Source organism: Gnatocerus cornutus, chromosome 3 (assembly GCF_029298725.1).
Source record: "Gnatocerus cornutus isolate USDA-ARS CGAHR chromosome 3, icGnaCorn1.1, whole genome shotgun sequence".
Taxonomy (NCBI): domain Eukaryota; kingdom Metazoa; phylum Arthropoda; class Insecta; order Coleoptera; family Tenebrionidae; genus Gnatocerus; species Gnatocerus cornutus.
The window spans coordinates 2,811,661-2,945,411 of NC_142235.1; the positions used below are offsets into that span (position 1 = coordinate 2,811,661).

General features: G+C 35.2%; 7 protein-coding genes and 1 long non-coding RNA gene across 8 annotated transcripts; 6 read left to right on the plus strand and 2 right to left on the minus strand.

Annotated features, from left to right (window-relative positions):
• The first annotated feature begins 1,436 nt into the window (after positions 1–1,436).
• On the plus strand, positions 1,437–1,917 carry LOC148176844 (uncharacterized). Its single transcript, XM_088033124.1, has 3 exons — positions 1,437–1,630; positions 1,680–1,779; positions 1,820–1,917. Exons 1-3 carry the CDS (start codon positions 1,455–1,457, stop codon positions 1,859–1,861), a joined length of 318 nt encoding a protein of 105 aa, XP_087889250.1. The 5' UTR covers positions 1,437–1,454; the 3' UTR covers positions 1,862–1,917.
• A 27,565-nt stretch (positions 1,918–29,482) lies between these two features.
• LOC148176845 (uncharacterized) lies at positions 29,483–30,302 on the minus strand. The gene is made up of 5 exons (XM_088033200.1): positions 30,162–30,302; positions 30,014–30,113; positions 29,864–29,971; positions 29,656–29,815; positions 29,483–29,607 (listed from the first exon to the last, which is right to left on the minus strand). Exons 2-5 carry the CDS (start codon positions 30,098–30,100, stop codon positions 29,483–29,485), a joined length of 480 nt encoding a protein of 159 aa, XP_087889326.1. The 5' UTR covers positions 30,101–30,113; positions 30,162–30,302.
• A 14,736-nt stretch (positions 30,303–45,038) lies between these two features.
• Positions 45,039–49,861, minus strand: LOC148176846 (uncharacterized). Its single transcript, XM_088033201.1, has 3 exons — positions 49,753–49,861; positions 45,882–49,654; positions 45,039–45,831 (listed from the first exon to the last, which is right to left on the minus strand). Exons 1-3 carry the CDS (start codon positions 49,762–49,764, stop codon positions 45,039–45,041), a joined length of 4,578 nt encoding a protein of 1,525 aa, XP_087889327.1. The 5' UTR covers positions 49,765–49,861.
• A 3,189-nt stretch (positions 49,862–53,050) lies between these two features.
• LOC148176847 (uncharacterized) lies at positions 53,051–54,088 on the plus strand. Its single transcript, XM_088033202.1, has 4 exons — positions 53,051–53,359; positions 53,408–53,563; positions 53,624–53,726; positions 54,034–54,088. Exons 1-4 carry the CDS (start codon positions 53,335–53,337, stop codon positions 54,086–54,088), a joined length of 339 nt encoding a protein of 112 aa, XP_087889328.1. The 5' UTR covers positions 53,051–53,334.
• An 852-nt stretch (positions 54,089–54,940) lies between these two features.
• LOC148176848 (uncharacterized) lies at positions 54,941–55,905 on the plus strand. The gene is made up of 3 exons (XR_015769842.1): positions 54,941–55,104; positions 55,158–55,563; positions 55,611–55,905. It is a non-coding gene; the product is annotated as an uncharacterized LOC148176848 (long non-coding RNA).
• A 3,040-nt stretch (positions 55,906–58,945) lies between these two features.
• LOC148176849 (uncharacterized) lies at positions 58,946–67,135 on the plus strand. The gene is made up of 7 exons (XM_088033050.1): positions 58,946–59,024; positions 61,100–61,238; positions 61,302–61,418; positions 61,526–61,615; positions 61,819–66,554; positions 66,608–66,636; positions 66,701–67,135. Exons 2-6 carry the CDS (start codon positions 61,119–61,121, stop codon positions 66,615–66,617), a joined length of 5,073 nt encoding a protein of 1,690 aa, XP_087889176.1. The 5' UTR covers positions 58,946–59,024; positions 61,100–61,118; the 3' UTR covers positions 66,618–66,636; positions 66,701–67,135.
• Positions 67,136–73,727: 6,592 nt separating this feature from the next.
• On the plus strand, positions 73,728–84,895 carry LOC148176850 (uncharacterized). Its single transcript, XM_088033131.1, has 6 exons — positions 73,728–73,816; positions 77,976–78,141; positions 78,226–78,339; positions 78,418–83,366; positions 83,420–83,476; positions 83,531–84,895. The coding sequence occupies exons 2-4, from the start codon at positions 77,995–77,997 to the stop codon at positions 83,302–83,304; spliced, it is 5,148 nt and encodes a 1,715-aa protein (XP_087889257.1). The 5' UTR covers positions 73,728–73,816; positions 77,976–77,994; the 3' UTR covers positions 83,305–83,366; positions 83,420–83,476; positions 83,531–84,895.
• A 10,954-nt stretch (positions 84,896–95,849) lies between these two features.
• On the plus strand, positions 95,850–98,023 carry LOC148176851 (uncharacterized). Its single transcript, XM_088032527.1, has one exon. It carries the CDS (start codon positions 96,004–96,006, stop codon positions 97,987–97,989), a length of 1,986 nt encoding a protein of 661 aa, XP_087888653.1. The 5' UTR covers positions 95,850–96,003; the 3' UTR covers positions 97,990–98,023.
• The last annotated feature ends 35,728 nt before the right edge of the window (positions 98,024–133,751 follow it).

Genomic DNA, 133,751 nt, shown 5'->3' on the forward strand with positions numbered 1-133,751 from the left:
ATTTTTGCGTCAGCTTCTAGAGCTTTGTCAACTATGAGCGTATGCAAATTTTCAAAATTTTATCTTTAAAAGTAAAGACGATTTTGGGGGTGGACACAAGTGTTGCCGGACCCTGTACAAGTTACAAACCAGTGATTATAAGGTTTAATCTCGGTTTTAATTGTACGATATCAACAAAGATAATAATATTCATCCTGTTTCTTTGAGGAGTCTCAGTAACTAGAAAAAGTTCTTGTACCATAAAAGTTGATGAAAATTCTATAGGCTGTTGGAAAATTTCGTGGATCAGTTTTGCTCGATGCTCTAGGGATATAAAAAAAAGACATCAAGTTCTATATTTCGATTGTAGTGTACAAAAGAACAAAAATTTTAGAATTTAAAAAAAAATCTGATAGAATCAATCAATTGTTATTCTGCTATGTTTACTAATTTAGTATATTTGTACCGTTTTATTTATTGTTCTTCTTTCCTTTCAATGTCATGACATTTTTTATATCGTAAAATAAACCAATTTAATAAACCAAATGAGCCAAAAAATTTAAAAAACAAATCCATAAATCAGCAAATAAAATTTTTTAAAAATCTCTAACAGCCTAAAAACTTCTAGGATTCTCAAAGAAAATGCAACCAACCGACTTGTTTCTTTTGCTATGTGTACCATGATTTCATATAATCAATACTAAATTAATTTCTTCTTATTAGCTTCTGTTTATTGATTAGTTTCCATAACAACAACTGTTATAACATAATTAGTATCACACAGATTACGAAAAAAGTCTCTCAGTCGAGTGAAACAATGCCCGAAGCGCCAAGAGTCGTTCAATTCTCTAAAAAAAGTATAAAAAATTTTAGAAAAGTCAAACTTTCACTTATATTCTTTCCAGATGACCATCTTTGGATCCTTTGCCTCCTCTATCTCGATTCTTTCCAAAACATCTTGATGAAAATCTTAACAGGAACAATCGGCATCACCATGGCTCTGTTGTTACTTGTTCAGACTGTCCTCTTTTTGAAAAAGTCCGATTTTTGGTATTTTTTAAAATATTTCTCAGCATACGGCTGCTTCACTTTTGTAAGTACTGAACCAAAAACAACTTTTTCAAAAGTAACGTTTTTTCCAGCTTCTTGGTTCTGTTGTTACAATTCCACCATCAGCAGCATTATACAAAGACATAATTAGCAATCTTGAATACTGGGACATGAGCACATCCAGTGCTGCCACCAAAAAGAGAATTCGCCTGGAAGCTTTGTACTTCAACGCATATACTGTCATAAACACAAGTTTGACTATATTTTGCGGATTTAGGTTTATGCATTGGGTAGATCGTGACGATGATATCTTTTTTGCTTTTGCTATTTTTAAAGAGTTTTTTCCCCAATGGGAGGGAGTTTTGTCTTTGTTGTTCAGAATTGGCTTTATTCCGTCTCTTTTTTTATCACAGGTTGTATACTACATGACTTGTTATGTAGTGGGAAAACTACGCTTCGAGTTGTATTTATTGATAGATTTTGTGAAAAGAATTGATGATGGGTTTGAAAGTAACGAAACGTTGTTTTATAAGAAAGAGTACCAAGAAGTTGTTGGACGAAAACTAAAAATTGCTATTCAGAGACACAATCATCTTTTTTTGTACGTTTTTTAACTAATTTGTTTGTTTTTTTTATTAATATTTATTTAGGACGACTACAGAGGTTTTACATAAGACTAATCCTCTTATAGCTCTCTACAGCATCACCGGTGCCATTGTAGGCATTAGCCTCTTAGTTTATGTCTACACTGTAAGTAGATCCTTATCTAACTTCCTAATTTTTTCTCAAGTTTCCAAGACCTTTGGAGGGACGACACGGATTTACTCTTTGATTTTAACAGCGACACTGACTTTTATTCATGTTATATTGTCCGGACAAATGTTGGAAAATGTCGTAAGATTTCTATTTCTTTTATTAATTTTCTTCATTAGTTTTTCTAGTCCAACGAGTTGTGTTCAGTGCTCTCAACTCTAAATTGGTACAACTGGAATGCGGAAAATAAAAAAAATTATCTACTATTTTTGATAAATAATCAAAAGACCTTTCAACTGAGTTTTTCTCAAGCAATGACATTGAACTACGATTTAGGAGTCGCGGTAGGTACTCATATGACCCAAAAACATAAAATTACGAGACGTTTTTTAGATTGGCAGATCGATATATTCGATGGTTTCGGTGCTGAGCCAGGTTCAGCACACAAGTGGTTCTATCAACTAGAGCTAAAGGAGATATTTTAGCACACAAGTGAGAGAAATGCCAAATTTCGTACGAGTGTGAATGTAGATACACGAGACCAAAAAAAGACGAGTTATGTACACTATTTTTGTACGACCCTCTATCACCTAGAAGTAACCATAAGTCTCGACAATTGTTCATTTTTATCTCTTCTAAATGTCATTTTGCGACCTCATATATTCTACACTGTTAAATTGTTACCAATTTTATGTATCTATTTACGAAAGTAAAAGTCCCACGTGCGATATGAATATGTCCGGACAGACCTGTCAAAAGTGAGTTTTCAGAAACGACTTTTGACAAGTCTGTGCGAATATATTATTATTATTATTATTATTATTATTATTATTAAAGGAGATTAATTGCGAAGGAAACCTATATCGCAAATTTGACTAATTTTTACCGCAGGTTTGATTGATCAACTTGTTTTTTAAATTTATACACTGTATCAGCAGAAACTATATTATCAGAAATTCCATTCCATAAAGAGAAGGTTCTGTTTGGTGAAAAAATTTTGTCGTAAGGAAGAATTAAATCTTTCTTTTTGCAATTTAAATGAATGTCCACGCAATCTAGTGTCTAAAGCAAATGCTAGAAATTCATTAGGTTTGACTGGATATAAATCGTGCGTAATTCTAAACATCTGGATAAGGTCAGCTCTATCAAATCTTGCATCTAGCTCAGGTATGTTAAGTAATTTTAGTCTTTCTTGGTAATTTAAATGTCTTGTTTGCTTCGGCCATCGTGTAACTTCATGTTGGACGCGCTCTAATAATTTCTTATCTTTAATCACATGTGGACGCCAAACCTAAATTGACAAACTCTAAATGTGGACGAATATATGTTTTGTATAGCGCAGAAACCAGTTGAGTGGATGGACTTGTAATGACATGTTTAAGCATAAACAATATTCTCCTGGCTCTGCCTACAGCGGCCGAACATTGGTTGCTCCAGCTCAATGTGTCTGTGATAATTATACCTAGGTCTTTTTGACATGTCTTGACTTCTAATGGTGTTTTGTTAATTATATAATTTATTTTAGGGTTACGGTTGCCACAATGTAGAACACAGCATTTTGACAAATTTAATGGGATTTTCCAAATTTGACACCAGTTTTCAATAAGAGACAATTTATTTTGTAATTTAACTTCCAGTGGATTTGCAAATAACTTAATGTCATCTGCGTAAGCCGAATAACATTCATCAAGCTCAATGAGTAAGTCTCTAGTGTAAAATATAAACAAAATCGGTCCTAACACGGAACCCTGCGGAACACCACTCAAGACAGATTTGTAAGTAGAAAAACTTTTTCCAACTTTAACACAGAATTTTCGATTTGTTAAAAAGGCTTCAATCCATCTTAGAAAGTTACCATCGACACCATAGCTATCCATTTTTTTGTATTAATAATTTGTGCGGCACCTTGTCGAAAGCTTGCTAAAATCTAGGTAAATTATGTCAAGTGGTTGACCACTATCAATTATTTTGGACCAAATGTTTGTAGAAACCAATAAATTTGTCACAACTGATCTGCCTGGTAAAAATCCATGTTGATGTTTTGGTATTAAATTGTTTTTTTCCATGTGCATGAGCAATTTCTTAACTATTATTTTTTCCATAACCTTACAGCTTACTGAAGTAAGATTTACAGGTCTGTAATTATTTGAATCCAGCTTATCTCCTGATTTGTACAACGGAGTAACTGTCGCTTTAAGCCATTTATCGGGCAAAATACCTTCGACCATTGATAATGTCATTATAACAGACAGTGACTTAGACAACGATGAAGCGCAGTGTTTCAAGAGTTTTGCTGAAATATTTTGATCTGGACCGGGCGCAGTGTCTTCAGAAAGTTCATTTAGATATGGCTTTACAATTTCTGCAGTAAAATCAACTTGTGACAAATATTTAGCTTTCCATGAAGGTAAGGAATTAATCTGATTATTAAAGGTTTGTGAGTTATATGTTTTAGCAAATGTTTCGACCAAAATGTTAGCAGTTTCATTAAAGTTTGAAGAAATGTTTCCGTCGGGCTTTCGCACAAGGGGAATTGAAACCTTACTTCCAATGTGTTTTTTAACATATGAATAAATCGATTTTTGTCTGTCTAGCAACAAATGTTCGTAATTGGCTTTTGCATTTTTTATTTCTGATTTTAGATTGTCAGAGAAGGACCGGTGTTGCAACAGGTTGTATTCGGTTTAATTTTGTTTATATTTTTTCCAAAGTTTTCTTTTGTAATTATTTTTTTTTATTAAATCAGCGTTAATCCATGGTTTTTTTTACATTAATTTTTTTTAAACAAATTTTTATAATTGTATAATTAATGAAAACTGAGTCTATTGATTTTGAACTGAGAGGCCGTTTAAGACGTTCCAATCATAATTCTGAATTTCTTTGTTGACTTTATCATAATTGATTTTTGTATAGTTAAATTCTTTAAATTTACTGGACGAGTAAAAAAGCATTTGAACGTCAAATTTGATGACTGAGTGATCTGATATTCCTACAGGATTTGAAATTTCAATTGAATTAAGCAAGTTTGAGTCAGTTGTTAACACTAAGTCTAGTAACGATGATCGTTCACCAGCTCTATGTCTTGTAGAATCAAAGATTAGTTGAGTTAGACTAGGTGGCCCTCGGAGATCAGTAGACCTCGCTTTTTTCGTGAACCTCGCTTTTCCGGGGCGTTGGGTTTTAATTTAAGATTGCTTATTCGTTATACTATTAAACAAAGAAGGCCTCGAAAAAGTTAGGTCCACGAAAAAAGCGAGGTCCACAGATACTCGAGGTCCACCCAGTTAATTGTATTTGGTTATTTAGCATTTAGCAAAGAAAGTTTTAGAATAACTTGATTTTGTGTGTTCTTCGATTTTTGAAACCTTGATAAAAATAATTACGCTTGGCAAAATAAAAAATTTTCTGAAAATTTCCGAAAAAAAAGAGTAAAATCTTTAAAATAAAATAAATTAAAAAGCCAACGTGTTTCACGATAAAAATTTCAGAGTACGCGGAAAAAATAAACAATCAGGTTAAACTATTAATGGTCTCTGAGTCTATATCAAGTTTTGTTGTCGATAACAAAATAAGACACACGGTGTAGTCTTTCATATGAACAATGCATTTCAATATCCTTAATAAATTATAGTTATTATATGAGTCTAAAGCATTTGCAGTTACTATAATGTTAAGTCATTAAAACATTGTAGTAGCTGTTTTCGTTGTTACCATTTTCCTGACCTCTTCTATACATGTTTTTTTGATTTTTCCTGTCTATTCGCGAAAGTGTTGAGTTTATAACGGGTGTACAAAAAAAATTATATTTGGAGTAGGTCCTGGAATTTTGAATAGACGTTTCTAATAACAGTGTAGTTGTCATCCATGAGCCCTGGTGAAAAAAAATCTTTCATAAGGTTGTTCATTCACTTTGATTTTGTGCAATTCGCTCCCAGTTTTTACTAACTCGCTTAATGCGATCGGTTCAATGTGTGAGTAGTCTTTCTTGCTTCGCTTTTTAGAGTTGTCGTTAAACCTCATCTTCAACAATCCGTCAATTTTCGGTTAAATATCTTTAAGAATCTTTTTCGTCATAAACAACGCTACCTCTTCCTCTTCTCCTTTTTTGTCGGTCAAATTCGAACTTTCTATCTTCCATTCTCTCCTTGCCTTTAGTTTCATCAAGTGTTCAATACAGTGCAATGTATTCTAGATTTTTTTTATTGATTCTTTACTTTTCATTTATTATATACATTGTTGGGGCGGTCTTAATTCCGCTCCCTTTATTTGGGCTCTTCATTTTGTTTGCCTGTCTTCCATTCTGTTACTTTGTCACCATACTGATCCATAGATAAGAGCATGTAGGTACTTGTTGACAGTTCATTTGCCAATAAATACTGTGAAGGATAAAGCATGTTTCAAAAGGCGGCTCTTCAATGAAACCACGCAGCGCTGTCTATATAGTAGGTTTTTTTAATTTAGATCGACAGCATTGTTCCTTTTTTTCGAAATTTTTTGGCCACAATTAACGCCCATTACATTGCTGATGTTAGTAAAAAATCTCCTAGCTTCTGTTAGTTCCCAAAATAGATTGAAAGGATAATGTATCTTCCAAAAGAATAATGTGATGAGTAAAAACATGCTTTCCACACAAATTGAAAAGAATTGGCCAACCTCTAAAAGAAAATGTTTATCAACCTTTGTTTGGTCAGAATCTGCGATGTTTGCACAAATTGTTTTCTTCTTCATTCCATAATATCATCGAAGTTGAACACCAAAAATCGTATTCCAAAAAGTTGTTCAAACTCTCATTATGTTGCTGATGTCTAAAGATCTCCATGTTTCTCTGTTACCTTTCATAAGAGATTGTGGCGCACCAAACATCTTCCAAAATGTTGTGCGTCAATTAAACCACACAGTGAGGTGTTCCTGATAAAAAAAAGTTTGGCTTCAGAATGATAGCATTGATATTGTAAAAGAAATTACCTCAGAACAGAATATTACAACACAGAAGACACATCTTCAAGTCATTGATGATGTTTTCTACAAAAACTGAAGTAAATTGTACTACTTCTGAAACAAATCGTTCACTTGCAATTCCATTGTCTTTTTTAAGGTCCTTTCATAGCCCGCCCAATCATCTTCGTTTGTTCGTCTTAATTTGCGAAGCCTCCACCAGTCCCAGAATTGCAATAATCGGAAGAGTCCCATCGTGCTGTTCTTTAAAGTATTGCAACAAAAGCGAAAGCAAAAATCGGTAGAAAGTTTTGTTATTCGCAATTGAACTTCTATCGATGCTTTCCACGAAACTTTTCCCCAATCTTGTTCTTGAATAAAAAACCCCACAGCGAAGTGTTGCTGAAGAGAAGAAAATTTGACTTCAGATTGACAATGCAAAAGAAAATACTTCAAAAAGGGCACCACAACACAGGAGATCTCTGTGTTTCTCTGCAACTTTTCAAAAGAGGTGATGAAGTCTAAGTCTTATTCCAAAAAGTTGTTCAAACTCCCATTATGTTGCTGATATCTAAAGATCTCCATGTTTCTCTGCTTTCCAAAGAGGATTGTAAATCATAAAGCATAATCCAAAAGTTCTTCATTCAAACCGCACAGCGAGGAGTTTCCGAACGATTGACTTCACAATGACAGCTTTGACAATGTAAACGAAACTACCTCAAAACAGATCATTACAACACAAACGACCGCTACGTTTCTCTGCAACTTTCCAAAATAGGTTGTCAATTATAAATGTGATTCCTAAAGTTGTTCAAACTTCCATTATGTTGCTGATGTCTAAAAATCTCCATGTTTTTCTGTTACCTTCCATAAGAGTTTGTGACGCATAAAACATCTTCAAAAATGTTGTTCGTCATTGAAACCACGCAGTGCGGTGTTTCTGATGGGAAAAAAGTTTGACTTCAGAATGACAGCATTAATAATGTGAAAGAAAATACCACACTTACAACAGCTTGTTACAACGATTGTTCCGTTGTCTTTCAAGGCTCTTTCATCAACCACCCGATGATCTTTTTCGTTTGGTCGTCACAATCTGCGGTACCTCCACCAATCTCAGAATTGCAAACAATGAAGGAAATTTTGATGCGAAAAAATCGGTAAGGATTAGATAATGGCCTAATTAATGGCAAAGAAAAAAAACGCAACCTTATAACCTCAAAAAAAAATGACATTTCAAGTTCGATTTGTTTAGGCAGCACGTGAAACACACTCAGTGTTGCCAACCTTAGAGCCTGAGTTGGTCGTTTCATCGGTGCCAATTGAAACATCGGCAATTAAGATAACCTCAAATCTTGACTGTCGATGAATAAAATATTTTAATGGGGGAATCGCATCTGTTTGTTCTGCTGGAAAGGGGGCTCTTAACCTCGAATGCCTTTCGTTTCATTGGTCCATTACCATTTGCCCTTCTCTTCTCAACACGTGTCTGCTTCACTTCAATGATGGCTTTTCAAATTCTCATTTTGTTGTGTGTTTAAAGATCTTCAAGTTTTTCTACTATTTGAAACTACACAGTTAGGTGTTTTAACCTCACAAAAACGTCGTTTCGAGTTTTAATTGCATAGGCAGCACGTAAAACACATAATTTGAGCAATGCCAACTGTCACTGGATCGAATTTTTTTTAATGCGATGGGTTTTCGATCCACTGAACGTGGCGGGAGCTCATTGGCCGAAGCACGACACCAGCGCCACCAACGTCAATCCAATACATTTCACGATTTTGCTTCACGTTAAAATCGACGGGGTCGACGTAAAGTCGGATCGGAAAAAAATTAATAACGCAGCCCCAAAGACAATTTAAGAAATAAAAAAGTCAACTGGCACCGTAAAACGACTTTCTCTATCGATAAAACCACCCCCCAATCATCATCCACGCGCTATCCAAGAAAAAGGCAGCCCACCATGCAAAACTCGGAACTCTCAACTATCTAAGTGAGAGTCACCCAGCACGTTTTAGTAAGTGTTAATATCATAATTATTTTCGACAACAAAATCGAGAAATATTTATGTAATATATTCATATCACACGTTTGTCTTCTACTTTCTTAAATAGATGTACGAAAGAAAACATCAACTTTCGGAGTCATTTAACTGTGTGGAAATTGCCACATTCATGTGGGGTCGTAGAAAAAAAGTATTGTCGTTTTTACTAATGATAAATGTTCTTAAATTTGCACCAATACGTACTACTGAATTTAATTATAAGCATAGAATAAAAACTTACTGTTTTATTGATTGTAATTGATGTCGGTGTTTAAAGTGACGCAAAAAATCAGAAACTATTAAAATGGACTTATCATCTGTCATACTGATACGTTTGATATCGTTTGAATACAATAAAAACAACAACGGTTCTAGAACTACTCTTTATGTTATGTCGTCAAACGGAGAAGCAGTAATTTTTAAACATCATTTAGGCTATTATTTTTGATAAACAAGTGGTTCTAGCAATTCTAGTAGTTTCATGTCAATAAACTAAGCGTACTATGCAACCCTCAGCCGGTGACAAAGTTCAAAAGATCCAACCAAATGATTGCTCAGAAATCTATGCCACAAGTTAACTGAGAACCGCAGTTAGATTAAAATAGCATAGTCCTCGTTTTTCAGCTATAAGTCCACAAAGTTTTTTTTTAGAGTTGTCAAGTAATAGAAAAAGACCTGTCAATTATTTTCGACGCATTCACTATTTTTCGAGTGGCACACAGACAAAGGGTCATTTTTGTTGACTTTTGCGCTTTCCGCTCTGAGCAGAAAGCGGTTTAGACTATCTAAGCTCCGTCTTCCAATTGAACTATACAGTCTGGGCCAACGAAAACGAAACAGAGGCGTTTTGAGACACTTACTGGTGGAATTTCAAAAAACGCTGAAACAGGTAAATTTTTGTTGGTCAGGGGACATATATCACAAATAATTATACCTTTCTACAGTCAACCCTTCTTGAGAAGTGAAATTAATTCCGTTGTTTGCACTTCATCCGCGTTTATTGGGTCGAAGTGGCGTGCTACGTTCTTTGGGTTTCGAAGTATTTATAAAACGTCTTCTGGTTTTATTGTTTATTTTCTGCTTTCAAGATACTTTCTTACCAACTAACTTAACAACTAACTTAACAACTAACTTATCTTATCAAAAGAACAGAAAGAGGGGGCGGCCGTAAGGGCGGGAAACCCCGAAAACGTCCGATCGATGGGGGCGCAGCACAGTGGGCATGCTTCTGGTTGAACGAAAATAAAAAAATCGACATTTTTGTATCGAGCTACAATTTAACACAAGTGCAAGTTCTAAATGGGCACCAGATATTGTCTTAATTTTAGAATTATTCACAAAGTCGTTTAAAAATGATAGGCCGTTAAATTCGCTAAAATCATTTTAATCACGCAGTTTATGCTCTAAAAAATTGCGGACAGTTTCACCGCTTGTTTTTTCCTGATAAGTTGGCACATACATAACAACATATACATCGTTGGAAAGCTTATGATCTGTTTTCATTTCATAAAAAAATATTTATAAAATCTTGGATACAAAAAAATTATTGGAGCTACACAGTTTTGATCAATCTACGTATCAGCATAATAGAACTTTAAAATAAGACTAAAATACGTCAATTTCATTTAAAAAAAAATAACAAACTTTTAGTATACCTCATCTAAGAGGTAGAAATTACCCCAAAAACTAAAAAATACAAGTATAATAATAAGAAGAACAAAACAGAGTCAATATTTTGGTTTAAATCAACTTTTTCTTTATTCAAAAACCATTTTGTTATGGTTTCAGTGAATAGTATGGATTTGCATTTTGAAGAAGTAGCTGATTTTAGTATTTCGTTGATTTGACTGTTTTTTTCTTACATATTTTCAAGGACCAGCTGGGTAAAAATGTTTATCTACAACTATCGCATAATCTATGAATTACTAAACCGATTTTGGCACGTAATGACAGTTATTACTATTGTCAATTGAACAATATTGACAATTCGGTGGAGTAATATTACTCAATCCTTACGTCAAAATTTAATGATATGCATTGTTTTGGCACGATGTTGTTATAACGATGACATTAGTTTTTACAAACATTACTAATTTGGTGAATTTTGTGAAGTCTACTCTTATTTCCGTTTGTTTCGCGTACAAGATGAGTGATACGAATACTTCTGATGAAGACGAAATGCGTACCTGCACACCTACCGAAATATTACAATTAGCCGCAAGCACAACAGAGAATTTGTTGCCTACAAAATCAAAAAAGAAGTATGATGCCGCATATAAGAATTTTATAGATTGGCAGTCAAGACAAAAAACGACTTCTTTCTCGGAAAATGTGTTAGTTGTGTATTTTGTTGAATTAGCTAAGAAGTACAAGTCTTCCTCACTATGGTCTTTCTACTCAATGCTTAAAAGTACCCTGAATATTCATCATAACACCCACATCGAACATTACATGAAGTTGCAGACGTTTCTAAAACGCCAGTCCGAAGGCCATCGACCAAAAAAAGCCAAGACTTACACCGGAGGAACTGAATACATTTCTTAAAGAGGCACCAGATCATCCATTTCTTCTGACCAAAGTAAATGATCGAAATTGAAATTGTAAAATTTCTCAAGCCGTAATGTTTTTTACAGGTAGCATTAATCATGGGTTTAATGGGAGCCTGCCGCACTAATGAATTGCATTCTATGAAAATTGAAGATATAAAAGATTACAATGGAGCTCTTATCGTCACTATACCTATCACTAAAACAAAGACGTCTAGATCGTTTACAGTTTCTGGTGAATTTTACGAAATTTGTAGAAAATATCTTGCACTGCGACCACCACATGCCACATCAGGCTGTTTATTTTTTAATTACCAGAATGGTAAATGCACTATTCAAAAAGTTGGCATTAATAAGTTAGCTGCTAAGGGCAAACAAATAGCTATATATTTGAAACTTGAAAATCCTGAACTTTATACGCGTCATTCATTTCGTCGATCTTCGGCAACAATTTGTGTGAGCGGAGGTGGTGACATCACAGCCGTGAAAAAACTAGGGGGATGGAAATCAACCGCAGTTGCCGAAGGTTACATTGACGACAACATAAATAACAAGTTAGAACGAGGAAGAAAATTTGTGGACGTAATTAACAACAATAATAATAATTGAACCATACAAAGTGTTGATAACATTACTACTACAACTGCCACAGAAAGTGCTATCTATAATTTGACGGATAAACAAAAACCGCCTATTACTTTTAATAACTGCATTAATATAACTATTAATTATAATTACTATGGTCATAAAAATTAATAAAATAGTAATAAATTCATATTGTTATTTTCCTAAAAGTTGTAGATAAAGTATAGTATTCGACTCGCGTGTAATGGCTATTACCCACTCAGATGATTACACCACTCGCTGGCGCTCGTGGTGCAAGTTTCATCTTCATGGGTAATAGCCATCATTACACGCTCATTGAATAATAAACTAATTTTCTACTCCTGTTGTAGTAATCTATGAATTACAAACGATTGTCCTTCTAAGTAAATCCATGGTTACACACACTGCAATGTAATGACCAGTGGGTAATATACAGGGTCTATCAGAACTGGCGGACCAAAATTATCCCATGGATAAATGATCTTCTGCAGATAAAGAGAAAATTGTTTAAAAAAATCCATCCTTGTTGGATTTTAAAATAAGAACGGTTTTAATTGACCAATCGTGTTGTAGATGTAAAATTACCTTTAAACAAATATTTTTAACCATAGAAACCTATTTAATTGTTGTAAAAAATAATTGACTGTTATGTCATAACAAAGTATTTCTGACAATTAGACAGTCATTCCAAACGTTGATTTGTGGTTTCATTGTATTTAATAATTAATTATGTTTACCCCGGAAGAATATTTTGATATGGTCTTGTTGTATGGAGAGTGTAATCGCAGTGCAACAGCTACTATCCAGCAATACGCACTTCGTTTTCCAAATAGGGAACAGCCTAGCCGAAATGTTATTTTAAGATTAGTACAGAGAGGAAGAGAATCTGGTAATTTAAAAGTATGCAGAAGGGAGGTTGGGGGTGCCCCAAGAACTGCGAGAACCGTGGACAACGAGGAAGCGGTTATTGAGATTTTTGAAGAGGAACCTGAAACGAGCATTAGTATTGTGGCCAGAAATCTTGAAATGTCCACCTCTTCTGTTCAACGTATTCTTAAAGACGAACGAATGCACCCATTTCATTATACTAAAGTGCAATGTCTTATGCCGGAAGATTATCCTCTAAGAGTGGAGTTTTGTACTTGGCTTCTGCGGGAACATGAAGCAAATGAGAACTTCGTCAAAAGCATATTGTTTACAGACGAATCTTGCTTTCAAAAAGATGGATTTTTCAATCAAAGAAATTTTCATGTTTGGGGGCGAGATAATCCGCACGTCTTCAGGCAAAGTAATCCCCAGCAAAGATTTTCTGTCAATCTTTGGGCTGGAATTTTTGGGAACGCCATAGTAAATTGTTTTGAGAACAAGTTATACGCAATTATAAAACATCACATTCTTTCAGGTTGGCCCGTACGAATTTCCCGCCAGACTCAACGGCCAAATTTATACAAATTTTTTAGTTAATGATTTGGACATGCTGCTAGACAATATTCCTCTACAAAGATTAAGAAATGTTGACATTAATAATATTTGGTTCAAACATGATGGATGTCTAGCACATTTTGCAAATGTAACTAGGAACCATTTAGATGTTAGATTTCCTAATGCATGGATAGGCTGCGGAGGCCCAAGACGTTGGCCCCCCAGGTCGCCAGACCTTACGCCCTTAGATTTTTTCCTTTGGGGACACGTCAAGAATTTGGTGTACCGAAATATGCCTGAAAATATTAACGTGTTAAGAAACCGCATTCAAGAAGCATTTGCTTCAATAACAGCTGAAATGGTCAGTAATGCTAGGGCAAGTCTACTGAGAAGAGCTGCTCTGTGCATTCAAGTGGAAGGAAGACATTTTGAACATTTACTTTAAAAACTATTTACCTATTTATTCAAATTTATACCGCTAATTCATTCATTCTTGTTATTTCTGTATTTATTTACTAATTTGTTTTTCGGATTCTGTTAATTTTAAAGTTTGAGTTTATTATTTCATTTTGTTGGTCTCAAAATAAATTTGGCAATTTTTATGAGAAAACGTCACCTAAAAACGTCAGTGAAACAACAATGCAAAAATATTTAAGATGCATCCTTAGTTACAAATAAAGCAGGAAAAACTAATTTTCAGGTAACTTAACATCGGCAACACGATTGGTTAGTTTAAATTGTTTATTTTCTGATAACTATTAAAGATGGATTTTTTTAAACATTTTTTCAATTATTCCCAGAAGATTGTAAATACATCGTTTCATTTTGGTCCGCTAGTTCTGATAGACCCTGTATATAATTACATAATAGTACAGAGGAATAGCAGTTGCTGTGGATGTCATAAAAATTTGTCAAAATTGACATTTGCAATTTGTGTTTGTATATTTCATCATGATGAGTGACTCCGAGTGTGAATTGCAAGCTACGCCCCCCGAAATTGCAGCACAAGCAGTTAGTGCAACTGATGATCTGATTCCGAAAAAGTCAAAAGAGCGGTACGAGTCGGTGTACAGCAAATTCATCGCCTGGCGTGCGGACAACGGAGTGGCATCTTTCTCCGAGAATATTTTACTCGCGTATTTTGGCAAGTTGAAACAAGATTTCAAACCAAGCATCAAACACGACGTAAATATTGCAAACTACCAGAAATTACGGGCTTTCTTAAAGAGACAATCAGATGGATTCAAGAGTAAAAAATCAAAATTTCTAACGGCTCAAGAAATTAATACTTTTCTGAAGGATGCTCCTGATTTAGAACACCTGTTTACAAAAACAGTCCTGATTATTGAAATTACTGGGGCTTGCAGGACACAAGAACTGAAAAAAATGAGACTCGCTGATATAGAAGATTCAGAATCAAACCTTATAGTAAAAATACCTGAGAGTAAAACTAAAATATCTCGATCGTTTGTGATTTCCGGACAATTTTGTCACATTTGCAAGAAGTATATAAATCTTCGGAAACAAATACAGGATCATAATATTTCTCAATTCTTCTTAAATTATCAAAAAGGAAAAATGACTAGGCAAGTGGTAGGAATAAATAAATTGGCTGATGTCCCGAAGAAAATAGCCCAATACTTAGGTTTGCTAACACCTGAACTCTATATTGGCCACTGCCTTAGAAGAACTTCTGCTACAATTTTGGTTGACGCTGGAGGTGACTTGTTTGCATTGAAAAGACACGGAGGATGGAAATCCTCTGCGGTTGCAGAAGGATACGTCGATGATTCAAAGGCAAGTAAGACAGCAACTTCCAAAAAATTACTGGAATCCGTAGGACTGGCGCAAATTCAAGACGGGTTACCTTCTACATCCATGGCTACTTGCACTACATCTGTGAATTTCAGCGAAATAGAAACTGCCACGGATGAAGCAGAAACTTCCACAAATTGTTTCGCGTTGAATACTCAGCTAACCAAATCTCTTGCACCATTTATAATCAAAAATTGTTCTAACTTTACTATTAATTTTATTTGAAATTAAGTTCTGTTGTTACAATTGTTGTTATGACTACTAATCTATAATCTATAACAGTGATTGGTTGAGATTGTTTTGTTCTACCAGTTATTTTAATGAGTTATTATAAGTTTAAATATATATGAATTAAAAATAAAACTTTATTGTTCAATAATTTTTTTTTCCGACGACCACTATAAAATATTCCACATTTCGTACAGTTTTCTCTTAGTGAAAATTTAAAATTGCAAACAATTTCAGCACGAAGACGAACGGAGAGCCATACCCGTGTGCAATGAAAAATTTGAGATCTCTGATTGGCCGACAACTGTGTTTTTATATTGCACAGATCGGTCATTATTGGCATCTAACTTTCGCCGCAACGGCATAATTATTTTGTCCGCGACTAGGTGCTCTGCCGCATGACATTTTAAGTTTTAACTTGCCTAGGGATAACTTGACGTGTTTTTGCACCGTTATTAGCAAGTGGAAGAGCGTAAACCATAAACTTTAATTAAAAAAAATAAATATTAACCCTGCGATTTTTGTGGTCGTCGAAAAAATATCGTGTACAACACGTGTTAAAAATTCGATTTTACACTCGTTTGCTTAAACCACTCGCCTACGGCTCGTGTGAAATCTTCCATTTTTAACACTTGTTATACAATATACTATTTTAGAGAAACGTCAATTAAAACAAAAGTATTTCAAGCAACTAATTTCTAATTTCTCATGTCTCGCGATACAAGGTCTTAGTGAAAAGGTGAGTTCCTTAAATAATATTAAAATATTATCAGTTGTAACAAACTTGAAAAAGGTCTGAAGGTTTTTGTGGAAAACTTCTACTAGTGAAAAAATAGTATATCCACCTTGATTGAGATGGCAAATATATCTCTCGCGTCTTATAAAACCTCGGTTTTATAACCTTGACGCCCGGGTTAATAATTATTAAAATTAAAAGCCATTTCAACCTTGGTGGATAATTATTTAATCAAATGAATTTAATGAAATTCGATTATAATTGTATAAGGTTTCTCGTCCGAATAATCACTTATAATAACTTGTAGATGTTTAAAGCTGCGTTGCGATTTTTCCCTTAGACAATCATCAAAAAATAAAACTATTTAGTGATGTGTGGAAGAATACATGAAAACGATTAAAGGATTTACTAAAAAATTAGTGATGCTACCCTATATTAATTATGCTCCTTCCAAAGGTGGTATGTACCTTGTACAGGTCAATTATAAAACCCTTCGAAGGACAAGGATTGTTCTGCCTAACCAGCGGTCTTCCAAATTACATCTATAGAAATTCCCTGACTTTTAACAACTAAGTTAGATGTGTGTCTTGCAAAATGAGAATATTTCTCAGTATCAATACCAGCTGCAGAGAAAGAGTACTCTTGATCCATCTACTGATGTTTTGACTAGTTGCCTTCCTGAGGTTTATCTGGGTACCTAAGAATGAATATTCAATACCTCCATGAATGAAATCTTGTAACGTAGTAAAATGGACGTTACGAGTAAGTTTTCATCTTCTTAAAAAAAAAAGAGAAGCTGCAACAGGGGTGAATATCCGCTTGCGAGCTAGTGTTTAATGCATTTAAAATCTTGATTTTATCCTCTCCATTTTGGTAACAAAAAATTTGCACCCGATGGGCAGTACCCAAAAGTCAGTGTTTACCTCGCTTGTAGGACAAATTAATGAAACAATTTAAGATTTTAGAATTAAAACCAAAAATAAGATATATTGAAGCACTGGAGAAAAGCTGCATCCATACGTCTTCATATTTGAACTTTCCTGTTCTCAACTTACAGATCCTTTAGGTACATATATTATTAAGAGGGGATAATGACAGACAATCTGGTATAACCAAACAAAGCAACGTGCTGATCTGTGACCTCGTAACTATTGTTTTGGGAATAAAAACATTTTGTAGGAAAGACAAGCATGACTTCATTCTCCTTCTTCTTTTCACAATAGTCCTACCACCAATTGTGTGTGTTGATCTGTAATCAATACTAAAAAACAAGGTTTCCTAATAGCATCAGAACCATGCTTGTAACGGTCAGTTGGGAACCACTAATATGCCTTCAGCTTGGTCATTAAAGATCTATTTAGGGTAAGAAAAAATTTGTCCAAGTTACTGTAAATAAATGCATCTATCGCTAAGGAATTTAAATCTCTTAGCCACGAAAAATATGTATCATATTGTTATTTCAAATTGAACACAAACTGATCCAAAAACCTATACAATCTGATTAAAAATTGTATACTTTGGTTTCCATCGAGATCATTCAAGGATCGCGATCAGCGAAAACATTTCGTTAGAAGAAATGTATAAAGCATCCAACCATCTTCCTATGCTCGCAAAATTGCCAGTCATTCTTGTTAGCCTGAAAAGTTGTGAATTCCCATTCAATTTATGTAAGAGAAGACTGTTGTGTTGTCCTTTCTCAATGAAAAACATTACCTTATTACAGCTTCGTAAACTTTGACGAAGCACTTGGTACCTAAATAACTATCAAAAGTTCAAGATCATTATTGTAAAGGGTTTTTGGTTCATTGCTGAGCCTCAGCGACATTTTTGTTTCTATTTTGGAGTTCCTAACTGTGGAAATTTCACAAGACATCAAAAAACCCATTCATATATCCTCAGTTTATACCTGCAAACTCCTAAAAACCAGATTCTGTAACCAGCAGTGGGTACGAACAGTTTGGTCACTGCGTCGTCACCCTAGCTGTCAGTAGAAATAAAACACATTGTAAGCAGTCTTTTCTCAATACAATATACGAAAGAGATCGTACTTTTTAACATAGAACTCCACCAGCCATAGTGCCCGACCTGAGCTGGATGCATCGTACTTTCAATTTCCAATGATTCATTTCGTATTGAGTTATATGCTTTTGCAATATTCGAGTGCCACCCTTCAAGATCCTGTGAACTGCTTTAGCAATCAACATATTGGAGTTATATTTTCTGAGGACTTGGTGAAAAATAAGTAAAATCCCCTTAAAAAAATTGCACATAGAGCTAACCGTATTTTACTGCTGGATATGCTGATACCAAAAATGCTAACCAATAAATAAATGTCCCAACGCTACACGTGAAGTGTCGTTGAAAACATCAAATCTTCTTGGAGGTTTTAGTTTTCTTGTCGTCAAGTAAAAGAATAAGGACGTTGATAGTATCAAAAACGACGACCTAAAAATTTGTCTTGGAAGAGAAGTAGATTACTTTTGTCTCTGTTTGTAATGAAACCAAGTTCCTCTAATAGAGTTGTTGTTAGTATCGGATCGGATGAACACTGTGTGGGAGTATCTCCAAGTATCCTATCGGGGTAACATCTAAATAGATGATACAGAGGATGCCTTTGTTTCCTAGCCAAGTTGCAACGAGTTTCATTATTTTAGTAAAAAACCAGTAGAGCTGAGTTCAGCTCAAAATAAACCAGCCAAATTCATACAGTATATCCTGAAACCAAAATCTGAAAGATACTTTCGGTGTCCACTACGAACGGAAACAACAAAATAGGTTAATTTTGCCATAAAATTACTTCGCTTCATGGACTTGATTCGGTACGATAGTCCTCCATTTTAAATGAAGAGAATCAACAATGTTTATCAGCTCTGAACCGATTACTGTCACAGGGCTTTTCTACTAGGAAGTGGTAGTTTGGGGTGAGGTTCCATAATCAGATTGCCCCCTTGCGAATTAAATCGTCAATGGCCTTGAAATTCCTATGTGTTTTGTTGGAGAGACTAGTGATTGAAGAACCAGATTGTTATGGAGTTTTAAGAAAGGGAATTTTTAACCCTTAATCCATCAGAGATTACCAAGTGATTGGTAATTTGTTTCCAATTCTGAAGAGTGCTGTGGCACCTACAACGAATATACCTACGGTATATTTCCGTCTTGTACCGCGACTCTCTCGTTCAATACGACGAGGCTCTCCGGTTTAACGATGCCCATGGCCGTCTCCTTAGGTTCGCTTACTCCCCCCCTTTTCTTTGAACAAACCTAGCTGGAAACCTTGGTTGAGAGACACCCTGAACGTTTGGCGTGCTAGCTCCAGGTAGTCTTGGCCACTTTGAAACTTGGTTTGATGGAAGGGACAGCTACAACGGCGCTGAAGAGGCATAAGCCTAAAGCGGCGCTTTCAACAGTATGTAATACATCTTTGTCTGTATTGTTTACTTTGACTTGTACATCTGTTGAATAAAATACATTTTAGTACTACTGTCACAACCTGTCCTACAGATGTTGAAGGGTAAGTAAGTAAGCTTTGCCGCCGTTCGACGGATAATTTCATGGTACTCATAGTTTCCTTCCTTATACTGTAATTGTTGTCATCGTTCTTTCCTGAAAAACGGTTACCTTTTCCAACTGGTTTTGGAAACCTGCAAAAGTCAAATCCTGGCGTAGTTTGTTAGCGGATGACAGCAATAAGTTGGTGGCAGATGACAGCAGGACGTTCTGAACCAACTTACGGGGCTTTGAGGACTGAGCAATTTGTTGAAGTGGCTATTTTGGACATAATTGGACCCGTTTTACTGAAGATTGATGCAGTTGAAATTCTTAAAGCTGGAGACGTGATGGGTCCTCTTCAAGAGTGTTCAGGATTTCCGGCCCCAGCAACTCGACAGTTTTATTTCCAGTCTTGAGAAACTGGAGTTAATTGATGCCACTTTAACACTATCCACGAATTTGGGGTGAAAGAGGTTTGCCACGTGGATAGTGCGGGGTTCTGGGGTTTGTACTCTGCAAGAGCTTTACCCGTATGTGACTGGGATCGTCACGCGAACCCCCTAAATCCCAGGATGTAGAGGTTCTGGATAGCCCCGTTCATCTAACCTCAATTCCCGGGTTTTCAAGCGCTTTGCAAAATTCCTGCGGGAAACATGCTCATCCTCTGAGTCGGAGGTGACTCTATGCTGTTTATGTTTGTCCATTTTTGCTTCTAAAGCTACAAAAAAACGAATTAATACCTGAATATGGTGACAAACACACTTGCGGTTTGGGCGCGCAAAACGTAATGAAGTATGGCTGCCGCCTAGAGATATAGTTGTGCCAGGGTTGGCAAGAATATGGCGGTATATTTGAATTGCTTTATTTTTTTGATTTTTTTTCCTTAGAAATATGCGCGGGTTTGGGCCACGCTAGAGCGTTACTACAAGTTATTATAAGTGATTAGAGGACGAGAAACCGCCATACAATATACTATTACTCGATGATTATCATACGTTTCCAAAAGTGGGCTGCCTTTAATTGCTTGCTATTTTCTTTTTTTTTACCTGAAATGCGTATTTTTTAGACCTTTTTTGACAACGTGTTTACTAAGTTTGGGCTTTCCAGTCAGATACTTTTTAATTAAATTTATAAATAATAGTGTTAGTATTTGGGGTGTCTAGTATTAGATAAAATTTAACTTATTTTTCTATAATCGGCATAGGAGTGCCCACTATTGGGTGACGATATTTTTCGATTCGTTTTGGAGTTTTTAGTTTTCTTTTAGTTAAAATTTGTTTACTAAATCACTTGCAAAATCTATTTTGTTTTCCTATTGTTCTTCCACATTTCGGCACACCACATACTAACAATGGGCAGTGCCGATTATTGAATAACCAGCATGCCTACTGTCACGCAAAAGAAAACACAAAACGGCAAAAAGCAAAAAAAACAACAAACTGACCGACTAAAGTCGCTCGGGCCGGCTGGTGACAAAATTACGCCGGTAGCTCAGTCTGGGTGGGTTCGTTAAAACTCACCGACCCGACAATCTTGAGGGCGCCAGGATCCTCCGGCTACGACTTGCGAGTACCCGGATCCAAAGTACTTGGTGTAGCTTACCCGAACGAAGAAGAAAAAAAAACGAAGAGAATATTAACCAGGAACGAATATATTAAAAAAAAACACACTAATAAAACCTAAATAAAAAAATACAGGAAAAGCAAGTACTTAATTTGGACGTCGTCTTTACACCGGAAATCGTTGCTGTTAGCTTTACGACGATTCGCTGTAGACCGAATGCTTGCGCAAGCCGACGGCACACCGAAAATCCGCGCAACAATTCAATCGTACAAACTCGCAATTACCGGGTCCCGACTTACAAGAACGTCTGTACCAATAATAAAACAACAAAAAAAATGACTAAATGTAAATCGGTTGATTACAGTGAAGCTGTAATCTCCCAACTACTATATTACAATTAACAATTAACAAGGACGGTTACGGTGAAGCCGTAAACTCCTACAGAAAACAAATTAACAAAACGATGACACGATGGCGTTGATCCGATGACTCGAACAAAAACGTGGATAAAACGATCTGACCTTGACTCCTACAGGCGCCCCAACAGCTCCTCCTACCAACTCTCCTTTAGATGCTCCCGAATGGTGAGCCTTCCAGAATCCAAAAGGGAAGAGGTTGTACGGCTTGGTCAAACAGTCAGCAGCAATCCAATTTAGAACTTCCAGTTCGCACTCCCAACCAAAAGGGGAGAAAAAAAAACGAAGCAGAGAATAGCCCAGAATAGAACAGGCTAGAAGGCCGATGGAAAGCGGCCTTAAAGTTTTCCACGTGGTTCACGTCGTGGTGGATTTATTCGATCTCGAGCCCCGACAAATTCCGGTTGCCTCCAGGAACCTTAGTGACCCAATCCAGATACCAATGCACCAATCAAATCAAAAAGGCCACTAAGTCACACTCAAAATTCCAAAATATCGAAACACTCTGGAGCACCGTACGCCTCGAGATCTAAAACGCAAGAGAGCTACCGAACCAAAATGGCTGCTCGCTTCTTCGGCTCTACGTCACATTTCGTCATTGAGAAGGTGACCCCTTGACAGGTGAAAATTTGGGGTTATTCGAATCAAAACAAAAAATGAAAGTGATCGTAAAGAGTAACAAAACGAAGCCAACGGTAAGTAAACAGCTGGAAAATTATTCATCAATCAATCGTAGACCTCAACGCACACTATGAACAAAATAAACAATCGCAAGAAGAAAAAAAATAGCAAGAGTAGCACCGTTGATGTTGCGGTCTAAAAGAAGAACGACCCACGACACGATCAACACCAAGCAGGCTAACGTGGTTGTGAAAAGGAAGAAAATAGAAGTTAGAAAAGTTGAAGCAAAGATGAAAACTAAAGAGTTGCAACCTAGACAACCCCGAGGAACTTCTAGCAGTCCTCCAGCTAAAATTCTGAGGCTCAAACGTATTCCTCCAGTCACCTCCAAACTGGTACCTAACAAACTGGTAACTATTAACATAATTAAGTAGAATTCGTAACGGACAATGTAACTCGCCATGCGGCTACACTAAAATAGGCAACCAATAAATTACAGGCGTCAAAACGTCACGAAAATCAACCCTTTTTAACACCTTCCCGTTTAACTCGAAATTGTCACGTTACACTACTTATAATAAAATTCCCAAATAAAAATTAACATTTAACGTTTATTTAACACTGTTTGTACCTAATTTAAAATAGTGAGGTGTACTTCAAAAAAAAGATAAAACGATAGGTAATCCTGTCAAAATCTATTTCTCCTCAGTACTGTCTTCATATTTCATACCAAAGTAAGGTTACTACCACAGAATATAAAAAAATCCATTTGGAAAAAAAAGCGAAAAAGAAAATTGTTTAAGAGTCAAAAAAAACAAAGGAAATTGAGAGAGAAAAGAAGCAGAAAACAAATGTGCTATTCGGAGCCAAAACCAAAAAACAAGGACAAAAGTTTTTTAGATACGTGTAAACAACATTTTTTAGTTAAAACTCCCAAAAAGACATTCAAGCTTGTATGATTAATAAAAGTCATTTCACGAAAATAGTGCACTTCAGATACCATCCACCCATTGTAACTATCAGATTTAATAGAATTTTTGGGTGAAGAAAGTCTTTTGTGCGCCTTCGTCACTTTTTATGAGATTTGTGATACTCATTTGCGGCAAGAAAATCACCTTTTGAATATCTAGGCAGTCAAACGTGACATTTTGAATAGTTGGTTTTATTTTGCAAGTTGGCAGCGCTGCATAGATGTCAATTGTCCAATTTGTGTGCCGATCAATCTAGAGGCTCCACTATCCAACGTCGTCAACGTCGAAGAACGGTGACGTGAAAGGAGAGAGACGGAGGAATGATTTGAAACTGCATTTCTCGATATTTCCATGTCGAGTCTAGCCGAATCTAAAAAATGAGTGAAAAGATAATAGAACGAACGTAAAAACAACACGAGAGACTCAAAGAATCTAAAAATAGAAGAAACACTACAAAGGAAAGCGATCCGCGGAAGCCATTGTTTTATAAGAGGTTAAATCAGCTGTGTTTGATTTCCAAATAAAAGCACAGAAGACGGAAATTTTAGTTTCTTTCCACCACAACTCTGAAGAAACACACATCACTATCACAAAAGACGTCTCATTACCAACTTCTTTGTAACTTGAAAGACATTTTTTCATCCCAACATCCGCCGCGAAGAATTTAAATGAACACCATTATTTGTGAAACTGTTTACGTTTCACTCAAAGTTTCAATCGTTCCCATGTTGCATCAAGTTTTCATGAAACTAGTTAAGCGGTTGGTTAGTTTCATTGGAAGCTGTGTTGTAACAAGCTTTCCTATGTCTTGGAATAATTCAGGTGGGGCTTGACGATATGTCAAGGGAAAACTGGACGTTGTTAATTCTCTGGATTGTTATAGTGTGAGTGGTTTTGTTTCAGAAGTTTAGTGCTCGTCAGATAAGCTTTATTCACTGCTAATTATTGAGAGTTGTATTAAAGTTAAAGATGTTAGATGGAAGTTTCAGTGTCACGTCGTGATTCTGATGAATTGCCTTTGAGTTTTTGAATTATTTGTTACCGTTACACTGCAAATTGCATTGTGTTCCGAGATGTTACCACAACAAAAATTAATTTGTAAATTTTTATGTATTCTGGTGTTTGTTTTGTAATTGGTTTCAATTGCATAGATTCTAATTTACTTAAAATTTACTATTATAAGCAATTTCCATTCAAAATACAAACAGAAGTGGAGGCCAAAACGAACACAAACTCACATTTAATAAACGTGTCCTTTGACTGTATTTTTGCTTCAAATTTAAAATTACAACTTTCAATATTAGGTTTATAAAGTAGAAGCTTGAATAAAAAACCAGACGGAAATATTGGTTTTACAAAACTCTTCGGTTATTTTATTTTCAACAATTTACCCGAGTTTAAATTCCAGAATGTACGTTTCATTTCAGCTGAAGTTTATGTTTGTTTTCCTTAAATCAAACTAAAATTGTTGACAGGGAAATTGCATCTGCAGGTGCAACATCATTAGCACATAACAAAAAAAGTAATGGCAGTTTCATGTACACTTCTGTCAACAGAAGTTTGTTGAAAAGAAATAAATACTTTTTTATACAGGTGTGTTCCGGAGAATTTTAAACCGTTTGTACCGCATCTTATTAAATTTAACTCGTAATTAAACTGTTTAACAAATGTCTGAGGAGTTTAACTACTTGTTAAAGTTAATTACAATTGGTGTAAACAACGTCCATTAACAATTAAACGAAAATTTGGACATTGCAAATATTTTGTAAAAATGGTGGAGGCGCCGGGCGAATTGATATTTGTTGGCTTCTCTACGTACTAAAATGTGAAATTTTGATAACGCAATTTAAAAACCGCGTTTCATTTTAATCAATAAATTGTTTGATGTCAACACAATTCAATTTAATAATTTAATATGATGCATTTCATTTCATTTCAGAAAAAGCAGACAATTTCAATTCAATACTTATCAATAATCCACTCAAACTCTATATAACTTGCGAGTAAATTAAGCAAAGTTACAAGTTGTGTGTACACAATCAAATCACCGTCAGGTTTCTATTAGTTATTTAAGAGCAGTGATTTAGAATAAAAGCTTGTTGGGACACTGGAAACTAAATGTTTTGGCAAATAAACCTCATTAAACTGAATGAATGAATGAACTTCATGAACTGTACCTGCACAAGACACTAAGTTGTCGGTTGTTGTTGTCTAAGAATAGATTTTATGTGCGATTTTCAAGACGCTACAACTTGATATAACTAATACAAAGTTCGAATCGGAAAACGGTGCAACCTTGGAATGAAACTAATCAGCAAAGTTTTTTATAGAACTAAATATGAAACCGGAATGTTAGTTCGCTTTTTTGTGCTTCTAACTTCGCACGGTGCTATTAAATGACTCTTATCTACCGCAAACTTTCTAGATAATGGAACGTTTTTGTATGGTAAATATGAAAACAAATGTCTTAATAGCGATAATTATAATAGAGAGGGGCGGTTAAATTCAGAGTTTATGAGAAAAATGTCGATCGATCCATCAACTTCTTCGGATTTAAGGGGATATCTAACAAACTGTAACGGTAAATTCTGCTCCAAAATTCTGCGTAAAGGAAAAATTATACGAAACATTTTAAACATCCAAACGTTAAATGTAGCATCTCCCTTCAACCCTCATTATTTGTAGACGGCACTCTTTTAGTGAGTTACCCATGGTCAGTCTGCTTATTACGATAATAAAACCATAAATAAAAACTACTTCGTAAAACCCCAGCCCAAATGGTTTAGATTATTATTACCATCATCTTGTGGTCAAGACAATAGCTAATAGTTTTGACTGCACTGATGGCAAAATTATTATTGCCCATGGCCAGTAAATCTTAAATACTTTGATAGTTGAGTCCGATACTTTACAAATTACACCCATGAAACTTAATAATTACAATATCTCATTATTATTATTTAATGTTTATCTTCATTAATAAATTAAATTTTTCCCGAAAAGGTGAGAGTTGTGTAATTGCAAAAATTGAAGAATTAATAGATGCACTGAGATCTTCGAATTTTGTCCAAGATTTTTGTAAATTTAACAAAAAATAGTGAACATAATTATAAATAATTAAATTATAAATAATAATTATATTCTGTTGTTTTAGTGATTGATCTATCTTTTAAAACCTTTAAATTACGAGAAAATTCTCAGTCTTTTCACCACCCCAAAGTCATAATTTTGACAACAAGACGTTATTCTACTGTCTGGTTGTTCTCAAAATACGTATGCGTGAATTTTGAAAAGTGTACCATGTGGAATGCAAAAAATTATTTCGCTTTCAGCCAAGTTTTCGTCTTTAACTAATCAAAAAGTCATTAAATATTCACTTTACAAAAATTGTATATAGCATTCAACATAGTGCACGTTGAACAGATTCATATGCAAAAAACAGAAACCAATTTACTCAAATAGTTTTCGAGTAATCGTGTTTGGAAAAATACATTGAATTTGCCCTATACTGAAATTTGTTTGTTTGAAGTCTTAAAACGAAGATTTTTCATCCCGGAACGAGTTATTAGTTTCCGAATTCTTGTTTGTTTTGGGCATTTTTCTTTTTTCCTGTGTTGCGCTTGAGGTCTTCGCTTCTAGAATTGCAGTCTCACTTTAGATTTTATCTTTATTTTTCAGAGGGCGTTTATAGCGCTTGATGCCACCTCAATGGTAAACAGTACTTGAATTTTTTGTCAAATTTGCTCAAATAATTTTCTTCCTGCGGTGCACGTAAATTACGAAAAAAAACTCTTCATTATATTATGCTATGACAACGTAAAAGTGGACTGCTGCCGTTTTATTACAAGTCGTTTTCGTGTGAATTTCTCGAAAAACTAACTGATGACGTCGTTGCGCTGCTGTATTAAAATTTTTTGAAATATTTCGAACAAGCAGAGTTTTAGATTCAGTTCATTCAATCTAATTTTCTTGCTCTTGTTCCTTATCAATTCTTTTAATTTAGACGATTAATTCTTCTCTTAATCAAATTGTTGACTGGTTCAACCGACAAGTTTTCGCAGTCAGAATCCCGATTTCTTTCCCAGTGATAAATCTTAATTAAGCAATCAATTCAAAGCATTGAGAAAGTTACATTCTGCTTTTAGACAAAACTTCCAAACATTCAATGCTTTGGATTGAATTTTGTTAAATGTTGGATTTTTGGGTTTTAAACGCGTTTTCTGCGTTAATTTGATTCGATCCATGATGGGCTTTGAATCGTGTCATTTTTTAATTAATTTAATAGTTTTCAATAGAAATTGTCTGCTTTGTGTCATACATAACTATGTTCTAAAGTTTTAAGTAATTTAAACTTGTACAAAAGTGGTAATTAAGGAAAATAAACATTGCTCGCCTGTTGTTTTCTCCTCTTTTGTGTTTAAAGGATGACGATGTGCCAAAGGCGATTATTACAATTGAAAATTTAATATCTTTCGAATAAAATTATGCTTTTGACAATTATTATTATTGAATCGTATTAATACAAATATTAAACGATTGTGTTATTAAATATTAAATTGCATTGTGAATTTTGTGCATTTTTCCAGGCATATTGTAACGTGTTTAATAAAGTTTTACACAAAGCTTAAACAGTGGGTTTATTAATCCTATTAACAATAAGAGAATAATAGTAATATACAATATGTCCCCGGATTGAGTTCACAAGAGAGAAAAAAAGTTTATTTTCCATTTTACAAAAAAATGACAAAGGAATAACATTTTTTGCTTATTTCAAAACAGATAAATCTGCAATTAAAATTTCAATATTATTAGTTTGTACTCTTAAAATTAATTTTTTCATTATTTTTTTTATTAATTTTTGTAATCGTATTTAATTAATAGCAAGCTGTGGATTCACAATATCAAATAGTGTGTTAAACATTAAAGAAAAATTTACCCAATAATGCGTAAGTATTAAAAAATTGGAAAAAAATGCAATTGCATCCTTAACAATAATTGAGAAAATTCGAAAGAGTGTTAAAGAATTACGAGTTAGAATTGAACTATGAGCTAAAACAGGTAATAGGTCAATCAAATAGTGGAAATTGGTTTGAGTTACGGAACAAATTTCATTCCTTTGACATTTTTTGCGAAATTAAAAATAAAAAAGTTCTTCGTTATTTTTTGTTTTTTTCGATTTTAAGAACACAGCTTTATAATATTAAAGTTTTAATTAAAGATTTATTTATTTTAAATTAAGCAAAAAATATTATTCCTTTGTCATTTTTTTGTAAAATGAAAAACGTTTTTTTTCTTCTTGTGAACTCAATCCGGGGACATACTGTAGGTACATACAGGCTGTCCCAGAACTCGCGCAGGACCCGTTAACAGCGGATGCAAATGTTAAATTTGAAACGAACTGCACAAGAAAAAGTGTAAAATAATGTTTAGTATTCAAATAAAATCGGTTTTACTTTAACCAATAAAATCTCTTTCTCGAAAGTTATTTTCAAAAAATTTGTGCGTTTCCTTAGAAACATTTATGCGAATTGTTGAAAAAAAATATCCATAAATTGTTGGTGTGTTCTGTCACAATGACATTTAACCTAAGAGCAACTAAACTTAACTAAACCAAAAGAAACAAATCGAAATTAAATTAAACTAACTAAAGTAACTAAATGAAGTGTTCGAAGTGACCACCACCAACTTCAATACAAAGCTTTGTCTTCCTAATAAATTGTTTCTGGCATTTGTTAACATTTGTTGTGTTGCTTAAGCCATCGCCTGTTGACTCCTGTGTCGCAAAATATCAACATTTTTTACTGGCACACGGTAAACACAGTTTTTAACGTGAACCCACAAAAAAAAATCTAAAGATGTGAGGACTGGGGATCTGGCGGGCCAAGATATTGGACCTCCGCGCCCTACCCAGCGATTTGGATATTGTTCATTTAAAAATTCTCTAACACTAAAAGCAAAATGGATAGGTGCTCCATCACGCTAATACCAGTGATAATTAATATTCCTCCTATGTATTTTTCCGACAGTTTTGATATTGCTAAGCAACAAGTAAAGTGTAGTTCAGGTACAATTAGTTGAAAGTTTGTGATTGGTCAACTTTAAATTGCTCTAATTCAAAATCTAATGACTTAAAAAATTATTTTTTTGCAAATTCATATACAAGTAACTATACAGAATCTGTGGTTAACGGGTCCTGCGCGAGTTCTGGGACACCCTGTATAAAATATGTAAACATCTTTTGCATAAAATTGCTAAAAATGCGAAGAAAATCGTGTTAGATTTACCTAGTTTATAAGTCCGAAAAAGACTCATTTTAAACACTTAAATGAGTCCGTAAAAGTTCTATTTTCGAACGTGAATATTAAAAGAGTTATTGACTGGGGTGCTGAACCTGGCTTAGCACCGAAACCATCGAATATATCGATTTCACTATCTAAAAAATGGTCTGTCAGTTTAAAGTATAATTGGCGCAAGTAGATACCCACTGCAACACCCAAATTGTAATTAATTGTCATAGTTTGAGAAAATGTTAGTTGAAGAGTCTTCTGAGTATTCATCAAAAAGAAGAAATAATTCTTTTTATTTTCTGCATTCCAGTTGTACCAATTTGTGGTTAGCAGCAATGAATTCAACTGGTTTGACTGGAAAAAACCACTGCAAGAAAGGAATGAATGAAAGTGTTATCTTACGACATTTTCCACCATTTGTCCCGTCAGTATAATGTGGGCAAAAGTTAAAATTGCTGATAAAATGCCAGAATAGGTTCTCGAGTAGGTCCCTTCCAAATTTTCTGTAACCTTTTGAAAAAGGTTAAGAAGTTAGATAAAGATTCTACTTACAGTGAATATGAAAACTAAGACAGAGATGCCCAAAATTGCACCTGTGACGCTGTACAGAACTATCAGTGGATTAAGTTTACGCATCATTTCTAAAGTGGATCTGAAAAATAAATTAACACAAAACGAACCATCGAAATGTGACGCATACAAATAAAGATATACATGTCTCTCAACAGCAATTCTTAGTTTTTGTTTAACAATTTCTTGGTATTCTTTCTGATAAAACAATGTATCGTTACTGTCAAACCCATCATCAATTCCTTTTAAAAAATCGATCAGTAAATAATAGTCGAAGCGTAAACGTCCCACGACATAGTAAGTCATGTAAAACAGAGCCTGTGTCATCAAAACGACTGGAACACAGCCTAATCTGTACAATACTGATAAACAGATTTCCCATTGTGAAAAAAACTCTTTGAAAATTGCAAGAGGAAAAAATAATTCATTGTCGATTGGCATCGGTTTCATGAAAGTTACTCCACAGAATACAATCAAAGTCGTGTTGATCAGAGTATAGGTGTTAAAATAGAGACCTTCCAATTTAATTTTTTTCTTAGTTGCAACACTGGCTGTCTTAGTCATGTCCCAATATTCAGACGTAATGATTTTATCTTGATACATTGATGACATTAGTGGAATTACAGCAATTGAACCAAAAGACTACAAAAAAAAAACTAGAAAACAAATTTGTTGTTGTACTCACAAAAAGAAGCACTCCGTAAGATGGGAAGTACTTGAGGAAGTACCAAAAATTGAACTTTTGCAAAAAGAGAAAAGTCTGAAAAAACAGTAAAAGAGCGAGGCTGCTGGTGAGGATTCCTGTTAAGATTTTAATAAAGATATTTTGAAAAGCATCGATATAAATAAGACGAAGCAACCAAAGAGGGTCACCTGAAAAGAACTTGACTAAATATGGGGTATTTCTGAAGCCTTATACCTTTTTTAGAGAACTGGATGACTGTTGGTGCTTTCATTTCTAAACGCCAAGTAAAATGTCGGACCAAATATAATGTGATAATAAGCAGCTCTAATTGGGAACTAAATATTGTTGTTACAATTGTTGTTATGGCTACTAATCTATAATCTATAACAGTTATGGGTTAAAACTGTTTTCTTTAATCGGTCAGTTATTGGGTTATAATACGTATAAATATGACTCCTTAATTTGCCTGTGTTTTGTATGTGCTTGGTTCCTTTGCAGAAGTCCTTTACTGAATAGCCACTTTAGCTAGTTACATTTTTTTTGGACTAGTTGTTACTGTTTATGGACGACGCATAATCGAGTTTAAAATAGCAGATGAATCCGTAATAGTAGATTACATACTGAAGTGGAAAGTGTTTCATTTCACAGCTCGAGGGCAGCAAATGCGCGAGACAGGAATGAAACTTTCCACCAAGGTATTGTAACGTTGGCCGAAAAATCAAAGTTTCACTTTTAACAATAACAATTTATTGTGCACTTTGAACACTTTCGATAATTCGCAATTATTCCACTTTACAAGACTTCCAAATACTTGACTATTTACATCCTATTCCTATTGCCTTATATACAAATATTCCCCAGAATCTTCTCGTAACAGTATGTACACTATTATTCACAATCATTTAAATGAACAAACAAGAAACATGTTTGATTTAAAGATTTTTACGTCAATTGTGTTATCTTCTTAAAGAGTGAAATGTCACTAGTAAACCTAGTTGATTAAATAAAAGGCCGTCTCGAATAACGTTAAGTGCAAAAAAGCGACCTTAGAAACTCAATATTTAAAATTTATTTTTATTAAAACACATGTTGATAAATGTTGCACCCGAAAAAAGTTTTCATTGACAAGATTTTTCAAAGAAAAACTATATATTGTAAATTGTAGAACGTTTTTTCACTAGTATCTCAGTTTTGACAAATTAACGGTTACAACGTTATTCGAGACGGCCGGCTCTTCAATTATTGTTATTGAGTATATCAGAATAATGCTCATAATTAACACTTAGTAGGCGCTGCACGATTGGCATTCTATCAAATTTGTTAGCAAAAGTCGTAACAAATTTGGGTTTTCTCCTCGTGATTTTTTCCTAAAAACAATGTCCGACAGTGAAGTAGAGTGTACTCCTCCAGAATTGCGCTGTTATTAAATTTTACAAAGACTAACTCACTTTTTAAAACAAAAATTTGTTTTTGAGGTTAATTACTTGTCAAAAAAAATCGATTCCGGTTACCACCTACGCCTGTTTACTTATGTAGATTATTCCAGCTATCTTAATTTAAAAATTTTAGTTCAAAATCGTCCGTGGCGCCCCCAGAGGTTGGGAGGTGCTTTATTCCTGACCGATTACGACTCATTACTGACCGATTTTAAGTTGTTTTTGACCGCTGAATTGGATATCTTTGGAATCGCTCACTTTCTAACCTCGTAGTGTAATGGAACAAGCAAAGCATGAGTAAAGCTGACGAATGCATTGACAGGTACGCCACTACAAGCAACTGAAACACAGAACTTAATATTAATAAGGTCAATTCAAAAAAAAAAACATTAATCTTGTTTAATAATTGACAAAATATATCAAATGTTACAGTCAACATCATTCAGTCTAAATAGTTCTGTTAATTTTTGTACTATAATAAATATATTTCAGTTTCAATGACACATATGTTAGTTTTAATAATTATTATGGTAGCAATGTAAGGTCGTAAAAAAAGTATAGTATGTAACACGTTTATAAACTACTCTAGACACACATTACTTTAAACACTCGCTCCGCTCGTCCCTAAATAAACTCGTGTCTAAAGGGACGTTTATAAAACTTATTACATAATACACTATTTAAGTACGTGTAACTAACATAATTTTTTAGTTTAAGGGTCTACGCTACGCATATACCCGGTATATGGCTTAAGATTTTTCGTTTTTGAAGCGCATTTTGGACTTTGAAAAATCGCTCGACCTCTGTATGTATGCGTCTCAGGTAGAGCTATGGAGGTGACATCTTCGAATTTTGAAAAAGTGAAAAATTTGACTTTAAGTAATTAAAAACTGAAATTCCCATTTTTCGTTTTTAAGGAATATGAAGCAACCTACGAAGTTAAAAAAAATACCAACATGTGGAGAATTAAAACCTCTATGGAGGTGACATTTTTGTTTTTGTCATTATGCTATAATTTTGAAGTTATTAATAAAAAAACAAATCAAAAATAGGCAACCAACAGTACAACTAACGCAAATCATCTTATGCAAATCTCATGATTTACGACCGCTCACTAGGGGGTCACTGATGTTCCGCCCAATTGTAATAAACTGCTGTCGGGTAAAAGTAGGTAATGACCCAACTCTGGTCGCTCTCGGCAACAAACATCGAAGGTACTTGTAGCAAGTGAATTGAGAAATAATATTTTTAAACTGTAATATAATTCACTGTTTTCTACACCACCCTTGGGGTACAGAGAGACGGCGCGTTTTTTTTAAGTGCTCTCCCCAATAGGCCTGCTGCACTCTTTTGACTCTAACTATAAAACTACTTTATTTTAGAAATGACAATCCGGACATTTGAATGAACATAATTTATAAGTCTTTCTTTAAAATTCTTCTAATCGTTTGTTCTCGGCTAACTCTAGAATCTATTATTTCAGGAAGTAAGGCATTCATATAAAATTTTTCCAAATGGGAAACCATAAATGTATTCCAAAAATCATTGTCTCTCTCTACAATTGTACATTTCAAATCTAGTTTTGTATAAACTACAAAAAAACATCTATCCCGTTTAGTAATATGCAGCTGACCTTGAATTTGATACATATAATTATGGGACCGTTTTAATTCTATTGTACCTTCGTTATTAGGATTAATTTGACAGAAATCTATAAGTTTCTCGTTTACCGCTCTTTCAATGGTACTGTTTCTTGCTGAATAAGGACATTTAATTTCAATTATCGCATCAGTTCCAATTAACCCATCAGGGGTGGCGCCTAAAAATTTTTTTATCATCGTCTATAAACAAACCGCAATTTTGAACTTTTAAACCCGTGATTTCCATAAATTTATTTGTGGCTTTTTCTTCATTATCAACTCCGTATTGTAATGCATTCGGTAGTTTTTTTGACCTCAAACCAGAACCATATAACAATGACTTTACCGTGTTTGACGTGTCTGTTCCGTCTCTCATTTTACAAATTTTTCCGAAATTACTCGTTGTCAATCTAATTTGCCGTTCTTTGTTCCATTCATCGCTATGGCCAATGACAGCTCATTTAAAAATATATTTTTTCTTGTTTCGTACTCCTCCAATAATATGTCAGGAACTACTTCGTTGGATTCTGAGTTTTTGTTACACGCACCATAATCCGAATCTGCACTTTGTAATCTAACATTAATTTTTCTACCATGCTTTTTCTTCTTTTGTTTTAATTTATGTTCCCGAAATTTATTAACGTATATTCCCGGAGTATCAAATCCCGCATTGTTTTTTAAAAATTTATATACAAAAGTATGATCACTATTAAAATTCAATGCTGCCGCATAACATCTCCCTTGGTAAGACCCGGCAAGAGAAAAGTTAATTCGTTTCCCACCTACAAATTTATTAACGACAGAATTGAAACATTCCACTATGTTATTATCCACGTCGTAAAGTAAACTAACTGACAAATTCGCGACTCTATTTTAGGTAAAAATATATCGTAGAGAGAACTATTTTTAAAATTATTATACTCAATCAAATTTGTGGTATTTCCAACTTTATTACAAAAATAAGTTGCGCATCTACTGTGATCACCGAATATATGAGCAGGTCCATTATGAATGTCTCGTTTTAAATTTTCGATTTTTTCTGAGAATGGCAAATTTTCATTTTTTCTGTATCTAATCGCACTTACTACAGCTGTTCTAAATTTAAGTATATTTGTTCGCAAAAATTTTCTAACTTGAAGGTCTGTTCTGTGAATTTTTGAAATTTCGCGCAATTTTGTACAATAATTTCTTAAAACATGATTTCTACACTCAATTTTTTGAATAAAATATGTTGGTCCATATGGTCTTGCTGCTTGAATTTTCTTATACACACTACTGTCTCCATCACCGATAATAAATTTAAATCTTAAATTATGCATCTGAACAGACTTTTTAAAAGCCTCTAAAATAACACCTGCCTCCATTGATGTGGATGATTTTTTCCAATTTGCAAAACATTTATGGCGGGGCACTGATTTCTTATCAGTCTTGAATCGTTTACAAAACTTGCATAATTTATTTTTAACAGCCACATATAAAATTTTTTTGGTTCTCGCACCGATTACACATCCAACTACCGATAAAGCATTATAATTAGACTTATAAGAACGCTTGGACCATGCTCCATCAACAATTACCGTAATAAAAGGTACCCCATCAAGTTCTGAAAATTGCAATTAAATTGATCGTGTTTTAAATTTTTTATAGTATTAAACAAATGATTTATATCTACAATTCTACGACCACTGAGAGAAAAATTTGTATTATTGCAAACATTTTCTATTTCAAAGACATCGTCCGATAACTCTGACTCAAAACCGCTATTTACATTTTCACTTTTGGAACTCTTTCTAACATTTTTCCATAACCGCTTCGCAATTTGCTTTCTACTTTTTCGTTTAACTGATGTGCTTACATGATTTATTGAACCGTTCGCCATTGTAAAATAAAATAATTAAAAGCAAATAATAATCTAATCTAAAAAACAAAAATTTGCCAGCAACGGTAAACACTCTCTATATCTGTAATAAACAGCAATTCTGATACAAGCAACTCACCCACTTTGAACAACAAAACTCACTAAAGAGATTTAGAAAAGTAAATTGATTTTCCTGTGTGGTTCTGACTTAAAAAATATTAACCAATATAGAAACTATGATAATTTAAAATGTTAAAATTGTTAAAAATGAATTAGAGAACTATTTTTATTGATTATCGGGATGTATTATTATGAAGAGTTAATTTTTAAATCACAGAAAACAACAGAGTCGAAAAGGTCCAAAAACTCATGTGTCAGGTAAAAGGTTTGGTTAAAAAAAATTAAATGCGTTTTTCTCAAATAAAAATAATAAAATAATAAGTAATTTTAAACTTTCCCCGGCGACCAGTGAGGAAAAATTTCGGACTACATTTACGAAAATTACATTTTTCAATTAAAAAACATTCTGCCATTACGTACTATGGAAACTGGAAATTTGCGGATTTTATACATACATTTTCCATTAATTGAAAAAAAAAATTACGCCCGTAAAATTTTTACCTACTAGAACCAGAAATTTCACGGGCTCAAAACGCAGAGAAACTCAAATCCTGATATTTAAACTCATCTTTGGTCCAACACGAATTTATTGTTCCAACCGCTGGGTTTCTTAGGAAATGTGCAGGTCAAGCGACCGTTTCCATAAAGTTTATGATTCCCTCATTACCAAATCCTCGGTAATCCCTTTTGGCAGCTGTCAATCAAAGGTGTTGTTAAAGTTGCATACTTTTCAAACAGAAATTTTCGGGCAGGCTCGTAGACCCTTAAGCTTTGAAAAATACATTCAAGTCTCTTACTTTATATGATTAACAATTAATAATTATTTCTTGAAAATAGTGCACTTTGCATTTTAGTTACCACGCCACCACAGTAACCATCAGATTTAATAGAATTTTTGTGTCAAAAAAGTCTTTTAGAAGAACTAATAATCCGAAAACGCGACGACAATTGTGTTAAATTTACTTACAAACCTGATAATTTATTATTAAATTATAATTAAATAATGTTGTTTAATCGTTTCATTAAACCAATAGGGATGTGTTATTAGTTGTTACTTTTTGGGATTTAATCCAAAAATGACACATTTTTCGAACTTAAATGAGTGCGTAAAATAGCTATATTATGAAGCGTGTCCTAAAAGTATTATTTCGCATAATTAAAAGAGTCACTGACTGGTGTACTGAACTTGGCTCAGCACCGAAACCATCGAATATATCGATTTCATTACCTAAAAAAAGGTCTGTCAGTGTGATTTAATTGGCGCAAGTAGGTACCCACCGCAACGCCCAAATTGTAATTGATGGTCATAGTTTGAGAAAATGTTAGTTGAAGAGTCTTTTGAGTATTCATCAAAAATATGAAATAATTCTTTTTATTTTCTGCATTCCAGTTGAACCAATTTGTAGTGAGCAGCAATAAACTCAACTGGTTTGACTGGAAAAATCACTAAAAAACAAAAGGAAAAGAAGTAAAATCTTACAACGTCTTCCACCATTTGCCCTGTTAGAATAATGTGAATGAAAGTCAGTGTTGCTGTTAAAATGAAAGATAAAGTTCTCTGGTAGGTTTTTTCCAAATTTTCTGTAACCTTTTGAAAGAGGTTAAGTAGTTAAATAAAGATTCTACTTACAGTGAGCATAAAAATTAAAATAGAGATGCCTAAAATTGAACCCGTGATGCTGTAAAGAACTATCAGTAGATTAAGTTTACGAGTCGTATTTACTGTGTGTCTAAAAAAAATAATAAAAAGAAAAATAACTTTGAAGATGTAAAGCATACAAATAAAGATAAACATGTCTCTCAATAGCAATTCTTAGTTTTTGCTTTACAGCTTCTTGGTATTTTTTCTGATAAAACAATGATTCGTCACCGTCAAACCCATCATCAATTCCTTTCAAAAAATCGATCAAAAGATATAATTCGAAGCGTAAACGTCCCACCAGGTAGTAAGTCATGTAAAACAAAGCCGGTATCATCAAAGCAACGGGAATATAGCCCAATCTGTACAACACTGATAAAACTCTTTCCCATTGTGGAAAAAACTCCTTGAAGATTGCAAAAGGAAAGAAAAACTCAACGTCGATTGGTATCGGTTTCATAACAGTTAGTCCACAGAATATAGCCATAGCCGTGTTTATCACAGTAAAAGTGTTAAAATACAGAGCTTCCAACCTAATTTTCCTCTTAGTGGCAACACTGGCTGTCTCAGTCATATCCCAGTATTCAAAGTCATTTGATCATAGTACATTGATGGCATCATTGGGATTACAGCAATTGAACCAAAAAACTACTATAAAAGTAGAAACCAAATTCCATTTTACACTTACAAAAAACAACATTCCGTAAGCTGGAAAATACTTGATAAAGTACCAAAAATCGAACTTTTGCAAAAAGAGAAAAGTCTGAAAAAGCAGTAATAGAGCGAGGCTGCTGGTGATGATTGCTGTTGCAATTTTTGTGAAGATGTTTCGAAAAGCATCGATGTAAATGCGACGAAGATGCCAGAGAGGGTCATCTAAAAAAAGCTTAGACTAAATTTCGGATATTTCTGAAGCCTTGTACCTTTTTTAGAGAAGCGGACGACTGTTGGGGCTTGCATTTCTACGCGACAAGTGAAAAGTTGAGTCATAAAAATTAGCTCTTATCTGAATTAAGTCGTGTTGTTAGAATTGTTGTTATGGCTACTAATCTATAATCTATAACATATGTTTACTTAAATCGGTTATTCATTGAGTTATTATAAGTTTAAAATTGCTGCTTAACGGACGAGGCATAATCGAGTCGAGAATAGCAAATAAGTCCGTAAAAACTTTTTAAGTTACTAACTTCATTTTTTTGTTAAAGCTCTTAAATAGACATTCAAACCTCTTACTTTGTATAATTAATAAAAGTTAATTCTCGAAAATAGTGCGCTTCGGATTTTAGTTACCATGCCACCACTGTAACCATCAGATTTAATAGAATTTTTGGGAAAAGAAAGTCTTTTTAAAAAATGAATCTTTTTTAAAAAGCATTTTATTCGTCTGTATTCATACATAGTAACAAATCTAAAAACTATTCTTAGGAAATATCATTTTTGTTTAATTCTAACTAAATTGTTTTAAGCAAACACCGAAATATTTTTTTTTGTATAAATTGCAAAATTCTAAAAAAATTCCAAAAACTCGAAGACAATTGGGTAAGATTTATTTACAAATCTAATAATTTAATCATATGAATGTACCCTTCAGATTAAATAAAGTTGTTTAATTGTTGTATTAAACCACTATGTTTTATTAGTTGTTACGGTCACTTTCGATCTTAAATGAGTCGGTAAAGTAGCTATATTTGGTAGCGTATACTAAAAAGTATTATTTTGCATAATTGGGAAAATGCACATTTTTGAATTTTGACGAAAATCGATAGTTTTCATGTCGTATAATATGATGTCGCTAGTAAAAAAATTGCAAAAAAATTGTTTATAATTTTTTAAGCGTTTTTAAAAGTCTGATTCGAGCGAGATTGGAAAACATACTTAGCGAGGCTAGCTTTGTGACGTCACATCTCAACTTCGCTCTTAGCAGAGCCGTGCGTTTGTATTACTATAATTCGATTGCCGTCTTTATAATTAAAAATGGGGTCAAAACAGTGGTGTTTTGTGCCAGGATGTAAAAGTGCTAGTATTAATGCACCCGAAAAAATATTCATAACAGTTCCTTAAGACAATTAGAAGAAAAAAATAGTTATTTACAGTCGCGTGTAGTAACTTACATTTTACAGCGCGAAATCAGTTTGAAGCACGACGGCGTAGCCGGAGTGCTTTAATGATTGAGCGCTGTAAAATGGTTAACGCACAAGAGTTGTATTAAACTTTTTGGCGGAAAAATTTTAATTTAAATAATTGGATTTTTCAAAATTTATTAGAACTGTCACATCTGACATTTGTAAATTTCATCATCTGTCAATTCTGTCAATTTTGTAGTTGGTGCACAAAAAGTACACAAGATGGCGCTGTATAAAAAACGTTTTAATTTGACTTTAAAAAAAGAAATATTGTCTTAATTGAGATAATAATTTAGGTAGATTCCACTTTGGTGATCAATCTTCATTATGGTAAAGTGATTTTAATTTATAAACGCATGTGAAGAGCAGACGATTTGGGCAATTTTTACGATTTGGGCACGGCGTGTGTAAACGTCCAGGGCGCTTGTAAGTCTAGTGTTTCCAAAGATGTCAATTGAATGTTAATTTGACGTTTACAATTCATGAGGCCAAAAAATGCTTTTCGGCCGCGAGATGTTCGATGTCTGATGTTTCTATAAAGTGTAATATTTTAAATTTATTGTAATTAATTATGTTAGTACCCATGATACATGCAGGTATTACATTTTTTGATTGACTTTAACTCTAGTCCACATGCTATATTCAATAACTTTATTTATCAAAGTGTTTTATACAAACTTAAAAACAATGAATTGTTTGCTTAAACTGAAGACTTTTGTTATATCCGAAACAACTGCCAATTGTACATTTTCTCAAAGACTTGAAGCGTTGGGGGGTTTAATAAAAAAAATCCTTTGGCCTATCGAAAAAACTATTTGAAGAAATTTACCAATTTATTTGCGACTTTTATTCTATAGAGTAGTCTACAGTATGTCCCCGGATTGAATTTGCAAAAGGAAAAAAAACTTTATTTTTAATTTTGCGCATAAATCACGGAATAATAGTTTTTGCTTAAATTAAAACTTATCAGAATGTATTTCTGCAATCGTAAAAAACGAAAACTAACAAATAGTTATTTTTGTATTAAGTGCGCAAAATGAGTGTTTTTTTAATGGCGCTTAAGAATGCTAATTTTGGTCGAGACCGATAGGACGAGACCGTAAAGGCATTCGAAAGCGCCATAAAAACACGAATGAGCCACGAAATACAAACAATATTTTTTCTACAAACGCTCCTAATCGAATAAAACTCCTCCTGTAAAAAAAATTGCAGAAATTAGAGTTACCAGCGTCGCGCGTATCTAGGGAAATGCACTTGTTGTTTTCATAAACAAAAAACCGTTTTTTGGCGTTTTTCCAATTTTGGAGTGCAAACAATGGATTTTACTAGCGAAGACGACGATGTGGGAGCAGTTGCTGCTGCTGCGATATCCAATCTTCTCCCTGGTAAATCAAAATCCATGTAGGAGAAGCCTACATGCAATTTCGAGAATGGTGCACGAAGAAAAACGTATTGCAAGTTACAGAAAACGTATTACTATCATATTTAGAAGAGAAGTCCAGGAAGGTAAAACCACCAACTTTATAGAGTACGTTTTCTATGATGGAAGCCACTCTGAATGTCAAAGAAAACATTGACGTCAAAAAATTCTTGAAGTAAGTGGCGCTTGTCGTCGAGAAGAACTGATGAAAATGACTGATGATGGCATTCAAGATGTCGGGACCGTTTTGATTGTTAATGTCCTCGATAGTCAAAATCACTGCGAAAGAACTTTTACTGTTTCAAGTTTGGAGTACATTGAAATCTACAGGAAGTACAGAGCTTATTATTGTTATAAATTAAATTATGGCCTTTGTAATTTAAAAGAGAATAAACTTTGACATTATTTTGTTGACAGTGTTTTTTCGTTTTTTTTTTAGTCTAGTGCGCAAAACAGTTACTTCACGCACTATAAATGGTGTGCAAATGTCATCTTTTTTTGACGGTTGTAGAAAAAAACTTTTTTATTTTAAATTTTGCAACAAATGCCAAAAGAATAAAATTTATTTCTTAATTTAAACCAATTTTAAATATTTGATTAACCCACACCTCTTTCAGCACATAGTTCAATAATTCTAACTCGTAATTCGACTGCTTCGAATTTTATCGGATGCAACTGCATTTATTATCCGCAGCATTTTCGGTCAGTGATGTGATTTCCGCGACTCGGTGTGACACAAAGGGTTTCAAAGAACTCGATGGCGTGTCAATCCAAGCCAGAACAATGCTAGAGTCCGTCCATAAAATTGCGCGACTTATAACTTCGAAAGATTGGCGAATTTTAGCCATGATATAAACAACTGCTCCGTATCCATGCATTGATGCGTTGCAAAAACCGTGTAGTTCTATGTTTGAAGAAGAATCAGCGATTACCCTTCTAGGAAATTTGTGATCTTTAATGCGTATCAATTCTTTAACGAAAGTGAGCCATTTTAAAAATATGTTTTGCGGGAGTGACTTATCCCAACCTAATTTGAGGGACCGGATTTCCTGGATTATCAAATTTGCTGTCATTATTATCGGCCCGATCAAACCGAGCGTATCAAAAATTTGCGCCGTTATGGACAAACCCAACGTTTTAGAAAGTTTGTTTTTGAATAATTCTACGGTTGACTCCGATTCGTCGTTATTAGAAACAACTCGAGCGGAACTTTCGCAGTTCAAATTGAGCTTGTTCCAATATGCGTGTTAATTGAGTTTTGATTTCTTTTAATTCAACTTCAGTGTGCGCCCCCGTTAGCATGTCATCCATGTAAAAATCCCGGCGGATAACTTTACTTGCTTTCGGAAATTGATATTCGTTTAAGTTTGCTAGTTCCGCGAGACATATCGCGTGGCTATGAAGCTCGCGGGTTTGGTACCGTACGTGAGTGTCATGAGTTTGTATGTTTTTATTGGCTGTTTTTAGTTGTCGCGCCAAAATATTAGCTGATTTTTAGCATCATCCGGATGCATGACAATTTGACGGTACATCTTGCATATGTCGTCTGTTAATATGAACTGATGCGTGCGGAATCTTAAGACGATATTGAAAAGTTCTTGTTGTAATACCGGACCTAACAACAAATTATCATTTAGGCTTCTCCCGTTTTCACTAACTAGCGAGGCATCGAAAACTACCCGAAGCTTTGTAGTCTTGGCTCTTGACTCTATTATCACCCCGTGATGAAGCAGATAAATGCCGTTGTCTCGATATTCTTTTATGAACGTCGTGTATTGCAGTCTGTAATCCGTGTTCTTTGACAGTTTACGCTCTAAGTTGTGAAAACGTTTTATTGCGCTTTTTTGCGTGTCGACGATATCAAAGTTTGTAGTTTTCGTAGGCAGTCAGACAACAAATCGGCCGTTTAAATCGCGAGTAGTGTTGTTCAAGAAATGCCTTTCGGCTTCGATTTCAGGTTTAATGGCGAGAAACATTTCAAGTAAGACCTTAGATTACTTCTTGAGTTAGACATGAACGAATTTCAATAATCTTATCTTATTTTATCTAAAGGTAAAGGTAGGGTCGGAACTCTAATGGCATATTAAGCTATATTATATTTAAATGTACTGTAATGTTATGGTGTTCTATCTATGAGAAACTATTACGAAGCATATACACATACAAAAAACAGTCATTCGATTCTTTCTGGCAATTTTATCCCTTGGAATTTTTCGCTCTCCAAGAGAGTTTAGGTGCAACCTAAAAGTTAAAATTGTGATTATTACTTACGAAGTTAATGCACATGCAAAAAGCCGTCATTTGTTTTTTTTTGCCAATTTAAAAGGAGTACAAACGGGTACAGTCATAATTGACAACTTAATCTGACACTTTATTTCACTTTCGCTCATAGGCAAGGAAAATCAACTTTCGCTCTTTATTTTCGACGTCAAAATACAACGTGTTTATAAATGTTTCTACCATAAAAGGTGACTCTGGAATTCTTGTCGTGCACTATTTTGCCGCTTTGTTTTCATAGTGAATATAACTATCTTGAATTTTTTTTGTAATGTTACTTATGTCAATGACGTTTCAGTTACGGTTTTGTGTCTAAGTTTTTCATTTACAGGTTTTAAGTCACAACTAAAACAGTTTATTTCTCTAAACTTACTTTACTTCATGTTTGAGGTTAACTGCAAATGTCAGTTGAAAAATAGCAACTCACATTTGTAATAAGCGGCAAATTTCTTTAACATTAATAGCCACTCTTGATGCTAGAAACATTTATAAACACCTTGTAGTACTTTTGCTCCGCTTTCAAAAAAACTTTTTTATTGCAAACAATTCAATCTGCAATAATTAGCATTTTAATTATTATTAAGAAAATTTCATTGCACCCTAGCCCACTCTGCAGATTTTGACTTCGGCTGTAAGCTGTCAGAACAAATACTTTAACTCATCGTGTTTTGTAATGGAAATTTAGGTTGTTAGCAAATTTTTCTTTGACAACTCTGAAAATGACGACTGGATTCAAGCAATTCTGGTCGAAAATTCCTGTGCTTTGTCAGAAAGATATACTGAAACGAAAAACCTTGCTTCGCATGTAAAAGAAATTGTTGAAGTGGGATTTTTTATTAGTTAATACATTACCCTTACTTAAATAAAAATTCTAGTTTCCTTAAAAAACTTTATATCAAATTACGTTTGTACAAAAAATGTTGTATATAACACGTGGCTAAACAGTGCGTGGTTTTTGAAACAATATTTTAGCACATGCTTTTTAGAGTTATCAAGTATTTTCTGATTCAAGGCAATAATAGCTTTGGCAAACTTATCATTTTCGTAATCTATAAAATCAGAAATGACAACAGGGGCTTCTGAGTTTTCAACCAATCAAATTTCTCTTCTTACAATGAAAATCCTACAAATATGGGTGTTGCTGATAAAAACACATCTACGTACAGATTAAATTGTCTAAAATATCATTTTCACTTGGAGTCATAACTGTAATCTTTAATGTTCAAATGCTTTTTCAACTATTCCACCGCTTCTGAAGGAACCATTGAGTTGGGCCACGGCGTATCAACGTCTATGAAGACATCTAGAAGTCCCAGAGATATTTTACTTTCACCATAAACAAATATGACTTGGTTCGCATTTGCGACAGTCGTAAATTCAGAAGTTCAATTACTATGTCATCACTGTATAACACCAATTTGAAGAGTGAACTTTTAAGAACACATTTTTTAAAGAAACTTGGACGCCGCTTAGTTAAATCCATTAATAAAGTTAAAATTCAGACAACCAACTAGTGAAAATCTTATGCATTGAAATACTGAATTTTGAAATCATCTTCTCAAGATTAATGCGGACAAGATTTTACCCAAAAAAATCGAAAAAAATCTCTTCATCTTATTGTAAATTTCAAAATAATAAGACAGTTTGAACTTGCGTCAGGAAAACTTAAGCCTCTGGAAGAACTTGAAGTTAATTTACGCGTTGTTGCTAAGCCGAATGTGACGCAGACAAAAAGTGAGAATGAATTCAATTTCTTGCAATTTATTTCTATAACCCACAACCAATATTACAATATTTAGAATTAAATTATTAGATATTAGTCAACCATTCTTCAAAACACTCAATCACATCTTTATGATTCGCTTCCACGGCAACAGCTGAGGGTGTCTGATCCAAAGAATTTTGAAGGTTAACATCAGCGCCATGTTCTAACAAAGCCATTACTGTTTTCTTATTATTTCTTCTCGCCGCAAGGTGTAGAGCAGTGTTTCCATCCGAATCAACTTTATTTATGATATCTTTACAGTGTTTTACCAAAAACCTGACAGTAGAATCGTGCATTTTTGACACAGCCACGTGTAAACATGTTTGTCGTTTATTATCGACGGCTCTAACATCAGCTCCTTTTGAAAGAAGTAATTTTATAACTCGTGTGTGTCTATTATGAGCAGCCGCGTGCAACGGTGTCCTCCCAGTATTACTAGTCGTGTTGAGCTCCACGTCGGCGTCTGCTAGAATCTCAACGATTTCAGTGTGGCCTTTATAGGCTGCCCAGTGAATGGGTGTGATTCCTCGCTTGTCCTTAACGAGGTTTTGTTCCTTGTTTAGTAAAGTTTTGACCACTTCGGTGTGACCTTTCTGGCACGCGAGATGCAAAGGGACACGGTTGTCGACGTTTGTGGCTCCAGGATCGGCACCTTCTTTTAGTAAGTGTTTAACGATATTTACATGCCCGTGAGCAGAAGCAACGTGTAGAATTGTTTCTTTCCGGTCGTTAGTTTTCTCAATATTTTTCCCACTTTCCAGGTGTTCCATGATATTTTCCAAGTTTCCTTTTATAGCAGCCACAAAAACAGTTTCATCAGATAAGGAGTTAACACGCCTGTAAGATTGAAAATTACAATTTTAAAAGAATCATGAAACGATAATTACCTTTTACGATTCTTTTTTTCGGTATCCTCTAAAAGCTTCGCAATGTTGTCGTGGCCACGGTCCTTGGCGATGTCGCTCGCAAGATCTCCAACGTCGTCTTCAACAAAAACGTCGATTCCTTTTGTCACCAAGTGACTGACAACATCTTCGTGGCCTTCTTTAGTAGCATAATGTAAAGCAGTCATACCAAAATCATCTCTCTTGTCTTTGTCAACGTTTTTGTCGAGTAGCTCCACCACTATTTCTAGAAGTCCCGCTTCTGCTGCTCGATGTAAAGCAGTTCCACCCGTCACTGTACTCGCATTGACATCAGGGTTTTTTTCTAGTAAGTACTTGACTATGTCTGCTCGCCTGGCAAGATGTAGAGGAGTCTTCTTTTGGTTGTCTGTGAGGTTGACGCTTTGTCCCTGCTTGACTAGAAGCTCAACAATAGCTAGATGCCCCATGGTAGCGGCGTAGTGCAACGCTGTTTTTCCGATAAGGCTCTTTGCTTCAATATCAATATTTTTCTGAATGAGAAGATTTGCAGCTTTGAAGTTGCCACAAATGGCAGCGACATGCAAATGCGTTTTTTTGTGAGGATCGGTTCGGTTCAAACTCAGGTCATTTTGTATTAGAAACTCGAAGACTTCCTGATGGTGGTTTGCAATAGCTACTTGAAGAAGAGGTTTCGAATGTTGTTCGTCCAGGTCCTGTAGACTTGTTCTAGTGATAAGACTTTTTAGTAAGTTGATGTAGCCACTCGCTACACAATGATAAGACAAAGACTTTAAATCGTCGAAGAACCTTGGCATGCTCTCCCACTGATTGCTTATTTTTTTTGATAGTTCTTCCAGCGCCTCCAAGCACAGCGAAGCATCAGCGTACTGAAAGACATTCCACTCAAGCAATGTGTCTTTTTTAAAGAAAAAATTTGAAAAATCAGCTTGTCTGCAGTCTAGCAAGTATTTCAAAATTTCGGCTTGTATCGCAAAATCTTTGTCACAAATGATTTTAACCTGATTCTCTTTGTAGGGTAGATGCTTTTTTCCAAGCAGTACGGCCAGATGCAGCGGAGTTCTTCCACGTGCGTCAACGTCGTCCAAATGTTCTGGTGCATGTCTTTTAACGGCTTCCAAGTCTCTGTTAAGTATCGCCAAGTGAAGATAACAGTCTTTACCGAGTTCGTAGTCGATAAATTTTCTAACTTCGGTGTGTTTAATGTGAAAGATAAACTTCCTTTCTTCCTCAGGTACATCATTAAAATGTTCGATGAGCCACATGGCGGTGAAGTACTCGCTAAACGTGTGATGCCTCAAAGACAAATTTTCGTTTTCGTCAATTTTCATAATCTCAATCAGTGTTCGATTTTCAAGAAGATCGTTAACAAAACGACGATCCAGATAAACGTTCGTTAAGAAACTTAATAGGGTAGGCTCCAAACATGCTCGCAATGCAACGTTCTGATAACCTCTCATATAGAAGACCGTAGAACTCTTCAAAATATCTCGGATCTGCTCCAAATTAACACTAGTTCGTTTTTGCAAAAAATGATCTAGCTTTTTTCTCATAAAACTTGTGTAGAGTTGACTAACATTAAAGTTAGTATAACTGCATTCTTTATTTTGGAGGACCTCGGTTAGAATATACAAGTTCAGAGGCGTTTTCGTTAGTTTTGTACTGAAGCAGTTCCGCATTATATTCTTGATCGATTGTGAATTCAAATCAGCTTTTCGTAATCTCTCTTCAATGTACATTTGTTGCTCTTTTTCGCTTAGCGCTTCGACAGTGAAGTAGTGCGGTGACTTAAATGATCTTTCCATGGTTGTCTTCAGAGACGTGGTACCAGAAACCCAAACTTGGTACTTTTTTTTTGCTATTTTCTTAATAGCGTTGATTGCCTTGTTTCTAAAATCAGAATTTAGTTCGTTTAAACCGTCAAATAACAGTACTATTGAGAGGAAGTGGTCACAAAGATGTTCATGCTCATCGTTGCAACCTAGAAACTCTCTCACAAGTCCTTCAGTTGAGGTTTCTTTCTCTAGTATCGAAGTTTTTTCGCGTAGTGGAATAAAAGCAACCCAGTGGTTCTCCGGGCAGTTTTTTGCTAAATACTTCAGAAGCGTGGTCTTGCCACTTCCTGGTTCATCGATTAAGAGATTTACATGATTTTGAAAACCTGAACAAACGGACGCGGGGACTTTACAATCTGTCCATTCCAAACTGTCATTTTGTAGAACTAAAGAATTTGCATCTTCATTCACAGGAACGTGCTTGTCGGTCAAAATGAGATGAGGGGCTTTGTTTGGAGATTCCTTCATTGACACAATATCAAGAGTGAATCCATTTTCGATAATTGCTTGTCTGAACTCTTTAGATTTTCCTTGGCAATTAACAATTGTTGTTTTGTGGTAGCACAGTTCTTGCAACTGTGCAATGTCCACTTTTGATTTCAATAAAGCTCGCGGAATATAAGACTCCGGAAGTTCCTGAATTTTCTCCCCAAGCAGGACATGACCTTCCAAAGATTGAAAAATCTCTCGCGTTGTTATCATATTATTTACTTTCACACCACTTTTTTCCAACTCTGCAATGCTTTTAACCTCACGTCCTTCTACAGAAACTGTCAGCTGCTTCGTCATTTTATGGAACAAAGCTTTGTCAGTTTGTAAGAGATCGTCAAGTTTACGAAAGACTTTGAAGTGTTCATTGCCTTGAACATCCTTTCCCACCAAAATTAAGCTCAGTTTACATTGTAAAGTTTTAATAAAAGGAACGAGCGAAGAAATGATGGGATGTAAAGTCTTGGTGACATGGAGAAACAAAATACTTCGTTGTAGATAAAATGCAAATTGAAGTAAATCGTTTCCCGGGTCTTCAACTTTTTTATTTGCGATAAGTTTAATTCCAACTGCAAAATTTATCAGTGATTCAGATTGCAAGTCTGATAATTTAGTATCATAGCTCCAGTTATCAGAGATAAAATTGGTTTCCATGGAAGGTAGAACAGTCACATCAAACTGTTGAACACATTTTTCAATCAACTCAATTTTTGTATTCTTTTTATTAAAGGAAGGTTTGATGATGTGGTCAAACATCAGCAGTTTCATCAAATTTACGATGATTTGATCACGAGTAATGTTAGTGTTATTAAAATTCCTTTCACGCACATTCTGAAAAAAGTCCACGTAACAGATTGCCTTTTCAGGAGTAGAGTGGAATGTTTTTAAGAAAATCTCTTCGATTTCGTTCAAAATTTCTTCTTTATTTCTTTGTTCTGAGTAAAGATAGAATTTGTCGTAAAAATCACTGGAATTTTCGTCTGTTTTTTTAAACTGATAAACAGTTTTTTGTTTATCTGTCGGAAGTTCAGGACGCAAAGGCTTAACTTGAATATTAGCATTACTCTCAATATTTTGAAACTGTGTGTTTGTGAATAAGACTAATTTACAGTTTTGTGGAAATTTGCCGTTGTTTTTTAAATAAAAGTCCTCATACTCAAAAATCGAAAATCCCTTTGTCTTGTTGGTCTTATAATTTTTTTTGCTGAATAGAACTTTTGCCTCTATAACGTCTTTACTTTTTTCCCGATGCTTTAACTGGCACAAAAACTCATTTTTACTGCCGTCGCTGTATGTTACTTTTATTGATAGATCATCAAACTTTTCGTACCTGCTTGGGTTAGGACTAATAATGAAGTCTCTGACATTTTGGTCGAAAAGAAGTTTTAATCCAAACAATGCTGGCACAACTTTCTCGTACTCATAGCCTCTGTTAATAACTCCCGATTTTTGCTGAAATTTAATAGTGGATTTGTAACAAACTGACCAACTTTAGAGGGACTTGAAATATTTATGTATAATTGTAACTGAGCGCTGTTTAAAATTCTTACCTCATGTTCCATTTTGTAAATTCTCTCTCTGTGCTTGAAGAGATAGGTATTGGTACTGCAACATATTTAGCACTTTAAGACGTTTTCATTGTTCTGCGACGCATCTCAAGCAAACAATAAGTAGTACTGCTCTATTACTGCGTTTTATCATTACGGTTTTATAGCAGATTATCGTAATTATTTGAGTAGAATTCCAAATCGACTGCCAGTTAGATTGATTTCTTGATAAGGACGATATATATAATATTAAAATATTACTAAATATGTATGATTCAAAATTTATATACAAAATTATTTACTCGCCTAGAATGTATTGTTTGAACTGTAACCTGTTTATTAACCTATAAGAGCCCAATTCTAATTCGATTTTACGTTAACGCAAATCGTGGTTATAGTAGAACGCTTTTACCATGGCGTACCTGACTTTTAGAGTCGAATATTATCTTATTGCACTCATAATGTGAAGGGTGTAAACAGGCTATTGTGTCCGAAAATTAAAATTTACGACATCTTCAAGTAGGTAGAAAAAGGTTTACCCGTGTAAATTTTTAATTTTTGTTTATTAATTTGAAAAAACCGAGAGACTTCTTCATTAGATTGATCTAACCAAGGTTGCCACATCATGAAATAGGTTGTAAAGAAAACAAAGTGAACAAAATTCGTCAAACAGTTAACATCAAAATGATTTTTCATACTTACCGGTCGTCTTTATACATATTACCACTTCAAATAGATTGTTTAAAAAAACCTTTTAGTTTAACGACATTTTAATGTTCGACTTAAAGTCCCCAGTTTTTCTAAAAATTAAAGAATTAAGAACAAATAGTTTAACAGACTTCTTACAAAAGATTCTGGAAAGTACCTATTTGTGGATTAATTAAACAGCAAAATTGGATTGCGATAGAAATCTAATTTTGCGTATGTCAAATACGGGTGCAAATGGTACCGTTCTGGGAAAAAACAATGAGAAGGAAACGAATGTTTATAATTTATTTTGCAAATTCAGAAACATATTGTTGATATTAAATTTTGAATTACTATCGCGAAATTAAAATTTCGCACATCAAATTGATTGATGTTTAAAAATTGTAAACTATCCTTTGTCTTTATAACCCTAAAATTTATAAACGGCACAGCAAGGGTCAGACATTTACTTTTTGTATGTCAGTCACAATGACAATAAAGGTTGCTTTACATTGCCATGTCAAAAAGTGATTCAAAAATTCTTTATACTTATGTAAAATACACGTTCCAACATTAAAATGATGCTAATTTTTTCGTTCTCATTGTAAAATTTTGAAAACTTGATAGCCCTCGATTTTTTTAACTTATTTAAAATTTAAATTAATAAACAAAAATTAAAAGTAATTAAAAAAAAAACACGCTGAAGGGATCAACAATCATCTTGAGCCCCCGCGCTAATACCTAGAAGAGGCACGGGTCCAAATTTTTCTACCTACTTGAAGATGTCGTAAATTTTAATTTTCGGACACAATAGCCTGTTTACACCCTCCACATTATGAGTGCAATAAGATAATATTCGACTCTAAAAGTCAGGTACGCCATGGTAAAAGCTGGCTACTAGCTGGCTACTAGTAGGCAGCTTTTACCATGGCGTACCTGACTTTTAGAGTCGAATATTATCTTATTGCACTCATAATGTGGAGGGTGTAAACTAGCTGGCTACTAGTAGGCAGCTTTTACCATGGCGTACCTGACTTTTAGAGTCGAATATTATCTTATTGCACTCATAATGTGGAGGGTGTAAACAGGCTATTGTGTCCGAAAATTAAAATTTACGACATCTTCAAGTAGGTAGAAAAAGGTGGACCCGTGCCTCTTCCAGGTATTAGCTCGAGATTATTATTATTGATTCCGTCAATGTTCTCTTTTAAAAACGTTATTAAAGTTTTAATTTTTGTTTATTAATTTGAAAAACGCGAGAGACATAAATTTTTCAAACTTCTTCATTATATTGATCTAACCAAGGTTGCCAAAGTGAACAAAATTCGCCAAACAGTTAACATCAAAATGATTTTTCATACTTATCGGTCGTCTTTATACATATTACCACTCCAAATAGATTGTTTAAAAAAACCTTTTAGTTTAACGACATTTTAATGTTCGACTTAAAGTCCCCACTTTTTCTAAAAATGAAAGAATTAAGAACAAATACATAGTTAAACAGACTTCTTACAAAAGATTCTGGAAACTACCTATTTGTGGATTAATTAAACAGCAAAATTGGATTGCGATAGAAATCTAATTTTGCGTATGTCAAATACGAGTGCAAATGGTACCGTTCTGGGAAAAAACAATGAGAAGGAAACTAATGTTTATAATTTATTTCACAAATTCAGAGATATCTTGTTGATATTAAATTTTGAATTATTATCGCGTAATTAAAATTTTCCACATCAAATTGATTGATGTTTAAAAATTGTAAACTGTCCTTTGTCTTTATAACTTTAAAATTTATAAACGGCACAGCAAGTGTCAGAAATTTACTTTGTATGTCAGTCACAATGACAATAAAGGTTGCTTTACATTGCCATGTCAAAAAGTGATTAAAAAATTCTTTATTATTATGTAAAATACACGTTGCAACATTAAAATGATGCTAATTTTTTCGTTCTCATTGTAAAATTTTGAAAACTTGATAGCCCTCGATTTTTTTAACTTGTTTAAAATTTAAATTAATAAACAAAAATTAAAAGCTCATTAACGTCATTAAAAAAAACACGGTGAAGGGATCAACAATCATCTTGAACCCGCGCTAATACCTGGAAGCCGCACGGATCCACATTTTTCTACCTACTTGAAGATGTCGTAAATTTAAATTTTCGGACACAATAGCCTGTTTACATCCTCCACATTATGAGTGCAATAAGATAATATTCGACTCTAAAAGTCAGGTACGCCATGGTAAAAGCTGGCTACTATATTAGTTGCCCTGGGATCTATTGGTAGAGCCTCCGTCACGATAATCTGATAGCCATTTATGGCAATCGGTGGTTTACTGCAATAAAATCTGCCTGGGTTTGTTCAGGGGCATTGCCAGATTATCGTGAAAGGAACTGAAGTTGTTTTGCATTAGTATTTTTGGGCGAGTTTATTGCTTTTATTACATCCGGACCGTCCACCACCCTTATACCCATTTGTGTTCCGTGCGTTCATTCTCTTGTTTCACTTGGCTTTGAATAGTTCGCTGTGTTGCCAAGTTATTATTTTTTTCGCTATTTGTCTAGCTTGTAAGTTCATAATTTTCCTTTGAGCATGTCAAAGGTAAGCGGTTTTTTCACCATTTAGCATTAAAAAGTTAAACTTTTCGTTCTTTAGGCAGGTACATCAACAACAAATTCTTGCTCATTTGTAAATTGCGGAAATCGAACGAGGCCACTATATCGTTTTCCGAATCCAAACAGGGATTATGATAATTTTAAAAAATGGGTGGATATTGTGGACAATTCGCGCTACTTACATTTGACTCCACATCAAATATTTCAAAGAGGTCGGGTGTGCTTTAAGCACTTTACATCTGAAGATTTTGATGTGGAGTCAAATCGGTTAATCCCAACAGCCATGCCTAAGCGTGATCCATTGCCAGGTAATCATTTTTTTGTTTTTGTTTTTGTTTTTATCTGATGTTAATTAGGTCCGAGCACGTCGGGAGGTATTGATTATATACCCAGTCCTGGACCGTCTGAAAAAAATCTTGTTGAAGTGAAGTTTTTAACTCCTCCAAAGGAAAATTTATTCTTCCTACAAAATATTGAAGAGTCTCCAAGAGTAAGGAGGACCCCTAGAAAATGTAAGATAAAAATCAGATTGATTACTTTAATGGTTTTTATGTAATTGTTTTTTATTTTAGTGTTAATGAAACCTGAGAGTGCGCAGTCGACGCTTTCTTCAGTAATGCTGGAGACGGAAGGCATTCAGGGCATCTGTGAACGGAAAGCCATCCACCCCAACAGGTAATTATTATAGCATATTTTTCGTATAAAGGTAATCTTTGGTACACTAATTTTTATTTTATTCATACAAAATTGTGTGTAACAATAATCCTCACAAGTTTTAATTACGATACATGTACCTGCAATAGTTTTTTACCTCAAAGACATTGTGAAAATGTAAATTTTTTACTTCCAAACTTTGCGCATATTTAACCTATCATTAAAATTTTTCCTCCGCTATTTCTATTTTTTATGAAGTACAATGGAATGACGTGGGTTTTTATACTCAACCTGTTCCGATAAATACATTAACACATTTTAATTACAGAACCCCCATCACACCAGGCAGTAACCCCGTGTGCCGGGACAACAAGGAAAAGTAAGATATTTTGATTAGTAGTATTAAAGATTTTCTGTAAATTTTTTGTAAATTTCTCATTTAAATTGTGTATATTATGTATATTTTTAGTGTCTATTGTATTGAAAAAAAATAACATGTATAGAAATTCAGGGTAGATTTTTACACGAGTATATCACCATACAACCTCATAGAAACAGTTTTTGTTTGCTTTTTTAACTGTATGAAATTCAGAAATTTTCAACATTGAAATGTTATTTTTTCATTGTCACATTAATTATGTGTAACTTTTCTCAATAAATTCGTTAAATATGATCTTGATGTGTTTTTTGTTAACCACTTCGTTTTCGTTATCTTACAGTGTTAGACACGTGTTAAATATAATAAAAAAGTGGGTTTTTGTAACATGAATTTTGTGAGATTCGAACTTACGTTCATCTTATTATCACCTTTGTTGTTTAATTAATTCATTTTATTCCCGGCTGGATGGCGCTCCTTCAATGGGTGCGATAAGAAGCGAATGATCTTTTGTTTTTGTCATACAGCGCGCCAATTACGAATCTTATTAATTTGCATACAAATTTGCTAAGTGCCAAGGTCAAAGTTGCAGTCGTCGGTTGATTTGCATAGATTATGCCATGTGGGTAAGAACACATGTAGCGCATTGGAATGCGCGAGAAACTTCAAAGTCCTCACCAGTCTGGGAAGAAGCGAAGCAGGTTCGAACCCCGACGAGGAAGGAACTTTTATCTTTTTTTTTTCAGTTTAGTACATGGGCATAACGCATGATGGCGCTATCTTGGAACCAACAATAAGGTCACTAGATCAAATTGTCTGTTTTATAAGGTACCGCTGTTAGTGATAAAAAGAAAGACAACGATATCTTCTGTCTATCTCTACATGCGCACTAAATTTTGTGTTGTTTGTGTGGACACATTGCTTTATGAACTGTCAATTCTTGTCAAATATCGTTTGTAATAAAATGGTTTGAATGTGCGATTTCTCAACACGAATCGTTATGCTGTATTTGTTTCCTCCGCCGTAAGTAAATACTATTTGACGTTTTATGTACGACGACTTTCCACTAATTTCAGAAAACTCCAAATAGAAGGTAGATGGAAGCCCTATCGAAGCCGACAATCATTGTGACATTGGTTAAGCAGTACGTATTGGGGGAATACTAAAGTTGGTTTTTGTATATGAACCCTTGAGTACTTCTTATAAGGTTATGGAATTTTGTACCTGTTAGTTTACGAATTCCGTGAACTAAATTTAAATAATGTTCCCCCAATTTGTCTTCAATCGCTTTTGTGTTTCAATAGCCCCAATACCAACATGAACTTTTTGCATTCAGGCGAATAACTCGTTCATCTTATTGTTAATATGAGTTGAAAATCAAATCTATGGACAAGAAAATGGCAGAAGGATTACATCACAAAACCTGCGTTATGAACAGAAATGTTTCAATGGCCTAAAAAATAAGCAAAAATCTTGTAAAGTGTAAGTTTATCGGCCCCACCGGGAAACGTCACCAAAATGTGTTGTAGGAACAACTGACTTGCTACCCTAATCTAAAAGAGGCACCTCATAAAACAGCAGAGGGACAAGATACAGTCATTGCACTGAACACTGCAGATACACAGCCTCAGGAGGGAGATACAACATCGCTTTCAACATCAGCGGCAGAAGATGATTGGCTTGAAGCCACTGCTGCTTCCTCATGAATGAATGAAAGGGAACACTGAAAATGCAATAGAACAAGAAATACACATAAGAGAGGCAAAACAGGTTCTACAGTTCTAAGTGGCGTACGAAGGTCCTTAAACACATGGGTGCTAACTCATAGCTATACATTCATGGAGAAAATGTAGTAGAATAAAAGATTTGATTAAAATTATTTTATTGTCGTTGAGTTAATATGCTGCACTATTTCTTTGGTTTTTGGATACAACGTTGAATCTTCATTTTACCTGAAATTAATCATTGATTTTCTTGTTACTTCATAAGAAAATCACAAGGTTTCATTGCAACAATCTGTATTTCAGTGTTGTGCACCCTCAAGTTCTTGAATATTTTTCCACATTCAAACTTCTCAACTATTCTTATATCTTATATCTATCTTATCTTATTATATCTAAGATTTGAGTTAATAATGTGATAAACGTGAACGAACATCACAAATCATGGCCATTAAAATCTTAATTTAACCGATTTTGTAGCGCAAAATTGAATTAAAAATTGTTGTACCACCTCAGTTAGACTATTATCTCGAAGACATTTAAGTCTAGATGAGGCTTAACAAATGGTGACAGTTTTAATCGATTTAATAACGCAAAAAGGCACCTTAAAAAAATCTGGGTTGGATCATTGTTGCATAACACCATTCAACTAATGTTAACAAATCAAATTGAAGTTAACGTAACAGGAGTAAAAACCTCTTTTTAAATTTAAAAGTTTTTAGGTTAATTATTTTAAATTTCAAAACTAAAATTGACTGTAAGTAGGTAAACATTACCAATTAAAACAGAAATTGAAAGTTTGTTTACATTTTAGATGATTCTCCTCATTTCAAGTATTTTGTTTTTCACATTTTATCTTTTTATTTTTTATTGGCTAATCCCTTAATCGTTTAATAACCGAGGATTATCAGATCAATTTTAGGCAGTTTCGTTGAAACGAGTCTTTAGTTTTCCATCAAATTTAATTAAAATTAAATAGTTTTAAGTTTCACCTTTCTTCTATAGGCCACACCTTTCCTCTATTTAACCACACCCCTTCTTTATTAAACACCACCTTTTTTTCGATAGGCCACACCCCCTTTTTCATTAAGCCACACCTTTTTTCTATAGACCACACCTCTTCTTCATCACGCCACACCTTTTTTCTATAAGCCACACCCCTTCTTTGTTAAGCCAAACATTTTTTACTCAGTCCAAACGTTTTTTCTATAGGCCACACCTTTTCTATATTAAGCCACACTTTTTTCCTATAGGCCACACCCTTCCTCCATTTGACCACACCTCTTCTCCATTAAACCACCCTCTTCTTTATTAAGCCACACCTTTTTTGTAAGCCACACGCCTCTCTTCCATTATGCCACACTCCTTCTTCATTTGACCACGCCCCTTTTTCATTAGCCTCATCTATAGGCCACACCTCTCCTCCATTGAGCCACACCTTTTTTCTACTGAGCCACACTCCTCCTCTATTTGACCACACCCCTTCTTCATTGCTTTATTAGGCCACACCACTTCTTCATTAAGCCACACTTTTTTTCTATAGGCCACACCCCTTCTTCATCAAACCAAACATTTTTTTTCCCAAGCCACTATATGTATATATATTACCACTATATATTTCTATAGGTTACATCTTTTTTCTATAGACCACACTTCTCCTCCATTTAGTCACACCCCTCCTCCATTGAGCCACACCCCTTCTCTATTTGACCACACCCTTTTTACATTAGGCCACACCTAATTAGTCCAGCTACATTTATGGTAATGAGTTTTTAAATGTTGACGCTTTGTACAAGAAACTATGTGATTCTTTAAAATCATTTAAAATGGCTGTTGAAAACAATTTATCTAATAACACCACCAATGTAGCATTAGACAAACTAGCCCAACAGTGTTCGTCGGCGGAGCGACGGAGCGGAAACTATCGAATCAAAGGCTTCACTTTTTTGGAAATTATAAAATGTACATTTAGCACATTAAATCCAAATTTTTAATACATCAATTATTGCAGCTGCAGTTAGAAGAAGTTTCTCAAGTATGACAGAGCAGGACTTTGAATTGGTGGTTTCTACTTGGTTGCAGCAAGCCAATTTGCGTTGGAACAGATCTCGTAAGTCAAAATGACTCGGTTGGAACAGATCTATGTCAAATAACTCTGAATTTCTTATTTAAGAAAAATTTGTGTTCTGTCTTACTTTTTGTGTTTTTGCGTTTTTTTGTCGCTATTTTTTTACTATAACTAAGTAATTTAAATTGTGTTCTTCTTAAAACAATAAATTCTGAAATTTTCTTGTTTTTAATGATTTTGAAATAATTTATTATTTATTAATCTCTTTAAAAGAACCTTCAATTGCCACATCCGATTAACTCTAGTCCTTTATAAGTAAGTAGTAAGACTTTCTTTAAAAACCTAAAGCCTGGTTCATTTTGTTTAAAAATTATTTCTCACGCAGAATGGCGTTAGTTAATACTATTGTTGACAACACCATCTTGAATAAGAAATACTTTTTTAAACCAATTTTAAATGCATATTCCTAGGATAGCAAAAACGTTATTCCAGTAACGTTTCTGGTCTGTTTCATTTAGGTTTTATTCGAAACGTTTCAAAAATGTGTCATATACCGATGTTTGGAAACATTTCAAGTGAAACGTTTATGAGGCGCACATTTGCCTACTGGAGAAACAGAAGAGAAACAACCTATGTGAATCATTTCATGTTCCAAATGTAACGTTTGTTGTATGAGCGTTTGCAAATTTTCAGAATTTCAAAATTAAAAACGCTTTTGGGGGTGATCTCAAGTGTAGCCGAACCCTGCATATTCATTCATAATTTCAAAATAAGCATAAATAAATTTATAAGTTATTTCATTGAAACTACTTTGATAAGGTTCTAGAAATTGGAATGATATGATAAGATTTTATTGAATTAGTTCTAATCGTGTTTATTTTAGATAAAGTTGTGAAAAAACCGTGAAATTCAAGACGTAATCATTTGGACTTAAAATGCTGTCTGTCATTAAAGCTGCTGTTAAAAATACTATATAAGTTTGTGCTCAAGTAAACATTTAGGTTAACTGAAAGTGTGTAAATCATGTAAAACGGAGAAAGTAAGTACATAATTTACAATTTTGCACTTCAACAATGAACGGATTATTAAAATACAGGGTGTTCTAGAGCTCGCGCCCTGGAGAGCAAGGGAAGGTACCGACGACAATACAGATGGTAAATTTTAAAACAAAAATTAATTTTAATAGTATTCGAGAAAGGACAAAAAATTAACAACCAATCCCATAAGCTCATTCTAGAGGTGAAGTAAAAGCTCATCTCAATTTCCTTAACAACGAGAGTGTAATGTTTATCTGATAAATGATAGTATGTGTCTGTAGTTACCGATTTTCAAATTCTGTTTGGCTTCCGGATTGGCTACCGATTTTTTGTGTTAACTCGATTATTTTTCAGCTAAAAAATTTTTGTTTCGAAATTTTGGTTTAGCATATACCTCCATAAGCCCTTTTTCTCTAGGGCGCCAGTTTTGGGACACTTGTATATCTTCCAAATACGATTAAATTATAAAACTTTCACAAAAATACGAAATTTTCATTTATCTAAATTTACTTAAATGCCCTCAAAAAACATAGATAAGCCAATAATGTACATGCAATATGTTCAACATCATCTATTAGACTACAATTGTATTGGTAGTCAAAAAAATTTCAACATCTTTATATACAGGGTCCGGCAACACTTGTGTCCACCCCCAAAATCGTCTTTAATATTAAAGTTATAATTTTGAAAATTTGCATACACTCACAGTTGATAAAGCTCTAGAAGCTGGCGCAAAAATGTATTTTTTTTATCATGGTTTGGTTGGGGTCGCGACGCCTAATAAGTATAATTTTTAGCGATTTTTGAGTTTTTGCGGAAATATTCGCAAATTCAATTTTTTTTCAACGTAACTGAGATACAAATATCTAAGTTTTTATTTTAAATCTAATGCAAATTGTGTTTAAAATTTGCGAAAAAAACGCTGTTTTGTCAAGTTAGTTTTCAAAATTATGACAGCGCAACGGCAAACTACGTTTACACCAAAATTTCACAAATCACTTCATTCATTCTTATAAAGCTTAATTTTGATTAACACGGGCATGTTGCATTTTATGGACACCAGAAATCGTTAATTAACATCGACAAAGCGACCATTTCACCAAGTAAGACTTTTGTTACAATCTAAAGCGAGCTAAAGGATAGATGCCATTTGTGACACAAGATGTTGACAGATGGGTGTAAACGTAGTTCCCAATTTTGAGGTAATGAAATTGGAAACTAACTTGATAAAACAGCATTTTTTTTCTCAAATTTTGAAGACAATTTGCATTGAATCTAAAATAACAACTGAGATATGTTTAACACATTTATATTGAAAAAAAATTAAATTGGGGGTTGGTATTACAAACCTTCACAATTAACTAAGAATTACATTTTTAAGGCGTCGCAACGCCAAAACTATCAGTGATAAAAAACAAATTTTTTCATCAGCTTTTAGAGCTTTGTCAACTGTAAGCGTATGTAAATTTTCAAAATTTTATCTTTAAAATTAAAGACGATTTTGGGGTGGACATAAGTGTTGCCGTACCCTGTATATAGGACGTAATAATTTGATCAAAAAGTTTGTTTTAAAACACTTAACATACAAGGCGTTATATTTTTATCATAAAGTTTGTTTCGAAATATTTGCTACAATCTTTATTGACAAAATATCCTTATCTCCCCCATTCTAAACATTACACCATATAAGATAAGCAAAAAAATATATATAAGGTGCGGTGATGTTTCATTACGCGTGTGTAAATGTATGTACTGTTGAGAGCACAAAATTTTGGGCAGTGTTTTTCTGTCACTTGGAAAAATGACAAAAATTGAATGCATTTTAAGCTTTATTGGCATTATGACTGATGTTCGAAATAATTTTGAAAAAGTTATACCTATATATGCTCTCAGGACAGCAAAATGTAGTGGGGGCCAAAGAGACAACCATAAATAACATCAAGTGCCCGCAACCGCTTCTAATAACTTTGTAACAGAGAGTCTTAAGATGTCAAATCCTTACCAATAATTTATTTAAACGCGTTGCGATCAAAGTTCGAAAAGTTTTCGGTTTTTCAGTTTTTATTTGTTTTTTTTGTTTTTATGTATTTTTATGTATATTGAACTTATCTCATTTTTTTTTGAGTTAACATGTTTAAATTTTCAATTTTTAATCGACAAAATACATGAAATAAAACAAATTAATTTTACAGAACTTCTAATTTGGCAATCATGGATGTCGGTCAAGATGATCGGATTCGACAACTGGAAGAACAAGTGAGACAGTTACAAGAACAATTAAAATTACAATCCCAAAATCAAGTGTCGACCAGTTCATTTTCGAGCTTAAATGTAAGTTACAATCGCATTTATCTACGACGACACAAGACTTGCTAATTTAAAAAATATATTAAGGATCAAAGTGAAACAGTACAACCGACTGATTCTCAGCAACATAGAGAACAAAACAAGGAAGACAACAATGAATTCTTAACAAAATCCTGTACTTCAGCAAAAAATGAAGAAAAAACGGTGAGTTATTAATTTATTTTGATCTAACTAACAAATGAAAAAAAGTTTAGCCCAGCTTTTTAATTATATTTCCAGTAAATAAAATTGAAAATTGTCTTTTTTATTAGGGTGTCAAAATATTCAAAACTGCAAACGTATCTCAAGAACCTCATTCACCACAACGTCAAGTTTCTTTAGGAAAGAAGTCTGCATTTAAAGTAAGTGTCTAGCTTTTCAATTAGCTTCGTTTTTAAACAATTTCGAGTGATTTTCATTCTGACAAAAATTGTCATTATCGCTTAAAATGAGACAACTTTGATGTTAATTTTACCTTTGAAGAAAAATTTGAAACAAAACTACCGGTCCACATCTCGTGTCCGAATTTAGGCGATTTGTTTTATAATAGTATTCTTCTGTTTAGCCGGACCAATTTCCTAAACGAACTGGAACTGTAGATCACGGCAAAAAATTCGAAGAACTAATGTGCGGCTTGTACGCTTTAAAATTTAGCGTCGATGCTGAAGTTGAGGATTTTCAAATGACTTCAAATAGCGCGGAATGTGGCGATTTTGATGATATTGAAATTAAAGTTAAATTCAAAGATGGAAACAAACAGCGCTTTATGATTCAACTGAAACACAAAGACAACACTTCTATTTTAAAGAAAAGCGATTTTGAAAAAGAAAAAGGTCCTTATTCTGTTAAAAAATATTTTGAGTCAATTTCCACGATCGAGGGCGATGATAATGACGTGTTTATTCTTTACACCAACAACAATGTTAACTTGGATGCAGATTCCAGTTTCCGTATCACAACTGATGAAGGTGAAGATACAATCGTAGCTGAAAAGTGTGCGCATTTCGAACAGTTGTTACTAAACAGCACCAAGAGATTAGTTTTTGAGTTTCGGTCTAAAAACACCAACAAAACGATTTATCTCTTTGCTCAGCAAGATAATCTTGGAGCAGTTGAGTTTAAGTTGAGAAAAATGTTGCAAGAGTTTCTCAATTGTGATGTTTACAATTCTCTAACTTATTATTTACACAAATGGTGGTCACAGAATTACATTTTAACCAAACATGACTTCATTGCCAAGTTGACGGAACTCGCTCTTTCCCCTTTTATCAAACACTTCTCGAGTATGAAAGTTAACGACAAAACAAAAATTTTGACACAAGCAATCATGGAATTTGAAATGACCATCGTTAAAGATAATGTCGTCCAACTTCTATGGCAAGGAGAGGAAAATAATGACTTCAAAAAGTGCCTGAAGAAGTTTGCTTTGTCTGAAAATGATAAATCAACGCCATCCAAAGTGTCATGGTTTCTCGAAAAGACACCACTTATAATTAAAGTGAACCAAGAAAATGAGATCATAGTTAAATCCGTATTGATGCATTTGAAACCACAACTGCGAAGGAAAAAAATTCTTCTAGTTGGAAATCTGACAAGCGGAGATTTTAAGGATTGGGACGTTTTTGAGAGTCTAGCAGACCTAAGTAGAAAACCTGTGCCTGAAGTCATCCGCTTTCAGATTATGGAGAATTTTAAGGTTTCGTTTCAAGGAAGACCCGAAATCTCTTTGCAGGAAATAATCAACATTGATAAAGACATGGCGCAACACGTCAAAACGGCAGAACTGTTTGAAATGTCTCAAAAGCAATGTTACCTCATAGGGCACAAGCAAACAGAACTTCCAAAATTTCACATTCCGAGAAGTGTTTACATTCCTCGAACGAAAAAGATTCTGCGGGAAGAAAATATTTTTGATAATTCTGATCCTTTGAATGTTTTCTGTGCACCACCTGGAATGGGAAAATCAAGAATGATGCACGTATTAAGCAACAATTGCCCCCCAGATTCCTGGGCTTTTTACATTGGTTTAATAAACTGTAGTCATCTTTTTGCAAAATATTCAGGATCAGAAAAGAATGATCATGGTCAAATGAAAAAACTTTTGGATGAAATTCTAATGTTTGGTGAAACTGCAGAAAAAAACATCACCAAACAAGTTAAAAGAATTTTACTCAAGCAGAATAAAGTTCAATTGTTTTTGGATGGATTGGACGAAGTCGACAGTAAACATCTCGATTTGGTGCTGAATTGCGTTGACTATATGAAGAAAAGAGGTTTAAACGTTTGGATTTCATCGCGAGAAAATTTACGCGGAAAACTGGAAGAAACCCTAAAAGTTAAACCCATGGATATTCAAGAGCTAAATAAAGTACAACAAGAAAAATACTTACATGAAAGACTACAGAAACGATATAAGAAGAACCAAATTGAAAAGATTCTCAGCACCGTTTTCAAAAGTGTGGACGTCAACAACAGTCGTCAGTTGCTTGAAACTCCACTTCAGCTGCACATTATAACTGAAATATTTCTGCACAATGAGAACGCGTTTGAAGAAGTAGAAAAGCAGAATATGTTTGTGTTGACAAAGATGTACAAGTTGTTTTTCGAAAGTAAGGACCAAATCAAACACGAAAAGCTTGGCATTGACAAAAATCAGATTACTCAACTTGGATCAGCGTTTGAATTTGAGTTGGAACAGTACGAAATTCCAGCTATAATATCATGTTTCAATGACGAAAATGCTAAAAAATTACAAATTGACAAGACCAAGAGTGAACCATTTTTGACCAAGATTAAAGCACAAGGAGACAAAAATGGGATAATACATGTTAATCGACACGGTGACTTAATTTTTGAACATCAAACTTTTGCCGAATATTTCGCTTGCGTTTGGTTAAAGAAGAACAGAGAGAAAGTTGTGCTTTTAAAAGACACGTTTTTTACACCAAGGTACGACAACTTGAGAAAAATCTTTGACATCATGATGGCTGAAAATAATCCTCTACATTTGGCTGTTATTTACCAGAATCTAAGCGAAGTTGAAAAATTCGTGCATACAAATTGTGACGAGAAAGATGAAGGTGGTCGGCTAGCTTTTCATTTGGCTTGCACATATGGAAATTTCCTGCAATTATCGCAATTGATATTTTACTTTTTTGAACTTGAAAAGGTGGAACGTGAAACCAGTCCTTACATCAATGTGGTTGATGTATTAGCAGCAAAACTAACAGATGTGCGTCAACGAGACGTTTTATTTCAGTTTGATTGTTTAGAATATTCACTTTATCGTGGTAGTTTATATCCGATAGACAGACTTGTTGAAATGGACGTTTTAACACTTGAAGAAATAAAAAGAAGCATTCATTTGCATGACTTTAAAATTCTAGTTTTTACTGTCTATGCAACGAAATTGGGTTACAACAATTTATTAATAAAAGTATTACAACAAAGTCCAGAAATGGCATATCAAAAGTTGCAAATGGCCAACAGCGAAATGTATCTGTTGCACATGGCTATTAAAGGCTGCACCAATGAAAGAAACCGAAATCTTAAATTAGTTGAAATTATATTAGACAAACTAAAAGACAGAAATATAAACAACATGTATCAAAAAAACAACATTTTTGGTCCCAAATTTAATCCTTTAGATTATGCTGCTTACCACGGATGCTATGATATGTTTGCCATACTGATGCAAAACGGAGCAAAGTGCAGTGGTGGAAATACAATACTGCATCATTTGATAAAGAAGGAACATTTTAATGAAACAGTTTTCAAATTGATACAAAGTTATGACGTCAACATCGCAGCTCAGAATCTTGAAGGTCAAACTGCACTTCATGTTGCACTCAAAAACGGTTCTTTTAATAATGCGCAATTTCTGTTGGAAAACGAAACAGATGCAACTATTGAAGATTATTATAACAACACATCATTGCACTATCTAATGCTAAGTCCCAAAGAGAACACTGAAATGTTACAATTATTATTAACCAAAGGAATTAACATCAACGCACAAAATAAAGACGGGGAAACTGCACTTCATCTTGCCAGCGAAAAAAAATTTCTTGATAGCGCCAAAATCTTGTTTGAAAACGGATTGGATGCCACAATTAAAGATGACATAGAAAACACACCATTGCACTATCTAATGAAAAGTGCAGAAGAGAACACTGAAATGTTAAAATTATTGATAATGAAAGGAGTCAACGTCAACGCACAAAATAAGGAAGGGAAAACTGCACTTCATCTCGCATGCGAAAGAGGTTTTCTCGAAAGTGGCAAAATTTTGCTAGAAAATGGAGCAGATGAGATGATTTTAGACAACACCAAATGTACTGTTTTACACTACTTACTGCAAACCGAAAACCAAAATTTTGAATTAGCAAAATCGTTAATGAAGAATAGTCTGCAACCAAATATTCCCAACGAATATGGTCAAACTCCACTACACCATGCTTGCATAACTCGTAGTGTCAAAAATGTGCAATTTTTGCACAGCCAAGGCACGGACTTTACAACCGCTAGTAATGACGGAGACACACCGTTACACTTTGCAGCAATGTCCCAAAATGAGAACGTTGCAGTTATAGATTTCATACTGCAACAGGACATAAACATCAACGTTCGCAACCACTTTGGCCAAACTCCATTACATTTCGCGTGCAGGTACGGTTGTTTTAAGAATGTGAAACATCTACATCGCCACAACGCTGACTTTGCAGTCGTTGATGACCACGGATACACACCATTACACTTTGCAGCAAAGCACAAAAATGAAAACATAAAAACGTTAGATTTCTTACTAAAACAGGGCATAAACGTCAACGCTCGCACTAAACATTGCAGCACTCCAATTAATATCGCTTGTGAGCATAGTTGTCTCAAGAACGTTGAATATCTGCATCGCCAACACGCTGACTTGACAATTGCTGATCTTGACGGCGACACTCCATTACACAACGCATCACAAACAAATGACGAAAATTATGAAATAATAAACTTTTTATTACAACAAAGTGTGGACTTTAACGCCTGCAATAAAGACGGAGAAACACCTCTACTTGCCGCTCATAAAAGAGGTTGTTGTAAAAACGCAAGATATTTATGTGAAAGAGGCGCGGATTTAACACATAGAGACCAGAGAAACATGTTAGATTATATACAAAATTTGGACGATTTCCGTGACAAAGAAACACTACTAAGTTACTTAAAACAGAAGGGCTTAGAAAACAAAGTAGCAAGCGAGTATCAAGAGAGAACCACCACGAGCCACAGCAGTTGGGATAAACCAACTTCATCGTGAGTAATTTTAAATTATCTTAAAACATATTTATTGAGCAAATTTGTTTTAGGGGTTTTTAATTGATGAGGGAGAACATTGGTATGTAGACATCATTTAATTTGTAATGTATTTTTTCTATTAAGTATTTTATTTTTAATTTCAGGTTCTATACTTCTTTTCGGCCATTTTATTTGCTACGAACTTTGCGTTGCTATCGGCCAGAGCAACGCAACAGCACAAACTAACCACGGCGCCCAAAAAACCTCTTCAGACCTTCACCACGAAGCAACCAGCAATATTCGACTTAAACAAAAGTTAACAACGACTTAGAAGACTTAAACAAACTGATGGTTAGAAGGAAGTTTAACATGAAACAAAACTGAACGTAGAGAAAGAAGAACATTCTGTGTGGTGTGTAAAATTTTGTAAAAATGCCTTGAGAACAATATACGTATAGACTAATGATAAAGTTAGAGTTGTGAAAAAAAAGTTAAATTGTATTCAGGTTAGGGTTAAAAGGTTTTTGTAAAAAAGTAAACTTTAGTGAAAAAAGGGGTGAGGACTAGAAATCGCCTTTGTGCCGGAGGGGATGTAAAATATAGACACGTTGTATAAGTTACGTTGGGAGTTTGTTATGTAATGTTCCTGAAGAATTTAGGCTAATTTAAGAATTTACGTTTGTTGTTAGATTTTTTACATTTAACAGATGAGTGAGTTATTAGGATCATCAAAACCGAAATAGGAATACTAAATTATTACAGGTCATTATAAAAAACCTTGACTCACCTATAAAAACCCATCAAAAATTTTCTTTCAAAGCATGCCTACGATTACCTACAATATGGGTTCGAATCAAAGATTTATTATTTTTTTAATAGGTATTGCACCACATAACGTGAAAAAAAAAATAAAAATTCAATTAAGTATGCTGAGCCATAGAGTAAATAATAATCGTTCACTAAAAATAAGTGACAAAAATTTGGAGTGTACCTGGGGATTTAGAAAAAAATATTTCTGAATAGAATGTAGCTATAACAATCTGTCACAAATTTACAACTTAAGTCAATTTACGTCAATTTTTTTTGTTCAATACGCATTTTTACCTATTCAAAACTTTGCAAGTGCCTTTTTCTGTCTTGCATCGAGCATAATTCTTTTGCATTTTGTTGTGGTAAAATCGCAATGACTATGTTTGCAATAACGTGTAAGCGCTCTAGGCATTTGTTTCAAAAATTGTGTCAATGCAGCCTCTTTAAAAATGTTGCAAAGGAATTTTCGATTTATCAATCTTCTGTTATTCTTATGCCACTTATAGAGAACGAATAAAACATTTATTTATTGTAACGGTACAAATTCGCCTTAAGGGATTTTTGCAAAAGCGTAGCGGTCAGTGCGCTATTTTGAGTTTAGGTTTGTTATGCTCTGTTGACGGGACTGGACGACGCTAAATTCTGGCGGAAGTAGGAGTCTCCCAAAAAACACTTTTTTTAGAAGTCCAACATCATTCAGGAATCTTCAATAGCCGAAATAATACATTATTAAAGATTCACGTTCGGTAGAAGTAACTAAATTTAGTAACTTTTATTTTTAAGCTGTGTAACTAAGGTTATTATAATTTTTCTAGTGTAATGTCTTGTAAAACAGATGTCATACAAAAGACAGTTTATTATTTTCTAAACGAAAAAGAAGAAAATCATCAGAGCTCCGAATCAGATTCAACTAGTTCATCGATTTCATCTTCTGAATCTGACTGTGTTAGTGTTAGATTGAAGGAATATTGTGTACAGCTGCGTCTCCCATGAGTGCTGTTCCGTCTTGCTAATTATTTTTTTGCAGTGTGAAACAAAGTTTTTTCAGTTGTTTGGTGCCCTTTGCGAAATTGATTTAACCATAAATTTCTGACTTTGTTCCTACCGATCCTGTTTTCTTCCTTTTGAAACTACTTGTTTTGTAATAATTGATTCCATCTCGTTATAATGTCAAATTTGAATGACAAATTTATTTGATAAACAATGATGCCAATGTTTAATTCCTAGTTATTTTAGAAATTCAACGTAGCGACACAATAGTATCTATTACTTACTTCTACCGAACGTGAATCGCTAATAAAGTCCGTTTTTTTTTAAAAAAACCACCAACACCGCAATCTTTCCTTGCATTACAACCGGCAACGTTGCCTAGGGAGATTTTTGGTGAGAAAATAGTTGTCAAATTTTCGACATTTCTGAAAACTGGGCAGTTTTTCCGTTAAAAACGTTCCTATTACAGCCTGTTGGATTGCAAATCAAAGGATTTAATAGTGAAAAAACTCGGCTTAGCCTGAAAGGTCGTTTTGTGTGATTAAATTGTCAATTAGGCAGCTAACCTATTTGATTTTATCACCAAAAAGTCACCATCGAAGACGTTGCCGGTTGTAAAGTGGTGGGAGAGTGCGCGGTGTTGGTGATTTTTTAATAAAAAAACGGTCTTTAGTTTGGTTTGTTTGAGGAAGTTGCTTGTTTGGGGTCAAGCAGCTACCACATTCCTCTTTCCAGGGATGACTGCCTAGACGCCAGTCAGTTTTAGTGTCCAAGTTCTGGTTCTATCTTTTATTTGTTCAATTCCTTACAAACTGCATAACTTCACTTTTGACCACTGTCATTTGGGTCAGCTGGTTTACTTTGGTTATGGCAAGTTGGCAGTAGCGTCCTACTTTTTTATAGAGGTTTTCAGGAGGCGCAAAATGAGTACCGGAATGAGTACGGGATTGACAGTCATCTTGCAGGTCAATTCTAATCCGATTTTTGCGTTAACGCAAGTCTGGTTCCCATGGATACTGCGGAAACTGAGTTGCCGCTCAATTCTAATACCACTTTGGGGCGCTAGTTTGCTGAATTGGTTTGCAGTACTGCAAATAGCTGACGTAAGCATTATTCGCGCTTATTCGTTCCAAAAATGGCAGAGCTCGACAATGCTTTGGGAGCTTTTGCTTTGGATTTTTTTGAAAGTGAGAGTGATAGTGACGAAAATGAAGAAAGGCCACCAAGAGAACCGTTTAATATTCAAGAAATTACCAACAAGACGCTATTTCAAAGTACACGGTTAAACAGGGAAGTATTTAATGCTGATTTTTCAAATTTTTTCTTTAAAAAAGACACATTGCTTGGGTAGAATGTCTTTCAGTACGCTGATGCTTCGCTGTGCTTGGAGGCGCTAGAAGAACTATCGAAAAAAATAAGCAATCAGTGGGAGAGCATGCCAAGGTTTTTCGACGATTTAAAGTCTTTAACTTATCATTGTGTAGCGAGTGGCTATATCAACTTACTAAAAAGTCTTATCACTAGAACAAGTTTACAGGACCTGGACGAACAACATTCGAAACCTTTTCTTCAAGTAGCTATTGCAAACCACCATCAGGAAGTCTTCAAGTTTCTAATACAAAATGACCTGAGTTTGAACCGAACCGATCCTCACAAAAAAACGCATTTGCATGTCGCTGCCATTTGTGGCAACTACAAAGCTGCAAATCTTCTCATTCAGAAAAATATTGATATTGAAGCAAAGAGCCTTATCGGAAAAACAGCGTTGCACTACGCCGAAACCATGGGGCATCTAGCTATTGTTAAGCTTCTGTAAGATTTGGACACCCCATACACTAAAACCACCTAATAGACATAATGTGAGGTCAATCAAATCGATGAACTGTTGAGGGGGTTCATCGGCTCCTTGACCAATGAAGCTTGGGAAGACGAGAGTCAGTGGTTAGTTTTTGTTGAAGGTGGTTGTTGGTGTCGGGGGTGTCCAGGAGGCTAGCGGCAGATCGACACAAGAATACCCCTCAAGAATGTAAGTAGGCTTAAGAGTAGAATAAAATATAAACAAAACTAAGCGTCTGAATATATACCCAACACCCTGATCTTACACTTCTAGTCAAGCAGGGACAAAGCGTCAACGTCACAGACAACCAAAAGAAGATTCCTTTACATCTTCCCAAGCGAGCAGACGTAGTCAAGTACTTACTAGGAAAACACTCTGATGTCAATGCGAGTACAGTGACGGGTAAGACTGCTTTACATCGAGCAGCAGAAGCGGGACTTCTAGAAATAGTGGTGGAGCTACTCGACAAAAACGCTGACAAAGACAAGAGAGACGATTTTGGTATGACTGCTTTACATTATGCTACTAAAGAAGGCCACGAAGATGTTGTCAGTCACTTGGTGACAAAAGGAATCGACGTTTTTGTTGAAGTCGACGTTGGAGATCTTGCTAGCGACATCGCCAAGGACCGTGGCCACGACAACATTGCGAAGCTTTTAGAGGATACCGAAAAAAAGAATCGTAAAAGGTGATTATCATTTCATGATTCTTTTAAAATTGTAATTTTCAATCTTACAGGCGTGTTAACTCCTTATCTGATGAAACTGTTTTCGTGGCTGCCATAAAAGGAAACTTGGAAAATATCACGGAACACCTGGAAAGTAGGAAAAATATTGAGAAAACTAACGACCGGAAAGAAACAATTCTACACGTTGCTTCTGCTCACGGGCATGTAAATATCGTTGAACACTTACTAAAAGAAGGTGCCGATCCTGGAGCCACAAACGTCGACAACCGTGTCCTTTTGCATCTCGCGTGCCAGAAAGGTCACACCGAAGTGGTCACAACTTTACTAAACAAGGAACAAAACCTCGTTAAGGACAAGCGAGGAATCACACCCATTCACTCGGCAGCCTATAAAGGCCACACTGAAATCGTTGAGATTCTAGCAGACGCCGACGTGGAGCTCAACACGACTAGTAATACTGGGAGGACACCGTTACACGCGGCTGCTCATAATAGACACACACAAGTTATAAAATTACTTCTTTCAAAAGGAGCTGATGTTAGAGCCGTCGATAATAAACGACAAACATGTTTACACGTGGCTGTGTCAAAAATGCACGATTCTACTGTCAGGTTTCTGGTAAACACTGTAGAGATATCATAAATGAAGTTGATTCATATGGAAACACTGCTCTACACCTTGCGGCGAGAAGAAATAATAAGAAAACACTAATGGCTTTGTTGTTAGAACATGGCGCTGATGTTAACCTTCAAAATTCTCAGCTGTCGCCGTGGAAGCGAATCATAAAGAAGTGATTGAGTGTTTTGAAGAATCGTTGACTAATATCTAATAATTTAATTTTAAATATTGTAATACTGGTTATGGGTTATAGGAATAAATTGTAAGAAATTGAATTCATTCCCACTTTTTGTCAGTATCACATTCGGCTTAGCAACACGCGTAAATTAACTTCAAGTTCTTTCAGAGGGCTAAGTTTCCCTGACGCAAGTTCAAACTGTCTTACTATTTTAAAATTTACAATGAGGTCTTAAAACCAACAGATCTTTTTCGATTTTTTCGGGTAAAATCTTGTCCTCATTAATCTTGAAAAGATGATTTCAAAATGCAGTGTTTCAATACATCTGTTCTTAAAATTTAACTCTTCAAATTGGTGCTATACAGTGATGACAGTAATCTAACTTCTGAGTTTACGATTGTCGCAAATGCGAACCAAGTCATATTTGTTTATGGTGAAAGTACAATATCTTTGAGACCTCAGTTCTGGCCTTCTAGATGTCTTGATAGACGTTGATACGCCGTGGCCTAACTCAATGGTTCCTTCAGAAGCGGTGGAATAGTTGAAAAAGCATTTGAAGATTAAAGATTATAGTTATGACTCCAAGTGAAAATGATATTTTAGACAATTTAATCTGTACGTAGATGTGTTTTTACCAGCAACACTCATATTTGTAGGTTTTTATTGTAAGAAGAGAAATTTGATTGGTTGAAAACTCAAAAGCCCCTGTTGTCATTTCTGATTTTATAGATTACGAAAATGATAAGTTTGCTAAAGCTATTATTGCATTGAATCAGAAATTAGTTGATAACTCTGAAAAACATGTGCTAAAATAGTGTTTCAAAAACCACGGATTGTGTAGCCACGTGTTATATACAATATTTTGTGTATAAACGTAACTTTTCTTAAGGAAACTACTCTTTTTATTTAAGTAAGAGTAATTTATAAACTAATAAAGAATCTCACTTCAACAATTTCTTTTAGATGCGAAGCAAGGTTTTTTGTTTCAGTATATCTTTCTGACAAAACACAGGAATTTTCGACCAAAATTGCTTAAATCCAGTCGTCATTTTCAGAGTTGTCAAAGAAAAATTTGCTAACAACCTAAATTTCCATTACAAAACACGATGAGTGAAAGTATTTGTTCTGACAGCTTACAGCCGAAATCAAAATCTGCAGAGTGGGCTAGGGTGCAATAAAATTGTCTTAATAATAATTAAAATGCTAATTATTGCAGGTTGAATTGTTTGCAAAAAAAAAGTTTTTCTGAAAGCGGAGCAAAAGTACTACCAGGTGTTTATAAATGTTTCTAGCATCAAGAGTGGCTATGAAATGTTAAAGAAATTTGCCGCTCATTGCAAATGTGAGTTTCAATTTTTCAACTGACATTTGCAGTTAACCTCAAACATGAAGTAAAGTAAGTTTAGAGAAATAAACTGTTTTAGTTGTGACTTAAAACCTGTAAATGACGCAAAACCGTAACTGAATCGTCATTGACGTAAGTAACATTAAAAAAAAATCAAGATAGTTATATTCACTATGAAAACAAAGCGGCAAAATAGTGCACCACAAAAATTCCATAGTCACTTTTGATGCTAGAAACATTTATAAACACCTTGTATTTTGACGCCGAAAATAAAGAGCGAAAGTTGATTTTCCTTGCCTAGGAGCGAAAGTGAAATAAAGTGTCAGATTAAGTTGTCAATTATGACTGTACCCGTTAGTAACTCTTTTTAAATTGGCGAAAAAAACAAATGACGGCTTTTTGTATGTGCATTAACATCGTAAGTAATAATCACAATTTTAACTTTTAGGTTGCACCTAAACTCTCTTGGAGAGCGAAATATTCCAAGGGATAAAATTGCCAAAAAGAACGAATGACTGTTTTTTGTATGTGTATATGTTTCTTAATAGTTACTTATAGATAGAACACCATAAGATTACAGTACATTTAAATATAATATAGCTTAAAATGCCATTAGAGTTCCGACCCTACCTTTAGATAAGATAAGATTATTGGAATTTGTTCATATCTTGTTTATTTTAGATAAAAATGTGGAAAAGCCGTCTAATTCAAGATGTAATCATAGTTTTTACTTGAAATGTTACTCGCCATTAAACCTGCTGTTAAGAGTTCTTTCTAAGCTTGTGCTCATGTGATATTAACTGAAAGTGTGTAAGTAAGTAATTTACATTTTTCCACATCAACAATGAGCGCATTATTAAAACAGATCTTAATAATACGATTGAAAGTTCATTTAAACTTACTTGAACACTGAATTACAAAGAATTGAATTACAAGAACTTGAATTACAAAGATAAGCTAATAATGGTCATTCAAACTGTTAAAAGTAAACTATTAACGATTATTAATTTTATTAGTTGTCAAAATGATTTGGCACTGTATATACAGGGTGCTAAAGCTCGTGTTAAATTTTGATAAAAAGTTTGTATTTCTAAATATTTGCTGCATTCATTGTAGACAATATTATCTTATCTTTATCTCCCCTATTCTAAACATTATACAACATGTATAAGGTAAGCAAAAACATTTATAACGTTTGTGGACTCTTATTGACACAACCAAGAGTAATTGTAGAAACACTGATTAATTAACGGACCAAGAAATCTTAGATTAGGTTTAGTTTTGAACTAATTTTGATTGAATGCAGATACGTGGTATACATGGAATTTTGTTATCCTGGATAAAACGGTACGGGCACACAAATTAAATGAGCAGCTTAAATGGAATGAACTGACCAAATCTCAGATCGGCATTTGAGGGCGTATTTTAATGGGAGAAAGTCCGAGAAAAATGTTTTTTTAGAAGATATTGGGCATTAAAAATTTCAGAACTAAAAATTTACAGTGGTCGGATAACTCAGTTATACATATGTTGTTACAAGTAAACTTTGAGTCCGGATTTGAAATCTGCGCATAATTCTGCGTAAAATAAACCCCAATAACTCTAGTTTGCTCCAAAAATAAACGATAAATTGATGGAAGAAAATTTGTATCTGTCAAATTTTTAACAACGTCAACTATCAAGTTTCTAAATACCACGACCTGCTGTATTAGTCACGGCCTGTGCAAACGTTTCATTTCCCATTGAACGCGTGATTCCAAAGAAACGCCGATTTCTGCCACTTTGGCGCTCAAGCGAGGGGTTGCTACCATGGTATAATGAAATCTAAGGTATGATATTGCGCATCTACGGAGTGGGGAGTGACGTCACTCGGAGAGTACTTAGGCTGAATCGTTAGTTCAGATGTAAGGCACGTGTTTGTCTTATTGGAATCTGTACTTATCCTGTTTCCAGCTTTTAACAATTTTCAAATTTTCTGTATTATATCTTTAAGTTAATTCGTTAATAAAATAATAATAATAATTATAATACGCGACCTGAGAACTATAAGGTTCTAACTAACATTTGCATTAAATTGATCCAGTGTTCACGTTATCAGTGATACCTCTTTAATTTATTAAGCATTTATTTACAAATTGACAGGATTTATTAAAATCATTTTGGCTTGTTAAAATATTAACTCACTTCTTTTTTATACATGATAGAACAGGTTTTAAAAAATCGCAAAACATACAATTTAAATTTTCACAAAAAATCACTTAGAACCTTAAATTCTCACGTCGCGAATAAATACTAAAATGCGTTGTTCTATATTTGGTTGCAATAGTGACAATCAGGAAAACTATGCTGAAAAGAATATCATTTTTTTTAGATTTACCAAAGCCAGTGTGACAAGAAAATTGTGGGTGATTTCGTGTTTGATTCGTCGGTTTGATTTTTTAATTTTGAAAATGCCAGAATATGTTCAAGACAGTTCTGTACAAAGGACTATGAGAGAAACTATATATACGAACTGTAAAATTATTTAACCAAAGAAGGGAAGAAAATTAAAAGGCGAAGCTGTTCCTTCTTTATTTCTTCCTAAAGGAAAATCACGCAAACCTTCAACAGCACGGAAAGAAAAAGCGTGCAAAAGAGATCAAGCCAAATTTGTGAAAAACATAATTGAAACGGAGTAAGTTGGTAACTCATCGTTAACAATTTTCTTACATTACTTTAATTTCTTTTTATTTATGCAAAATATGAGGCCATTATTTCCTGAAAAGTAGTAATTAATCAAACAATTTTTCTTTGGTTGTATTCTTTATAGTTTTTTCAGTTTTCTTTAATCAAATTTTTATAGGAAACTTAAGATCGACAATAACACGACGGCAACGTTTATTGACAATGTGCCTTTAACTTCAAAATCTATCGGGTAAATTTACACTTTCACCTAATAAGAAAAATCAGTTTTTTTTCAGAAATCATTTTTGTGTTTGCATGTTTTTGCATGTTGTCAAATAATCAAATAATAAAATAAAATAAATAATCAAATAAAATCAAATAAACTTTACTTTTTGTTTCGATAGCGTAAACACAGACTTCGAAAATGACTTGACAGTAAAAGTAGATTTACTTAAAAGCGAAAATCAATAACTTTAGAAAAAATTTTAGAATTAATAAATTAAATTCAGTTTTAAAAGAAGACATAAGATAAAAAGGAAGAGGGAATTTGTGAAAATTAATAATTAATTTTATTAAGTTTGTTTTTGTAGCTTCTGATTTCTTTTTTCTAACTTGATAAAACTTTTTTTAAACTTAATTTATTGTTTGTTTTTGAGCTTTAAAATGAGGGTAAAGAAGTACAGCATGGCTTACTAATTTCTGCAGATTAAAAGAAAAATGATATGTTATGTTGACAATTTTAATTTTAAAAATACGTCATTTGAAATTTTTTTCGCATTATAGTTTCCAGGAGTTGCAATAAATACCATAATTAACATCAAAACTAAAATATTTTATTTCTACATCTGAAAAAATCACACCCTTGATTAGTGATTTCATTATTCTAAACTGATATATCTACGCTCGTATGCTTAATAAAATGTTTAGAACCTCATTTCAACAAAATTTTCACAAGCGACAATTATTTGGACTGTCCTGAAATCTATAAACCTTCAATTGTTTTAACTGCCTTCATTCAGCATTAAAATAGAAAACGAATTTTAAAGTGTTTCTTAATTAAATCGATGTTGTGTAAAACATTGTTTTTAATAATATTATTTAATAACACGAATATAACACTTTTATTCCTGCTTTTAAGCACCGTACAATGGCAATTCTTCCAACTGCTACTCTCCGAGTGACGTCACTGCGCGAGCTGGACGCGTTCGGGTTGCCTGAGTATCATATCTTAGAAATCTTTATATCATGGGTTGCCACGGAAGCGTCAGTTGACCTTGTCACAACTGTTGTCACTTTTGACATTTTCAATCTGAACTCATGGTGTAAGTGCGACAAAAGAAGGCACAACAACGGAAATTATAAGAACACAAACAATATTAATAAAACCTTTGGAGCGACTAGAACAGATCAACGACAGTGAACGAAAAATCTGACAAGCTGACAAGTGCAAACTATTTGAGGTTAGTTTTCTCCCTCGAATGCAGCGCTATGCGAGAATCAGATGAAAATGCCGAATGCACAGGCCAGTTATAATATAGCAGGCTATGCTAAACACATATTTTAGTAAAACGGACTGTAAGTAGGTAAACATTTCAAAACAAATTACAAATTATAAATTTTTTTAAAAAATGTAGATGTACTGTTCGTTTCACGTATTTTGTTTTTCGCATTTTATCTTTCGACTTTGTATTGACTAATCAACAATCGTTGGATTACCGAGGACCTTCAGGCCTTCTCAAGACAGTTCTATTAACTCGTAGCTTTAGTTTTTCATCAAATTTAATTAAAATTAAACTATTTAAAGAAAGTTGTTTAATATATACTACCAAAATCTTCAAAATGTTTTTTCGTGTATCGCTTTTATGACTTTTATCAGTCAGTTTTAATATCAATGTGTTTGTATGAGACTTTTGAATTTAAGTTTGAAGTCTCAGAATTTCCTAAAAATTGCGAACGAGCCTCTGTAGGTACATTTTTTTCTGCAAAGTTTAAACAAAACCCGATATTATTCTGCTACTAAATACACCAAAAATACTCCTAGAAAACTAGAAAGGTAAGATACAATTTTGTTGAAATTATTTAAAGTATTTATTAGATAAGATTTTCGAGAATTTTCGAGTTATTTGTCAATGTAAGAAGCTGAGTTTTCACTTGAAAGTTGAAAAACTTATTTCCATCAAAGCTGTTTTTGAAAGGTTGTCCTCAAAAATAAATCATAAGTGCATACATTTAAAGTTTGTTTCCTTGTATTAAATTATGTACTTTATTTAGAGTGTAATTATTTTACTAAATATGCATATTTTTTGTAGCAATCCTAACTTAGCAACAATGGAGGAAAACAAAGACGAACTTATGCGACAGATGCAAGAAGAAATCAAACAATTGAAAGAGAGATTAGAAAAGTCAGAGCATGAAAAGTTGCTTTTATTACAATCGCAAAACGTGTCAATCTCCACCTTAAATTCTGAAATAGTGGTAAGTTTGCTTTACAGCTGTTTTTGCAGTTACAAGTATAATCTCTAGAATAGAAACATAATTAATTTCGAATACATGTATTAGGACAAAAATGAAACTACAATACAACCAATGAATTCCCAACAATCTGAAGAAGAAGGTCTAAAGGTACAACCGCACCCATCGACTTTACCTACAAATAAAGAAGCAGCCAAAAGTGTGAGTCATTTTAAATTCACTTTGAAAACATTTCATAGCAAAATGCGGGCAAATACAACATTTTGGTATTTTTTTCAGTTTCGAACATTTAAAAAACGAGCTGGAACTGTTGATTTTGGAAAAGAATTCGAAAAAATGATGTGTGGGTTATACGCCTTAAAATTAAGTACCAGCAGTGATGTCGAAAACTTTGAGATGACTTCGAACAATGAAAACTGCGGGGATTTTGATGATATAGAAATGAAAGTTTTCTTTAAAAACGGGATTAAACGCAGGTTTCTAATTCAACTAAAACATAAAAATAACATTCAAGTTTTAAAAAAGGAACAGTTTGAGCGGAAGAAAGATTTTTCTGCTCAGAAATACTTCGAATCTATTGACTCTATTTCTAAAATTGGTGGTAAAGACGATGGAAACGTCTTCATTCTTTACACCAACAACAAGGTGGATGTAGAAAGTGGCACAGTTTTGTCAAACGCGGTTGAAGTTCGCACCGTTAAACTAGAACATGAAAACATTTTATTAAATGTGTCAAAACGGTCAGAAAATACAGTTCTTGAGATGAAAAACGGTGACTCCCGGTTTTATCTTTTGTCACAACAGTTTAACTTCAAAACCGTTGAAACTAAATTCAAAGAAATGTTGAATCATTTTGTTAAATGCGAGATATACGCAGAGTTAACTCACTTTTTAAATAAATGGTGGGCTCAAAATTACGTTCTGACAAAAGAGGATTTTGTTGCCAAGTTAAGCGAACTCGCATTTTCTCCCTACATCGTTTGTCTGTCACCCGAAAAAGCCAACGAAAAGACTAAACTTCTAAAGAAAGCAATTATGTTATTTGATATGACCATCGTAAAAAATAATGTCCTTCAACTTCCATGGCAAGTGGAGAAAAATGAAGACTTTATAAAATATACGAAGAAGTTTGCTTTGCCTCAAAATGATAAGTCAACGCCATCCAAAGTGTCATGGTTTCTCGAGAAAACACCACTTATAATCAAAGTGAATGAAGAAAATGAGAAAATGGTGAAATCCGTTTTGACGCTTTTGAAACCACAACAGCAAGGGAAGAAATTTCTTCTACTTGGAGATCTGCCAAGAGGAAATTTTAAGGAATGTAATGTTTTCGAAAGTTTAGAAGACTTAACTAGAAAATCAGTTCCTGAAGATATCCGGTCCTCGATTATGGAAAATTTCAAGGTTTCGTTCCAAGGAAGACCCGAAATCTCTTTAAAGCAACTGGTCAACATTGATCAAAAAATAGCTCAACACGTTAAAACGAAAGAGCTGTTTGAAATGTCTCAAAAGCAATGTTTTCTTATAGGCCAGAAACGAAAAGAACTTCCAAAATTTCATATTCCCAGAAGTGTTTACTTTCCTCGAACAAAAAATCTTCTGCGGGAAGAAACTATTTTTGAGAATCTTGACAACACTTTGAATGTTTTCTGCGCACCACCTGGCATGGGAAAGTCAAGATTGATGCATGTTTTGTACAACAGTTGTCCTTCAGATTGTTGGAGTTTTCATATTAATTTAATAAACTGTAATCACCTGTTTGCAAAATATACAAAATCAAAAACAGATGATCATGCTACGATGGACAAACTTTTGAAGGAAATTCTGATGTTTCGTGAAAATCCGGCAGACACTTTTAACAACCAAGTTAAAAAAGTTCTACTTAAACAAAATAAAGTTCACATATTTTTGGATGGATTGGACGAAGTCGACAGTACACATCTCGATCTGGTGCTGAAATGCGTTCAATATATGAACAAGAAAGATCTGAACGTTTGGGTTTCGTCGCGAGAAAATTTACGCGAAAAGTTGAGTTATTCCCTGAAAGTCGCACCCATTGAAATTCAAGAACTAAATGAAGAAGAACAAAAAAATTACTTCCATCAAAGACTACACAAACGATACAAAAAGTACGAAATAGAAACAATTATCGGCGCCGTTTTCAAAAGTGTGGACGTCAACAACAGTCGTCAGTTGTTTGGAATTCCACTTCAGCTGCACATTATAACTGAAATATTTCTGCACAATGAGAATGCGTTTGAAGAAGTTGAAAAGCAGAATATGTTTGTGTTAACGAGGATGTACAAGTTGTTTTTCGAAAGTAAAGATAAAATAAAACACGAAAAGCTTGGCATTGACGAAAATCTAAAAACACAGCTCGGAATTCGTTTTGAGCTTGAATTGGAACAATACGAAATTTCATCTTTAATTTTATGTTTGAACTCTTGGGATTTTGACACACTTGGAATAGACGAAACTAAAAATCAAGTGTTTTTGGATAAGATCAAAACACAAGGAGATAAAAATGGAATAATAAAATATATTAATCAAGACGGAAATCCAATATTTGAGCATCATACTTTTGCCGAATATTTTGCTTGCGTTTGGTTAAAGAAAAACAGAGACAAAGTTGTGCTTTTAAAACACACGTTTTTTACACCAAGGTACGACAACTTGAGAAAAATCTTTGACATCATGATGGCTGAAAATAATCCTCTACATTTGGCTGTTATTTACCAAAATCTGTACGAAGTTGAAAAACTCGCCCATACAAATTATGACGAGAAAGATGAAGGCGGTCGACTTGCGTTTCATTTAGCTTGCACATATGGCAATTACCTGCAATTATTTCGTTTTACATTTAATTTTTTTGGACTAGAACAGGTGGAACGAGAAACAAGTCTTTATATCAATGTGGTTGATGCATTAGCAGCAAAACTTAAAGATGTGCATCAACGAGACCATTTATTTCAGTTTGATTGTTTGGACTACTCGCTTTATCATCGTAGTTTATATCCGTTAGAAAAACTTCTTGAAATGGATGTTTTGACATTTGAAGAAATACAAAGAAACATTCGTTTACACAACTTTAAAATTATATTTTTTGCTACTTATGCATCCATGTTAGGTTACAAGAATTTGGCGATGATAATGTTTCAACAAAATCCAAAATTGGCGTGTCAAAAGTTGCAATTTGCAAACGTGAAAACCTATCTGTTGCACTTGGCCATTAAAGGTTACACCAAAGGCGATTGCACTAAAGACAGAAAAGAAAATATCAAAATAGTTGAAATTATGTTAGACAAACTAAAAGGCAGAAATATAAACAACATGTACCAAGAAGACAGTTTCTGTCCCAAATATAATCCTTTAGATTATGCTTCTTATAATGGATACTATGACATGTTTGATATACTGATGCAAAACGGAGCAAAGTGCAGTGGTGGGAATACACTTCTGCATCATTTGGTAAAAAAGCAAAATATTGATGAAAATGTGCTCAAAATTATTCAAAAATATCGCGTCAACATCGCAGCTCAGAATCTTAAAGGTCAAACGGCACTTCATCTTGCTCTTGAAAACGGTTCTTTTAATAATGCTCAAATTATGTTGGACACTGGAATGGATGCGACTGTCAAAGATGACATGGAAAATACATCATTGCACTATCTAATGCAAAGTCCGGAAGAGAACACTGAAATGTTAAAATTATTGATAACAAAAGAAGTCAACATCACCGCACGAAATAAAGAAAGAAAAAGTCCACTTCATCTTGCAATACAAAGAGGTTTTCTTAAAAGCGCCAAAATGATGTTCGAAAATGGAGTGGACGCGACTGGTACGGACGACATGGGCAACACATTACTGCACTTTTTAATGCAATATTCAACAGAAAACACTGAAATGTTAAAATTATTGATAACGAAAGGAGGCAACATCAATGCACAAAATAAAGATGGGGAAACTGCACTTCATCTCGCAATCAAACTAGACTTTCTTGAAAGCGCGAAAATCTTGTTTGAAAACGGAATGGATGCAACTATTAAAGACGACATGGATAACACATTATTGCTCTTTCTTATGCAAAATAGAATAGAAAACACTCATATGTTAAACTTATTGATAATGAAAGAAGTCAACGTCAACGCACAAAATAAGGATGGAAAAACTGCACTTCATCTTGCATGCAAAAATGGTTTTCTCGAAAGTGCCAAAATTTTGCTGGAAAACGGAGCAGATGGGATGGTTTTAGACAACAGCAAATGTACTGTTTCACATTACTTAATGCAAGATGAAAACCAAAGTTTTGAATTAGCAAAATTTTTAATGAACAAATGTCCGCAACCAAATATTCCCAATACATATGGTCAAACTCCGTTACACTATGCTTGCATAAATCGTACTGTCAAAAATGTGCAATTTTTGTACAGCCAAGGCGCTGACTTTACAATCGCTACTAATGACGGAGACACACCGCTGCACTATGCAGCAATGTCTCACATTAACAATGTTGCAGTGATAGATTTCATATTGAAGCAGAATATAAACATCAACGCTCGCAATAAATTTGGTCGGACTCCATTACATTACGCGTCCCTGCACGGTTGTTTAAAGAATGTAGAACATCTACATCGCCACAACGCTGACTTTGCAGTCGTTGATGACCACGGATACACACCATTACACTTTGCAGCAAAGCTCAAGAATGAGAATATAGAAACAATACATTTTTTACTAAAACAGGGCATTCACATCAACGCTCGCACTAAATATTGCAGCACTCCAATCAATATAGCTTGTGAACATAGTTGCTTTAAGAACGTTGAATATCTGCATCGCCAAAACGCCGACTTGACAATTGCTGATCTTGACGGAGACACTCCATTGCATAACGCATCACAAGCTAATGACGAAAACTTTGAGATAATAGACTTTTTGCTACAGCAAAGTGTTGACTTAAACGCCCGCAATAAAAACGGACAAACACCTCTACTTGCTGCTAGTAAAAGAGGTTGTTTAAAAAACGCGCAGTATTTGTGTAAAAGAGGCGCGGATTTGACCCATCGAGACCAGAAAAGCATATTAGATTACATACAGATCTTGGACGATTCCCGTGACAAAATTAAACTATTAAGTTACTTGAAAAAGAAGGGCTTGGAAATCTAAATAGCAAGCAAATATCAAGAGCCAAACACCAGCAGCGGCAGTTCGGAGAAACCAACTTTATCGTAAGTAATTTTAAATTATCTTAAAACATATTAATTAAGCAAATTTGTTTTAGGCGTGAAAATGGCGAACTCCAACTGTAAGCTTTTTGGTTTAATCAATTACAACCTTAGTAAGAAAAATCACTAAATTTTTATTATAATTTATTATTTTATTTAAATTTCAGGTCTCATGGTTCCATCCGCCAATTTTATTTTGTACAAAGTTTCCGTTGCTTTTTTTAGCAAGAAAGAAACATGTTGATAGGTCTACTCAAATAATATGTAGTTAGATAGTTGTAATTTAGGGCAATAATTCGGTGCTCTCTCTTTTTTCTTCGTTTAGCTTGTGTTAACTTTATGCTTTTTTTAGTAGTTTGTTGTAAGGACAATATTAGATATTAATTAACTAAGTTGTAACTACGTAATACTTAATATAAACTAGTAACTGCCGCTGCAAGTAGTGGCATTAAATAGGCTCCAATACTGGTGATGTTATATCAAGCGCAAACTTTTAAAGTAGAAAAACTGTTTTAAAACTCGATCTTATGTATGATGTGTTTAGGGTCAAGTATTCAGCTCTTTCTTAGGAATTATTACGAGATTTTTGGTTTGCTGCGGCTGCAACCAAAGTTAACGATTGAAAAAAATAAGGGTGGAGGATTCAAGGTCAAGGGAAGATCGGTGTGTGAACCAAGCCTGTTTACATTGTAGATAATAATGTTCTGCTTAAGCATGCACTTAATAGAGCAAATTTTGCCATCTTCTAGACACATTGGGAAGACAATCGACCAGAACACCGTAACTGTACAAACCAACCACAGCGCCCAAAAACAAATCTTTTCAGACTACTATGATAATCCGACCTAAAGAAACCAACGACTCAAAAAGAAGCCAAAAAATTGCGATCTGGGATGGTAACAAAGGACCGAGTAGCAAGCCAATAACAAACTTTTCGCATCAATTTAACAAATGAGGCGCTAATGGACTCCAACTACACAAGGCCGCAAAAGGAAAAAGAAAACTTTAACGGTAGCAAAAGAAGGAAAATCAAGAAGGAAGTCACACGATACAAAGCGTGACGTAGACGAATACGTAGACGAACATGAGAGCATAGTTAGAATTCTAAACGTAAACAAACTCAATTACTGCTGAACTAATGGATCATCCGGCGAAGGAAACGGAAGTGGGCGAAAAAGTGCGTAACCAACTGATGGCAGTGCAGTCGATGAGCTCGAGAAGAAGATTCTATGTATTGTAATTCTGTAAAAGTGCCGTAAGAGCAATATAGATTAAAGAGAAAGTTAGACTTGTAAAAAAATGTGTAAAATGGCATTTAAGTTATCGGGTATCGTTAAGGCAAAAGCTTTTTGTAAAGGAAATATTAGTAAAAAAGGGTATGACGTTTAAAATAGCTGCTTCTGTAACGGAGGGGATGTATAATTTGGGCATGATGTATACAATAAGTTAAGTTAAGTTGGGCGTTTGTAATGTAATATTTGTGTACAATTTTAGTTAATTCAAGAACTTATGTTTGTGTACGCATGTTGGATTTTTTTACCATTTAAAAATGTGTAAGTTATTGAGTTTATCAAAAACAAGATAAGGAACTTTTCAATATGTGTGTGTTTTTATACAAGTGTCCCAGAACTCATGACCCAGAGAGCAAGGGAAAATGCCGACATCAATACAGATTGCAAATTCGAAACCAAAATTGTCTAAGGATAACGGTGAAATCAAAGGCTATTTCAATTTCCTAGACAACAGGACTCTAATGAGTTTTTTTATGGGAGAAAGGGGAAAACTTTCAAAAAGCTCTCCGCGGAAAGATCTTCTATTCCGCTGAGGAGTGTGGAATTTTCTTCACTAAAAATCTGTCTTGTTTCTTCTAGTCTTTTCTGTTACATAGGCTTTCTCTTTATCTCTTAACTTCCTATAGTACACAATCTTCTTTCTCCTTCTTCCTTATAATCTGAGTCATAAAATTATCCACCATTTTTAATTTTTCTTAGTTTTCCAACATTTGTAAGCTTGTTTAAAGGAGTCCTTGGAAACTTCTTTGCAAAGATTTTGCCATTTTTATTGTTTTGTTAAACTGATTTCTTATGATGTTTTTTAGCTTGTCGGTAGTCATTTCTATCATCATTATTTGTCACACGTTTTCTTTTTGCACAAACATAGCTTCTTCGTTTGCCAACAGACATCTACCTCAACTCAGCAATTTTGCTTGACCACTGATTTCCGTTAAAGCTATCCGCTTTTCTACTGTACTTCGAAAGCTTTTTTAAAAGCCTTGCAGCATCTGCCTCTACCACCTTCGTGTTCTTCGCTTTTCCACATTAGACAATATGCTTTGTTCTCGCGTGTGTCTTGTTGTTGCACAATTAAGGCAGTTTTTGTTTCTGTCTCGACCTTAGCATAACCACGTCTTGTGCCCGTATGCCCAGCACCAATGACATTTTACAACTTTTATTCCACCGTTAGGATAACTGTTTGGTTGCCGTTTCTAGTAGGTTTTAGGGATGTAAGTTGTATCTTTTCGGGCAGTACAAAATGCTCATTAAGAATTAATTTATTATCCACCCATCCACCCATTTTTTATCCACCCCAAAAGTACCCAAATATCTGTAGACCACCAAAAATTGGGCACACGAAAAAACGGGGTAGAATTCTACAAATTTAGTGTTTTTCCAAAAGTAAACAACCAAAAACGTTCCAAAAAACTTAGAAAATGCCTTGTTTTTAAACACCCCAAAATGGCTTTCTATTTGTGGACCAGGGCATGTGGCGTCTTAAAAATCACGGCAAAATTCTACAAATTTAGCTGTTTTCTCAAAAGTCAACAACCAAAAAAGGCAAAAAGCATTAATTTTTATCCACCCCAAATATACCCAAATATCTGTAGACCACCAAAAATTGGGCACATGAAAAAAACCGTTAAAATCTCCCAAAATAATGCAAAATCATCTCAAGAGCACTCTGAAAAACTTTCCAAATCCGTTGTTTTTAGACATTCCAAATGGCTTTGTATTTCTGGACCAGACCAATTGGCGCATGCAAAAAAAAGTAAAAACATTACCAAATCAAAGAGGTATATTTGGCGCCTTACAAAACAAGGCAGGATCCTAAAAATTTATGTTTTCCCAAAAGTTAACAACCGAAAAAGACATAAAATCCTTCAAAAATCATAGTTTTTAATACGACCAAAAAATACTCAAAAGTTTCTTTTCTTGTTGTAAATCAATAGCCAATCAGAAATTGGGCACATGAGAAAACTGTTGAAAATTATCCAAAATCAAACCTAATTACGTTAAAAGCACCCAAAAAACCTTACAGAATTCCTTGTTTTGAGTCACCCCAAAATGTCTTTACTTCTGGACCAATACATTGGCGCATGCGAAAAATTCACCGGTCGGAATGGCGACTGGTAAAAATATTAGACAAATAAGAGCTCTTGTTTTTAAATACCTCAAAATAGATTTTATTTTCTGAACCAAGTATTACGCTTCCCATCTACGATTATGCACATTGTTAATATTAGTTAATAAAAATCTGCCATCTAGCAGAGGAAAAGAAAATAAAGTCTTCCTGTCTGTGACTCACAGATCGTTAAACCTAGCTTAATTGTCTATGCTGTGACTAAACATAAGGCCCTTTAAAATTTTTTTGAATTTTTGGATACGTTTTGAATTTTTTGATTCGTTTTGAAATTCAGGCGAAGCCCTCATGAGCGTCCACACAGAGGACTAGTGCGTAGCATGCGGAGCGAATTTTATTTTACAACTAGAAATTTTTATTTTAGAATATATTCTATCGCTATGAAAAAGATTTTGCGCTTTATCAAGATTTGAAGTGCGACGCTTAAACTTCTGCGCTAACACGGTTCTGTTTTATCAGCACGCCTATAATGGATTTTTTCTACTCCTGTTATAGTAATCTACAAATTACAAACGGTTGTCCTTCAAAGTAAATCCATGGTTACACACACTGCAATGTAATGACCAGTGGGTAATATATCGTGTGATTCATTAAATTTCCATTCTAGGTAGGCCGTGTATTTTGGACGTGCGTTGACTTCTTGTTCGATAACTAGCAAATCTCGCAAATATTAAGTCGAAACTACTGTAATGGTGTTAGTTACGACATGAATTTTTTTCTCAAAGCCAACTGCGAATGGAAATTTAATGAATCACACAATATATATAGTCGGAATTTTGTAACTTTGGTTTAACCCCGCCCACATGAACAAATGACGATTTGAATTTGTCGAATCAAGAAATGGCTAGCCTCCTTTACCCAACATAATAAAAAATCTGACAACTAAAGTGTCACACGTGTCAAGAAGATTTGCAGTTTTGCGGGAATTCAATTAATCGTGAAACCATTGTCGATTTTGATGGTGTTTCGTCTTCTAATGTTTGGATATTTCTACCCCGGCTTCTCGCAATTATCAACGAACTATCAAAATGTTGCAGAGTAAATCAGACTTTCAGCTAAAATTCAATTGGCCCAAAAGGTAGGCGGAGTTAAACCAAAGTTATAAAATTCTGACTATAATTACATAATAGTACATAGGAATAGCAGTTGCTGTGGATGTCATAAAAATTTGTCAAAATTGACATTTACAATTTGTGTTTGTATATTTCATCATGATGAGTGACTCCGAGTGTGAATTGCAAGCTACGCCCCCCGAAATTGCAGCACAAGCAGTTAGTGCAACTGATGATCTGATTCCGAAAAAGTCAAAAGAGCGGTACGAGTCGGTGTACAGCAAATTCATCGCCTGGCGTGCGGACAACGGAGTGGCATCTTTCTCCGAGAATATTTTACTCGCGTATTTTGGCAAGTTGAAACAAGATTTCAAACCAAGCATCAAACACGACGTAAATATTGCAAACTACCAGAAATTACGGGCTTTCTTAAAGAGACAATCAGATGGATTCAAGAGTAAGAAATCAAAAATTCTAACGGCTCAAGAAATTAATACTTTTCTGAAGGATGCTCCTGATTTAGAACACCTGTTTACAAAAACAGTCCTGATTATGGAAATTACTGGGGCTTGCAGGACACAAGAACTGAAAAAAATGAGACTCGCTGATATAGAAGATTCAGAATCAAACCTTATAGTAAAAATACCTGATAGTAAAACTAAAATATCTCGATCGTTTGTGATTTCCAGACAATTTTGTCATATTTTCAAGAAGTATATAAATCTTCGGAAACAAATACAGGATCATAATATTTCTCAATTCTTCTTAACTTATCAAAAAGGAAAAATGACTAGGCAAGTGGTAGGAATAAATAAATTGGCTGATGTCCCGAAGAAAATAGCCCAATACTTAGGTTTGCTAACACCTGAACTCTATACTGGCCACTGCCTTAGAAGAACTTCTGCTACAATTTTGGTTGACGCTGGAGGTGACTTGTTTGCATTGAAAAGACACGGAGGATGGAAATCCAAAAAAATACTGAATTCCGTAGGACTGGCGCAAGTTCAAGACGGGTTACCTTCTACATCCATGGCTATTTGCACTACATCTCTGAATTTCAGCGAAATAGAAACTGCCACGGATGAAGCAAAACCTTCCACAAATTGTTTTGCGTTGAATACTGAGCTAACCAAATCTCTTGTACCATTTATAATCAAAAATTGTTCTAACTTCACTATTAATTTTAACAAATAAAAATTTCCAAGGTTGTTCATAATTTATGAAAATTGTTCTTTGTTTTTTTTTAGTTGATACTTATTATAAATATTTCAATTGCCAATATTTAATAAAATTGTAAAATTCGAGTTTAGTTGTCATTTATCGAAACAAAAATTTGAAGGAAAGTTGCGGGAAAGGGAGTCGTAGAAAAAGTATAGTACGCGACTCGGGGGTAAGGCCAATTACCCTCTCGTGGAATTATTGCGCTCGGCTTCGCCTCGCGCACAATTTTTCCCCTCGTGGGTAATTGGCTTCTTACCCCACACGTTGCGTAATATACTATTATACAAACGGTTTCGGATTGAATGAATTACGTTTATGCAAATTTTATTATTAATTAAAAAAATAAAATTTGCTTCGCATGCTACGCACTAGTCCACTGTGTGGACGCTCATGAGGTCTTTGTCCGAATTTAATTATAGCGTACATAACAATTGTATCTAAATTTATTTATTACGCTCGATCGTCCAGCGTTTAAATTTAATAACGAATAACGCATTTTGACTTTTGAGCGTTTTCATTAAACAGAAGACGGCCGATGCTCGAGCGTTGGTATGGTCTATAAACATCCGTCAAAAATACGCTAGAACTCGTTTTTCCCGTTATAGAAATTGTTTGTTGTATTCAACGGTAGGCAACCAATAATGTCATTATTGTTTCGTTAATTTGTTTTTGGCCTCATGAATTGTAAACGTCAAATTAACATTCAATTGACATCTTCGGAAACAAGCGCCCTGGACGTTTATACACGCCGTGCGGTAAAAATTGCCCAAATTGTCTGCTCTTCAGATGCGTTATTAATTAAAATCACTTTATCATAATGAAGATTGATCACCAAAGTGGAATCTACCTAAATTAATATCTCAATTAAGACAATATTTCTACACGGTATTTCAACTGAAACTGTGGCCCTAATTTTGGTTGCGACAAGTGTATGTAAGTGCTGAGTGTATCTGGACAGGTCAGGTCAGGTCAGGTCAGTTCAAAATTTACTAAATAAAATAAATCCCTGATTAGTATAATTTGTATATTAAAACAAAAAAAAACAAACAATTGAAACAATTAATCGGAATCATAATCACTTACAGAGTCATCGCTATCTTCTTCTAAATTAATTACAAAAGGTCTAAAATTTGGCGACACAAAAGTATAGTGAGCCGCTTTTACCATGGCGTACCTGACTTTTAGAGTCGAATATTATCTTATTGCACTCATAATGTGGAGGGTGTAAACAGGCTATTGTGTCCGAAAATTAAAATTTACGACATCTCCAAGTAGGTAGAAAAATGTGGACCCGTGCCTCTTCCAGGTATTAGCGCGGAGGCTCAAGATGATTGTTGATCCCTTCACCGTGTTTTTTTTAATGAGGTTGATAAGCTTTTAATTTTTGTTTATTAATTTAAATTTTAAACAAGTTAAAAAAATGGAGTGCTATCAAGTTTTTAAAATTTTACAACGAAAAAATTTCATCATTTTAATGATGGAACGTGTATTTTACATAATTATAAAGAATTTTCAAATCCTAACACAAATACATATAAGTAATTCAGAATGTAATATTAACATAATGCTTCTGAATTTGTGAAATGAATTATAAACATTCGTTTCCTTCTCATTGTTTTCTCATACGCAAAATTAGTTTTCTATCGCAATCCAATTTTGCTGTTTAATTAATCCACAAATAGGTATTTTTCAGAATCTTTTGTAAGGAGTCTGTTTGCCTATTTGTTCTTAATTCTTTAATTCTTAGAAAAAGTGGGGACTTTAAGTGGAATATTAAAATGTCGTTAAACTAAAAGGAGTGGTAATATGTATAAAGAGAACCGGTAAGTACGAAAAATCATTTTGAAGTTAACTGTTTGACGAATTTTGCTCACTTTGTTTTCTTTACGACCTATTTCATGATGTGGCAACCTTGGTTAGATCAATCTAATGAAGATGAAAATGATGATTTTATCGACGTAATTGGTGTAGAGCCAATGGACGTTCCAGAGCAAAACTTGTTAAAAGAAGGTAAGTGAAGAAAACCATTATTTTTATTTATTATCAATTCATTATTTTAAATAAAATTTAGATATTTTTCTTACGGACCTAATATTTATAAATGGAATTAATAACTACAAAATTTGTTTTTTCTTTAGGTGCTAGCGAGGTGCGAAAATATTTGTGCAATTCTGCAAAGGACTTGGTCAGAAAAGTCTATAAAAACTTGATTAACCGGGGAGAGAAAGCACCTGTCCAGGTTACATCTGAATTAACGGAAATACCATATCGGACAGTTCAGCGCATCATCAATTCTACCGGAGAAAACTGTGGACCAAATAGGCGTCACCGACTGAAAGTCCACGAAAAATTCAGTGAACCAGAATTAGATTTTGTTCGATCCATCATTTACACGATGTATAAAGAAAAGCAAGTTCCAACGGTAATGGCTGTTAGAGAAAGACTCATTCAAGCTAAGTTCCCAGCAAATTTTTGCGTGGATACTATGCGTAACTTATTAAGAGCCATTGGTTTTAGATACAAAATTTTGGACAAACGGTGTTCCATAATGAACACACCTCGTTTAGTGACGTGGAGAGTGGAATTTATATCCAAAATTAGACAATTTAGGGATTTGGGAAAAAACATTGTCTACATTGATGAAACGTGGTACGATAGTCACGATGTCGTAAAACGAGGTTGGGTTGACGGATCCAAGAAATGTTTTTTTGAAACGCCACCAAATAGAGGAAAGAGGATCATCATCTTGGCAGCAGGTAATAAAAATGGATTTATTCCTAATTCATTTGCTTTAGCGACCAAAAACATAAAGGACAGCAGCGCAGATTACCACGATGATATGAACAATCAAATTTTCGAGGATTGGTTCAAGAATCGGCTTCTTCCAGAATTAACACCGAACTCTGTAATTGTTCTGGATAACGCTTCGTACCACTCCAGACAAGACCGAAAAATCCCAACTAAATCTTCAAAAAAGGATGCCTTATTGAAATTCGTCCAGGAAGAGAACATTCCCATTCCCGAAGGTCTAAAGCAGACAAAAAAGAATTTGGTTGCTTTAATTACACAAACTGACGTGGATAAGTCCAAATCATATGCGATTGACAACTTTGCTGAAAACTGTGGACACCAGGTTTTGCGACTTCCACCATACCACTGTGTGCTAAATCCCATTGAGTTGGTGTGGAGCCAACTCAAACACCGAGTTAGGAAGGGTAATTTAACGCCAAATTTGACTAATTCTGTCGTTAATTTGATCCGCGAAGAGGCTCAAAAAATTGACGATGTTCTTTGGTCCAATTGTATTGACCACACAGTTCACGTGGAAAACAATTTCTTAGGTCGAAATGACTTTCCAGAACTCATCATAAACACTAATGATGACAGTGATGATTCTGATGTGGAATGATTAATTTGTAGTTTTTTTATAACTTTATATAATTTACTAAATAAAATAAATCCCTGATTAGTATAATTTGTATATTAAAACAAAAAAAAAACAAACAATTGAAACAATTAATCGGAATCATAATCACTTACAGAGTCATCGCTATCTTCATCTAAATTAATTACAAAAGGTCTAAAATTTGGCGACACAAAAGTATTCTCTACATCGACAACATGCCTGATACAATTTTTCCAAGTTTCCGACGTTATATCTGCAGCTTCTTGGCGGATTAAATCTACAACTTTTGAGCTTAGCGTCGGGAAAGTATTTTTTCTTCTAATTGATCTTTTTAATGTGCTCCAAATCAACTCGATTGGGTTGAGAACACAGTAGTATGGCGGAAGACGAAGAACGATGTGGCCCTGTTCTTTTGCATATTCATCTATCAAGGATTCTTGAAAAAGACTGTTTTAGTAAAATCACAACCAGAAAAACAAACAAACAGAACGCAACCGAACACCAAAAAAAAGCTCCTTACTGCACTGAGTACGAACGAGAAATAAACTTCTACGTGAAAATAGAAAGTTTGCTCAAGACTACCTGATTATCCCTTAAAACCTGCCCTTATTAGGATTTACCAACGGGTTGAGGGTATTATGGAATTATCTCCAAATTTTCCAATAAGACAAGAGGAGAAAGTTTTTCTAAGACTATTTGAATAGAGTTTAACCAAACTTTTGTACCTGGCAGACGTCATTAAATTATAATTTGTACAAAATCTTTTTTTCCAAATTTTTCACCAAATGTTTCCCTTGTGCTTGGCTACAGAAATTGAGATAAACTAACTCTTGTGATAGTACAGTTTCAGATACAGAAAATTGTTGGATCAAATCTTGGTGTTGACAAAAATTTTTTATCAAAAATACAACAATTTACATATTTCCAAACACCAAATTTCGTTAAAAAATGTTGCGTGTTTTAATAGCAATCCTACCATTACCAGAGCGATGATTAAACAGTTTAATCTAATTTAAAACTAATGTTATCCTTATCCAATGTACAGCATCATTACGCTAATTAGCAAACTTTTGTCAAATTATCATTGGACACATCAACAGCATTTAAATCATGACAAAAAAAGTTTTGATTGTATTTGATCGAAGAGTTGGCACCAAAAGCACTGTTGGGTCCGGTGCGGTCCTGGTCGAACCCTAGTGATGAGTTGCAACCACCATTTATGGTCTGCATTGTAGAGCCATTTAACTTTTACACAAAGACGTACCCTCATAAAAACGAGTCTCAACTTGGAAAAGTATACTGTTCCAATTCTTCTAACGTTTTTATGGCACACAGTCCTTATTACCGCAAAGATGATGAGGGTTCACAAAAGTGCAAGCAACCCCATTGTAAATCATTTTCAGGTACCCGAAAGTGGTCAAGAACGAATTTGGGACAGAGCCGGGTTTAGAATAAGAATTAAATTGGAACTAAAGTAGACACAATTACATGTTTGTTCTTTTTAATTAATTAGAATGAAATTAATCGCTGTCGCTTTTAGTGAGATTTTCATCGCTGCCGCTTTCTTCCAAATTAATGACGAATTTGGGAAAATTAGGCGACACATGACTGTCCTCAACTTGTTAAACATGTTTAATACAGTTTCTCCACAAATCGGGTCCAATTTTGGCGGCTTCTGTTCGAATCATATCCACCACGTTCGAGCTTAAATTAGGAAACTTGTTCATCTTACGAATGGATCTCTTCAAAAAGCTCCAAATTAATTCGATGGGGTTCAGAACACAGTAATAAGAAGGCAGTCGAAGCACTACGCAACTTTGTTCCTTTGTCCATTCGTCATTTTAAAAAATTTTTGGAACATCTAAATCTTTAATTGACTACTCAGTAAGAATCAAAAGTGTAAATGTAAGTATAAATCAATTATATATGTGCCTATTTAATTATCATATCATCGCCCGTAAAATGAATCACAAAAAAAATTAATCGGAAAATCAAAAATAAATTTGTTGCATATTATTACTGTTTGGTCTGCAACAAAATTGAACAGAATTTTTCGATGCAATATTTTTATGCATCCGGTCCTGTTTAAACCTTTCTGGACGGTCGAAACCGCAATTTATGAGGGGTATTGTGTGGGTTATTAGCTTTTCTAAGGGTGGTACTGCCATAAAAACGTTAGAAGAATTGGAACAGTATATAAGAAGTACTCAAGGGTTCATATACAAAAACCAACTTTAGTATTCCCCCAATACGTACTGCTTAACCAATGTCACAATGATTGTCGGCTTCGATAGGGCTTCCATCTACCTTCTATTTGGAGTTTTCTGAAATTAGTGGAAAGTCGTCGTACATAAAACGTCAAATAGTATTTACTTACGGCGGAGGAAACAAAAACACCATAACGATTCGTGTTGAGAAATCGCACATTCAAACCATTTTATTACAAACGACACGATTTGACAAGAATTGACAGTTCATAAAGCAATATGTCCACACAAACAACACAAAATTTAGTGCGCATGTAGAGATTGACAGAAGATATCGTTGTCTTTCTTTTTGTCACTAATAGCCGTACCTTATAAAACAGACACTTTGATCTAGTGACCTGAAAAACGTTTTTTATACAGCGCCATCTTGTGTACTTTTTGTGCACCAACTACAAAATTGACAGAATTGACAGATGAAATTTATAAATGTCAGATGTGACAGTTCTCATGAATTTTGAAAAACCCAATTATTTAAATTAAAATTTTTCGGCCAAAAAGTTTAATACAACTCTTGTGCGTTAACCATTTTACAGCGCTCAATCATTAAAGCACTCCGGCTACGCCGTCGTGCTTCAAACTGATTTCGCGCTGTAAAATGTAAGTTACCACACGCGACTGTAAATAATTATTTTGTTACACAACTTACTAAATTTGAGGTTTTTTTATTTTGTGATTACACATTTTTATAATAAAATTTTATAAACAAAACGATAATATGGTTAGCGCCATCTAGAACAGGACAATCTGCAATCCGCGACAATCTTGCTTTCTTTGATATTGCCCACATTTATAATTTATTTTTTACAATTTGGGTTTTCAAACGCCCTCCATTTTACCACTATTGTTAAAAACGTAGAAAATCATTAATATAATCAAGGAATCAAATTTATTCTATCTTCTTGGTGATTCATCAGATTCGTATAATTCCTTTGATTTTAAGAATCTTCAGAATCACTCGTATCAAAAAAACTTGTATGCAATACGTTGCACAATGGCTGCTTTTTTTGCGCATAAAAAATTCTATTTTGAATTTTGCCATTAATCCATTGACTCACAATGTCCGTAAAAGTTGCATATTATACTTACTCAAACTTATGATATTATTACAGATAAATTATAAGTTAAAGGGTTAATTCAAAATGCAACGATTGTTAAATTCACTCTGGCCTGTCTATCATGCTTCCAATTTGTTTGTATTTTGCTATTTATTGTGACCAACATTAATTCTTGGTTTTCATCATTGTTACAGGTTACATTGTTACTCTTCTTTGTTTATTATGGGGGACCATCCGACCGAGAGAGAATGTACCCTTTCATCGGATTTTGAAGATGTTCTGAATTGTGATAACTTTGTTGATAAAAGTGGGTTGATTTTTGTAATTGTTACATCGAAGTTTCGTGTGATAGTTTGTACAGCACCGCGTCGGTTTGGAAAAACTGTAAACTTAACTATGCTCCAACGATTCTTGGAACTGGAAGTAGATGAAAATGGAATAGAGAAAACAACGGTTTTGGAAGAAAAGGTCAACTATAAACTGTTCAATTCAGCAAGGTTCAAGTTAAAAGTTATGGACCAGCGGAATAAGAACTTTGTAACAACTCATTTCGGGCAATATCCGATTATCACACTGAATTTTCAATGTTCTGATCCCATCACAAACCGATCTGATGCAGTGGATGTGTGTAGACTAGCTATACATTGCGCTTTTGAGGAACACAAGTACCTTTACAAATCCACAGTGTCACCGTTGGAAGATTATGAAAAAGATATTTGCAGACAATGGTGTAACCCACTTGCCTGCGAAGAAATTCCAGAAAAACGTGTAAAGGAGGGGTTGCAAGACTTGGTAGTTTATCTGAATATGTTTCATAAAAAAAAAGTTTTCCTGCTTGTTGACGAGTATGACTCGAGTGTTCCAAATGCATTGTACAATCTGGTAGATGCCAAGTTAAACGACCTAACGGAAGTTGCTTCATTCGCCATTGGAGCTATTGGAGATGCTTTAAAACGAGTTCCTGAACTCTTTCAAGGAGTGTTTATGACAGGAATTTTAGATATTGCTGGTATAACGATTTCCAGCGTATTGGGTAACTTGGAACGACTACAATTCGGAACCCCCAATCTGTGCCAGGATTACTATGGGTTTTCTGAAGATGAAGTCGATATGCTGTTTGATCGGTTTGAAGTAGAGGAGAGGTTGAGGACAAAAGCGAAAGCCAAATATAATGGATACTACAATGGGGACAAGAAACGACTATCTAATCCTCAATCGGTTGTGAGTTTTCTGGAGAATTTAGATCTGGGAGAACATGCTTTGCAAAATTATTGGCAACAATCTGGTTACATCCACAAGATGTATAACCTATTTCATGAGGATGTCGTGCCTAACTTGTTGACTAGCCTACTACAAAGTGCGATTGATATGCAAGATTTGAAACTGGGACCGTTAGATTTAAGTGATCTGCAATCGTTGCATAGGATATTAGCTGATGCGAATTTGCGTTGTGACGAACACATTATTGTTAGGTTTTTTATATCTCTTGGATACTTAACGTATGCTGATTCAAAACTCAAAATACCTAACGGCGAGTTAATTGAGGAATTTACAGATAGGCTACGAAACTATTTTTTTATTGAATATGGTATTAACGAAAATTTGTCCAAGGATTGTTCAAAATCATTTTCTGAACTTGTCAGTCTCTGTGAAAAAAATGGCTCATTAACAGAGTTCAATAAAGAATTAGCAAATTTTCAAAGTACTGTAACCCGTCTACTTCAACAGTCAAAAATTATTGATCCACTAAATGAGGCAACATTACAGAGTATAATTACATTGACATGTACTCACAACGGATTTCTCTTCGGAAATGAAATAATCATCCCCAATTATAGAACCAAAATTGATATAATGCTGTATAATGATAAATCTGGGATTATAATCGAATTAAAATGTGATCCACATGCTGTAAAAGATGCAGTAAAACAAGTTTTTGAAAATCACTACTTCAATCTCTTCACAATGGCGAAATATTTTAATGATCGTCCTACAGATCCTTCTCTTTCTCTTATTATGGGAATGCATGTAGATTCTGAAAAGAAAGCATCTGTGATGTGCCTCCGAAAGGAGGATATTAGGGCTGTTCTAGATGATCACAACATTCCGGCAGAGCCATCGCTAGAAAATGGCATTGAGATAGCTGTTAATACTAGGGGTGAAGAAATCATTAATCTATTTTGCGAAAGAGCAATTCGTGTCTCGTAACATAGCAGAGAAAAAAATGTAATTGCGGATAATTTTTAGTTTTAATTAATAATTTTTAAGTTGATTTTAGTTTCGATCACCTAAATCTGTTTTATTTCGGTTTTTGTTTTGTTTTGAAAATATATTTTCTATAGTTATAGTTATAATAAAACATGAATTACAAAGTTTATATTGTTTTAGTAGAAATGAAAAGCATCCTTTTTTTAATATTGGACTTTTAGTAACTGGAAGCCGATCTGATGGGTTTTAAAGGTTCTTTTGTTACCCAAACCACCTTGGTCAGGAAATGAAATGCACAATATTCGGGGTCTCTGAAATGGGTTTAATAGATAGTTTTTGATTTTTTTCCTCGGTTTTGAGAGTCTTCCATCGACTTACAGTAATATCGAACAACAATGACCTGTCCTGTGGATGCAGGATTGATGGTCGTGCCGATGATTCTCTTCGATAGATACACCTATAAATTGTATAAGCTGTCGTGAAAGAGGAAATGCTGTAAAAATAGATCGGATTGTAGAAGAAGAATTTACTAGGTTTTTAAAAGTGTCTTAACTGTGCTGGTCTAAACTAGGATATTATGAAAAAACAGATAAAGCAATCCATGTAAACGAAGAAGACAAAGTATGGAAAATAAGCAATATTCATCAATGAATCGGGATTAACGTATATTATTTTATGGGGCACATTTGGTAGAGATAAATTTAGGGAAACCAGAATATGTTACAGACGTTAAGAGATTTTACTAAATCTTATTAGATGACAAACTTGGTAATATAGTCAGAGATATATAGTTTTAATTTCTTTAATTTTTGTTTAACAATATTTTTTATTCCAATTTTAGACCTGTTCAATTTTTTATTTTATTTTACCAGTTATTATCCTGATCCATGAATGAAAAGCCATTTTGGGGTAAATATTGTAAGTGCTCTAACGTCCTGATCCAGGAATAAAAATCCATTTGGAGGGTTCGAAAACCTCATAAATTTGAATAAGTTTTTTTGTCTCTTTTTCAATGATTTGTGCATGTGCCAATTGGCTTGGTCCAGAAATAAAAAGCTATTTTGGGATGTCTAAAAACAACGGATTTTGTAAGGTTTTAAATGGTTTTATCATGTGTCCAATTTCTGATAATTTTTGGGGCGCAGAAAAATTGATGATTTTAGGTCTTTTTCGATTGTTTACTTTTGAGGAAACAGCGGAATTTGTAAGATTCTCCCCAGTTTTTAAAACGCCAAATGTCCCGGTACCAACTCTCCTTGATTTGGTGTTGTTTGTCCCTTTTTTTTTGCATGCGCCAAATGGTTTGGTCCAGAAATAAAAAGCCATCTACAGATATTTGACTACTTTTGGGGTGCATAAAAATTAATGCTTTTTGAGAGGTTTTAGCCCTTTTTCGGTTGTTTGCTTTTGGGCAAACAGCTAAATTTGTAGGATTCTGCCGTGATTTTTAAGACGCCAAATGACCTGGTCCAGAAATAGAAAGCCATTTTGGGGTGTTTAAAAACAAGGCATTTTCTAAGTTTTTTGTAGAATTTTACCTTGTTTTTTCGTGTGCTCAATTTTTGGTGGTCTACAGATATTTGGGTACTTTTGGGGTGAATAAAAAAATTAATGCTTTTTGAGAGGTTTTATGCCTTATTCGGTTGTTTGCTTTTGAGAAAACAGCTAAATTTGTAAGATTCAACCCTGATTTTTAAGACGCCAATGTATTGGTCCAGAAGTAAAGACATTTTGGGGTGACTCAAAACAAGGAATTCTGTAAGGTTTTTTGGGTGCTTTTAACGTAATTAGGTTTGATTTTGGATGATTTTCAACAGTTTTCTCATGTGCCCAATTTCTGATTGGCTATTGATTTACAACAAGAAAAGAAACTTTTGAGTATTTTTTGGTCTTATTAAAAACTATGATTTTTGAAGGATTTTATGTCTTTTTCGGTTGTTAACTTTTGGGAAAACATAAATTTTTAGGATCCTGCCTTGTTTTGTAAGGCGCCAAATATACCTCTTTGATTTGGTAATGTTTTTACTTGTTTTTGCATGCGCCAATTGGTCTGGTCCAGAAATAGAAAGCCATTTGGAATGTCTAAAAACAACGGATTTGGAAAGTTTTTCAGAGTGCTCTTGGGATGATTTTGCATTATTTTGGGAGATTTTAACGGTTTTTTCATGTGCCCAATTTTTGGTGGTTTACAGATATTTAGGTACTTTTGGGGTGGATAAAATTTAATGCTTTTTGCCTTTTTTGGTTGTTGACTTTTGAGAAAACAGCTAAATTTGTAGGATTTTGCCGTGATTTTTAAGACGCCAAATGCCCTGGTCCAGAAATAGAAAGCCATTTTGGGGTGTTTAAAAACAAGGCATTTTCTAAGTTTCTTGGAAAGTTTTTGGTTGTTTACTTTTGGAAAAACACTAAATTTGTAGAATTCTAACCCGTTTTTTCGTGTGCCCAATTTTTGGTGGTCTACAGATATTTGGGTACTTTTGGGGTGGATAAAAATTAATGCTTTTTGAGAGTTTTTTTTGCCTTTTTTGGTTGTATACTTTTGAGAAAACAGCTAAATTTGTAGGATTCTGTCCTGTTTTGTAACACGCCAAATGCCCTGGTCCAGAAGTAGAAGACAAGGTAAAATTAACCTCAATCCAAGTACTTTCTACACCATTGGCAAAAAGTGCACCTGGAATGACTTTCCTAAGCTACCAGCAACTTGATTTTTTTTTCACTTTAAAGTCAGGTCAGGTCAGGTCAGTCAATTTATTAAAATTTTTGTGTTATTTTATCTCTGAAGTCAAAAAACTTTGACTAAAACTGTTTTCTTTGACTAGGCTCAAGTTGTGACAAAGAATTACCACACTTTTTTTGTATATTATTAAAAAAACATCCTATATATGAAATCAAAACTAAACAAAACAATATAAAGTTTCGTCAAAGAAAATTTTTATTGGATCAATTCTTGGTGTTGACAAATTATCAAAATTACAATTTATTCCCAAACACCAAATTTTGTCAAAAAATGAAAAAAAAACGAACAGCTGCAAGAGGGTGAATTATTAGTTTCATTCGATGTAAGTTCTCTATTTCCAAGTGTCCTCGTTCCACAAACACTTCTCTAGTTGGAAGAACTCCTAGTTGAAAACAATTTCAACTCGGAGATTGTCAAGGAATATATTCAACTTACAGACCTTTGCATGAAGCAAAATATTTTTCAATTTTCCGGGAATTTTTTTTCCAGCATTAAGGCACGGCAATGGGTAATTCATTGTCTCCGTTCATTGCGACCTTTTCATGAGCCGCTTTGAAAAGGAACTTGAATCTGAGCTTGAATATTTTTCAAAAATCTGAATTAGGTATGTGGACGACATTTTTGATACAAACAAGTCAAATATTGATGACTTTTTAATAAAAATAAATAACCGTTATCTAACGACAAAATTTACTTGCGAAATAGAGAAAAACGAAATGCTTTCATTTTTAGACACAAATGTAATTAAAAATAAGAACAGATTAGAGTTCGATGTTTATAAGAAGGAAACCAGTACTCTTCGCTACATCACTGCAGACTCCCATCATTGTCCTCAACATGACAAGTCTAAATTTTCTTGTTTACAGGCTTTTGAATTTTCCATTAAACAAATTTAGATTCACAAAGGAATTAAAATTAATTAAAGATGCTGCCAGGTGTAACGGTTTTGATCCCAACATTGTTGATAAAATAGTTAAAAAATTTAGATTTAAGAAATTGGACAATGAATGTTCTACTTTTCAGAAAACACCTGAGAAAACTTCTTTCTTCTTTCTTTCTCACCACATTGATGAAAGTTGTCTTCGTTTAATTAAAAATGTAAATAATTGTAAATTTCTAGACATTTATGAAAGTCTAGAAATATTTAGGAACAAAAATGTAATAATGAACTCAGACAACGGCCCCATCCCCTCCTCCTCCCTCTACTCGCTTCTACCTGCGCCAAAGGGTGCGCGTCAACAAGCTTTTAGTATATAATTATTTGTTAGTTTTTAGTTTAATCATCGCTCTTATGATGATAGCATTGCTATCGAAACGCGCGTCAGCATTTTTTTGACAAAATTTGGCGTTTGGGAATAAATTGTAATTTTGATAATAAAGTTTTGTTCACGTCGTTAAAACAGGTACGCGTTGGTTTATAGTGTTTCATCTTTCTGATATTCACGAAAACTGCCATTTTTACCACACACAAATAAATACAAGTTCCCTAAAAGCAGCTTGTAAAATTTGAAAGTAAGTTCTTATGGGATAAAGGTAATTCTAGCTTTTATGATACATATTCTACCATTTACTGTCTACATTAACAAAACACTTAGTAAACAAGTTTATGCTTTTACTTAGGTAGCAGTTACTTAAAAAGAAGAAAGTACAAGGTGTTTATAAATGTTTCTAGCATCAAGGGTGGCTATGAAATGTCAAAGAAATTTGCCGCTCATTACAAATGTGGGTTTCCATTTGTCAACTGACATTTGCAGTTAACCTCAAACATGAAGCAAAGTAAGTTATGAGAAATAAACTGTTCCAGTTGTGGTTGAAAACCCAAAAATCGAAATCTTGGACACAAAACCGTAACTAAAACGTCATTGAAGTAAGTAACTTTATAAATAATTTTTAAGATAGTTATATTCACTATGAAAACAAAGCGGCAAAATAGTGTACGACAGGAATTGCAAAGCCACGCTTGATGATAGAAACATTTATAAACACCTTGTATATACTTAAACATTATGCATATAAACGCAAGTATACCCTTAATTAAAATTTTCAATCAAAAGTATTTACTTCTTTTTATGCATATCAGCCAATAAATTGACGTTGAGAACAGAATTGTGTTGTCATCATTGTTTCGAGGTGAGATTACAAAAAACTGCAAGAATCATAGCAGAAGTGCGGTACGATTTGCAAAGTATTTTCATAATTTATAAATTGTATGTTTAATGTTGTAACGTGTGAGCCACAAAATTTTTTTATGGGACAGGCTTTGACTTGAATGTGGCATGTCCATGTTAGGTTTATTCTACTTTGATCGGTAAATTCAAATGCATGCAGTGCAGTAGGTTGATAAAAGGTGTCAAAATTTCTAACCTATATCGTTCGGCGTTCAAATTTCCTAAAATTTGTTAAAATTGCTGTTATTTTAGATTTGACTGTGCTGACGAGAGTACCTTGAAAGAATATGGGTCCGATGATCCTTCTTTGGGAAAGAGCTGCCCAGACACCAATTTTCTGTGCGTGCAGCCGTGCTACCGAAACGGGCGTCAACAATGGTTGAGTGGAAAAACAATACATTTTCAGCTTGTATTTTAAATTTTCAAACAATTTGGATATTCTGCCTGGTTGCTTTTTAGAAAGCAATGGATCATTCTAGACAGGATGAAAATAACAAGTTCTATTAAAGACAACCTGGTAAAAAATCAAAGTTTTCCAGAAATCTTCATAATGATGACAATGATTACGAAGAAATTGAAGAGAAAGGGGAAGAAAATTAACCTTTAAATAAGCCATGATTCAAAATGTGTACGTGTTTTCTTAACATTGCCTCTTCTCACTACCACCTTCAGGTAGTGACAAACCGCAGGTGAATTTTGCCGAGGCCGCTCATAAAAAACAAGATTTAAGAATAAGCTAACGCGGTGGTTTAGACCTTTTGTGTAGTGAGTGTCTCAATTAAGTCATAAAATCACTATTTGGCTGCGGAAATTATAAGTGCTACGAATACAAGTTTAAGTTTTCTTTAAGAATCCGCCTGGTAGAACCATAGGAAAGATCAACTTTCAGTTGCAAGTGGCCAATTGAAGTACAAGGACGCTCTTCCATTACAATCCTTACTGTTTCAACTGCTTCCTCAATTCTCACGCGTGGCCTTCCACTACCCTTCTTGCGGTTAAGACTACCTGTTTCTCTAAACAACTCCACAAAACGCCGAACAGAAACACGGAAATTATCATATGGGACAGCTTTATTTGGAAACTCAATAAGAAAATCGTCGTAAGCGTCTTCAGTTAAATAAACCCATATGCCATCAACTTTTCTACCATTCCTCAAGTATATTTCAACCATGAGTCTTTTTGTTCGGCAGTAAACACGAAAGCCATTGTGTTTTAAATCAACTTGTCAAATCCAAATGACACTTTAAATGAATTTTGCTTAGACATGACTCCTCTGTTTGTCGGTCATGGCCAACTCCATAAAAAAAAATTGTGGCTCACACCTTAGAATTTATGTGAAGCGTGTAATTGGAGTTCTTAGGCAAAAATATTCAATTTTGTATGATATAATCCTAATGTTCTTGACAAAAAAGAGATTTTATTCCGAATCTTCTCTAGATGAAATTTTAACTGTCGTAGGGTCTTGCAATTATAAATTGTGGTGAAAATAACGTTACAATATCTTTACCATTTTCCCATTGAAATTTTCTTTAATTGAAGACAGTTTGCATGGTACCATTTCTTATTTGATCATAAAACCATTTGTTCTCCATTGTCGGGTTGCCCGCAGTGACACTATACAGGGTGATTCACGAAGTGAGGTAAATATTTAAACGAGGGATAGTATACGTTAAATAAATTTACTTGGCACCAAAAAAAAATTTTCCCATCAAGTTGAGAAAAATGTGCACGGGAAAGAACTTTTGGTGGTCACTGGAACGACGACCGAACAAAAAACGAATGTGTATTTTTGTGATTTCAACGAAACCTTGTGTTTACGCATGGAAATGTTACTTTGAAATCACAAAAATTGCTCAAAATGCCGCCCCCCGTTGTCAATACAGGCTCGATTGAAATCTGGAGAACGTGGGGGCCACAACACTGGTCCAGTTCTTCCTATCCACCGCTCGTGGAAATTATTATTCAACCACACGGACACTAAAGTCCGTTTTTTTTTTAAAAACCACCAACACCGCAATATTCCCCTGCATTACAACCGGCAACGTTGCCTAGGGAGAATTTTGGTGAGAAAATAGTTGTCATATATTTGACATTTCTGAAAATTAGGCAGTGTTTCCGTTAAAAACGTTTCTTTTACAGCCTCTTGGATTGCAAATCAAAAGATTTAATAGTGAAAAGACTCGGCACAGCCTGAAAGCCCGTTTTGTGTAATCAAATTGTCAATTAGGCAGCTAACCTATTTGATTTTATCACCAAAAAGTCACCATCGACGATGTTGCCGGTTGTAAAGTGCTGGGAGAGTGCGGTGTTGGTGGTTTTTTAATAAAAAAACGGACTTTATCCGCGCACTATGAAGAAGAGCTCCGTCTTGTAAAAACCACATTTGAGCCCTTATGTTTAAAGGAACGTCGTCTAACAAATCTTCTAGATCATTTTAGTCGTAATCGTCTGGTGCTGGTACAATTACGTCCAAAAATAATGCACCATCCCATTGCTTATTTCCAAACAGCATCGGAAAACATTTTGAGGGCCTCGCCGGGGCAGGTACAAGTCCGTTCTTGACCGTCCCAGCACATCGGTAGTCATAAAATGGTAATTTTTCAATGTTTGCAAAAACCCTGTTCTAAAATTATTTAGATCTTATTTTGCTGTGCTGTGATGGTAAAAGAAACGTATAAATACTGTGGAGCGTTTATGACTTTAACTTTTTAAACAGTTTCCACCAAACTTACCGTAAGACCCTATAAACATAATCACCCTTAAGTGGTGGATCTTGTCTGATGACCAGATTTGATCCCCAATAAATTACAGCCTTTTCGTTGATTAAAATTTACTGGAATTGGGGAAAAAATATTTGGAAGTAAAGTTTCAGGACATTCAAACAAATTTACTAAACGTGTGAAGTTGAGTTTTGTTTTAATCTAATATGGACTTGTAATAATAGAATTGAAGAATGATTAAAATTTAGATTAGCTTAAAAGTGCAGTATGAAATTTTTCAAATTTCGCTTAAATTAAATAATAGTAGATTACAACCCGAGGTGGGAAGTCCTCCATTCTTCTCGAGAGAAAGATAGTTTACCGAAGCGATAGCCGAGTGAACTATTTCTCGAGAGACAAGACAAAATTCACAATCATAAATAATAAAATTTCTTAATAGATGAGTTGTGACAATCAAGAAACTTCAATACTTTGACGTTTTAATTAGAATTCCAACCAAACTGTTTGAACTAACATTCATTGTCACAAAATAAACTTTAACGATGCTTCTGATGCATAATTCCGCACTCCTTGCTGGGCGCACTTGTTCTTAAAAAATTTTTCGTACCGACCTTTTCTATTTTCAGGCAGCAGGTCCGCCGTAACCTTTTCTGCTGCCATCCGCAACTCGAGAGGAGTCGGTACATTCAAAATCAGACATCACAAGTCAAGATCTGCACAATGCTAGCCCAATTTAATTTACGTTTGACACTTATTAGAAATGTCAGTTGCAGAATTTTCCTACTTTTTTAATCATAATCTAGATATCTAGCATTTTGAGGGTGGGAAATGGGTATTTCCTAACCCGCGAGGAAATAAACTGTCATAGTAATGGTTCATTTCCCAACTTTTAAAAAGAATGGAAACTTATGTATTATTGACTGCTTGTGAATAAAAATATAATTGTCAATTTTGACATGTCAAATCACTTGCTCTCATTGTTTTGTAACTTTTTCACTTACTAGTTAGTAGAAACATAAGTTAATTACTAGTAACAAAAATGAAGAAAATTTGAGTTTCTTAGGTCTCAAACAATGACAGAAAATGTATTTTTATGTCAAAGTTGAAAAAACAATACTTTTTAGCTAGAGACAAATAATTAAAAAAATTATACACCCGGTTTACAGAAACAAGATTAAATCCTTAATTTTGATCAAAGATTTTTACGAAACCAAGTAACGTTATTGGGGTTTTTACATCAGAAAAATTAAAACTCGAGAAAATGTATAAATTGAAGCTTTAAAAATTATAAATGCTAGTTGGCCATAATCAATAAAACATGTAAACATCTTGTCAAAATCAAGAGATTGCGAAAAGACGCATTTACCAATACTAGTATTGTTGCCAAATTTTTAACAGCACTAGAATTGTTAAATGTGCCTTTATACAATCTACTGCTAAAGTGATACAGTAACTCTAACAATTTAGAATGAAATGAAATATTCAACATTATGTTAAAGTGACATAAGTAAGTTGCAAGTTTAATTTAATTCAATTAAATTATTGCGTTAAGCCGACCTATACTTAGTTACTTACTATTGATCACAATTAAAAATCGATTGTTCTAAAATTTGCTTTTTTAGCAATGAAAGTGAATTGTATGAAGAAAAATGAACGTTAGAACAATCAATAATTTAGCAATCAAACTTAATTAAATGCGTGATTAATTTAATTGCAATCAACTTATAGTGGTATCGAGGTCATTGATAATACAAACATATAGATTCAAAATTTCTTTCAATGTTTTTCATACCATGTTGTTTATTCAACTCAATCTTCAAGAGTTGTTGAGTAAGTTGTAAATAAAATTTGGATGTCTGACGCACCCCTATACAAAAACTGACCGCTCAGATCTCAAGCAGACCAACCCAAAAGTTCTAGGGGTAAAATGTATTATTGGGTGCATATTCTGTTCATACCATGGTGCATTATTTTTGGACGCAATTGTACCTGGAGTTTCTTCAACGGCATCTATCACTTCCTCTTCAACTTCTAATCTGCGATCACTTTTGATGGGGCCTATGGTTCTTGTGTTCATTTTCAAAGAACCATCTTCTCGTAATTTCTGCATAATTTTTGCAAACACACGAGAATCAGGAATGTGTCGATTTGGAATACGTAAACTGTACAACTCGCGAGCCGCAAGAACATTTCCACTAGTTTCTCCGTAGATCATGATCATTTCACTATTGGAAAACATTTTAAAAATTTCCGTCACAGAGTCAAACTAGCAATTAAAAAGACTATCGTCCTACCGGATTAATAGCCGCGAAAAGTCAGTTTTTGTTAAAGAGATAAGGGTTTGTTTACATTATGACTTTCACTTTCGATAGCGGTTCTTGAACGGTTTTGTCTAAAACTTTGAAGCGTTATATCTTGTGTCCTTTTTAGGCCTCCCTATATTAGGGACCATTACTGGTTTAAATATTTACCTTACTTCGTGAATCACCCTATATCTTGAAAGAATTAAGTAAAATGCAAATTAATACTCTAACAGTAATGGATTGTCGCAATATTCAAAAATTCAAATTGAAAATGTAAAATTTCAAACTTCCACTCGAAATTTTGCAGTCCAACATTGTCTAAACTAACCCGATTTTTTAAATTTACTTGTGCGTGGATAGTACCAAGAGTAAACACGAACCATAAAATTGAAGAAACGAAAAAGATTAGATAAAAAATTAAGAAAAAGTTAAAAAAAAAAACACTAAAAATATTCGTCGCGATGAGTTCGGTGCGTGAAGACGTGTGCTGTCTTTGCTTCTTGTTTCCAGATGGTTTACTATGAGAAGTGTCAATCATTGAATTGCCAATTGACTGTGTAAGTAATTAATTATTCTGTTTGATATTGCACACATCAATTTTTTTAGTTCTTTTTTTGTTTTATCAGCAATTTTAGCGATAAGGCGAGACAAAGCTCGTCGTTTGCCGCTGCCGGTGAAAAATCTGATATTTATTTTCGTTCGTTGTTTATACTTTCGCATTTGGAAATTCGTTTCGTGATGACTGCATAAAAATGTGGTATTTGTAATAATGATGATGACGTAACTGGGAGTCATTAATGTTGTAATTAAGATTAATTGTATGGATTAATTCAGTAACTCAGTAACTCAGTAACTTGTGCGCACCCAGGGTTGAGGTGAATGATGCCACAATGTCTGGCTTAAGGCAGTGAAGAATTGCACGTAGGAGGAGAAGGTGGAACTTAAGTGTAGTGCGCGAGTGCGGGACCTGGATGGCTGATTTTCAGAATGCCTGGATGGCTGACTTCCAGGAAGTGTCCTGGATGGTAGATTTCCCGAATGCGTTGAGTGAGAGGGACATGCAGTGTCTGGATTGTAGATTTCCAGGCGGCCTGGATGGCTGACTTCCAGGAAGTGTTCTGGATGGTAGATTTCCAGGAGGCGCAGGGCTACATGTCGCACCTGGATAGTAGATTTCCAGGTGCTCTGGATGGTAGATTTCCAGATGGCGTACTGGATGGTAGATTTCCAGTACGCGGGTGGGTACGGTGATGGTAGATTTCACCGTACTCGAAGAGAGACAAATATGCCGAGATGCTGCCAGGACGTGGGTGCAGACCAGCCGTTCGAGTAACTCCCCAGGGTCGGAGTAAGGACATGGGTGTCCTGCAGTTGCAGAAAATGGGGTCAGCCGCTATCCAGCAATGGGGCAGGGGGTGAAGCTCCCCCGGGAAGTTATTCCATTATAAATAATTAAGGCAGGTGGCAGTATGTTTTGTTGCGAGAATTCCGTGACTTCCCAGTTGTGCTAAGCCCGGATCTGACTAGATAAGGGTGTTCCGGAAGGGGTGGGTCAAGTAGAATTGTGTTGGTAGTTAGAAGTACCCTTTTAAGGAAAGAAAATGAGTACGACCCCTGTAATGAGGGTTGGTTTCGTAAATTCAGCATTTAAGCGTAAAAAATCGAATTACACTAGTTATAAAAAGACAGAATGGAAGTCATGTACGTGTTCACATTACTTTTTTTGGAAATTGGGAAAAACTCATGGGCTACCAAATGCGGCGGATGCAAATTCGCTGTTGCCTAAATATTACAGAGGAAGAATCGCAATTTATTAAAAAGTTCCAACCTCAAGCTTTTTGGTAAAAACTTTAATTTTGTTCTAAACACGATCAGTGAGGTAAAAAATTAAGTGCAAGATGTAAGAATCATTTCAGTATTTGTTTTAATCTCCTTGAAAAAAAAATCTCAGTTACTAAATCCTACAGAAATAGTTATTTGTCTACTAAGGCCAAAAAGTGTTCATTTTTCGGCCGAATTCTTATTTTAATAGCCAAGGTCAAAAAAGGCGAAATAGCACTAGTTTATTATTTTTTATTTATGATTATTTATAGATCTTATCTTAGATTAAACAGTTTAATCATCGCTCTGATAATGGTAGCATTGATATCGAAACGCGCGTCAGCATTTTTTGACGAAATTTGGTGTTTGGGAATAAATTGTATTTTTGAAAAATGAAGAAACAAGTCATTCCAGGTGCGTTTTTTGGCAAAAGTGTAGAAAGTTTGTGGATTGGGGTTAATTTAGCTTGTCCGTTTTTGATTTAGAAATTGGTTTTTCATACTTCATACTCCTACTGGAATATCGCAAAACTGTCTTGTACATGCATTTCACAAACACCCTGTATATTAATCTCGCAGGCCTAAAATTTTGCTTTTTAGATGTTCGGTGAGCACTCCAAATTTGCATTCGTAAATCAGAAAAAATTCGTAAACTGTTTGAAATATTTTTATTTTGGTCTTTTTACAAACTTTTTTTACAAACTTCGTCTATTTGAGTATTAATTTCATTTTCAATTTATTCTGTTTCTGCAATGTGAGCGGCAAGATATCTTATTTGTTTTGACTTCTGATAGTGTTTCTTTTTTCACAGTTATCTCTGTTGGATTGTTGTCTTGTGTCAAAGCTAACATTTTGATTTAGTTAAAATTAATTTTCAGGTTGTATTCTCTGAATGTGTCACTCTATCTACTCGGCTTATATTGATGCTCGTCTTCCTTGAAAGAAAATTTATTGGATCAATTCTTGGTGTTGACAAATTATTAAAATTACAATTTATTCCCAAACACCAAATTTTAACAAAAAATGCTGATTAAACAGTTTAATCATCGCTCTGATGATGATAGCATTGCTATCGAAACGCGCGTCAGCATTGTTTGTTAAAATTTGGTGTTTGGGAAAAAATTGTAATTTTAATAATTTATTCCTTGAGGTCATCGGCGGAGAAACTGTTCATTTTTACAGGTCTCATGTTCCTATGTATGATCCAAATGTACCCCTTTTAAGTTTCTAAACCCTTTTCTAGAAATTCGTTTATAATTCTTATAGACAGCTGCGGATTTAATATGCTTTCTTGTCTTATTTCTTTTCTGGTACTCCTATTAAAAGTCTTTGGTATTATTCCTCCGTTTCGTACCACATTATCAATCTTACAATATAAACTTTATATCACATTAATTTCTCATATGAATGCGTTATTTGGCGTTATTAATTCATAGGAGGAATACTTAATCGCTATATTTACGGCTGGTTGAGCTTGGTGACGTTAACTCGTCCTGCTATCTCTCATGTAGTGTCTAAGGCTTTTTGAACAAATCCGAAGTTCCGAGCTCTAGATGTAAAATACTGCCCTGATATGGCTCATTTTTGGTATTAAAAGTCTTGGTTAATTAATAAACTTTGCATCACATTTATTGTTTTCTTATTTTTATATAAGATAAGTTGCCTTACATTTATAAAAGGATCTAGGGCTTCTTGAACGGTTCCGATGTCTCGGGCTCTAAATGTGAAATACAGCAAAAGTTTCTTGTTGTCAAAAATTTATTGTAATAATATTTTTATTTGCTACATAACTTTGAATTTTATTAAGAAGGACGGTTAACCTTATGACTCTGTTTTAACGAAAGTTACTGTAATAAGCTTTATTTGCAAATTCTAGAGAAAATTTAAAATTACATTAACAGATCGAATTTAAGACTAAACTGGACAAAATAGCCTGTTTAAAAAAATGCATTTATTGTTTGCTTCTTATGCTTTATACTTTTTTTCCCCAAATTTTAATGCATTCTACATGCAATTTACTATCAACTTCAGGAGCATATTTTGTTAAAATCCTAATAAGACTTTGGGACTGATCTGAGAACATTCATTTCTTAGATTAAGATTTTCAAAACGTAATTTTATAAATATTATTCTCATAATTAATTTGTGTTACGGTTTAAAAAGTGCAGCTCTTAACGCGTAAACAAAAGTTGACAAATCTTATCTTTTGTTTGACAGCGACACCGTATTTTCATATTTTTCTCTAAATTTTAGAATTTTGGAAAGACACTCAATGATTTTGTTATAAAAACTAGAACTAAAGATACATGCATTAGAAAAAGTAACAAATATTGTCTAGGTTATAGATGTCGCCACTGTCACCATATCTGTAAATTTTCAGTTGCTTTCGTAGCATTTCGCCTAAGCTCGAATGCTTGTTTGACACTTGACACTTTCTCAATCTAAGTGTTCTGGCATGCGCACATTAAATAACAATTTGAGACAAGCAGCGCTCAACTTTCTCAACGACAGATAGTTGTGTTTTAGGTTCTCCCCACCACTTAGGTTGATCCTCCTTATTGTACATCTTTTTGTATTTTTTCAAACATTGACATTTGACAAGTATGTCACATAAATGGATAAAACAAGACAATACGCTTTCAAATTTGGCGTAAAACAACAAAATTTTGGCAAATAAATGAAGAATATGACATTGGCTATCCAAATATTTCGGAATTTATGATACCTTTCAACTTTGTATTTTATTCGAATTTACTATGTATTTTTACTTTTTTCTACGATTATTCAGATGATTCTCTTTATTACACTTACATTACCTTGCTTAATTTTGTACAAATGCGAATTTTTTTTATTATTTTATGTTTCAAGTACTTATGTCACTTATATTTTATGTTAATGAACAAACAGTTTAAAATCAATCTAAATAATTATAATTATAAATAAAGATAACATAAAGTGGAGAAAGTTATGAAAACTAAATAAAATAACTGAAAAAGTTAAATAAATGAATAATTAATTTGATATATCTTATTTTGATATAAGGTCTTTTCCGCGCTTGTGATATAAACAATCAAATATTTATTGTACTGAGTTCACTAACTCATTCTCAGTACGTCTCCTTGATAGAGTTACAAATAAATTATTAAGTTTGTTATTGTGTTAAGTAGAGACGAAACTATTTGTTTTGCTTCGATCCAAACAAGATAGATATTTAGGCCACCCAATCATAAGTTGGGCCATAAAAAATTATTTTTGTCATTTTATGTTTTGTTTAGAAACACGATTAGTGCTTGATTGTATTCAAATTGCTACTTAACTTCCACGTACAATATTTCAATTGAGCACTCTTCTATCAAGTTTTTGTAACATTACAGTTGTTAAATTAACAGGAAATTTGATAAGGTTTTTATACATTAATTCTAAAAAGTTTCGTTCGTACACAAATAAGAGTGTCTGAGTTTTTTCTTTTCAATGCTAAATTGCTTTAAATTTTTAGTTCCATATATTCTGAATTTTTTACGAGGGTTTGAATTTTTGAGTTTTTCCACTATTGGATTTTTTAAACTTTTTTATATCCTGGACTACAGGGCCTGAAGTCTTGAATAAATTTTTTTGAATTCTTTTCATGCCCGTCATTTCTTAATAAGCTAAGTTTGATGACAGTTGAGGCTTCAATTTTTTATACGAAACCTTTGACACAGTTCAACCCTTCCAATGGCGGTAATAAAATAAATCTGAGTTTGCTTGTAACGACTAAAGTTACACCAGTCTCATTCCGAAAATGTCCGTGGATACTCCAACTCAGCTAACATTCCAAGAAAAAGGTAAAAACTTGTTAATGGTAAGTATTTTATGTAAAGTTTTTTTAGAGGACATTTTTTGGATTCTCCGTCGTTTCTATCTCGACCCTTATCAAAATGTCTACGTCCAAGCGTTTTCATGGCTCATGTTCCTCGCTTTAGCTGTTCTGACGCTTTTCCAGACTGGTCTTTACTTGTTGCGGTTTAATGCTGTCTACTTCATTAAGTACCTCCCAATTTACGGTAGTTTCCTTTTTGTAAGTTTTTCGTCCGTAGAGGCTTTGTCATAATTTCTTGTAGATTCTAGCTGCAGTTGGTCTGTCTTCGAAAGTGTCTTTTATTTACATTGAGACACTCAAGTCTTGGATGTATTGGGATGATACCCAAGCAACTAGTTTAACAAGGAGGAGGATCAAGAAAGAGGCTCTTTATTTCCAAGTCTATACGGTGATCAATACAATTCTAGCTTTACTTTGCGGAATCCTCTATGTAGTTCCACTGGATCACGACGAAGACATTCTATTTCCTTTAGCAATCTTTGAGGAGTTTTTACCACAGCATCGGCTCTTCTTGGAATGGTCTTTTCGGGCTTGTTTTATCCCCATTAGTCTAATGATGCCGGCAATCTTCTACATGACGATTTACGTAGTTCTTCGTTTGAGAGCTGACTGCATTTTGATGATCGATTTCTGTAAAAGTATAGGCGAAGATTTGCAGAATAAAGACGAAAAGACGCTGTTTTATGACGAAGAGTACCAGGAAGAGGTACGGAAGGGGTTAGCTATATGTATTGAACGACATTCTTCGTTTTGCCGGTATGTTTCTGCGGTAACTTGGAGCAATCTAACCACTTATTTTAGATTAAATAGTAAGCTCTTAGACAATGCCAGTCCTCTAATTGCTATTTTTAGTATTGCTGGGGCCGTTCTCGGTATCTGCGTCTTGGTTTTCTACTTTTCCGTACGCAATTACCACTAGTATTCTTCTTATTTTCTTAAAGTTTCAAGGTTCTATGGAGGGAAGGTACCCGCGGATTGGTAGCTTAGCACTTACAGCAGTACTCACTTTTATTCATGTCATTCTAGCGGGGCAGATGGTGGAGAATACGGTATATTTTTAGTGCTCTAATATTTTTATATAAAATCTCTTGTAGTCAAACAAATTCGAGGAAACGTTATGTAATGTGAATTGGTATGACTGGAACCAAAAGAACAAATTGTCATTTTTGATCTTTTTGTTGAATGTTCAAAAAACTGTTCAGGTGAAGTTTTCTGACTCCACGTGTGTTAATTATGAGCTAGGAGTTGAAGTAAGTGTTGGTAGTACAAAAGTGATATTTGCTAAACGATTTTTAGATCAGCAAGACTATATATTCGATGATTTCTGTGATAAGTCAACTTGATCGTTTGGATTATTCCAAGAATTAGTTTAAGGGTTTATTCTTGATGTTGTTGAAAAAGTAGCATGTTTTAGGAATAAGTTGTCTAATACAGGTGTCTCAGAATTTGTGAGTCAGAGAATAAAGGCTTTTGAAGGCAACAATTCCCAACGAAAATTTTCAAATAATAGTAGATTTTATTATACGGCAGAAAAATGGTACTTTTGGTACAGCAGAAGCCACTTTTCGGCCAAATAACAAATACTACTTTTTCTCCAAAAGAAATATTCCGTTCCACGACCGACAAAGAGTGAACGCAAATTAAACTATAAACATAGATGGCTGTGCATGTAGTTGTCACTGATGACATTTACTGCGAAAAATATTGGTTTCAAAGGGTTTTAAAGTTAAGATCCTGCAAGTACCATTACAAAATGTAAGTCTCAAATAGTAACTGTCGCAAAAAGTACTTTTTCAGTCTAGACAAAAAAGTGTTTCTTTGACAACAAGGGCTTTTCATTACTCATAACGCAATTGCCTATTTTACTTTTAAAAACGACTAAAAAATAGTGACTTTTGGTGACGTTTGGAGAAAAAAGTATTTTTTTTGCTCAAAAAGTAATCAAGTTAAGACAAAAAACGAGGATTTGTTGTTAATTTTTTATCCTTTCTCGAATACTATTAAACCTAATCAATTTTTGTTTTAAAATTTACCATTTGTAGTGCTGTCGGCACCTCTTCTTGTTCTCTGGATTGTAAGTTCTAGGACACCTGTACATACATAGCTGGTTTCTGCGATTAGTTAAGTAGATCGTTTGGATTGTTCTAAGAATTAGTTTAAAATTTAATTCTTGATGTTAGTTATTAGATGTGGTAAAAGCCTGAACAGAGTTAGGATTTAATTAAAACGAGGTCTTTTTAACTATAAAACACCGAGTTATCTTAGAAAAAAATTCTGTTACTGTGCGGATTTTATAATCAACTGTACTATCAAGTCTATATGCACCTCAGAGACCGTTTAAAATGTCAGTGTTAAAAAAAAAATTAAGTGAGTTTTTGTCATAGAAACAGACTGTTGCAACGATCCTTTAAAGCACCTTTAGTTATTGTCGCCTTTAAGCAATGATTATAAAACTAGTCCTTAAATATCGTGCGTTCAAATAAAAAACGGATCAAAGGATCACCTTTGATATGCTTTCATCAGCGTGAAAGTATGTCGTTGATATAAGCTAATTGTGAATGACATTAGTGACAAGTAATTAACGTAAAGGTCTATGAAAGAATAGCATGACCACGAACTGCAACAGAGTTACCTTTAGCAGTATAAAACAACTCCTCATTACACACAAGAAACATTGGGTGGAGTGAATAAAAGTGTAGTAAACGCTTTTACTTACAATTCTCTACTAAACACTTAGAAAAGAGTGAACAAAATTTAAGGTTTATCTTAATCTAATAAATTGTAGTAATTAGTTTTAGATTGATCTAGGTTTTTCCAGCTAACGCTTAAAATATGTGAATAAAAACAAGTGAACACTGATAATTTTAAGGAATAACTGTGTTAAACTAATTTGAACTTGGCGCGCAGTGACAGGTGAGGGCACTGCGTGCTAGAGACATTTAGGCGTTGACAGGTGACAGGGCGGGAAGAGAGACGAGAATTGGCGGTAAGACCAGCGAGGCGTGGCGAGAAGACGAGGTGTGTGTGAATAAGTGATATTGTGTGGCGTACGAAGACAATAAAAGTTAGATTTCGTAAACGGCGTTTTCTTAGTTCTAACACGTCAGAAGTGGGATAGGCACTAGGCTCACGGTAGGCGATAACGTGGAAAGAAAATTAGGTTATGGCGCATGGGGGACCTGACCCTGGCGCTGGGTTTGGGGATGGCGATACCCTAAACATTGGCGTCGGCGAAAGGTTGGACGAGGAGATGGAGGGCTTGGGCGAGGTGAGGCTCAACTCCTTCTTCGTCAACAAGTTGTTGAGAGGCATGGCGGCCTTGACTGATCGGCTGGCTGGCGTAGGGCCACGGGGCGAATCAGGCGAGGAAAGGCAAGCTCAAGGCGATGGGGCGAGTCATGCAGGATCGGGTGCAGGATCCGGGGGGTTGACTGGTTTCAGTCGTGCGGCGTGCGACTTGATTCCAGCGTTCGACCCTGACGATCCTGACGATAACATCGAAGCGTGGCTCGCAATTGTCGAGCAAGTGGCGGAGGTGCATGGTTTGTCTCCAGGCGGTAGGGTACTAGCCATGCAGCTGAAGCTAGAAGGGCAGGCGAAGCTCTGGCTGCGGCGGATCGGCATGGCGCAACGCTCTTGGGAGGAGTGGAAGGTGGTGCTAAGGACGGCGTTTCCTAGGCGGTGCTCGTTCGGCGTCATGATGGCGGAGTTGGTCAACAGGACGAAACAACCGGGCGAGACCATGACGCGGTACTTCCAGGAGAAGCTGGCGTTGTGTTCCAGGTGCGGGATCGAGGGCGAGAAGGCGGTTAGCTGCATTATAGAGACCCTTCCGGAGGAGATGAAGGGTAATGCTAGGGCGCAGCATTACTCCACACCGGAAGATCTCTATAGCAAGTTCCTCTCGGCGATGGAGACGAGGGTGCCCAGCAAGGTGACGTTGGTGCCCTCGAGGGAGGCTCCGAGGACAGACGATCTGAGGAAGAGGACGGCGTCCATGGCGGCAAGGACAACGGCGGCGGAGTCATTGGAGCAGTTGAAGAGGCGTTGCTTCAACTGCCAAGAGATGACGACGCATCTCAGCAGGAATTGTCCGCTTCCGAGGAGGGACAGGTGCATGGCGTGCGGCAGGACGGGACACTTGCGCAAGGACTGCCCAAGGAAGAAGGCGGCGACCGAGGCGACGGCAGGGGCGACAACCAAGTTGGTGGGTGGATCGACCAGGCGGGTAAGTAATTCCACGGGGTTTCGGAAGTGGGTGGTGACTTCCACCGGCGACGTAGTCCACCTACTGTTGGATTCGAGAAGTGAGTACGACATCATCTCGCATGAGTGTGTTGAGCGGCTGGGGCTCAACATCCGGCCATCGAAGGTGATGCTCACAGGCTTCGGAGGCGGCGAGACCAGGGCGGAGGGGTCTACCCAGCTGAGGGTTTATGTTGAAGATGCGGTGGAAATCTTCAGCACACCCTTAGTGACAGCGGAATCGTTGGGCGCTGACGTTGACCTGCTTTTAGGTCGCCCGACGCTAACCAGCGGGTTCCTGGAGATGGTGGTCGTTGGACAGGAGGTCTCCCTTCGGCCAACCATGGCGGCGGAATTCATGGGAATCCGTCTGAATTCGGACCTGAAGCGGCGTGTGACCCTGGCGAAGGCAGTAACCATGGCGCCGGATACTGAGAGAATGGTGGCTGTTGACGTGGAGGCAGAACAAGGCGAAGTTCTTTGTCTCAAACCGTGCGTCTGGGAGAATGGACGGCAGGTGATAGCCATTACAGGTGCAACCCTGAACGGAGGAAGAACGGGCTTGGTAGCGATCATCAACGTGGGCGACGTTATGGTCTCGTGGCGGTAAGGGCACCTACTAGGACGGGCGGAAGTCCTAGATGAAATGGAGAGGCCGGTGGTGCGATCGGTGAGTACATCTCCTTTTGATTTGAGCACAATTGATGTGGGTGTGTTGAATGAATGAGACATGTCCGCTCTGATTGGGTTGTTGAGCGAATACCGACGTTGTTTTGCGACAAGTGAGAATGATCTAGGACGAACAGATTTGGCGAACATGGAGATCAGGTTGACATCTGATAAACCGGTGCACAGACGACCTTATCGTTTGGCGCAAAGCGAGAAGGAGAAGGTCAGAAACAAGGTTAATGCGTTACTTCAAAGTGGAGTCATACGAGAGAGTAGCTCGGCGTATGCAAGTCCCATCGTGTTGGTTCCCAAGAAGAACGGTGCTGTTTGAATGTGCGTTGACTACAGGGAATTGAATTCGATAACGGTGAAGGATCGATTTCCGCTGCCATTGATTGAGGACCAATTGGACAGCTTGGCGAATAAATGTTACTACACGACGTTAGACCTGGCGCAAGGTTATCATCAGGTGCCAATGCACCCGGATTCGATGGAAAAGACGGCTTTCATCACTCCGGAGGGGCATTACGAGTTTCTGGTGGTTCCATTTGGGTTGGCGAATGCTCCAGCTGTGTTTCAGCGGGTGATCAACAAGATGTTAGGTAGTCTCAGGGGCAATGCGGTGTTGGCATACTTGGACGATCTGTTGATACCATCGTCTACGGTGGAACAAGGACTACACATCTTGGCACAGGTGTTTGAATTGTTGGCGAAAGCAAATCTCAAGCTCAATTTGGCGAGGTGTGCGTTCCTAAAGGAGGAGATCGAGTATCTAGGTCACCTAATAAGCAACAAGGGTATCTGTCCAGGTGAGAGGAAGGTTCAGGCGATGGTAGGCTTTCCAGTACCCACGAACGTACGACAGGTTCGACAGTTTGTAGGATTGGCGAGTTACTTCCGGAAGTTCATTATGGACTTTGCGATTTTGGCGAAACCCTTGACGACGTTGACCAAGAAGGACGTACCCATGGTGTTGGGGCGTTGAGCAGCAGGATGCGTTTGAACAGCTCAAGCAAAAGTTGACGAATAAACCGGTGTTAGCACTCTTCAACAGTAAGGCAGATACTGAAGTGCACACCGACGCAAGCAAACTAGGCGTGAGCGGAATTCTAATGCAGAAACAAACAGACGGTGGCTGGAGACCTGTCTTCTATTTTAGTAGGGCGACAACTAAATTAGAGCAGATCTACCATAGCTACGAATTGGAGACATTGGCGGTTGTGGAATCTCTTAAGCGTTTCAGGGTGTACATTCTTGGCCGACCTTTCAAGGTGGTAACCGATTGTGCTGCGGTGAGAGCTACATTGATTAAGAGAGATCTGGTTCCGAGAATTGCGAGATGGTGGTTGGCTATCCAAGAGTACGACATGGTGGTAGAGTACAGGCCTGGTAGCAAAATGCAGCATGTTGATGCACTCAGTCGAAATCCGATTAAGTCTTTGACGCATGGCGATGGTGGTGAAGCGTCAAACGATGATGTTCTTAAATTAGATTTGAATGTGAGATTGCTGGCGGGTGATGACTGGTTTCTCACGGTGCAACTGCAAGATCCAAAGGCGCAGCGCATCATGGCGGCACTAAAAGAAGGAGTGGCAGACAAACAACTAAAGAGCGAGTTCGTGGTGAAAGACCATCGGCTCTACAGACGAACAACCTTAGGCGATCGGTTATTTGTCCCTGCCATGGCGACATTCAGCTTGCTACGGCGTTGTCACGATGAAATTGGACATCCAGGGTTTCAACGGTGTCTGAAACTTGTGAAGCAACACTACTGGTTTCCAAAAATGGGGCAATTTGTGAAGAAGTACGTGGAGGCCTGCATTCCGTGTGCATTCAGCAAAGGACAGCATGGACGAGCAGAAGGAGAACTGCATCCCATCAAAAAGGTAGACGTACCTTTCGACACTTTGCATGTGGATCATTTGGGGCCAATGGTGAGAAGCGTACGAGGTAACAGCTATCTTCTGGTGGTGATTGATGGCTTCACAAAATACGTCATCGCCAAACCGACTAAGACGTTGACGGCGAAGGAAGTGGTGGTTGTGTTGCGTGAGATTTTCGGCATGTTCGGATGTCCACGGAGAATCATCAGTGACAGAGGCACAGCGTTCAAAAGCAAGGTGTTCAGCTCATTCGTGATGGCACAGGGGGTACGCCATACCATGAATGCGATCGCAACTCCTAGGGCGAATGGACAATGCGAGAGGTCGAACCGAACGATAATAGAATCGTTGATGGCAAGCGTCAAGAACGAGGCGAGATGGGACGAGAAGATTCACTCGGTGATATGGGGAATCAATAACACCATCAATGCGAGTACTCGACAAGTGCCGGCGGATCTCATGTTTGCTCGGGTGACAGGGACAATCTTTGGCGATCTGGTGGATAAGGACCAACGGCGCGAGCGAACAGAGATCATGGCGAAACGGCGGAAAGCACGGGTAAACCTGGGTGAAGTGGCCACGAAGATGAAGGCGAGGTATGATCGGCGGCGTAAGCCGGCTACCGAGTACAGGTTAGGCGAGCTGGTACTATGGCGAAAAGCAGCTACGTGCACGGCGACGAGAGGCGCTAGTAAGCTTACGCACAGGTTTGGTGGTCCTTACAAGGTGACTCGAGTACTTGAAGGCGATCGATACATCATTACTGCAGTAAAAGGCGTGCGAGGCTACAAGAAGAATAAATTCTTGGTGGCTGTGGATGCCCTAAGGCGATATCGAAGCGTGGTCCCTGCTTCCATGGTGGTGGGCAAGGCGAAATCCAAAAGTTCTAATGTGATTTCTTCACAGGGTGTAACAGATTCTAATCCCGTACAGGTGGTTGACTCTGACTATGGCCCGGTGGATTCGCCTGAGGATGAGGAGGAGTCTCGGCAGGATCTGATTGATCTGCTGGAGGGATAAAGGGTGTGTGTGTACATGTTTGGGTGTCTTGTTGTGTTTCTGGTGGTGGACAATAGGCGACTGATGCAGAACGAGCGAGCGAGCGATTGTTCAGATTGTATTCATGGCGATGTGTATTAATGAGGACATTAATATGTTTCAGGAAGGCCGAATGTTAAACTAATTTGAACTTGGCGCGCAGTGACAGGTGAGAGCACTGCGTGCTAGGGACATTTAGGCGTTGACAGGTGACAGGACGGGAAGAGAGACGAGAATTGGCGGTAAGACCAGCGAGGCGTGGCGAGAAGACGAGGTGTGTGTGAATAAGTGTTATTGTGTGGCGTACGAAGACAATAAAAGTTAGATTTCGTAAACGGCGTTTTCTTAGTTCTAACAACTGTAAATTTTTGTAGCATGCTTTTGTCTATGCTAAAAATTAAAAGTTGTTTCAGTTTTGACATTTATGGCAGTGTTTATGCACGTTAGACAACCAAAACATTATTATGAAGGAACTTCTTGCAGACCCGGAAAATTATAAAAAGTTATATCAATTTTCCAAAAATAGAGTTATGTGTTATGTGGTTAGCAAACCATTTCTTTAGCGAGTTTGATTAAACGCGAGGGCGTGCACTGACGCCCAAAAAAAGATGGAAATATTTTTACGATTTTTGAGTGATCCAGGTTTTCAAATGAGTATTGGTCGCTAAGAAGGTGTGCATCGTACAACTGTGTGAAAAAGCACATTTGTGAGTGAAATTTCCAACAGGTCGTACCATGGACGAGCAGTAGCAGATATGGATAACAAAGTATCAATTTCCAAGTGCAATAATCGATCATTTTCAACTAATAAACCAAATAAATAAAAGAGATAACTAATAAATGCGGTAGGTACTTCTCATTTATTTTGAATAAACCGCATTTCAAGGTCATAATTTGTGAAAATTGTGGAGCTCTACGGCAAATTTGAGAGGATTTATATATTAAATTGATTCAAGAACGAGTCTTTGGGTGTAAAGTACTCGTTTATGTTCAATCCAACACATAATTCCTCTCAAATTTGGCGTAGAGCTTCCCGATTTTTACAAATTTTGACTTTGAAATGCGGTATTCTAAACAAATGAAGAGTAGGTATTCATTTTCTGTATTCAAACCGATATCGCTACGATTTTATTCTACGTAGACATCTTTTTACATTGTGTTCTTAAGATGGCAGTTTTAGCTTATGCCGGTTTATTTACAAATGTGTTTAAGGTAATGCTACAATTTCCTAGCTTAAGCTGTTCAGTTGTAGCCCAAGCTTATTCACATAAATTACAGCATACGCTAACATTGATAACTAAAACTTAATAGTAAAAGCTAGTGCTATGACTAAATTCTTAAATCAAACTCTTTAGTTTTATTCACTCCACCCATTGGCTGATATGCATAAAAAAGAGTAAATGCTTTTGCTTGAATATTTTAATTATATGCTTGGGTTTATATGCCTAAAGTGTAAGGATATACTTTATTATTTTTAAGTAATTGCTACCTAAATAAGCATATACTTGTTTACTAATTGTTTACTTAATGTAAACAGTAAATGCTAGAATCTGAATACAAGCTAGCATTTCTTTTAGCCTATAAGTACTTACTTGAATTTTTACAAACGGCTTTTTAAGAGCTTACATTCGTTTGTGTGTGGTGAAAATGGCTGTTTTTATGAATGTCAAAAAGCTGAAACACTACAAACCAAGGCGTACCTGTTCCAACGACGTGTACAAAGCTTTATATCGTTTTTCGGAAGTCAACGTTCAATACATTACTGAGGTATTTCTTGGAAATATCGAATAGAAAGAAACGAGAGAGGGAGCTCTATCTAATAAACACAAAATGCAAACATTTTTGAGATATGTTGGAGATCCGGGATTTCATGTCGGTGTTGGTGAAGATCTTGGCATTCATCAGTGTACTGTGTCTCGAATCGTCCAATCAGTGAATCAGACGATTTGCGAAAAGGTCGATCAGTGGATAATATTTCCTTCAACAGACCATGCAATGCATCCGGAGCACTTAAATTGGCAAGAACGATCTACGTTTCCGTATGTAATTGGGGCAATCGATTGCACGCATTTTTCAATACAAAAACTATCGATACATAGTGACGATTATATAAATCGTCATAATATTCCAACATTAAATATTCAAGCTACATGTAACACAAAAGAATGGTTTACAAGCATTGATGCACGCTGGCCTGAGTCAGTACACGACATTTGGATTTTTCGCAATTCTAACGTTTGCAGAATCTATCTACACAAACAGGACAATACTTATTAATTGCAGTTGCGGGATATGGTATGACACCATACAGAAATCCACAAACTCCACGAGAAATTTTCTATAATAATCACCATAAACAAAACAGGGTTATCATAGAAAGATGCTTTGGTCAACTTAAAAAACGGTTTCCAACACTGATGGTTTCAATAAGAATTGCATTAAGAAATATTCTTCAACTTACAATTGCGTGTTGTGTGCTTCATAACGTGGCAAAATTTTTGCAAGATGAAGATTTTCCAATATACGATGCACCAAATGAATATGAGGATGTTATAGAAGACAACGATGTATATGACAATGCAATACGTATTTTAGGTCGAAACAAACGAAAGGAGATTGCTCAAACCTTATATGCCCTGAGACATAATTTGCAATAAAAATAGTTGTATTTTTATTGATTTATACATTGGTGTTATTTTAGAAATAAAATGTTCAGTTTGTTTAATAGTAGATTACAACCCGAGGTGGGAAGGCTTCTATTCTTCTCGAGAGAAAGATAGTTTACCGAGGCGATAGACGAGGTGAACTATTTCTTGAGAGACAAGAATGAAGCTTCCACCGAGGGTTGTATACGATTTTATTCACAATCATAAATAATACAATTTCTTAACAGATGAGTTGTGACAATCAAGAAACTTCAATAATTTGACGTTTTGATCAGAATTCTAACCAAACTGTTTGAGCTAACATTCATTGTCACAAAATAAACTTTGACGATGCTTTTGATGCCTAATTTCACACTCCCTGCTGGGCGCACTAGTTCTGAAAAAATTTTTCGTACCGACCTTTTCTATTTTCAGGCAGCAGGTCCGCCGTAACCTTTATGCTGCTACCCGCAACTCGAGAGGAGTAGGTACATTCAACATTAGATATCACAAGTCAAGATCTGCACAATGCTAGCCAAATAAAATTTACGTTTGACACTTATGAGAAATGTCAGTTGCAGAATCTTGCCTACTTTTTTAATCAAAATCTAGATATCCGGCATTTTGAGGGAGGGAAATGGCTATTTCCTAACCCGCGGGGAAGTAAACTGTCATGGTAATAGCTCATTTCCCAACTTTTAAAAAGAATGAAAACTTATGTATTGTTAACTGATTGTTAATAAATGTTTATTTTTAACTTATAAATTAAACAAGTCCTCATTCTCTGTTGTCACAATAAAAGGGTGATACTGCTGCTGCTGTTGCCGTGAGTGTTCGTGCTGCAGAAGCTGGTGCTCTCGCCTGATTTGCAACCTATTAAGTTGCAACTGTTCTAGCAACACCAGTCGCTGTAGCTCAGCTGTTGTTAGTGATGCAGTTTTATCCGTTTCGGCCTGTAATTTTCTTGTTTTTGCGGGTACGGATGGGCGAGGTGGTACTGGACGCGGTGGTGTTGGTCGCGATGTTGTTGGCAGATTTGGAGGTGGAGTTTCCGACCTAGACAGACCTGCACCGACAGCCAAAGCCCCTGCAAGTTATAGTAAATTGACCGATGTTTATAGAAAGTCATAAAATTGTATAATTACCAGGAACATAACTTATTGTGGAGTTATTTTCACAACTCAGAAGTAGCAGCAGTTCTTTAGCTTTATTGCTGTATTTTCTGTTGCCTTTTTGTCGGTTTCCTTCTTTAGTTCTGATTTCATATTGTTTACTTTTTTTGATATCTGCTGCGGTGTTAACATATCGCCTGCTTTCGTTCGTAATTTGGCAGCAATCTCTTGAACCGCCTTTTGTTTTTTCCTTAACGAATGGCATCTGCGACTTATTAAAAAGTATTTTGTATCCTTTAAGTATTACCACAAAAGTTTCTTGCGTTTTTTGATTTTGTTGCTGCTCGTCACTGCTCCAATCAGACATTTTGATAATTGGTCTTGTGTGTCCTGGTTGTTTACATATAAAACATTTTAGTTTATCAAAGCTAAGGAAGATTCGGTAAGTCGTCTCTTCTTAGATAATAGTTCTTGTTGAGGAAAATTTAAAGTTTTTTTTTTTTTTTGGAGCTGGCATATACTTGCCATCTGAAACGCTCTACATGGCTGAATGCTTCACTCTGGCCTCCCGCTTGATACTATTTTAAAGTTGATGCTTTAAATCATTTCTACTAATAGATTGTGACATTTTTTTTATTAACATTGATATCTTTAAAATTATTGATTAACTTTTCTACCTTTTTGGTTACAATTAGGTAAATGCACAATTGGTTGTTAGAGATTCGGGAAACTGAGAGAACACTTTGTGATCCAATTGCAGTTCACCAAATGTGCACATAGAGAAACTGAGTAGGGTCCTAAACTCTATCCGCCATAGCGTTAGGACAGAAGGTAAGAGCGTCATAATATGCGGCGATTTCAATGCGAAGTCGTCGGAATGGGCGTCCAGAGTAGAAGACGAAAGGGGCAAGATCCTCAGCGAATGGGCAGCGGCGATGAACTTGTGTATCCTCAACCAAGGGGATGCACCTACGTGCATCAGACATAACGGGGTGTTACACATTGACGTCACGATGTGCAGCGAAGAATTGGTAAGAAGAGTTACGGGGTGGAAAGTCACGGATGACGTTAACCTGAGCGACCACCAGACCATAACTTTTGAGGTCAGTAGCGAGACTCCAGGGAGCCAGAAGGCCCCTAGGAGTCCCTACTGGAGATACAGGGAGGCGAATAGAGTTCGCCTAATGGAGGAGGTGGTAAGTAAGACAGAAGACGAGAGCACGTGCACACCAGAAGGATGCGACAGGATCATCCGAGAAGCGTGTGAGGCTGCGTGCCGCAGAAGCGGTGGAGGCAAGGACCGCAGGAAAGCGGTCTATTGGTGGACGCCTGAAATCGCAAGGGCAAGGAAGGAATGTTTGGCTGCAAAACGACAGGCAGTACGCAGCAACAGGAGAGCGGCAAGAAACCCTCTCAACGAGGAAAAAAACGGGAAGTACAAGAGTGCAAGAGCGACTCTTCGGAAGATGATTGCGGCGTCAAAAACCAAAGCATGGGAGCAAGTCTGCCAAGAACTGGATGACGACTTATGGGGAAAGGGTTACAAGATCGTAACAGGTAAGATGAAGTCCAGCCGCCAATCGCGCTGACGAGAGAACAGATGGAACAGCAGATAGAGGTGCTGTTTCCCAGACACGAAGAAGTGGTGTGGCAACAAATGACTGTGGAAACCGTCCCAAGATTCGGGGAGGAGGGGGTCACCAAAGCTGCCGGCCGAATTAAAAGAGGCAAAGCGGGAGGGGCCGACGGCGCTCCCCCAAAAGTTGTAAGAGCCCTAGCTGAAAAATGCCCGGGTTATGTGGCGAAAGTCTTTAACAGACTCCTAGAAGAGGGAACCTTTCCTCGCGAATGGAAAAAAGCGAGACTGGTGTTGATCGGGAAACCCGGACAAGACGGGCAAATGGAGAGCAAGTACAGGCCACTTTGCATGCTAAATGTACACAGCAAGCTACTTGAGAGGATGATCCTACAAAGACTGCAGGACGAAATAGAACAGAAGAACGGACTGTCACCATGCCAGTACGGATTCCGTGAAGGCAGGTCGACAGTGGATGCCGTCTTGAAGGTGCAAGAAATTGCTGATAAAGCGAACAGTGGAACGTGGAGAACGAGAAGCTACTGTGCACTCGTGAAAATTGACGTAAAGAATGCTTTCAACTCAGCCCCTAGGCAGGGGATACTTGAACAGCTAGCAAAGTTGGAAATCTCGCCATACCTCATCAGGATGATTCGAGACTATCTGAAGGACAGATACCTAATACTCAAAGATGAGACAGAGGTAAGAATAAACAATGGAGTTCCACAAGGATCAGTGTTAGGACCGACATTGTGGAACATTTACTACGACAGGATCCTGAGGGCAAAGATGCCCAAGGGAGTGACTTTGATAGGATTTGCAGACGATCTGGCAGTGGTGGCAACGGCCAGAACGTAAGAAGGGCTTGAGGACAAAACCAATAAAGCCCTCGAGCTGGTGAGCGAAAGGATGGCCCAGAATGGCCTGGAAATTGCCCTTGAAAAAATGGAGAGTGTACTCCTGATTGGCAAGAGAAGGCTGACAGGTGTACGATTTAAGATACAAGGAAGAGAAGTACTTCCTGTGGAGTCAGTAAATTACCTGGGAGTCCACGTTGGCAGAAGCCGAACGGGGAAAGAGCACGCGGTCGCAGTGGCTGAGAAAGCCGAAAAGATGGCCGTCGCGTTGAGCAGACTAATGCCGAATGTGAAGGGACCCAAATCAAGCAAGTAAAGGGCCATAGGGATGGTGATAAACTCAATTATCCACTACGCAGTTCCTGCCTGGGAGAGAGCCTGGCAGATAAAGAAGTACAAGGAGCGACTAGAGAGGACGCAGAGAAAGATGATGCTCCAGATCTGTAGCGAGTACTGCACAGTATCAACGGAGGCACTCGCGGTAGTTGCAAGCGCACCCCCGATCGACCTCCTGACCGATGAGAGGAGCGCCCTCTACCGCGACAAGAAGGATGGGCTGACGAGAAGCCACGCAAGGAAAGTCACCATGGAGAAATGGCAAGAATGGTGGAAGGAGGGAAACAAAGACTCGTGGACGCGAACTTTGATTCCTGACGTCATCAGGTGGGTGAGAAGAGACTGGGGAGAAGTGAACTACCACCTAACTCAAGCGCTCACCGGTCATGGGTGTTTTTCCAACTACCTGGAGGGAATAGGTAAGTTGGACAGCGACAAATGCTGGTTTTGCAAGGAGGCAGACTCGCCTGAACACACGCTGTTCAGGTGTGAGAAATGGAAGGAGCTGCGTGAAAAGACGCAAGAAAAACTGGAAAAAGAACTCTCCCCACGAAACATGATCGAGCTGATGTTGGGGAAGCGGAAGAACTGGGAGATAATCTCCATCATAGTCGAATCCATCCTGAAACATAAGGATCACTACGAAAGGCAGAAACAGAGCGGTAACCGGATCGTTGAACTCTGATCCAGCAAGGTGGACCACTCGGGTCGAGCTCCCGCACTGACGCAATGTGGAAACAGTTCCAGTGCGGAGAAAGAGCTAATGGAGGGGTTTTAGTGGGTATTTGGATGGGTAACCGAGTCCCACACTCTCCCGTGCGGGTGGAACCATGCAGGGGAGGTGCGTAAAGGCATTTCCCCTCTGGTAGGAAAAAAAAAAGAAAAAAAAAGGTCAGGTCAGGTCAGTCAGGCATAACTGTTTTTGGCGTTCTTAGGTCTATGCTCTGTACTTCGACCGCACACTGACTAGGTGCAGCGGTAAGTTTTTCTTCGTACGCGCCAAAAGGTAAGAAAAGAAAATAATTGGATTAAGTATTGGGTATTGCGGAAGAACGGAAGGGTTCAACTGCTTACCCAATTTGAATCTCATGTTAACACTGTATTTACCACTATTACTATAAAAAAAATATGTTTTACCTGTAGATACGTGTACAACGTTTAAATCAAAATTCATTTGGAGTTCAAACGTTCTGCTCAAATTCAGTCACTCAACCAAATGTCAAAATAATATTAATTTATTTAAATAATAATAAATTGTTTTAAATCATTTTTCAAATAAACCTGAACTTTACTGTCGGTCTCTGAACCTTTATAAAAAATTAAATACAAGACAAATACAACAGAAATAAAATTGATCAGATTAAAAAAGTACAGCTGTAAGTATCAGTAATACGATTTCAATATCAAAGTTATTCAAGGTATTTTGCGTTGATGACATCCTTAATATTGTATAAGTTGATGTAAATGGTTGTTGGAAGTTTGTAGATAAATAGGTAACGGTAGCAACATTAGTAACATTAGTTTAATATTTTATCTAAAGATTTTCGGGCGTTTTAAATTATTACTTAAACCACTCTATATTCTTTACACATTACACGATTTTTCAATCAAAGATAAATAAATAAACACAATAATAAGAAGCTTTCCGTGACAATCATTTTACCATTTTGTGTTATTTAGCAGTTCTGTACTTAAAAAAAAACCTGTAGATAGAAAGAGAACGTACTTTTATTCATTGATGCTAAAGCAATGTTTCGTGAACATCAAGAACACATTTAAGAACAATACTTTTTGTACAATAAATGCTTAATGATAAGTCCAATATTTTGTAAAGACAGCAATAAATGAATGTGTTTTATACTGTCAACATCATTTCTAAAAGTCGATTTAAATACTGACTGGTGTTGGTACATCCATCTTATTTTTTTTAGATCTAGTTTTTTTTGGCCCACTCATGCGCTGAACTTGACTAAGTACAGAAACCACCGAATATATCGTTCTCAAAAGCTAAAAAAAATCTGTTAGTTGGTTTTTCTCAGTACAAGTATCTGTACTTACTGAAAGACCCAAATCATAATTCAGTGTTAGAGTTTTACAAAACGTTAATTGCAAAGTTTTCTGAGTATTCATTACAAATATTAAATAAGTCTTTTTATTTTTTGCACTCCAGTTGTACCAATTTGTAGTTAGCAGAACGGAATTCAACTCGTTGGACTGCAAAAAGCACTGAAATAAAGAAATAAACAAACCAAAATCTTACGACATCTTCGACCATCTGTCCTGTCAAAATAATGTGAACGAATGTCAATACTGCTGCTAAAGACAAAGGATAGATTCTAACTAGTTGTCCTTGCGAAGAGACCTGAGATTAAAAAATTTTGTATTTTTAACGCTTACAAATATGAAATTGTTATAGAGCCGGTAAACACAATAATTTAATTAAAATGATGTTGATCTTGCATCTGTGTATATATTTTTTAAACAATTAACCAATACTTACAGTGTAGACCAACATTAAAATACTTATGCCTATAATGGCACCGGTGATGCTGTATAAAACGATCAGTGGAGTATTTTTTCGTAGGACATCAGTAATTAAATGAAGATCGATGTGTCTTTTTGATACGTTTTCTCGTAATACAACGTTTTGTTATCAAAAAAGGTATTTTCAATCCCCTTCAAAAAATCAATCAGTAAATAAATCTCAAATCGAAAACGTCCTAAGACGTAGTATCTCATGCAGAATACAGCAGTTGTCATAAAGGATGTCGAAATATGTCCTATTCTATAACACCACGATAAAATTGTCTCCATTTTTGGAAAAAGTTGTTCAATAACAGCAAACTGGAACCAAACGTCAGCATCATCTTCCACTGGGTACATAAATGCAAAGCCGCAAAAAACACATAAAGCTATATTTATCACAGTGTAAGTGTTAAAATAAAGAGCTTCCAAACGAATTCTCTTTTTTGTTGAAGAACTGGCCATGCTTATATCCCAGAACTCAAATTTGGTAATTGCGTTTTGATACAGTTTTGCTAACTGTGGTATTGTTGAAATAGTAGCGAGAATCTAGAAAAAAGTTAGAAAAAAGAGTTTTGAGTTAGGACTTACAAAAATGTGGCATCCATAACTTGGAAAGTACTTGTTAAAATATGCTAAATCTGACTTGCAAGAATAGGAAAGTCTGAAAAAGTAATAGCAATGGTAATAATTCTTGTCAATCTTTTCATATAGATATTTTGGAAAAAGTCGATATAAAACAGGCGAAGGACCCAAAGATGGTCATCTTGAAAAATTAGTGGCTAATTTTGGAGAATTTCTGTGTTTTTGTACCTTTTTTAGAGAAGTATACGACTTTTGGAGCTCTAGAAGCGAACATTTTCTAATACGACGGAATCGCATGTAGGGATAATAAGTGCTGTTGTTACAGTTGTTATGGTTACTGTAATTGGAAGCTGTCTAACGATCGCTCTGCAATTGTGTCGTATAAATAAAACAGGTTTTGATGGGACAACATTACATTAACGACAAGTCGATTGAGTCGTCATTACAGTGTTGATGTTTTTTGGATTCTTTCTTCTTAATTTTTGTATTGGAGTACCGTAAATGTCGAATTGAAGACACGCTCAAATACAAGATGCATAGTTATTTTAACACATCATCTCTATTAAAGGCACTAAAAGCAAGATACACTTAACGCAATCGCTCTTATAAGAACACATTACGACATAATGGTATCAAAAATGAGGAATAAACGTCCGCCTTAATAGAATAGAATATAATTTATTTGCCATTAAATAACATGCACCAGGTAAATAAACCTGGCACGTCAACAAACCAATTTTAATAACACTTAACAATATATTACTTATACACGATTACAATGTAAAGATATAATGGAACAAAATGTAAAGATAAAATCGAATAAAACGTAAAGATAAGATTGATTAAAATGTAAAGTTAAAATTAGAATAAAATGACACATCACAATACAGGAGTTAGTGTATAGATTATACATTTAGAAACTCTTCTATGGAGTAAGAATTCTTGTCTAATAAAAATAATTTCACCTTTATTTTGAATCGACGTAAGTTAGACCAGTCTCTTATTGTTTGAGGAAGGTTATTGAAAAATCTACAAGCATTTTTGAAAATAAGCAGTGCTATGTTGCTTTGGTAGTAATAGCTCTTTGTGACTTGTATTATAACCATATGTATTTTTACCAATTTTTAATAGCTCAATGTTTTTGAAAGGGTGTTCTGTTCAAAATAAGCAATTTGACCGGCATAACTGGAAGTGTCACGTAAATGTAAGTTCATTTATTCGATTCTTCTTATCCGCTTACTTTAGTCCCCAAAATTTCAAATTCTTATCATTTGCATTTTCTGAGAAAAATGGCAAAACGTACAAATACGATTACAACAGTTAAGGGGGATAATGATTTTGAAACGGTTAACGTTCTCGACCAAGCTTAATAGTCTGAGATCCTAAAACATAAAAACCTGGGATTTTATGTTGAGTAGATTCAAGTTCTTTTAGTGATGTCGTTGAAGTTAGCTTGGGATTGGCTTTTTGGTTGCGCCGTAACATAGGCAACACAACGAGCACTCGGCTTTTTTTACAGTAGACCAGACAAATTCTGGAATTTCGTGGGTATTTTCATGTTTTCGCTACTTTTCTTTCAAATTTATGGCAATTTGACTTTGGAATAATAACCTCCCATTGTAACAATCAATACTTTGGTGGAAAATATACAGAAAAGGGATAATCAAAGGGGGTTGTGCTGCCGCCTTTTTCATCACCGTTATCGTAAAAATCCAGCATCTACCCCGGTCGCAGTGATCCCAAAAAATAGAGAAAAATTCACTGATAAATCTCCCATATCAAGTTTGTCCCCACCAGCCGTCAGAGGGTTGTAATCTCGCCCCATTTATATTCACCCTCTAAAAATGTGAAAAGTCGAAAATGTACCCCAACGGCATTAGACCCAAAAAATAGAGAAAAATTCACTGATAAATCTCCCATATCAAGTTTGTCTCCACCAGCCGTCAGAGGGTTGTAATCTCGCCCCGTTTAAATTCACCCTGTAAAAATGTAAAAAATCGAAAATGTACTCTAATGGCATTAGACCCAAAAAATAGAGAACAATTTATCGAATAATCTCCTATATCATATTTGTTTCCATCAGCCGTTAGGGGGTTGTCAGGCTTATTAAATAAATTATTTTTTTTTTGGCAACCCATAATACACTATCTGTGTATTGTATAGTGCTTATTTAGATTTTCGGAATTTTGAATTTACCGGCACATCGTTATTTTCTATTAATTAAATTTAGAATTTTTAAATTATCTCACAAGTAGATAAAGTTAGGCATCTGAGCATATTTTTTTTAATTCAGAATCAGTAAAATGTGTACATATTCTGTTTTTTTCTCGGAGGAGGCCGTTTCAGTCATCTTAGCTCTGTGTTTTTTAAAATAACTGGAAAACGTAAAAAACACAAAATTTAGAATATACAGTAAAACTCAGTACAACATTAGCATAAAATTATGGCTTATCACTTATCACTAATTGATTGTGTTTTGTGATGCATGAAACTCATACCTGGCGTAATTTTGTATTTAATTTTTGAAATACATTTTTTGAAAATAAAAACTGAACAGAAATTGGAAATTGTAGCTCAAATTTACACAAAATTATGAAGTTTAAACTTATTTTGCGATCCTCGAACTGGACTCACCTAAAATAAATTTGGTTCATCTCAGTTTTAAACCCCTCATTTGTGATTT

Excerpts from the sequence above, each read along its gene's own strand:
- LOC148176844 (XM_088033124.1), top strand. The coding sequence starts at position 1,455 with ATGACTTGTTATGTAGTGGGAAAACTACGCTTCGAGTTGTATTTATTG. Across the intron at positions 1,631-1,679 it reads AGACACAATCATCTTTTTTT|GACGACTACAGAGGTTTTAC; the intron begins GTACGTTTTTTA and ends ATATTTATTTAG. Across the intron at positions 1,780-1,819 it reads TCTTAGTTTATGTCTACACT|TTTCCAAGACCTTTGGAGGG; the intron begins GTAAGTAGATCC and ends TTTTTTCTCAAG.
- LOC148176845 (XM_088033200.1), bottom strand. The coding sequence starts at position 30,100 with ATGATGCGTAAACTTAATCCACTGATAGTTCTGTACAGCGTCACAGGT. Across the intron at positions 29,972-30,013 it reads TCTTAGTTTTCATATTCACT|GTTACAGAAAATTTGGAAGG; the intron begins GTAAGTAGAATC and ends CTTTTTCAAAAG. Across the intron at positions 29,608-29,655 it reads CAATTTGGGTGTTGCAGTGG|ATAGTGAAATCGATATATTC; the intron begins GTATCTACTTGC and ends ACCATTTTTTAG.
- LOC148176846 (XM_088033201.1), bottom strand. Across the intron at positions 45,832-45,881 it reads GAAAAAAAGAATCGTAAAAG|GCGTGTTAACTCCTTATCTG; the intron begins GTAATTATCGTT and ends TCAATCTTACAG.
- LOC148176847 (XM_088033202.1), top strand. The coding sequence starts at position 53,335 with ATGCCTAAGCGTGATCCATTGCCAG. Across the intron at positions 53,564-53,623 it reads AAGGAGGACCCCTAGAAAAT|TGTTAATGAAACCTGAGAGT; the intron begins GTAAGATAAAAA and ends TTTTTATTTTAG. Across the intron at positions 53,727-54,033 it reads AAAGCCATCCACCCCAACAG|AACCCCCATCACACCAGGCA; the intron begins GTAATTATTATA and ends TTTTAATTACAG.
- LOC148176849 (XM_088033050.1), top strand. The coding sequence starts at position 61,119 with ATGGATGTCGGTCAAGATGATCGGATTCGACAACTGGAAGAACAAGTG. Across the intron at positions 61,419-61,525 it reads CAAAAAATGAAGAAAAAACG|GGTGTCAAAATATTCAAAAC; the intron begins GTGAGTTATTAA and ends CTTTTTTATTAG. Across the intron at positions 61,616-61,818 it reads GAAAGAAGTCTGCATTTAAA|CCGGACCAATTTCCTAAACG; the intron begins GTAAGTGTCTAG and ends TCTTCTGTTTAG.
- LOC148176850 (XM_088033131.1), top strand. The coding sequence starts at position 77,995 with ATGGAGGAAAACAAAGACGAACTTATGCGACAGATGCAAGAAGAAATC. Across the intron at positions 78,142-78,225 it reads CCTTAAATTCTGAAATAGTG|GACAAAAATGAAACTACAAT; the intron begins GTAAGTTTGCTT and ends TACATGTATTAG. Across the intron at positions 78,340-78,417 it reads ATAAAGAAGCAGCCAAAAGT|TTTCGAACATTTAAAAAACG; the intron begins GTGAGTCATTTT and ends TATTTTTTTCAG.
- LOC148176851 (XM_088032527.1), top strand. The coding sequence starts at position 96,004 with ATGGGGGACCATCCGACCGAGAGAGAATGTACCCTTTCATCGGATTTT.